The following is a 144179-nucleotide window of genomic DNA, read 5'->3' as shown; positions in this document are numbered from 1 at the left end:
AGTACAGCCGGGCGTGCCCCACGCTTTAGTGACTTTCAAAGGATGTACAGGAATGCAGAGGAGAGGGGCATAAATCCCTATGAGATTAATATGGAGTGACTTTCAGGGCAATATGGTACTGTTCTCCTTCAAATATGCCATCGTTCATGGCCTTAGTTGCTCAAATCTAGATAGAAGCAGCAGGGTGGTGGCATGGGCCCAGCCCGTTGCTCTAACTGGGAAGGTACATGCTGCTCTGACCCCATTAGGTCCCAGCCAAGCACACTGTGACCCGTTGGAAATGCTATAAAATGCAAACTAAGTTATATTTTTTTGTAAAAAAAGAAATGTCCATAAGAAACAACAACAAGACAAAGAGTCTTAAAGTTTACTTCTTGAAGCAGACCATTGTGAACATTGGGATGATCCATGCAGTGGCCAATAGTCAAGACAAGCTGTAATTTAAGGATGGGTCAGTCCTGAAACAGTTTCTTTCTGAAATGGAGCTGAAATGGAGACCATACCCCTGAAGACAGAGTGCTTTGGAAAGAATGAGGCCATTCAGGCAGCCCATGATGTCATGGCCCAGGAGGTCTAGTGTTGGATAGATGACAAAGTGAATTTTCATTTTATTCTGTTCAACAATGTGGACAGCCACCTCTATGGACTTGATGGGTGAATGTCCTTTCCAGTGAACCGTAGAGCCAGTTCAGTGGACTCTGCCACAGGACACTGCCAAGGTCTACAGAGATCCCCTGAGTTCAAAGTGGCTCTGTGCAGCACAGCCTAAGTCCTGGGGAGAACACCAGCCACTCCCCTCCCACAGGGCGGGCCGTGCAGCCTTACCTTGAGTCTGCAGCTCTAGCACTTTGGACCACAGCGGTCATCTTGCTTTTCTGCAGCCTATCCCCTCCACCTCATCCAGGCCACCAAGGAGCTCAGTGTCCCGCTATACCAGTGTGTCCTTCTCAAGCATTTCCCTACTGCGTCCTGTACCTTACTGTCTGTAAGATAAGGCCTTGGGTGTAGTTTGTCTGTCCTTAAAAGGAATAATAAAGCTTTTCTGCTGAGAGAGTCTGATGAGACATAAAAGGGAATCCTCCACAGGCCTATTGGTACAATGCAGCCACCGATCATGAACTTAAAACTTGGGAGGCAAAGGCAAAATCCTGAGTTCAAGCCCAGCTTGTGCTATGTACTAAGACCTCATTACAAACCAGAACAGAACAAAACAAAGGAAATCCTTTAAATCTTGTTCATGCTCTATCAAGGGCGTTGGATCCTCTGGGAATGGACTTGCGAACACTGACCTGCCTTGTGAGTGCTAAGGATCAAACCAGGTCTTCTGGAAGAACAGCTGGAGCCATCTCTCCAGGCCTGGCACTGTAATTTTTAAAACCTACCCAGGTGGCTGGAAAACATGGAGAACATTACTACTATAGAGTTTCTGAATCAGAAACAAATGATTGGCATAAGACTCTGGTAAGTCTCCGCACTGTTTAGTTTGGGTGGGATGGCACTGTCGATGGAAAGAGAGACAGTCACACGCGAGAGAAGCAGTTTGCCGGCCAGATGCTGGAGAATGACAGGATGGAGGAGGAGGCAGCTTCCTACTCTCTGTAGTTTCCTGTACTTCTGTGGAAACACATTTACAATATTGTTTTGATGGCTTAGCTTTTTATATACCCAGACAGCAAATACTTATTTCTTTATTGACACAAAATAGATTATATTGCTTGTCAAAATTATTTCCTAGTATGGAAACTCATACTAGGTTATTTCTTTTCTGATTCTTAGCACTTTGCAAGTCTGTGTACTGGGACACTGAGACTCCTCCACAGCTTAGAAGCAACTGAAGGCCACATTGTATTCCTTGTACACAGAACATAACAGGTACACGGTGCACACAGAGGCATGACAGTGGACTCCAGCCCAAGCAGCCTCGGCTTCCCATTGGCTGTAAGTCCAGCTCCACTGGTGTGGGAGCTAAGGCAGTTTAGACCACTGTCTGCTGTGGGAGCTGTCTGCTGTGGGAGCTAAGGCAGTCTAGACCACTGTCTGCTGGGGACTAAGGCAGTCTAGACCAGCTGTCTGATGTGGGAGCTAAGACATTCTAGATCAGTCCAACACACAGCTAATTCCCAAGGGGCCCAGACTAGAGAGACTACCTGAACTGTGGCCTGCTTAAAGGTGTTTTCATGTTTCCTGATTTAACTGGGTCAGTTTGGTGGTTTTTTTTTTTTTTTTTTTTTTTTTTTTTTGCCACTTGGCATCAGGGCAGGGCCTGCTTCAATGTGTCGGCAATCCCCAGCTCTTGCACGATTTGAGTGACAGGGACAGGTGTTCACGAACCCCCAGGGACTATTATTTAATTTTGTTCCTCCCCCAGCCTCATGGTTTATAGATGAGTAGCTCTGTGCCTGTGTTCTATTTTTAACTGCACATGCTCTGTTCAGCTGGAATCATGTTCTTTAGACACTGCATTATGCAAACTGGCTCTAAAGTTTGCCAGGAGCGCTAAACTAAACTGTGACAATTCCCAGCCGCCGTCATCAACCCCCCAGTGAAGCCAACAGCATGCTTGCTTGCCGCAAGATGGAGTTTTGGCAGTGTTAACCAACTGTGCAGCCTGGAGAGAGAGCAAGGCTGGCCATTTCAAAGTGCCTCTCAGCTCCACTCCAACTAATCCCAGAATGAATCCTCTGGGCTTTGACAAGACATTAAAAAAGCCCTGGTGAGGAAGATAAAACACAAAAAAGTCATAATGAGGCAGGAACAATGTGCTGCTCACTCTGCAGCTAATCTCCATCCTAAAATGGCTTAGACTGAGGGAGGGTTCCCTGAGTTGGTGTCCTGTAAAGCCAGTCACTAACTAAAATTACGTACTTTGCACGTGCCCTCATGGGGGTCCTGGGATTTTTCCTTGGCGTGGTAATGGAGTAGTGACCATCAACAATTCCCAGAGCCGTGGTTCTTTCTCCAGTGCCTCCTGGAGAGCAGCCTCTGGTTTACTTAAGAAGATCTACAGAAGGAGCAGGATGAGAAGTCCCTGCAGGGCAGGTGAACATCTAGTAGGGTTCTTTAGTGGAAGAAAGAGGAGGGAACTTTTGATACCAGTTAAGGTTCTTGAAGCTGAGTATGGTGGGTGACATGTGCCTGTGATCTAGATCTCAGGAAGCTGAGGATTTGGAGCTAGCCCAGACTACATAGTGAATCTGAAGCTAGCCTGAGCTATATATTACAAGGCCTTGTCTGAAGAAAAAGAGTTATTCTGCTTGAGCAGGAAGGACTCTTGAAGAGGTAAGTTCCCGAGAGCCAGGTTCACGTGGTTCACTTCCTCCTAGCTGTTTCCCCCAGCAGAGCAGCAGCACAGAGGTGGGAGGTGCTCTGCTGGGCCCGGTTACAAGTGACTGTGAGCCACCTGACATGGACGCTGGGGTGCGACTGGGTCCTCTGCAAGACTAGTACAAGCTCTTAAACCTTAAAAAAAAAAGTGTGTGTGTGTGTGTGTGTGTGTGTGTGTGTGTGTGTGGTCTGCATGTATGTATGTGCATCACAGATTCTGCAGAGGTCAGAAAAGGGTCCTCTATAACTGGAGTAGCAGATGGTTGTGAGTCATCCATGTGGACACTGGGAACTGAACCCAGGTCCTTTATAAGAGCAACAAGTGTTCTTAACCACTGAGTCATTTCTCCAGGTCCTGATTAAAATGTTAACGGTAATAAAATTTTCTGTACCCTGATAATAGGTTTCTCCACTGACATAGTAAGCCAGATCAAGCTGAATTAAAAAAGTAAAAGACCAGGTTCATTCTGAGCAAAGCAACTCCCCAGTGACTCCTCCAGCCCCCAGAAATTGAGGCTGGGGAAGGGGCAGGAAAAAATTACATGGCCGGTCTAAAAGAGGGAGCTTAACTATCCTGTAGGCGCAGGGTGATGATGGGTCCTCCACTAGCTGGGTTTGTGCCCAATTATAACGATTTAGGTGGGGGTTGGGCTGCTGGCAGCTTCAGAGGAGGAGCCCCTGCAACCCCAGGAATGCACAACTGGACTTTTGGAGGTTTTTTTTTTTTTTTTTTTTTTTTTTTTTTTTTTTTTTTTTTTTTTTTTTTTTTTGTGAGGGGGCAGGCTTTGGAGAAGCAGGAATGGGGCTTCCTAGAGTGAGCTGGAGGTTCCAGCTGAACATCCTGACCTTTTGGGTATATGGGCACTGGTTCAAATTTGGCTATTTCCTGTTGTCATGGGACACTGTGGGGAGAGGGAATAGGTAGTCGGTGGGCTTGTGCTCAGCAGGAGGTATGGGTGAAGAAGCTTCCAGTTAGCCGCCATCTGAGACTTCAGGAATCTGTTCTGGGAGGAAGTGGAGAAGCAAGTTGCTAGGAGAAAAAAAAATAGATTACTAACACCAGCCCTATGAATGGGGCTAGCCATGGGGAGAGTGAAGACTTCCAGAAAGAATAGAACAGAGATGTGCCCTGGTTGTATTGATGAAGTTCTTCAGACAATTTGTGGAATGACTTGATATGAGTTTCCACCAGGCCAGATTTCTTAGTACAGTAGCAGCACTCTTTCCCCAGGAACATGCAGGTGTCTGTAAAACAGCTGGAAGAGATTTACACCTTGCTATGGCTTTGGGTTAAAAGGCATGAACATTTTTCCTATGTCTAGAGAGCCTGGTTTTAGCCCAATGAAACACACCTTTAAGTCTATACTTAGAAGACAACCAAAGGAAATTTAAAATCTTGAGCTTGTGACTGAATAGTAAATAGTCAGTGCTCTGTCAGTTCCTCAAAACTCCATTTATCAATGCTGAAACTCTGAACCTCTGAAATCCTAGTGGAACAATAGCATACCAAAGGGACAGAAGTCTGAAACATCTTTACACACCTTAAATAATCTCCTGTGTTCCTTTAGTGGGAAACTACATCTGAAACCTATTTATTCTTTGCTGCCTGTGAAGAAGGCAAACCTGTCTGTATTTTTAATAAGAAACTTAACTAATGAACTACCAAAGTGGTTGTAGCCTTGGGGTCAGGGAGAGAGCTTAAACTGGCGAAGCTATCAGTACCCTAGTCATCAAACGCCGTCAGATCTGAGAAGGACGAATTTCACCTGAGTAAGCAGAAGTGAAACAGCTTCTACATCTATTAAAAACAACAGGGGCTTACTGGCTACCTAGACAGCTACCCAAGGTTCCTCCATGGTCACTGGAGACAGAGGTCCCAGGGCAGCATCAGTATTCAGCTGGCAGGCCCAGAGAATCTGACAGACTTTCCTGTGGAGTAGGAACTTGAGGGACTGGCCTACCTTGTCTAGACAAATTAGGGCAAAGAATTCCCCAGTGTCCTGCTTGTTCATAGTGTGGACAGGGTCCTGGCAGCAGTTGAGGTGAAAGGCAGTGTTTTTTTCTGCCCTGTGGCCAGCTTTGCCACATTTAAAGCAAGCGCCAGGTTGAGGTTCTTCTGTACCCATCCATTTTCTATGGAGGAGACAGGGGTGCTGCTAGGAGCTGGCATGTCTCTATCATGAAAAGATTTTTTTATTAAACATATTAAATGCCATATTCTTGTATTTCTGAAGCATTTGAGGATCATTATCTGTTAGATATATCTAAACTAGACAAATATTATTTCTAGTTGTTTTAGGTTTAACTTTGAAAACATATATATATATATATATATATATATATATATATATATATATATATATATATATAAAAGCTAAATCTGAACATATCAAAGAAGTTAAGCCTTTATGAGGTGATTGGCAGTTAACTTGTCTGTCTTATAAGATTAGAATTTTATAGCTTCATCCCTGTTAAGTTTAGCCTTAAGAAATAACAATTTCTGAATTGAAGCTCTTTTAATATCAAAATAAGACTCTTAACTCATATGCACAGTCCACAAAGAGACAGATATTTCCTGATCCTTTTATAGTACACAACAGTTTTCTGTATGACTAAGTTTACCAAACTAGCTACAGCTTAACAATGTTAGTAAAAGCAAGGAGGTTAGACATACATTCCTAACTTGGTCTTTGTTAGCCTGAATAGACCTTAGGCAGAGCGATCCTTTGCCAGGTGCTTAGGCTACTGTCTTCTTGTGTCATAAGATAGAAATACTTCAGTCTCTGGTACTCAGCTGTGGTCCTAACTTTTTTATTTGAAGAATGAAGACATAGAACACAACCATAATTTGTAGAAGACAAAATCTAAGTTTCAACAATGTAAACAATTCAGTGTCTCTAAAATCAATACCAATACCTTACAAAATCTGGCCACCAGAAAGGTAAGAGCATGGAGGTGCAGCTTTAAGACCTCATTAAACCAACATTGTTTTAAATCCTATCTTTCATATACCTCGTTTTCAGGACAGGACAGAAATTATCACACAGAAATCCATCCTAATCCAAAATATCTTGGAGACCTGTTGTCTCCTTGGTAGGCCCACTCCACTCCATGTGGTCACTTTTAATCAAGACGGTGGTGAAGTCACATGACATCCCTCTTCTCCAACCCTAGTCAAAATGGCGACTGCCCATGTGGCTGTACTTAAGATGATGGCAAACCACATGTTGTTTCCAAGAACAATGTGAAGTTACAAGTACAAATTTTTAACCATACTCAGTTTCCTTAACTGTTTTTTAAATAAGGTAGAACAGCATAAAATAACTTTTAATTTTATTTATACCCAAATGTCATATGAATTTCTATCACTATATCAGAGTCAGTGGCCAGAAACACCAGAAGCAAATTCTGAGCCCAGACAGCTAATTGTAATAGTAACAGCTATGCTATTGCCAAGACACATGGAAAATGTAAACTCAGGCATCCAAGACCAGTCAGAAACAAACACGCAGTGGCCACACACATTTACACACCCAGCTGAGCATGAAGTAATTCTGTGTGGCTCCCACATCCACAAGAAAACATACGGACACACATTCATCCATACGGCACACATCCATCCATACATACAAAATAGACAAAACTTTTCTAACAGCAAGACAAACAAAACTTTCCACAGCAAACAGACTTTGCTACCAATTATATAGATTATAAACCATGTCAGATGAACAACTTACAAATCCTGAAATAAGAGTTTATAGTACTAATAGAGCAGCATTAAGAAACCGTAGGAATGCCCTCATTCTAGCTACATGACCACACATGCACAGTTCAGGAGTTAAGCAAAGGGTCTTATGTCATTAGTGTGCACTAGTGACTACATGCACATGTGAGGTGTAGCTCTGTAAGCCCACCTGCGCATGTTCACCGGAACCCTTAAAAAGTGTGACACACACACCACTTTCTCTCTCTCTGTTCTGTTCTCTCTCTCCTCACATCATCTTCCTCTCTGCTCTCTAAACGTGTGTTTCCCTCCCCCAGGCCCAGTTCTCTTGTACCAACCCCACCCCTCTTCCTCCTAATAAAGCTCTGATACTGATACTGGGGTAGTCGTGGCCATGACCTTTCCGTGCGGGAACACTTATCATTCTTACAAAAAGATTTTTAGGAATGAGAAAGTAGAGCCTTAGAGGTTAGGGGCTTTGGAAGTGTAGCAGAGCAAGTTTAGGTGTAAGGTGTTTGGGGTCATTTGTTTGCAGCAGTAGCAGTTAACAGTCTGTGAGAATTTGGAAACCAAGTTTGCCAGTTTTGGCCATTGATTTGTATTGAGGAGAAGCTGGTAAAATAAAATCTTAGTCCAGGGAGGAGAGAGAGGGTGGCACAGTGGAACACCGTGCTCGTGTGTTCCTCTAAGTGAGAGTGCAGACGGGCTGCAGGACTGCAGGTGGAAACTGAGACGTGGCAGAGTGGGTCTGCAGTCTGACTGCATGGTGAGGGAAAGCCAGGAAGTGTTATGCCCATACCACGGGGACCCCCAAAGACCACCACAGAGATCGAATCCCATATGTAAAAGCAAAGAGCCTTCATTTCTAAGCTCTGAGCTTGGTCTCTCTGACTGTCCGACACAGTGGTGAGCGTAGAGAGCCCTGGGCTCTGGCAGGGTAGAATTTTTAATCATAGAAGAGATTGGGATGAGGGGATCTCCAGGGTTCAGGACCCTGATTGTCTTACATTTGTTTAGGGGTATCTGTAAAACAAAATTAGATGTGTGCTAGACTCAGGGACATCTGGCCACTTTATCTAATGGTTGGAATGTTTGGGATGCCATGTATTTCCCCTTAGATGTAGGTCCTCTCTAGGTGGGGTCAGCTTATGGCTTTTCCTGGGTCTGGATGTTACCTGTCAGTGAGCCTGTCACAGCAGCTGTGTCTGGGCCTCTAAGCCTGTCATGGCAGCTGTGTGGTCAAGCTGTTTTGGGGCCCCTCTAGCAGAAGATAAAGGAGGTGTTGTAAGGATTCTGTCCTTAATTATGTCACCAGTCTGCAATGGCATCCCAGCCTAAAAAGTGGGCGGGCCCTCTGTGTGTTCCTCTTCTCTTTCTGCTCTCTTTCCTTCTCTCTCTCTCTCTCTCTCTCTCTCTCTCTCTCTCTCTCTCCCTCCCTCTCTTCCCCCTTCTCTCCCAATAAAGCTCTAAAAAGGTAACCGTGGCTTGCGATCCTTCCGATCAGCACTCTCCTCTGCTGGCATGGCCGCCGTGAGTGGTAGCCAGCCATGAGCAGTGCCATTTAACGAACATTGGTGCCGTGACTCGGATATACCACCGAGGACCTGCTGTGATGACTGCCACTTGCAGCCACCTCCCCCATCCAGCAAGACCACAAGATCACAAGTGCACACGTCCCTCACCTCTGCTGGACCCCCACACAGCTACTACAACTGCTACCACCATGATTCTTCACCACAGTGAATCTGCCGTTCTCGCTGCTGTAGTCTGAGCTATATTTTTTGCGATGGACACCCCTGGGGTTGTCCTCGGGCTGTACTGGCAATGGCAGGCACATTTTTGCTCCTGACGAGGGGGTCAATGCTGTCTTGGGTCCACCGTGGACCAACTGCAGCACAGCCACAGCCCTTCCCATCCCTTGACGAAGAGGATGGCGAACTTGAGCTGATTCTTAGATCTCTCTTCACTCTTGGGGATGCCTGAGATTGGAGTCTGATCCCGGTTTGTTACTTTAATTTTTTATTTTTCTCTCAGCTACAGCCATGGGACAAAGGGGCAGATACATTTACCACTTACATTGGCAGATAGGGGCAGGCACCGGTAAACCTGGCCACATAACAGCGTCGCAGGAACTTCTGCCAGCAAATGAGCAAATAAGAGTTACTTTATCTCCAAGATTTCTGCTAAAGCTCTAAACCCTTCTCCCTCCCCACTTCTGTGTCTGCCATGTGCAACCTTTTCTGTCTGACTTCTGCCGGGAGTGGGCGGGCTCAAATGGGCGGGCTTGGGCGGTTTCTACTGACTCTAGCCCTAACTCACCTTAACTCCACCCACTCATTCTCAAACTGCCTTGAGAGACACAGACGGGTCTAGAAGCGGCTAAGATCCATACAAGTAAGTTTACAGTAGTCAGGATGGCTCTTAAGCCAAAAATCAACTTATAGCCTCAGACAAGTCTTCAAAAGGATTGGTTTATAGTCTGCCTCCTGGCAGATCTTCCAAAAGCTGTCCTTAAGCCATCAATCATCAGGGAAAAAAATTTCAGGACACGGAGTAAAATCCGTCTCTTGTTCCCTGACTAAAACTTAAGCATCTGGAGAGCAAGGCTCCTGACCCCACAGGCAAAAGAGTCATCTGTGGCATTTAAGGTGTGTCAGGGAAGAGATTAAAGCCTGAAAACAAAATTGCCAAGTGCTGGCACTCACTGACTCCTCAAGGCTGTTGGGTCCCTGTTTTAAGTGAGAAAAAGGCCACAGGCTAGCGAGTGCCCTGCCAGGCCATCAACAGCCTTGTTAAAAGTGCCGCCTAGAAAGACAACCAGTCAGCTGACTGCCCCCAGGCACCAAGATGCATGGGTACATCAAGCTAAGACCTCCAGCAGACCTAGGCTTGGCTACAGACATGGCAGGGAACCCAGAACGCAGCAGGAAGTGATTCGTTTCTTTCCTTCTGGACACCAGAGTCACTGACTCAGTCCTGGGAGTTTTGGGATGTCACCTCTCCTTTATTGTCGGGTACAGAGGACAGCCTTACCCACCTCACCAGATTTAATTGTACTTTTAGAGTTACTCCCTGTGTTTCTCATGTGCATACAGACGGGGCCCTGATCTTTTCCTTGTCCCTAATTCCAAAAGTAAGTTCTCATGCACCACAAGCTTTTCTCTTCCCGGTTCCCCGTACTAACTCACTGTTCAGCTAATGGTACAGGACCACCACAGAACCAGAGTCCAGAGATCATCAAGTGAGAAACTATAACAACTAAAGGTATTTATACCCCCAGACCCAAAAGCATCTGGGCACTATAAAAAGACTTTAATATAAACATCTATTACTATGAGATGCTTTTAACAATTGATCACCTGTCTCCTAGATGATGAACTAGTAAAGGAAAAAGGTGCTTTAAAATAATCTGTCTCTGATAAAGCTTAACATGTTTCAAAATCCATAGGGACAGGCTGGATCTACCTCAGATAAATGTCAACATAAAATAATAATGATTCTTTTTTCTCTCTAAGCTTTTTTATGTGTCACCAGCATCTTGTCAAACAGAAAGTTCCCAGCCACAGCCAAGAGGGATACATGTCTCCAGAGCAAACGGATGACAGACAGCATCCCACAATGCCTGTCTACCTTGGAAGACTCCCCTTCTCCATCCCCCCAGAGCCAACTGACATCCAAGAGTCAGCTGGAAGCAGTTTTTGAGAGGAATGATGCCCCTAGTCCCATCTACCTGCTTTTTTTTTATAATAAGCAAAAGTCTGGGATGTAAGGATTCTGTCCTTAATTATGTCACCAGCCTGCGAAGTCGTCCCAGCCTAAAAAGCGGGTGGGCCCTCTGTGCGTTCCCCTTCTCTTTCTGCTCTCTTTCCTTCTCTCTCTCTCTCTCTCTCTCTCTCTCTCTCTCTCTCTCTCTCTCTCTCTCTTTCTCTCTCTCTCTCCCCCCCTCTCCCAAAAAAGCTCTAAAAAGGTAACCATGGCTGTGATTCTTCTGATCAACACTCTCCTCCGCCAGCATGGCGGCCAGCCACGAGCAGTGCCGTTTAACCAACAGGTGTCCATGTGGGTCTGCAGGCCAAAAGAACCAGAGCCACATGGAAAATACAGCGGGCTAGAAGTTGAGCTGTGGACCTCCCAGGCTGCTGGGGGAGTGGAGAGAGTGGGAGAGGAGATGTCCATGTGGGTGCAAGAGGCTGCAGGAGCCAGACAGGCACACATGTGTCCACGTGGAAAGTAACATAGGAAGAATCAGACTCTGAAATTTGGAATTAGATTCAGTCACAGACAAATGGTCTGAACATATCTTATTGAGGGCCAGATCAGCAGATGCTGTGAGGGAGAAGAGGCATACGCTGAGCACAAAGCAGCCTCTCTGACTCTGACTCCCATGTTGTAACAAACATAAGGACGGAACATCTAAGCAGTTTAGGGTAGGAGAGCAGACAGAAACAAAGAGAGAACGGATCTGTTGGGGGTATAAGCCCAGTATGACCACACCAAACACCAGGAGAGCCTAAGGAGTGAAAAGACAAAGTAGGTACTTTTTGGCAGGCCCTGCCAAGGTGTGCCGCTAAGAGAACACACCAGGAACAGCAGAGTTAGTACAAGACATTCATTGAGGATGCGGAGAGTGAAGGAGGGAAGGGCCATCTTGCAGTAGAGACGTAAGAGGCAGGGACAGAGAGCAGGAAAGAGAGGGCGGGAGTGCAGGACTCGGACTCCCTGGATGAGGGAGAGCAAACCATTTGTTGAATGGTGTGAGACAGCCCCGATTTGGATAAATTTTGTAGTAGACACCCCAGGGGTGACTGAGAATCAGGTATAGATCTGCAGTTGCCCATTTCTAAGCCTGTGCTTGAGACTGAAACTAGAACAGTGTGTCCACTGCTACAGCCTGAGTTTAAGGGTGAGTAGTACATTTCCTCTACAAAGGTCCCACAGAACAAAGATGGTCTTCGCCCTGGAAATGGATTGGGCTTGCTCTGGCACAGCCCTAACTGAGCAGGAGATCCCGGGACAGGTCTTGACTCAAAGAGGTCCCAGACCTCTGTAGGTGGTGTCTTGGAAGTGGGTGACTTACCACAGGTCAAAAGTTGATCCAATCTGGAGGGAGATAGAAGGGTGACCTCCCATATGGCCAGGGGACTGGGTCCACTGGGCAGGGAAGGCTCAACTCCTCCCAGGCTTCTGACACTAAGATAATAGGTTTTCTTTACTGGATAACAGGTTTCTCTGGCAACGCAGTAGACAAGATCAAACCGAATAAAAAAAGTAAAAGACCAGGTTTATACTGAGCAAAGCAGGGGACCCCCAAAAGACCAACATGGAGACCAAATCCCACATGTAAAAGCAAAGAGCCTTTATTTCAAGCTCGGAGATTGGTCTCTCCGTCTGTCCAGTGCAGCAGTGAGAGCAGAGACTCCCTGGGCAGGGTGGGTTTTATCATTGCAGAGGTTGAGGTGAGGAGATTTCCAGGGTTCAGGACCCTGACTGGCTGACATTTGTCTAGAGGTATGGGTCTGTGCTGGGAATGTTTGGAATGTCAGGTATTTCCCCTCAGATTCGGGCCCTTGCTGGGTGGGGTCAGCTGATGGCTTTTCCTGGATCTCGGTGTTGTCTCCCAGGAAGTCTGTCACAGCAGCTGTGTCTGGGCCCCTAAGCTGGTCATGGCAGCTGTGTGGTCAGGCTGTTTGGGGCCCCCACAGGGTCAAATTGACATACAAAGTTCATCATCCTTGGTGGAGAGAGGGAGAGTGTGCTCATGGCACTTGAGTCATGTGTCCATCTCTTTGCTCAGTAGAGGACAGGATGTTTTTCTTAGTGGTCCCCTTGACTGCAGAGTGTGGGTGCAGAACTGGTCTCACACAGGTGTAGTAGGAAGTTACGACCCAAAGAGAAGAACTCCTCCCCAAAGGTCAGATTTTGTTTGTGTGTATCAGCAAGACACATTGTTCTGCTTTGCCTTCCTACCCAAACTTCATTTTCCATCTCCAGTCCAGGGGAGCAGTCGCTGAAGTCTCACCACCACCTCCAAGCTCTTTCTCTGAGAGGTCTATGCTAATGATTCAGCATTCAAATGCTTGCTCTGAAAGAGTTCCTTACCCACTACCTTTGCAAAGTACAGGGCTCTCACAAGACACCCCTGCCCCAGAAGGTTTGTGTCTGCTGTACTTCTATCCTCTGTGTCCCTCTGTGAAAATAAAAGGCTTGCCTTTGAGACACTGTGCTCCCATTGGTCAGAATTCTCTTAATGTACTAATTTTGTTGTACGCAGATCGTGACCCCCAGAGAGACCACCAAAGACGAGCATGCCGGAATGCAAAAGCAAGGTTTAATTTTGGATATCCAATACAAGCCTAGGCAGGGACTTCGTCCAATACATCCAACGCAGTGGAAACTGGAGGAAGTGCCCGCCTGTCTGCAAGCTCAGTTTTTAAAGGCAAAAGCCACAAGGTTACATCACTTAGGGGTGCTAGTACAAGTACAATTCTGATTGGCTCGCTTCCAGGGGCTTTCTAGAAATCACGGCTTAATCTTACTTCTAAGGGGGTGGTTGCCCACCACCATTTCTCATTGGCTGCCCTCAGGTGGGGACATTTCTGTGGTCAATTACCCTGGAAACCAGGGAGAGGACATTCCATAGTCCAGCAGTCATTACCTCGTGACTACCTTGTGACTCTGTAATTCTACACTTCCTGGTTTCTGGAATCTGGACTGACTTGTTTCAGTAATATTGGCCTATTCCTAGAAGGAGAAATCTTAGGCCTTAGTTTCAGGGTGAAAGTATTTTATCTTATTTCTAAGATGGCTCATTTTGGTCTCACAATTTGTTCGAACAAGATGCTGCTGTATGTAGACCATAAAACTGTCATAACACTAGCCTACGATGTTGACAGTCTGAGTGATACTTTTACATATGCTTATGTGATAATAAATAATAATAATAATAATAATAATAATAATAATAATAATAATGCATAATCTGTCCCCTGGCAAGACAGGCTTGAACTGCTGTGAAAACAGGTGAAAGAATACAGCCTGTGCAATGCACTTTTGAATGGTGTGTGTGTGTGTGTGTGTGTGTGTGTGTGTGTGTGTGTGTGCTCGCGCATGGGCATGCACCCTTTCTTCAGGTGCTTTCTGACCAGTTGCTGAAACTATTGGTCAGACTCAAAACAGAGTGGTGAGTCCAAGACTCCTTTAGAGAGGCAGGTCTCAAGCAGGAAACCTGCAAGACGGTGGGACCCTGCTGTCCTTGGGGCCTGGCTCCTGACAGACATGCGCAGCTCAGACCAGCCCGAGTGGCAGTGGACATATACTACTGCTCCAAGGACACATGTGGTGCCAAGTCCTCTTCAGAAGTTTAGAGGACTGATTTCTGATTAACGTGTTAGAGGTGACTTATTTCAAATTCCCCAAATCACAAAATGATAGACAAAATTAGTAGTTTAAAATAAAAATAGATGACACATATGTAGAAACTCCACCCCACCCCCCCTTAATTGACTTTCATGTGTGTACCCTAGAGTAGGCACAGTTCACTTCATAGACCACTGGCTGATCTGGAACCTGCTGCTTGACTTACAATACATACGTAGACAGGATGGATTGATTACCACACTTCCTCTAGCCTGGAGGCATCCTCACTCTATTACAACTGCCACTCTGGATGTTGGCAAACCATGGCCTCAATTGGGGGCTGACTGCTTTTGTAAATAGATTTTATTGGGATCCAGCCGCACTCCCTTGTTAGTACACTGTGCCCCTTTCACAGTACAGTGGCACAGTGGAGCTCCCGCCGCAGAGACCATCTAGTCCATAAACCTCCATCCCTGTTATCTGGCCCTCTGTAACAGTAGTTTTCACTGCTGTGTCAGAACAAATGGTATACACAACTTAAAAAAAGAAGCTGTTTATTTTGGCTTGCAGTTTTAGACATTTCAGCCCACAGTCTTTGGAGCTGCTGACTCTGGGCTCACAGAAAGGCTCATGCCATGGGGTTGGGAGCACGAGGCTGTTCACCCCATGGCAGGCATGAAGCTGAGGAGGGAACATAGCTAGGGACTAGGGCAAGATGGAACCTAAGGGCACGCTGTTAGTGATCTGTTTCCTGTAGTTAGGCTCCACCTCTTAAGTTTCTAAAGTAGTGCCATCAACTGGGATCCAAGGCTTTAACACAAGAGCTTGGAGGCAGCTCCTTCCCTTTGTCTCTAGACATGGTCTCAGTGTGTAGCCCTGGCTGACCCCACACTCTCAGGTGACACAGCATCCTTAGGCCTGTGCATTAACAGTGGGCTTTAATTTTCCTATAGCTGAGATAAAATACTTGGACAAAAGCAATTTAAGAGAAAAATGGTTTATTTTCACTTCCAGTTCCAGGTACAGTCCCTCATGACAGGAAGTCAGCATGTCAGTGTTGGAATTCCTGGCCGCTCCCCCAGCTACATGACTGCACATGCGCTGTCCAGATGTTTAGTCATTCCAGAGCTTTACATCCTACGTAATCCATGCATCCTATGTAATCCGTGCACTGCGTGGTCACATAATATGCGTGCAGCGTGATTACGCAATCTATGTGCATGTGTGGTGTAGCTCTGTGAGTCCATACGCGCATGTGCGGGGGGAATCCATTAAAAGCGGGTCAGCTTCTCCCTCTCTTCTCCTTCTTCCCCCTTCTCCTTCACCCCCTCTCTCCTGCACATGTCTTTCAAACAGGCCTGAGCCCACCCTTTCCTAACACTAACATTGGTGCTGAGATGAAGTAGGCCCTCCCAGCGCTCTGCATCCGGGATCCTGTACTGAAGTTTGTTTGATCTACAGCTGCCCACTTTTTTCATTTGCCTAGTCGCCAGACTGCTCCACACAACACTGGCTGCTCCGATTGGCGAATTTTCCCTTTCCAATCCCTAGTCACTTCCCACGTCTGCAGCCTGAGATACATTTCTCGCTGTCAGATGGCGGGTCCTCAGGCTGCACACGCAGTGACTCATTCTTCACTTGACAAAGCATTGAATGCTGTCAGACCCCCAGGAGGTCCTTGTGCTCATACACCCTGGCCTTACCCCTCTCTTGATGAAGGGTCAGGTAACTTGGAGGCAATCCGCAGATCCTTCCTTGATCTCAGGTACACCTGAAATTGTGGTCTTAGATAACGTTTGGTTTTTCAGGTTTTTTTTTTTCTCTCGGCTGCAGTCGTGGGACATAAGGTGAAGCATGAATTGTTAGAAGGTCTTATTAATAAAAACAAACCCAGAGCCGGGTATTGGGGTGAACGCTAGAAGATCAGAGAAGCAGAATAAGCCACAGCTAACCTCACCTTGCCAATTCCTCAGCTGATCCTGTTTCCTCAGACTGGAAGCTTCTGATGAATCTCAGCTGAACTGCTGCTCAAAAGCCTAAAAGCTTTACCAGCTCTAGTTCCTGGTTTTCACCCCTAATATACCTTTCTGCTTTCTGCATCACTGCCTGGGATTAAAGGGGTGAGTCACCATGCCTGACTGTTTCCAGTGTGGCTTTGAACTCACAGAGATCCAGATGCATCTCTGCCTCCAGAAGGCTAGGATTAAAGGCGGGTGTGCCACCAGTTTCTGGCCTCTATGTCTGTGTAGTGACTGTTCTGTTCTCTGACCCCAGATAAGTTTATTAGGGTGCATGATATATTGGGGACACAATATCACACAATAAGGCTTCCTCCTCCTGGTCCCAATCCTCCTCTGAGAAACACCTTAAATATCCCCAGACAACAACACACCTGGCCATGTAATGGCTGCTTGGACCCGATATTTCACAGGAAGTATCTAACTTCTGCCAGTGAATGGGCAAATGGGCTTGGCCATGGGCAAGGATTAAAGATGCCGTCTCTCACAGGGAATCTAGCATAGCATTGCAATATTGGGGTGATCCATTTCCTTCCTTTTGGACACCAAGCAACTTACTCAATCCTGAGGGAGTTTGGGGCCCCACCTCTCCTCATGTCTCTATTGTCGCTGTAGGGAGACAGCCTTACCCTTCTCACCAGACCCCACCACTTAACCGTACTTTTAGGGGTATCCCTCTCACACACACATTCTTAGTTATGCCAACCTGCCCTGTTCCCCTAATGGGAAGAGAGTTTCCAGCTAAGGTAGGAGCTTTCACTTCATTTGCTCCCTCCATGTGCCTCACTCCAGACTGGTCAGCAGCTCCTCTCCTCCTCCTCATGCACAGGGACACAGACAGGGCCCTGCTCTCTCTCAAGTTCCAGAGGACATCAGGATCCACTGCCTTGTCACCAATTCCAGAAGAATGAGGTCTCACCCCTCAAGCTTTTCCTTCCTGGTTTCCTCTCCTAATGAACTACTCAGCTAATTGTTATAGGATCACCAAAGAACTGGAGTCCAAGGACCATCAAATATACCCAGGCAGTAAGGAACAGTAACAGTCCAGAGGTATTTACACCCCCAGACTCAAAAGGGTCTGGACTCTGTAAAAAACAGACTTTAATATAAACATCTATTACTATTAAATGCCCTCAGCAGTTGATCACCTGTGTCTCCTGGATGCTAAACTAATAAAGAAAACAGGTGCCTTAAAATCTGTCTCAGATAAGGTTTATCTCAGGTAAAAATTAAAAGCATGTTCCAAATATCTCTCTTTCCCCAACACTAACCAATATAGCAGAGTACTAAACATTGTAACATCATGGTTACCAGCTCAGGATTTTAAATTCCCATTGGCTGCTTCTTAATATGTTTAAAAATTCTTCCAAGCTCCAGAGCCAGCTTGATCCACCTGGACAGCACCTTGTCAGGCCATAGCAGCCAGAGTCCTAAACAGTGGAAGGTGTTGAATGATTCCCAAAGCCTCAGAGGACAATCCACTACCCCAGGATGTCTGGCTACCCCAAAAGCCCCCTTTCTCACTCCCAAGAGTTAACTGATGCCCACCGAGTCAGCTGGAAGCAGTTTTGGGAGACACAGCACCTCCATTCCTGTTCACCCACCTTTTTTTACAATAAGCAAAGAGTCTGGAATGTTGGAATTCCTGACCACTCCCTCAGCTACATGACTGCACATGCGCTGTCCAGATGTTTAGTCATTCCAGGGCCTTATATCCTACGTAATCCATGTGTCCTATGTAATCTGTGTGCTGTGCGATTGTGTAATTTCCATGCAGCACGATCATGCAATCTATGCACATGTATGGTGTAGCTCTGTGAGCCCATATGCGCATGTGCGGGGGAATCCATAAAAAGCAGGTCACAGACTCCTCCCTCTCTTCTTCTTCCCCCTTCTCCTTCTTCCTCTCTCCCCACATGTCTCTCAAACAGGCCTGAGCCCACCCTCTCCTGTCCCCCTTCTCCTAATAAACTCTCATAGTGGGTTTTGTTGTGCCTCGTGGCTTTCCTTGCACAGTAACAGTGCCACTCAATGAATAACACAGCTCCACTGCATAAAAACTAACTGTCAGGAGCTTCAAGCATTGTCCATTGCATCCACAGTCAGGGTCTCAGCAGGGGGATGGTGCTGCCCACACTGGGCAGGTCTGATCCTCTCTAATCAATACAGTCCCCATCTCCCAGGTGACTCTGGAGTCTGTGAAATATCCAAACCTGACAGTGGACACTAACCACCAAATTGTCAGCCTGCACTTAAAAGTTGAATTTCTCAAAAAGATTTTTTAAAGTCAAGATTTGAAGGATCTCTTAGTGATTTTCTTTTTCTATTGAAGTGTGTGTGTGTGTGTGTGTGTGTGTGTGTGTGTGTGTGTGTGTGTCTGGGCTGGAGAGATGGCTCAGCAGTTAAGATCACTGGCTGCTTTCCCAGAGGACAGAACTTCCCAAACCCACATGGTGGGTCACAACCAAGTTTCACCTCTGCAGCCCGTTGTTCCTGCAGCCCGATAGTCAGTGGTGATCATGTTAGAATGCCTGCTCTCGCCTGGTCTAGCTTTAGAAGTTTGTCCACATAGCCACACTTGTCTCTAAAGCGCATTTCCTGTTCTCAACCACTCCCCATTTACACCGTATTCGAGTAGGAGCGGGTCATCACATCCATCCCAATGCTCTTCCTTATCTATGTGAAGTGTTCCAGTCATCTGGAGGCACCCAACAACAGATGCTCCAAAAGGACCTGTCAGGACTCAGGCTGCCTGTGGTCAGGAAGACTTTCCCGCTGGGCAGGGTGCTAGGAGTGCAGCACTAATTGCACTGGTGCAGCTGCTCCAGGCGAAAGCCCTGCTTTCTCATGTAAGGCAGAATGGAATTGTGCTCTCCTCTTGAATTTCAATCTCAACACTCAGACTCTACCACCCCAGGTGCATGTGCACCACACCCAGAGTGCATGTGCACCACACCCAGAGTGCATGTGCACCACACCCAGAGTGCATGTGCACACTCAGAGTACACGTGCACCACACTCAGAGTGCACATGCACCACACCCAGAGTGCATGTGCACCCACACCCAGAGTGCATGTGCACCACACTCAGAGTGCATGTGCACCACACCCAGAGTGCATGTGCACCCACACTCAGAGTGCATGTGCACCACACTCAGAATGCATGTACACCACACTCAGAGTGCATGTGCACCACACTCAGAGTGCATGTGAACCACATTCAGAGTGCATGTGCACCACACCCAGAGTGCATGTGCACCCACACTCAGAGTGCATGTGCACCACACTCAGAATGCATGTACACCACACTCAGAGTGCATGTGCACCACACTCAGAGTGCATGTGAACCACATTCAGAATGCACGTGCACCACTCAGAATGCATGTGCACCCACACCCAGAGTGCATGTGCATCCACACTCAGAATGCATGTGCACCACAGGTGGCAGGCCTTCCTTCCACATCTTCTTCCTTTCCTTCCTCTCCCCTCCCTTTCCTGTCCTTTTCCCTTCCCCTCCCCTCCCCTCCCCTCCCCCACCTTCCTCTTCAATCCCCCATTTTCCCCTCCCCTCCCCCACCTTCCCCTCCCCTCCCCCCTTCCCCCCCTCCCTGTCCTTTTCCCCTTCCCCTCCCCCACCTTCCCCTCCCTTCCCTGTCCTTTTCCCTTCCCCTCCCCCACCTTCCCCTCCCCTCCCTGTCCTTTTCCCCTCCCCTCCCCCATCTTTCCCTTCCCTCCCCCCTTCCCCCCTTCCCTGTCCTTTTCCCCTCCCCTCCCCCACTTCCCCCTCCCTTCCCTGTCCTTTTCCCCTCCCCTCCCCCACCTTCCCCTCCCTTCCCTGTCCTTTTCCCTTCCCCTCCCCCACCTTCCCCTCCCTTTCCTGTCCTTCCCTCCCCTCCCCCACCATCCCCTCCCTGTCCTCCCCCCCCCCCCAGCTGAACTGGAAGAAGACTGGCTCTTGGGCTGGTGACAAGTGCTGCCACATGAGCTAAATGTTCTGCTTTTGACAGGAACTTTTCTAATCTTCAAGGGCCACAGAGGTTTCCAAATCAAGATGGAAAAATCAAGAGACCAAAGACACCAGAGAATCGAGGGACGGTCTGCGTAGGAGGATGGCTGCCTTGTCAGGGCCAGGACAGGTTTCTGCGGACTCCGAGGACTAGGTAGGGTGATCTGCCTCTGGGCTGGCACCTGTCACTACGTGCACGGTTGTCTCTGGACAGATGGTCTGTAGAAATCTCCAACAAAAGCAGACTGCTCCTCTTCGGCAGGTCTGTGTTTCCTCCTCTGCCCATGTGGTTGGGCCTGCTGGCATTCTTTTGACACTCACTGGGTCACAGATTGGCTTCAAGCTGGATTTTTAGCACCCCCAGTGGTGGCGGGAAGAGCCCAGAGCAGTGACATGTATACACCCCTAAAGGCCAGGGGTGGGTCTCTTGTAAGACTTTCCATGCTCAGAGCACCAGTGTTTGTTTTAAACACGCATCCGCGGAAGTCTGGGATCCTTTCTGCTCTGGTTCTGTGGGCCTCTTTAAAAAGCAAGTGAGCAGCAAAGGCCTGGCTGGACTAAGGTGAGGCAGGGGCACTTCACTGTTGGGAACAGTCAGCGAGGGCCTCCCTATAGGACAGAAGGGAAGATGCCCTGAAGAAGAACTCTGGGAACTTAGTATCCAGAAGAAAGATCGCTTTGCAGAAGGAAGTTCCGAGTCAGGCGAAACACTGCTTCACAGCAAACAAAAAGAAACAGGCGTGGCACCCCATCCCGACCCCAGCGGACCCCGTGAGGACCGTGCTCACTCTGAGATCGCAGGCTCCTGGTAAGTTGCTCGTTTTCTGATTCCGGAAATTGCCTGTTTTGAAATCGGAGACTTCCTGCCGTTCCTACCCCAGACTTAGTTCTTAGGGCTCCAGAGCAAACACCCCGCAGAGGGTGGCTGCCTGCCCCCCGGCTCTCTACTGCCCTCTGTTGGGACTTGGCTGCCAGCACACCAGCATTAATCATTATGTTTTGTCTGTAACAGACAGAAGCTGCCGAGCAAGTTACAGACTTTGTGACTTATAACTGAATACTAAGTAAAATCATTTTGTATTAACAGAATGAGCAACAAGACTGTCAAGAGCAGCCAGTGGTGACGGCTGCCTTTTAACTTAATTATCAGCTGAGAAAGAAAAGACCGTGAGCGCTTTACACTGCAAAACAAGTGCTTGCTGACTGTTTTGTGTGATGCGTTGTGCTCGTACGAGTTAGATATTCTCAGTGATCAGTGACCCAGAAAAAGGGACATGATTATAAAATGAAACATCAGCGTATCCTGGGGGTGGATAGAGCGCGGGGGAGGGAGAGCTCAGACCAGGGAGCAGGGAAGGTCACCCAGGCCAAGGTGAATTGTAACTATTCTATCCGGGAGCCAGCAGGGACTAGCTGGAGGCAAGAACGGTGTGTCTTCAGTTCCACAGACACCTGCTGATATCCACACCTGCATGTTGACATAGATGTTGTCAGGGTTCCTTGCATTTCTTAGAGTCTGATTTTAAAGCATACTGACACCTTCGTGTGGAGCTGGATTAAAAAAAACGACTGGGCAGTGAGGTGGTATTTGAGAGCAAGCCTCTCTGTGCCCCACATTAAAAAGCCCCTTCCCTGTGAAAGGGAACCAAAGATAGAAAACCACACAAAGCACGGCTTAGTGAGTGACAGTGAGGACAGCGGGTCACGGGCCCCCTCCCCGTCAGGAACCACCGTCTACCATCACAGTACCTCCCTGCATCTCTTTCTGGTTGGCCATCTAAGCCTGACTCTTGACACTGCACTCGAACACCGTCCCTTCTCTGGGAAATTGTTTGACATGTGTGCCGTCAAGAATTTTTAGTTATAGATCCTTGCCTCTTGCCATCTTTGCCAGTGGAAGAACCTGAGTCCCTTGACCTGCAGTCTGGATCTGTGTGTGTGTGTGTGTGTGTGTGTGTGTGTGTGTGTGTGTGTGTTAGAGAGGGAGATGGAGACAGAGAGAGATATTAGCTGCCACTGGTTCTCTATATTGAGGCCCACTAACTCCATTGGTCATTGCAAGATGGTGCTGCTCTGAGGTAACAATCCTTGTTCAGTTATCATCACAGTGTGTGAGGAGATGCTTCTCCTATCAGCCATTCTGCAGAGGAAGGTAATTTTGGGTCTTGCACAATCCTTATTCACCTGCCTAGTCATGAGTACCTAGCAGGCTTTTCTTCAAGATCTTGCAGAATGAAGCCTGGCCCAGAAACACTGACCCAGCACCTTTTCAGTCACTGGCCACTTGTGGGACACTGAGGCAGAGACCTGCAGCCCTGGTGACCTCCCTTTGTGTGGTGAGATAATTGTTTCGGGCCATATAGTGAGTTAGACATCATAAATTGCTTCTCTGTTCATTTATTTGTTTGTTGAGTGAGAGAGAGAGAGAGAGAGAGAGAGAGAGAGTTTGAGCACATGCATATCTCAGCTGTCATGTAAGGTCAGAGGACAACTTTTAGGGTTGATTCTTTCCTTTCACCATGTGTTTTGGGAATTAAACTTGGATTGTCAGGTTTGGTGGCCAGTAGGACCGGTCTCCTGGTTGTAAGAACAAAATTTAAAATGTCATTTAAACCAAGAGTTTTAAGAAATGTATGAGCCTCCCCAAAGGAAATCCACAGTGGTCAAGACATGAGAAGGGAGAGGCATCTGTCTCATGAGGCGCTGCCCAGTGAACGCTGAGGCTGGAGAGAAGGCTGTGCACTTTCAGGGCAGCGTTGGTATTAGAGAGGATGGCAGACTAGAACCCAGGGCCAGCTAGATCATGCCGGAGGTGGAGCATGTATGAGGAGAACCTTCTGCACCAGGGTGGGAATCTAAGCTATGATATGAGTGTAGGAGTGTGCACAGATAACCCTGGTACACTGAAGGACAGAAAGGAGACTCGCTATTTCTATTTTAACACTGGAAAGGAGAAAATTGTTCAAAATATATTGACAATTTAAAATGAGAAACTTGCTTTCTTAGAGTCCAGGTCCAAATGTATATATATTGTATGATTAAAAGGCAACAACAACTCTGAAACAGTGCTAAACTTAGAACAGTTCTGGATGATAGGGCCCCAAGGGGAACAGCAGCAGACCTGAGACTTTGCGGGAGCAGGCGGCTCCAGAGACTTCCTCCAGGGAACTACTTATTGCTAAGCAAGCAAGCCAAGCAAGGTCAGAATTCAGAGAAGAAGGAAGGGGTAGGAAAAACAGTCGGAAATAGGAAGCCAGGCACTCTTGTAATCCCACCACTCTCAAGAGGTGGAGGCAGGAGGATTGCCTCTATTTCCCGGCCAGTCTGATTTACATGGCAAGTTCCGGGCCAGTTAAGGCTACATAGTGTGATCCTGTTTTAGTAACAAACGCACACCAAAATATCAGAAAGGAAGTAAGAAAAAGTCATGAGCAGACTTAAAAACATTAGATCACCAGATGCAAATTACAAAATAGCCATATTTAATGTACCCCGACAAAAAACTTTAAAGTGAGAATGGGAAAGGGACTCTAAGAAACAGCCAAGCAAATTTTATAAAGGAATAGAATCCCTGGTAATAGAAAAGTCATAACTGGAAGTAACAGTCCCAGTGATGGAACAAATACCGTGTTTTAGATGCTGCTGCAGAGAGAACTAGTGAGTTAGAAAGTAAAGAAATTATTCATAATGCAGATCAGAAGGATACAGACACAAGACTGAGAGAGGGGGAGGGCGAGTCTGACAGGAGACGGTGTCAACGTGTAAAGAGATGACAGCCAAGACCTGGCCTGGCCTGGCAGAAGGAACCCATCCTGGGTGCAGGAAGACAACATTGATGTTACAAGAACTTCACCAGGACACATTATAAGTGAAGCACAGGCACCCGTATGAAAGGGACGCCTTTAAAATAGGCACACTATCAAGGAATAGCAATCAGAGAAGAGTGATTCTTGGTAGCGAAATGAAAGTCAGAAAACAGTGGCAAAAGACTTTAATTTTTTTTTTGTTTTTTGTTTTTATTTTTCGAGACAGGGTTTCTCTGTGTAGCTTTGAGCCTTTCCTGGAACTCACTCTGTAGCCCAGGCTGGCCTTGAACTCACAGAGATCCACCTGCCTCTGCCTCCCGAGTGCTGGGATTAAAGGTGTGCGCTACCACCGCCTGGCAACTTTAATTTTTCAAAAGAAAATTATTTTCAAATCTGAAAACTGTACTCATAGGATCTTTCTCAGCACAAGGAAGCAAGCCCTTTCAGAAGAATCACACTTGAATTTACCAAGAATTCACCAGAAAAAGCTCAAAGTTGAACTGCAAGAAAAAGGAGAAGTTTCCAGAGAAGGCGAAACATGAATGTACTGGTAATCTGTGTTGTTCTATATATGCATTTGGTACTCTTTAAAACGGTGGCGTGGGCTGGAGAGACGGCTCAGTGGTTAAGAGCACCTGCTGCTCTTGCTGAGATCCGGCGCGGTTCCCAACACTCATACCTGGTAGCTCATGGCCTTCTGGGTCCATGGAACCTGATGTGCTCTTCTGGCCTCTGTGTGTGCTTGTACACACAAAGCACACAGGCAAACACAGGCACACATAACATTTGAAAATATTTAAAAAAAGACACAAACAGGTCTATAGTTGTGACAGCTGTACAAAATAGGACCAAGATAATTAAAATAGCAAGTTATCAGTGCTATTAACTTAGCTTTGATGCAATCACATCTGATCTGTAGGTATTTAGCTTTCTTTGTTCCTGAAAGAGATTTTGTTATGTTTTGCTGTGTTCGTGGGATTGAGAAATCATCACAAGAATAGTTTACACCAGATTGTGCTGTGCTTAAACATGCCTAAAGTAAACCCCCTGGGGTCAGACTCCCAAAGTTTGAGCCAACACGGCTGCTGAGCTGTGTGGCTGCAAACTGGCTTCATCCTGCCTCGGTCATGACTCTGCTGCCTGTGACGGTTGCAGAGACCCCACCCTGCACCTAACGCTGCAGCACTGTAATATTTAAACAAAATGTCAAATTTATAGAAGGAAGTGATAAATCTATCATGACAGTACAACCTTTAAAATAAGATTTTTTTAATTTTTGTTTTATGTGTGTGTGTGTATTTTGCCTGTATGTATGTGTGCGCACCGTATGCATGCCTGGTGCCCTAGAGGCCAGAGGGTATGTCAGATTCCCTAGAACTGGAGTTACAGACAATTGTGAACCTCTGTGTGGGTGCTGGGAACCGAACCTTGGGCCTTTGCAGGAGCAGCCAGTGCTCTTAATTGCTGAGCCATCTCTCTAGCCCAACTAGCTCAACTTTTTAATACATCAATTTAAGTGATGTATTCTCATCATGCAGACAGAAATCAGGGGCAGGGGTTAGGAAGATGGCTCAGAGGGCAGAGCGCTTGTGGCACACGGGGGAGGGCCAGAGACTGGATCCCTGGAACCCAGGTGAAAGCCCATAACCCTGCCTTCGGGGAGCCAGAGACATGGTATCCTTCCCTGGGGGCAAGCCGTCCAGATAGACGGCTGATTAGTAAACTCAACTGAGAGACCCTGCTTCAGTGAATAAGGTGGAGAATGATTGAGGAAGATACCCAATGTTAGCTGCTGAAGTAAAAATAAACATACCATGACCTTGCTTCAGCAGAAAGGTGACGTTTGCTTTCTACCTTTCAAATAATGTAAAGCATATCTGGTAGAAGAACCTATTTCACAGAACTGTAGCTAGCTGCAAGGGAGTCTGATAGATGAATTTTTTTAACATTCCAGACTCTGAAATACTTTTTTAGCATGTAGAGGAATTTGGAATAGACAATGAATGCTAATTTACCAAATCCACCACAATTCATGAACCAAAGTAGAAAAATCATGATGTAAACTTAAAATAATTTAAAATTGGTAAACCTCTCTATTTCAAAATCTGTGGGATGCAGCTAAAAGAACACTCAGAAACCAATGAGTTAAGTACTAGATCAGAAAAGATCAATGCCCAGGAACTAAGATTCAAATCTCAAAAACTTAGGAATAAATCCATCATGTCATATACAAAGAAAGCAATCTAGAAATAACTAAAGCAGATTATTGACATAGGAAATAATAATAGAAAAGAAATAACAGAATTGATGCATAGAGAAAAACAGTAAAATAGGCTTCCAGCAAAATTATCTCAGGGAAAAGGAGAAAGATAAATGATTATGATATCAATGAAAAGGGAACTAGAACCGTAGACACTGAAATCATTACAATGAAAGGGAATTATGAGTGACTTCTGCCAATACAGTGGAAGGCTTACAATATTCCTCCCCAGAAAACACGATTTTCTAAAGTTGACTGAAGAATAAGAGGGAAGATGAAGTCTGACGACCTTAAATGAAAGTCCAGCTAGCAATTCCACCTTAGAGAAGACACCGAGTGCAGATTTTATAGGTGACCTCCAACAAACTCTTACAGAGTAGGTAATTCTGAGCAAAGAAAACCCTTCCAGTGACTGAGTTCACTAACAGTTGGAGTTTTAATAGAGCATTCTCTATTTTTAAATGTTGGCAACTTTCAAACATTTTTTTTTTTGTCAGTGCAGGCAAAACACAATATGTCTGCAGGCTGGTTCCAACCCACAGTCTGCCAGTTTGCAACCCCTGCTCTCTGCCTCACGAAGCACCCTTGAAAGTCACAGTGCAACCAGGTCGATGACTTAGGGGACTAACGGTAGCGGAACCCGCTGATGGATAATGAAATGCTGACATGCAGCACGCACACCGTCTTCGTGGTCTGCACACACCACAGTCAGCTGCGGTGCTCCTAAAGAAGGCTGGCATTCATGGAGGGGTGTGCGGACATCCTTCCTGGGCTGTCTCCTGAGCTTTCAGTCCTGCCCTCTCACATGCCTTGCTGTTTGTCTGCTTTTCCTTGTCTTATCTTTCCTTCCATCTTTCTCTTTCCTTTTTCTGTCTTTGAGAATTGAATGGAATACAGGGCTTCGTGCATGCTAGGAAAGAGCTCTAACCTCTAAGATGCATCCTCAGCTCTTTAAAAATGTATTTGCTTTATTTTGAGGCAAGGTCTCACTGTGTTGACCAGACAAGGTTGTACTTATGATCCTCCTGCCTCAGCCACCTGAATAATTAGGATTATAGATAGGCCTGTGTCACTAGGCCTGGCTAATGAACACTCTTCTCTTCTTTTAAAAAATATTTTCCAGCTCTAGTGAAGTATGACTGACAAAAATTATACATATTTAATATATACAACATATTAATTTGATAAATGTATGCATTATAAGGTAATTGCCACAATCAAGCTAACACAATGATAACTTCAGTTATCCTTTTTAGACTGTCATAAAATGTACATATTTATGAAGAATCATGTGATGTTTTGATGTATATATATTATGTAATGTCTAATCAGGATAAACATACTTGTCTCCTCAATTATTATTTATTTATACTAAGACATTGCAAAGTCAACTAACTTTAGAAACATAGATCACTTGATCTTCACCGCCATCCACGTGCTGAGGACCAGCACAGCCGGATTTACCTTTCCCTCCCCACAGTAACTCGGTCCCCATCGAGGGCCATGTCCTCCTCATCTCTCCTTCTCTGGCCTCCCTCTGTCCAGCATCATGCTGCTCTCAGTTTCCATGTCACGTGTGAGTGAGTTTACATGTGTGAGTGAGCTTATCTCATGGAGTCTGGCTTCTCTGACTAGATACAATGACCTCGGCCTCGTTTTACCCATTTTGTTATAAATGACAGGGTTTCATCCTTTCTATGTGGCCAAATAGCATTTCATTATGCCTATCCACCACATTTTCCTCACCCACTTATCGGATGCTGGGCATGTACATTGCTTCCATTTCTTGATCCTTGTGAACATTGCTAGGATCAACATGGAAGTGTCGATTTCTCTCATACATTGACTTAACTTCCTTAGCAAGTGTGAGATTGCTGGATAGTACTATTTTTTTAATTGTCAGGTACCTTCATACTGTTTTCCATAATTGCTGTATTATTTGCATTTCCATAGGCAGTGTGCAGAAGCTCCCTTCCCTCCCTGCCCTCAACTCACTGTCTTCTACTCTGCCGTGAGCGCTCTTGGTTTTGACTTGTGTTTCTCAGATGACCTTGGCATTACTTTTCTCACGTTCCTATTGCTCATTTGTATGTCTTCTTTCATAAATGCCTACTTAGAGTTTTTGACATGTTTTACTTGGAGTTTATTGCTAATAAATTGCGTGAATTCCTTTTAGGTTCCAATTATTAGCTCCTCGTCAGTTTGCAAATATTACTCTCATCTTCTAGATTATTTACTTGCTGTTTTACTCGATAGGCAAGCCAGTTGAAGTCGGAAATCTATTTGTCTACTTATGCTTTTGCCCCCCCCACACACGCCCTCCTCTCCTCTCCCTCCTCTTTTTCTCTGTTGAGGGTGAATCCAGAGCCTCACCTGTACTACAAATTCCCCCAGTGAACTGTATTTTAGAACTTTTGAGCCAGGGTCCTGCTAGGTTGCCCAGGTTGGCCTTCAACTTGCAGGACCCTCTTTATTAGCCTCTCTACCAAGTAGCTGAGATTACAGGCCAGCGCCACACATTAGGGGCCTGTGCCTTTAAATGCACTTTTCTTACCCAACTGATCCAATAATAAACCCAGCAATTTGATGCTTCCACTAGAGACTCCGACTGCAGGAACAAAGTATTACAATATTAGGTCCCACTTAGGGCTCTGAGTCTTACACAGACCATAATTACTTACCTGTCTTTTACTAAGGGAGGTATTAGAGTGTAGTAACTCACAGCCTGAACTTTGGAGCCAGCCAGTCCTGTTTAGATCTTGCCTCTCCTGCCCTATATGACCCTGTGACCTCTCCATACTATCCTTTCCCAATGGTAAGCAACATGGATAAGACAGGCAGTCCCTGATCTAAGGGTGTTCACACTGTAGTTGTGGGAAACCTACAATAAAGCAAACAAACAAACAAACTCACATAGTGTATGTCACAGAGCAGACTGTTTTCCCAGCATAGAGGCAGGGCTTGGCCATGTGATTGCTTGGGCTGACAGAAGGAGGCAGAAGCCATGCCGATCAGTTCTGGGCGTGGATCCCATGGGTCTGTCTTTCCATGTACGTTCTGTACTTCATTGTTGCCCGGAGTAGGTGACAAGTACCAGGAGAATGAGAAACTGGGCTGAGCTAAGTTTAGCCAGGATTACCCGGTCTCTAGCCGGCTCCAGATGTGCAGTGGTTGCTGGTTAAGCTACTGAGCTGTGATTGACACCAGCTGCTGCTCTCTGGTGTTTGCCCTTTGTGTCCATGGCACATCTAATCCCCACAGCACTCTGAGGGCAGGCGCTGGGACACTTACTTCATGAATGAGATTGTCTACAGTGCAATGAAAACATTAACGTCTCCTGCCCACCTCTACCACCCCAATCTTGTCAAGAATCAACAAGTTTCAAGGCGACATGACAGGTCCAGTGTGTCATTAAATGTCAGGGTGATGGCAGACATGCTTGAGGCTTTTAATTTGTCTGATGGCAGACACGCTTGAGGCTGTTACTTTGGAGAATTTTAAATAACTCGACTTTGTAAGATATCAAACCTCCATTGAATCCCTCATGTAAGAAGCTTTGGGCTGGAGCCTGACTCAGCCGTTAAGATCACCAACTGCTCTTGTAGAAGCCCTGGGTTCAATTCCCAGCACCTGTCGGGCCGCTCAGTCACTTGTAACTCCAGCTCCAGGGGATCCACCCACATAAATATAATTTTAAATCTTTTTAAAATTTGTGCTATCATCATCACACCCAGTTAATGGGAAAGGAACTGAGATGTGGAGAGCTTGATGCCACGGTTAGTCAGGGAGTGAGCGCAGGAAGGAGAGCCAGTGCCTGGATGGTGCTTCTCCACCTAAGGAGAGGTCACGACGTCTGTTCTCTCCTACCCTGAACTCAGGAAAGCAGGTTTGGCAGCAAACCACTGAGCCACGCTCTACTCACCCCGGAGCTGTGTCTCATCCTCCCACTTCTGCTCGGGGCTCATAGAACTGTGGCCCTAGGGGTTTGGTCTCCCCAGCTCCTACCGAGGCACAGCTCCGCAGTCAATTCCTGGCCCGCTGTTGCCCTCTAGTGGACTTTGGATTTACCGCTTCGTGTACATGATGAGTTTTAACCCTCTGTGCTGGAGGCTGCTGTTGTTTCCTGCAATCCAAAGGATGTAGCTAGTAACCAAATCTCACAGCTAGTAACTGACTCATTTCAGCCTCCTTCGTAATATTAAGCTGTGTGTTTGAAGGATTCCTCAACATTTAAGAAAAATACGTGAGACAAATGAACGACAGTAGTTTCAGAGGACCCGATGACAAATTGACTGATGTCTTCTCAGCTTTAAGAAGCCAACGGGTAAATCACTCAGTAAACATCAACCAAGCATGCCGAGTACTGCACACTTCCCACATGATGGGGTCTGGGTGGAAGGACTTGTCCAAATCTTGCAGTGTGTATCAAAAGACAACAGAACTGTTGGCATCGTAAAGTGTGACAAGACAGCCCACTTCTGTGACTTACAGGAAGTCTCCACAGCCCTTCCTAACCACAAGCCAGCTCACTCCCTCCACAGTCCTGACTTGGTTAACTGCCAGAAGGTCAGAGAAGCCACAGCTAGTGAGTAAGAGAATGCAAGGTTCCGGTAACTCCATTTCAGAGCAGTGTACAGCAACCAGCAAACTCATTTCTACAGCAAAATCTTCCAACAAGTGCCAGTAAATGACTCAGCTGGCGTAGCCTTTCCCGGGATAGACTGTGGCAAAGGGAGGTGGGGGTGGGGTGGGATTTGTGCCTGTGGTGCCTTTCAGATGCCCAAGCTTTGGTATCCACAAAGCATTTGTGGTAACAATGTTTCTCTTTTCTCAATGCTCCGTTGCCAGTTTCAGAATATTTAGCCTCTGATTTCAAGCAGAAATGTAACCAATATCAAAGATCTAAAGTTTGAAGTTGCCTTTATTTATTTGTGATTTGTTTGTTTTAGAGACAAGTTCTCACTATGTATTTTAAGCAGGCCTCAAACTCACAATCCTCCTGCCTCAGCCTGCCAAGTGCTGGGACTATAGGTTGAAGCTACCAAAAGTTATCTACTTTTACACAGCTGTAACACCCACGGCCAGAGGTGACAGCCAGAAGGAGACAGGGTCTCTTGTGATCCAGTCTGGGCTGGAACTCACTGTGTAGGGGAGGATGACCTTGAACTCCTGATCCTCCTGCCTCTACTTCCCAAGTGCTGGGTTTACAGGTGTGTACCACCATGCCTGGCTAAGGATCTTACCCTCTTAAAGGGAAGACAGCTGACCACCGTGTGGATAAATGACCCCAGAGCACCGCCCGGTTGAAGTCAGCCCCTCCACCGATGCCTGCGCATGGCTGAACACAGTGCTTTCTGCCATTCCCAGGCCCTAGATTCAGGGTTTCTAGGCAGTTGGATTAACTGCCACTGGACCATGGGCCCACTCACACAATCCAGTGTACCAGTGGGCCTGGCTGGTTTTAGCTCGCCCTGCTCCTGGAAGAGTCTGGGAACTAAACCAGAGTGGGCATGCACTGCCTCCTGTTGTTCCCAGGAGCCCAGAGCTCATTCTGAAAGGACCCCACTGGTTGGGATATTCCTTTGCCTGACTGGAAGGGCAGGAGCGTGGGCCCAGGGTCGTCTGGCCTTGGTCCTCTCTTTCCTTAACGCCCCTCCACTGAGGCTAATGGGAGGAATCAGTTAGGCTGTGTTGGCCTGAACACCATCTCAGTAAAAATGCTGACTTTGGTACAGGAAGCAAAGGTTTACTCTGTTGCTATGTTTTATTCATTTCTTTCTTAGTTCCTTAATTTTCTTTTTTTTATTAATTTTTTCTTTTATTTTGCATACCAACCACAGTTTTCCCTCCCTCCTCTCCTCCCCCACCTCCTTTTTACCCCCTCCCCCATCCATTCCTCAGAAAGGGGTGGGCCTCCCATGGGAGTCAACAAAGCATGGCATATCAAGTTGAGGCAGGACCAAGCTCCTCCCCCTGCATCAAGGCTGGGCGAGGCATCCCAGCATGGGGAATAGGTTCCCAAAGGCCAGCTCATGTGCCAGGGACAGGTCCTGATCCCACTGCTAGGGGCCCACAAACAGACCAAGCTACACAACTGTCACACACATGTAGAGGGCCTTGGTCAGTCCCCATGCAGGCTCCCTAGCTGTCAGTGTAGAGTCCGTGAGCTCCCACAAGCTCAGGTCAGTTGTCTTTGTGGGTTTCCCCTTCATGACCTTGAAGTCATGACCCTTGCTCATACAATCCCTACTCCCTCTCCTCAACGAGACTCCCGGAGCTTGGCCCAGTGCTTGGCTGTGGATCTCTGCATCTTTTCCCGTCAGTCACTGGATGAAGGCTTTCTGATGACAATTAGGGTATTCACCAATCTGATTACAGGAGAAGTCAGTTCAGGCACCCTCTCCACTATTGCTAGGAGTCTTAGCTGGGGTCGTCCTTGTGGATTCCTGGGAGTTTCCCTGGCACCAGGTTTCTTCCTAACCCCATAATGGCCCCTTCTATCAACATACCTCTTTCGTTACCCTCCCTCTCTGTCCCACCTCCAACTCAACCAACACGATCCCTCATGCTACCCTCCCCTCACCCCTCCCTTCCCCACCCCCAGTTTACCCAGGAGATCTATTTCCCCTTCCCAGGGAAATCCATGTGTCCCTCTTAGGGTCCTCCTTGTTACCTTGTTGTTACATTTTAACTCCTCATTCACATCAGGTCTCCAGTTAAGTGGGTGGTCAGAGTGCAACCGTGGGCATGCTTAAGTACTTATTTTAATTTTATGTGTTTGCCTGCACGTATTTAAGTGCACCACTTGTATACAATGCCCAAAGAGGTCAAAAAAGGCATTAGATCCCCTGGACTGGGAGTTACAGATGCTTGTGTGCCACTGTGTGAGTGCTGGGAACCAAACTGGTCCTCTCCAAGAGTAGCTGGTGCTCTTAACCACTTCCATTTCTCCAGCACCAGAAGCACACTTTAAAAAGCAAAACAAAAAAATCCTTCCAACAGATGCTGGGTGTAAGGATTCTGTCCTTAATTACGTCACCAGCCTGCGATGGCATCCCAGCCTAAAAAGCCAGCGGGCCCTCTGTGCGTTCTCTCTTTTCTGCACTCTTTCCTTCTGTTCTCTTCCCTCGGCGCGGTATCTCTGTCTGTCTGTCTGTCTGTCTGTCTCTCTCTCTCTCTCTCTCTCTCTCTCTCTCCTCCCCCTCCCAATAAAGCTCTAGAAAGGTAACCATGGCTGTGATTCTTCTGACCAGCACTCTCCTCTGCTGGCATGGCTGCCACAGGCGGCGGCCGCCCACGAGCAGCAGCGCCGGTTTAACCAACATTGGTGCCGTGACTCGGATACAGCGAGGACCTGCTGTGACCGCTGCCGCCTGCTGCCTCTTCCCCCATCCAGCGAGACCGTGAGACTGTGAGCACACACGCGCGTCCCTGGCTGCCTCTGCTGGACCCCCACACAGCTACCACTACTGATACCGCCATGATTCTTCACAGTGAGTCTGCCGTTCTCGCTGCTGTAGTCTGAACTATATTCTTTGTGATGGACACCCCTGGGGTTGTCCTCGGGCTGTACTGGCAATGGCAGGCACATTTTCACTCCTGACGAGGGGGTAAATGCTGTCTTGGGTCCACCGTGGACCAACTGCAGCACAGCCACAGCCCTTCCCATCCCTTGACGAAGAGGATGGCGAACTTGAGCTGATTCTTAGATCTCTCTTCACTCTCGGGGATGCCCGAGATTATAGTCTAATCCCGGTTTGTTATTTTAATTTTTTATTTTTCTCTCAGCTACAGCCATGAGCATTTACCATTTACATTGGCAGATAGGGGCGAGTACCAGTAAACCTGGCCACATAACAGTGTAAACCTGGCCTCATAACAGCCTCGTGGGAACTTCTGCCAGCAAACGGGCAAATAAAAGAGTTACTTTATCTCCAAGCTTTCTGCTAAAGCTCTAAACCCTTCTCCCTCTCCACTTCTGCGTCCACATGCAACCTTTTCTGTCTGACTTCCACCAGCAGTGGGCAGGCTCAAATGGGTGTGCTTGGGCAGCTTCTACTGACTCTATCCCTAACTCACCTTAACTCCACCCACTCATTCTCAAACTGCCTTGAGAGACACAGACAGGTCTGGTAGCGGCTAAAATCCACACAAATAAGTTTACAGTAGTCAGGATGGCTCTTAAGCCAAAAATCAACTTATAGCCTCAGACAAGTCTTCCAAAAGGATCAGTTTATAGTCTGCCTCCTGGCAGACCTTCCAAAAGCTGTCCTTAAGCCACCAATTATCAGGAAAAAAAAATTCAGGACACAGAGTAAAATCTGTCTCTTGTTCCCCGACTAAAACTTAAGCATCTGGAGAGCAAGGCTCCTGACCCCACAGGCAAAAGAGTCATCTGTGGCATTTAAGGTGTATCAGGGAAGAGATTAAAGCCTGAAAACAAAATTGCCAAGTGCTGGCACTCACTGACTCCTCAAGGCTGTTGGGTCCCTGTTTTAAGTGAGAAAAAGGCCACAGGCTACCGAGTTCCCTGCCAGGCCATCAACAGCCTTGTTAAAAGTGCCACCTATAAAGACAACCAGTCAGCTGACTTCCCCTAGGCGCCAAGACGCATAGGTACATCAAGCTAAGACCTCCAGCAGACCTAGGCTTGGCTACAGACATGGCAGGGAACCCAGAATGCAGCAGGGAAGCGATCCGATTCTTTCCTTCTGGACACCAGAGCCACTGACTCAGTCCTGGGAGTTTTGGGATGCCACCTCTCCTTTATTGTCGGGTACAGAGGACAGCCTTACCACCTCACCTGATTTAATTGTACCTTTAGAGTTACTGCCTGTGTTTCTCACATGCATACAGACCCTGATCTTTGCCTTGTCTCTAATTCCAAAAATAAATTCTCATGCACCACAAGCTTTTCTCTTCCCAGTTCCCTGTTCTAACTCACTGTTCAGCTAATGGTACAGGACCACCACAGAACCAGAGTCCAGAGATCATCAAATAAGAAACTGTAACAGCTAAAAGGTATTTACACTCCCAGACTCAAAAGTGTCTGGGCGCTACAAAAGACTTTAATGTAAACATCTATTACTATGAGATGCTTTTAACAATTGATCACCTGTCTCTTGGATGACAGACTAGTAAAGGAAACAGGTGCTTTAAAATAATCTGTCTCTGATAAAGCTTAACATGTTTCAAAATCCATAGGACAGGCCGGATCTACCTCAGATAAATGTCAACATAAAATAATAATGATTCTTTTATCTCTCTAAGTTTTTTCTATGTCAACAGCATCTTGTCAAACAAAAAGTTCCCAGCCACAGCCAAGAGGGATACATGTCTCCAGAGCAAATGGATGACAGACAGCATCCCACAACGCCTGTCTACCTTGGAAGACTCCCCTTCTTCATTCCCCCAAGAGCTAACCGACGTCCAAGAGTCAGCTGGAAGCAGTTTTTGAGAGAAACGATGCCCCTAGTGCCATCTACCTGCTTTTTTTATAATAAGCGAAAGTCTGGGATGTAAGGATTCTGTCCTTAATTATGTCACCAGCCTGTGACGGCGTCCCAGCCTAAAAAGCGGGCAGGCCCTCTGTGCGTTCTCTTTTCCGCACTCTTTCCTTCTGTTCTCTTCCCTCCGCGCGGTATCTCTCTCTCTCTCTCTCTCTCTCTCTCTCTCTCTCTCTCTCTCTCTCTCTCTTTCTCCCTCCCAATAAAGCTCTAAAAAGGTAACCATGGCCTGTGATTCTTCCGATCAGCACTCTCTTCTGCCAGCATGGCTGCCACAGGCGGCAGCCAGCCACGAGCGCCGGTGCATAACCAAGACAGGGGACCTCAAATCCTCTGAGGCACTTGTGCGTTTCACTGGCTGCTTCTCACTGGAGAAGCAGTAACACATAGCTAAGTTTGATAGCTGCTGGTCTGTAGGTCTGATACTGTGTGCACAGGAGCCTGTTCTCTTCCAAACATAATTACGTAATTACTGGGGCTGATAAGATGGCTCAGCAGGCATCTGCTGCCAACCCTGAAGACCTGAGTTCTATCCCAGAGACCCATGTTGTGGGCGCAGAACTGACTCTAGTAAATTGTCCTCTGACTTTCACACTTTTACACACAATAAATGTAACTAAAATAATAATTGCTGAAATTGTTCTCTCAATTGATATATTTTTAGGCAGGAAATACACAGAGGATATACCCACAAAGCATCCAGGTTATGATCTGCTACTGCTTGCCATGATGGAGTCTGAAAAGAACACATTTCCAGGACACAGGAGAGGGAACACTCAAGCCTCAGTACCTTCCACAGTATAGTGTGCTAGTCCAGCACACAGTAGGCTTGCTTTCTGCTGGACATATATATGTATATGTATATATGTATATGTATGTATAATATGTACATGTGTATGTATACATAAATATTGGTGGAATTATTTAGGCCACTCCACGTAGTTGTCGCGGGGTCTGGGGAAGGTGTATCACAGTCCAGCGGTGTTCTCTGGAGCTCTCCTCTGTCTACCTCCACCATCCAGCGTCCTGGAACCAAGAGAGCGTTCGCCGGATCTCGGGTCCCCAGGCGCCTCCCTTGGCCCCGCCTTGTAGGCGTGACAGTTGCCGAAGTCTCAATGGGGGTTGGAACTTCCAGAACAAAGCTGGAATGGCTACCCACTACACATAAACATACACGTAATTTTTCTATATACTATGTTCATTTTATCAGCAATGCAAACAACCCCACAAAATGAAATTGTGGGTAGAAATGTACTGTTTCCATTCACAGAGCTCAACTTACTTTTAAGATCTCATGTGTTCTAGCTTTTTCTTCTATGTTCATAGTTGGCTGTCAATAGCTTGTCTAAGCAATCACGCTCCTGATGGCCCAGCTCTAGTCACTGCCATTTTTGGCAGTGAGATCCCAAGCTTCTGGTCTCTCACGCCGACACAGCCATCCCAAATTAGCTGAGAAGAATCTCAGAATGTTGTCTTTTTTTATAGCTAGTGAAAAAAAAAATCAAAAAAATACCATCAAAGATCACACAGGACATCATCGTCCTGCTTGACTTCATGGTATGCTTGTTTGGGTGGTCTTACCTGCACCGCTCTGGTTTTTAGTTTTTATTTTATTATTATTATTATTATTTTATGGTGTGCTTGCCTTCCATGCATGCACTAATGCATCAGCAGAGGCCTCTTGGGCTGCCTACAACAGGACAGAAATGTAGTTGAATTTCTAAGCGATATTATTAAATAAAAAACATGGAGCCAAATATATGGGTGAAAGCCTTAGAGATCAGGGAAATAGTGATAGCCATCAACCAACCTTACCTCACCAGCTCTGCATCTTCCAAAACGTGTGCTACTTCCTGTCTACCCAGGCTTTTATTGCCTTGCTGTTCTGCCCTCTTATTGGCTCTTAGCCCGGCTACCTCACTTTCTTGTCACTGTCTGCACAGATCTCCAGGTCTCTATGGTTGGTACTGGGATTAAAGACATGTGTCATCACTCTTGGCTCTGTGACCTAGTATGGCCTTGAGCACACAGAGACCCTGCTTGCCAAGTGATCAGATTAAGGGTGTGTGCTACCACTGCCTGACTTTTGTGTTTACTTAAAATGGCTTGCTATTTCCTCTGATCTCCAGGCAAACTTTATTTTTTAAAATACAAATAAAATATCACCACACAGAAACCCAACCTGAAGAGATTTCAAAAGAGGCAATGCATCACCTCTTGTTACAGACAAGACCCAGAGGTGTCTGGCTTTGGCTTTGGTTGCTCTAGGCCTTCAAGTGGTTATGTTAGGCAGTTTTTAAAGTAGTTCTTGATGACCATTGTCTCCTGTGCTCACGACTTTTGCGGTTAAGTTCTTTAAGAACTGTTATTACATTGACAGTCTTAGAGATAATGTACTTGCCAGCTAAGAGTTCTATTTTCATCTTTTGTGACCAAGCTTTGTTTTGTTTTCTGCTGCTGACATCAGCACCACACAGATGTGTACCAAGTGTTGGCAGGTGCCACCCAGCTGCTCCTATTGGTCCTCAAACATGGACTATTCCTCTCCTGCTCGGCCTTTCCCTGGCCACTCTTCAGCTGGGCTGATGGAATATCACAGCCAAGACCAGGGCTATGGAGTTAAGTCTCTGCTTGGTCCTTTAGCAGCCACGCTGTTCTGGACTCTCTGAGCCATAGTTTCTTATTAAAGTTCCTGCAGCACTAAAGCTTAAAACCACTAAACAGCTACATACACTACTATCTTTTCTAGGAGCATAGTCATTATTTTGTAAAGTATAGCTAGAAGTAATATTTTACTATCCCTTGTCAAATGGGAAGGCATTTGTAGAAACCAGATGTAAACACAGCAACTCAGATAATGGTAGGGTTAATTAGTTTGCCTCTTCTAAACTAGATGTAGCCATTTCACAGTGCTGACAGGTGTTGATCTTGTAAAGAATGTAGCTGCTCTGGGGCATATATATATATATATATATATATATATATATATATATATATATATATATCTTTAGGTGAGCTGATGACTCTACCCTCTTGTTCTGCACCATCCCACTGAGTGTTGGTCCTGTACACGTGGTTCCTCACCGGCGTCTAAGACATCATTTTGTTGTTTGTGGATCTACTCATTTTCTCAGCCTATTATTATCAATTATGCAGATGTGGATGTGAATGTGGGTTTCCAGATGCCATGGCATTCCCATGAAGGCCAGAGGACAGCTTTTGGGAGTTGGTTTCCTCCTCCCATAGGATTCAACCATTCAGAGGGTTGAATCCAGATCTTCAAGCCTGTATGGCAAGTGATTTTACCCAGTGAGCCTTCTCCTGGCTCTCTGTCAAATCTTTCAGTCATTTCCTTTGTCCAATAAATCAGCTGGGTGGGCACTATGTTGGATGACACATTTGCCCAGTGGAGCAGAGCATCCATTCATCTCTCAGGACACCCAAGGAGCCTAGTCTAGAGACTGGGGGCATGCTGGTAGAGACCTGCTTTGGATGATCAGTCTGTGCTAATTGTTTACTTAGTCAACTATAAGGCCTTTAATTGTTCTAATCTTCAACCTCTATAACTTTATGTTCTCCCCCTGAATGTTGGGAAAGCCTTCTTTGTTTCAGAGCTTTATGTAATTTATAGTTTATATTTGTTCTACATTATCATGATTATCAAAGGAAACGGAAGCTCTTGCCCCTTCTGTGTCATTGGCTCCCTCAAGCTTGAACGCCGCTGTGCTGAGTCCCAGGCCCTTCACCACTGCAGTGTGTGTGAGTCCCGGGTGCCTCATGCTTATGTCAACATCTAGTCTTGTTAGAATTCCTTTTTTAACTTTCTGAGGGTGAAGTTGTATCTCGTTACAATGAGAATTCCCCAGTTGCTATACTTGTTCACAACTGGAGCGCTCCTTTCTGACCTGTGAGTGTTCTTAGCTCATTTTTCTGAACTTTGATTTTGTAAATAGTGTGTCTTGAAGATATTTTTATATGTAGGTATAACTTGAGTACTTGTGTTTTTTAAATAATTGCAGAATATTTCATTTAATGGACATTACTTTGTAGTGGTCTGAATGAGAAGTGTTCCCACAGGCTCTTGTATTTGAACCTTGGCGGCCAGCAGGCGCTGCTCTTTGGAATGGTTGTAGAGTCCTTAGGATGGAGACGTCCTAGGGGCCTAATCACTCAGGACAGGTCTTTGAGGGTTTATAGCCTTGCCCCACTTCCTGTTCCCTCTCTAGGCAGCTTCCTGTTCTGCTGCCTGTCTTCCCTGACTGTTGCCCTACCTGCCTGCCAGGATGGACTCTCTCTTTGGAACTGTAGACCAAATAAACCCTTTCTCCCTAAACTGTTGTTTGCTGAGGTGTTTTATCACAGCAACAGACAATAACTAAAACAAACAAGGCTTGTTTGATCATGTATTTATTCCAGTTTTTACTCTTTTTTTGTACAAATATTGTTTTACTTGATGGATGTAATTTGGTGGGTATATCCACAGATAAATTTCTTTGTAAGAGAGAAATTACAGATGGAAAAGCAAATGAGTTTTATGTTTCAAGAGATATTGTGAAACAGCTTTCTGAAGTGTTGTGCCAGTTCATGCTCTCCCACTGACGAATGTCACATCTGTTGAAATTCTGTGTTAGGAAAGAGCTATTTGTGCTCTCCAAGTGAGCAGGACACTTGTATAACTGTTCCTAGGGCAATCTATTTTCTGTTGCTATAACAAAATACTGGAAGGTAGAAACTTCACAAAGAAAATACGTTTACTTAGCCTTCAATTTTGGAGGCTGAAAAGCCAGGATTCTTTGTCCTCTGATGGGGACCTCATGGCATCACCATAATGGGGACATCTGCAAAGGAAGTCTCCAACAATATCCAGCCCTGCGCCCACATCGCCACTCTGCTCTCCCTCTCATTTTCACAAGCTCCCAGGTGAGACATCCTCTCCAGCCTAACCTTCCATTGAACTTTGGAGAAAGTCGTATTTATTTATTTAGGGAAATATGTGCTCTCCATTCCCCCACTCAACTCCACAGGAAGAGTCTACTTCCTTGTCCTACAGTGTTGGGTTAGTGTGGGACTCCTGCGGGGACCAAACGCATGGGTGAACAAGGCTGTCTGGAGATTAAAGTGTGGTCACATGGCTAAGCTTGAGCTAGTGCCTGCCATTCCCCGTGAGAACAGTGGCTCCAGCTGTTCTGGTTTCAGAACAACACTCACAGTGCTTAATGAGAGCTGGACCTACAGCCCCATGCGGCTCCTGATCCCCAAATCTGTGAAGAGAAAGACACGCCCACATGGTACGTCACCGAGAGTTCGGGCATGTTGTACCGCGTGATCGAAAGACTGGCGCATGAAGCTCCTTCCTCACATTTGTCATACTGGTGCCTGGCCATGTGCAGGGTAGGCAAGTGTCTGACCACTGAATTACACCCACAGACTGCCTGGCATTTTAATTTTGAGACAGGGACTCACTACATTGCTCATCTTAGCCTTGTACTTGCTATGTAGCTCAGACAGACCTTGAACTTGTGATCAGGACCTGCCTTCGCCTTCTGAGTAGCTGGGATTTCAGGACTGTGCCGTGAGATTCAACAGCACTGTCGACCTGTTAAAACCCTGTATGTACATAAACACACACACGTATGATTGTATAGATATACCTAGAATTCATGATTGTTATAGAGGTTTTCATGTTTTTTCTTTTCCTTGTTATATTAGTTACTCCTTTATTCTTCGCTCATATCCACAGAGGATCCCTTTCCTTTCCAAGTAATGCATGTTGTCAACCCCATCTTTACTCTGTTGGTTAGTTTTATGTTAACTTGATGCAAACTAGAGTCCTCTGAAAGGAGGAAACCTCAACTGAGAAGATGCCTCCACAAGATCTGGATGTAGGCAAGCCTGTAGAGCATTTTCTTAACTAGTGATTAATGGGGGAGGGCCCAATCCCTTGTGGGCTGTTTCACCCCTGATGGTCCTGGGTACTAGGAGAACAGGACGAGCAAGCCACGAAGAGCAAGCCAGTAAGTAGCAGTCTGTCATAGCCTCTCCATGGCTCCTGGCTCCACATCCCCACCTTACTTGAGTCTCTGCCTTGACTTCCTACAATGATGAACAGTGATGTGGAGTTGTACGAAAAATAAACTCTTTTCTTTTGGTCATGGTGTTTTATTATAGCAATAGAAGTCCTAAGCCATTTACCTATATTTCTGTATACTCATTTAAAATAAGAAACAGGGGTGATAGTCAAGGTATGTAATAGCCAATAATATTACCCAGTCTGAGTGAGGCAACTAGCTGAGACATCCAATATGACCATATCAGTATATTCTGCAGAGAGAGAGAGAGAGAGAGAGAGAGAGAGAGAGAGAGAGAGAGAGAGAGATTCTGTCATTTTGTACTTTCAAAAACAGCACAATGTTATGAACATTGTTGCTTTCTTATTATTTTTACACGGCAATACCTCATGCCCTAATTCCAGCTGTGATAAGGCTTTCTCATTTCTCTTGGCTGCTGTATGGAGTTGTGCTAAACCAGCCGGGTGTACCAATGCTCTCTCTACCAGCACCCCTGCTGCCAGGCATTCTGAGAGTAACAGTTGTATGTACAGGTCAACCTCCACTGACGCTGTCTCTAGGGCATCCAGTCCCAGGGACAGGCAGCTGAATGGCATGTGGTAATTTGGGTGGATGGTGCCGGCTTCTCTGAGTTCTGTGACAATTTACACTTTTAACCATCAACACCATGTAAGGAAATATTTCCCTGAGCCATTCACCAGGAATCAGTAAGCACCTTTCTGATTTTTGTCAAATATGTAGGTGTTGTGCCCAGATCGTGACCCCCAGAGAGACCACCAAAGACGAGCATGCCGGAATGCAAAAGCATGGTTTAATTCTGGATATCCAAAAGCAATACAAGCCTAGGCAGGGACTTCGTCCAATACATCCAACACAGTGGAGGCTGGAGGAAGCGCCTACCTATCTGCAAGCTCAGCTTTTAAAGGGAAAAGTCACAAGGTTACATCGTTTAGGGTGCTAGTATGGGTACAATTCTGATTGGCTCGCTTCTAGGGGCTTCTAGAAATTACTTCTAAGGGAGTGGTTGCCCGCCACCATTTCTCATTGGCTGCCTTCAGGTGGGGGCATTTTTATGGTCAGTTACCCTGGAAACCAGGGAGAGGACATTTCATAGTCTGGCAGGCATTACCTCATGACTATCTTGTGACTCTGTACTTTTACACTTCCTGGTTTCTGGAATCTGAACTGACTGGTTTCAGTAACTAATGGCCTATTCCCAAAAGGAAAAATCTTAGGCCTTAATTTTGGGGTGAAAGCATTTTGGTCTTATTTCTAAGATGGCTCATTTTGGTCTCACAGTAGGCAAAAATAACACTCTACATTTTCTGACCACCTTCCTGTGTGTTGGCCGCTAGGATCTTGAGACCTTGACTTCTCTCTGTTGTGTTATCTCATACTCGCTAATATCTAGGAGCGTTTTTTGCACATTTCAGATACTGATCTTAACCACACATTGAAATTTTTTCTTACTTTAATATTTGTTCACTGATTTGGTTTGGGTTGTTGTTACTAGTGGTTCCAAGATGATATCGTAATGTTGAGACATCTCTCGTTTCTCCACACCTCTCCTCTTCTCCTGCCTCTACATGACTGCTTTGCCCAGTCCCCTCTGCCTTCTCTCCCTCCTCACCACCTCTTGTCTCTAGCTACTTGAACGGGTTTTAAATGCAGAGACCTCCGCTTGTGTCGTTTATACAGCCAAGAAAGAGTTAAGTTGGCTAGAAGCGGCACAGGAGGCACCAAAGTTGTGTTCTTAGAGTTGTTTTGAGGCCTTGAGAAGATTTCCTTTTCATGCAGAACCTCTAGGCCTTCTGCAGAGCCTGATCCCCCCTCTCCCAGGTCTGGGGGGATGCAGATGCGGGGTGGGGGTGGGAGTGGGGATGGGGCCCAGGAGATTCCAGTACCCAACTAAGGCCCGCAACCTGTAAGTTAGGATTGGGACGGGGAGCCGGACTATCGATCCCCAGTCTCGTAGCTTTCTTAGGAAACTGGAATCAGGTTGTTGAAGTCCTGAATACCCGGCTCCAGCAGCTACCCAGCTCAGCCCAAGGCGGCCTCAGTCCTGCAGTGGAGCAGCGAAGCTCACCAGCGCCCCCCCCCCCCCCCCCCCCAGTCCCAGCGCTTAGGCTCATAAGGCAGCGCAGCTGAAGTATTCCAAATGGCCAGAAGGTGGCAGTGTGGCTCTTTGACGCTCTGGCGACCGGTGGGTACCGAGAACGCCAAAACCAGACTGCCGCAAGCAGCGATGTGGGAGGGACCCTCCCACACTGGCCACTCATGACCTACAGAACCTGGCCCTCTGACGATTAAGTCCACCCAACATTTACTGAAATGAATTTTCTCACGTCAAATACTGTCCTGGTTCTTTCATTTACTCTTCGTGGAAGTCCCAGGTAGGCAAATTATTTCCCTTCTACCAAACAGGGAAGGTAATTTTTTACATTCAGCTGCACTGAGTGCATAGGAACCATTTATTTGATTCTCAGGATATTAATACATGAGACACTATCTTCATTAGTTTATTCTTGATGATTGTCCCTTCCCTGTCCCTCTGTCCCAACCCCTCACAGGGTCAGGAACAATAACCAAGTTAGCCAAGAAAACCTAAGCGCACAGTTGTTTGTATTTTAACAGGTCACCGAGGAAGCAAAGACGCACTCAAAGTCTGCACACCCAGCACAAGATCTCACTCGGCTGATGTGACTTTATTAAATGATCCAGCTCAGCGGATTTCGGGGGACATGGCTCTGCGGTTCCCGCTGTCCTTACGGTTCCTTCTCCTTTCGTCTTCATGCATCTTCCCTTGGCCACATGCCCGGTTGGTGTTTGCCAAAGGGCTGTCAGGCTGGTGGCCACTGAGAGGAGCTCCCTTCCCTGGTGCTGCTTCCCTCCAGGTGTCTCCAAAACCACCACACTGGCCACAGGAGCCCAGGTCTCATACCTGCACTGGGCACATCTGTCCATCCATCTGTCCATCCATCCGTCCATCTGTCTGTCCACCCATCCACGCCGATGCTTCCAGTGCCCAGCCAAGGCCTGCATTTGCCAAGGCTAAATTTAACCTGCAGCTGCTTCATCAGACGCTGGTATTTTCAGTGAGGAGTCTAGGGCTGCTGAGCTGGAAGCCTCTGAGGGCTGCTGGCCAGGGCTCACACCCTTGCTTTGAGTTGTGCTCAACATCCAAGCTGTTCTGAGAACTTGTTCCTTCCCATCTCTTCCTTTTTAACTTTTTAAAAAGAGATTATAATTATATCATTTCCCCTTCTCTTTCTTCCCTCTAAATCCTCAAACATACCACTTCTCACAACACCCCTGCTCTCTTTGAAATTCATGGCCTCTTTTTCTTTAATTGCTGTTGGTGGTGGTAGTGGTGGTGGTGTTGTGTATGTCTTCCTAAATACATAAACACATCCTGCTCGGACTATATAACATTATTTAATGTATGTTTCTAGGGCTGACCATTTGGTACTGGATAGCCAATTGTTGTGCTCTTCCCTGGGAAAGATATTTCCCCTTATCTGGGCATTCCTCAGTTGCCTGTAGTTCTTTGTTCAGGGTTGAGGCCTCTTAGCTTCCCCTTCCACATGAGCATGGTTGCTGGCATCCTTGTTCAGGGCATGCTTAGGCAGCCATGCTGATGAGACTTCAGGGGTGTAGTTTCCCTTCCTTTCCTAACTGGCACTGGGATGGGAGGAAGCAAGAACTGGCAGAGAGGGGAGAGGAAAGAGGCAGGACTGGAGACCTCTGGGTGCTCTGTCATGCTTCTCCTCTCCCAGATCAGCAGGACTGCTCTCTGGTGTGCGATAGGAAGAGAACACAGGCTACACCACCCATGGAGGGGCTGCCAGCTGGCCTGTTCTCTCCCTGCTTCTGTTTCTGAATCGCTGTCCAGGGAGCTGCCAGGCTTGCTGTGAACTCCTGTGTTCATTAATCATCCATGCTTTTTCTTATTGGAGCACTCATGGCAAGCCCTGGCCCATCACACTCTGAAAGTTTCCAGTCTGGTCCTCCTGGCCAAGGGATGAGCTGTGTGGAAAACCACAGACTCTCAGTGTTCTTTACGGGCAGGAGAAGATGGCCTCAGAGGTGTGGCAGGTGGAAGGGAGAGAGATGGTGGCCTCTGGGTCTTGGGGAGCAGGGTGGAGGTGGAGCCTACTGCCCATGGCCACCACACTGGCCAGGTAGCAGCCTGTCAGATGTCTCAACTCTCCTCTGAGGCCAAAGGAAACAGAATCTACTCCCCCCCCCCCCCCCGCTGCACCTTACCCCCCTCCATGTCCAGAGTGAGCATCCTTGACCACTTTGTGTGGCTGGCACCTGATACTCAGGCTGTCTGCAAGTGCCCACTGGATGGCACCTTTTGCCCATAGCTGTCACCCAAGGAAGGGCCTCTGGACTCTGTTACAGACGGGCAAGCAGTGGCACTCAGGGTTTTTGGTTTGTCTGGGGCCCTGGCTGCCTCTGATTAGCCCTTAGGACCCTTATTTTCACCCTGCGAGTATTGACCACAGCTAACTCTCCTATCCTGGACCCAGCGCTGTCTTCAATGCAGCTCGTGGGTAGACATATTAAAACCTTGTATCAGCCTTTGCTGCACTAGGCACCCCTACAGTCCAATCCTGCAGATGAAGACTTGAAGACCAGACGGGTTATGTGGCTTCCCCAAAGACACACAGGATTTGAATGTGAGTGCTGTGAAGACTCAGGGGAGGGAGTGAGAAGGCATGGCATCAATGACACAGACACTGGAAGTCAATTGAAGGCAAACAGCAAACTCCTTTATTCAATAATGGGAAAGGCCTTATATACCCTCCTCCCAGCACCCAAGCTGTGTCCCAATCTGGTGGCATTGTGTGGTCATCCCTCATTGGCTTGGCACAATCAGGAACTCTGACAGTGACCGAGAACTCCGATAGCACCTGTTGCTAGGCCTTCAGGCAGACTCCAGGTTGGCTCATAAGGAAGTATGTTATGTGCATGCCTTGGCAACTGGTTTGAGCCAATTTCCTTGACCCTATGGGCCTGTCCTACTACACCACAGTATTTCAGATGCCTGTTTCTTGCCTACATCCTGCACTAGACTGTGGAAGTGTGGACAAAGATTGTGCTTCAGTCCTTTCAAATGTTTGTTGAATGAATGAAAAAAAAGTTGTACACTAAACCACTGTTCTTTATCCCATGTTTCTTAAAGCTGATGGGTCTGAGGTATTTGTAGGTCCAGGGTGGGGCATTTTATGGCTACTGGGGAGAGCCAGCAGCACATCAAGAGTGGCAGCCTGTGGCTCCTCTGTCTCTAGTCCCTCTGCTTCCTTCTGGCCCCTCTGCCTCCTTACCTTGCCTGCACAGAGCAAGCACCTGACTGCTTATCTTGGCTAAGGCCCCAAAGGCTCACTCTGACCCAGGTGGCTGTGGTAACTCCTGTGCTGTGCTATAGGCCAGGAGGACAGTAAAGTTTTGCTTCCTTTTCTCCAGGCCCAGGTCCACTGGAGGTCTGTAGTGGAGGTTTCCCTCTAACTGGGGTTGGTATATGCAAACAGATGGGGATTGGCAGGTAGGTGCAGTGAGTGTGTGCTGGAGAAATACTTCATGGGGAAGCAGGTTGGCCCTTCAGAAGGTCTGGAATGGAGGCCATGGGCCTAAGTCTTTGCATCTTCTTTATGGGCAGATATGGGTACATAACATACTGCTGTTCCACCTGGAAGAGGGTGTGACCTTCATAAGTGGAAGAAGTTCATGTGGAGGGCTGCAGCTACCACCAAGCTGTACTTACCAGTCTGGGGAATAAAGTGCTTGGGAGCCAGGGAGCCGCTACTGGACTCATTTGGCCCAAGAGCCAAAGAAAGTAGAATCAAGTGAATTACAAAGACTGATTCCCCCCACCCCTCACAGCACTATGAAAGGATTTGGTGGTGGGTACTGGGGCCGCTCACAGGATGAAGGTTTGAGAAGCCCTGTCTCACACTATCTCATTGTTGGGACTAAACACCAAGGACTAACTGGATTGTTGTTTACTATAGAGAACCCTCAAGACATGAAAGATTGGACACACCCGCTCAGTGCCCTTGTGCCCACCCTGGTGGCAACTCTGAGGCAAACATGAGGACAAGTGACAGAAGCAGAGCTCCACGCATCAACTGCAGCAGCCTGAGTTCTTTTTAGAGACCACTACTCAGGGAAAACCTGGATCTGGGGCTTCCACCCAGGAAGGAATTTTAGAACGAGCCAATAGGAGGTGGAGCTGGAATTTATTAAAAGCAGAAAAGAAGGTGCCCAGGGAAGAATAAAGCCTACCCAAGAACACAGGTGTGGGCTTCTCAAAGAGAAGTTGCATTTCAAGAGTCCTCATGGTGACTATAATAGGGTTTTGGAAACTTCTGGATTCACTGCTCAGCAGGTTTCTAAGGGACACTCCCTCTACCTCTGCACTACATTGAGGAGGTGCTTTGGATGGGATTGCAGTCTGACAAGCCACCACCAGGAGCCGCCTGGGTTGCACAAAGGGTTTAGGGCCCATCTTTACTGTAAGTGTGTTTTCTAGTGTGAGCCTAGAAACCAGCAGGGTTACAGGTGAGAAAAGTGCAAGGCCTTACACACGTCTGCCTTGTGTGTAATTCTTGATTCTCAGCTGGTGAGAGGCACTGACCCTGGATTCTGAGTGGAAGGCTCCTTTCCCTTTTCAGGGACATCATTTTCCCTGGCTTTTTATCCTGCCTCAGAACACACACACACACACACACACACACACACACACACACACACACAAGTCTCTCACTTCCGTATCCAGAATCCCACCACTGTACAAAAGTAAGAGCAGGAAACACGACTGTTGCCCAAGGTTTGATGTACTTCCTGGGCACCAATCATCAAGATAATGAATTAAACTAGTACCATCAGGGTTTTCCAAAGTGTAATTTGCTAATGTAGCAGATGGCTCCATCACAAGCTGTAATTTGTCCCCAAAGACTCTCAATATATGTAGCTTCTTAGAGACAGTAATTAGCCTTGGGAATTAAAGGTTAAAATCAGCACCATGTTGTTTAACTATGCCCTCTAAGCAAGCCATAGCACTTGAAGAATTTCCAGGTATGGCAACGTACTTTTGAAAAAACTGTTAATTTAAATAGATTGATAATTTAAAAATCAACTCAAGACTCCCTTTTTGGATCACATTTGTGTAGCCACATTACTAAGTATCTCAGTTATTTTTTGCGTGGGTGTGTGTATAGTGTAAGTATGTGTATGTATTTTCAAAGGTGTGTGGGTGAACGTGTGTGTATGTGTGCAGTGTGAGAGTGCATGGGGAGGCCAGAGATTGACATCAGGTGTCTTCAGTTGCTCTCCACATTATCTTTTGAGGCATGGTTTCTCACTTAAACCCAGAGCTCATCAGTTCAGCTCATCAAGCTTGCTAGCTTGCTCCAGAGATCTGGTCTTAGGTGGTGGCATTACGTGAGTCCCCATGCCTATCTGGCACTGAAAGGAGTGCTGGGGACCTGAAATCAGGTTCCCGTGCCCGTGTGACAAGTGAATTACTCACTGGGCCACCTCTTTAGCCCATGTATTCCAAGTTTTAATCCCTATCTATTCAAGACAAATGATTATTTTATTCAACATTAAAATTTCAGGAACCAGGGAGATTTTGTTGTCTTTGCTCAACTTAGCGTGTATTTGCTGTTGCCTGGTGGCCGCTGACTACTCCTTATTCTCAACTTTATCACTGGTTTTATGTCTGGGTCATTGTTGTTGTTTGTTTATAGTACAAATCTCAATTCTGTCTCTTCGTGGATTTAGCACACTTACTTATATTTAATGGTAGCTGGTAGTTTTTACTTCTCTTTTTAAATTTTATTTTTGTATCTATACATTGATAGAATAAAATAGTGGGCTTCATGATATGATTTTGATACCTTCATTTCTCTTTTTTTAATTTTTTGTTTGTCTTTTGAAATAGGGTCTTTATACATAGCCCTGGCTGGCCTGGAACTCACTGTACAGATCAGGATGGCCTTGAACTCACAGAGCTCTGCCTGCCTCTGTCTCCTAAGTGCTAGGACTGAAGGTGTGCGCAGTCATTCCTGATGATATTCATTTCTAAAGTGTATTTATTGTTGATTTCACTTGGTTTGTACCTCTTATGCCATTCATTACTTTATATGGCTTGATCGAGTAGCCATTTATTTCCTTTATCTGATTATTAATTTTCATAGCTTTGGTAGAGTATAATTGCTATAAAGTAAACTATAGCTTAAAGTCTGTAAATTCAGGGCCAGTGAGATTGCTCAGTCAGGAAAAGTGCTTGCCACACAAGCCTGGGAGCCTGAATTTGATCCCTGGAACCGACAGTTGTACTTGGTAGTTTTCCTGTGTCCCAGCCAGCTGGTGGTGGGGACAAATCTCTCCCACTCGTGTCCCTGAGTAAGCACACAGAGGCTTATATTAATTATAAATGCTTGGCCATTAGCTCAGGCTTATTACTGACTAGCTCTTCTACTTAAATTAACCCATAATTCTTATCTATGTTTAGCCACGTGGCTTGGTACCTTTTCTCAGTTTTTCCTTGTCAGCTTGCTTCCTTTATGTCTGGCTGGTGACTCCTGACCCAGCCTTCCTCTTCCCAGAATTCTCCTTGTCTGCTCACTCCACCTATACTTCCTGCCTGGCTACTGGCCAATCAGCATTTTATTTATCAACCAAATCAGAGCAACACATTTACAGCATACAGAATGACATCCATAGCACACAGTGGAAGGAGAGAAATAGCTTTGGAAATTTGCCTTCTGTCCTCCACACGCATGCCTTGGCACAGTAGGTATCCACAGAGCCACATCTGCAGGCCAAGATGTTTTGAAGCAATGTCTTACTATGTGTAGCTCAGGCTGCACTTGACCATCCTCCTGCCTCTGCTTCCTGAGTGCTGGGATTGCAGGTGTGACTCTATGTCCAGCTTCACTTCCCATGTTGTAGACAATACGTTTTCTTTCAGTACCTCAAATATTGCTTCATATTTTCTTACTTACATTCTCGCTAGTAACAACAAAATGGTAAAAATATTTACTATTGCTCCTCTGATTATAAAGCATCTTTATTTCTTCTGTGGCTGATTTTAAGATCTTTTTATCTTAAACATTTATTTTTAGAAATTTGGCTGTGCCATGTCTTGTTATAATTTTTCCATGTGTCTTGTGCTAGACTTTATTGAACTTCTCAAGTCTTTTAGCTACAATGTATATGTATGTATGTATGTACGTACATACGCATGTGTTTTAGTTAGGGTTTCTATTGCTGTGGAGAGACACCATGGCAACTCTTATAAAGAAAACATTTAATTGGGATGGCATACAGTTTCAGAGGTTCAGTCCATTATTATCATGAAGGAGAACATAGCAGCAGGTAGGCAGATGTGGTGCTGGAGCTGAGAGTGCTACATCTTGTTCAGGCAACAGGAAGTCAACTGTGACACTGAGCAAGGCTTAAGTAAAAGACCCCAAAGCCCGCCCCCACAGTGACACACTTCCTCTAACAAGGCCACACCCACTCTACCAAAGCCATACCTCCTAATAGTGCCACTCTCTGAGGGCCATTTTCTTTCAAAACACCACAGTATGTATGTATGTATGTATGTGTGTATGTATGTGTGTATGTGTGTATGCATGCATACATGTGTATGTGTGTATATATATGTATGTATGCATGTGTATGTGTGTGTGTGTATTGTATATGTGTGTGTGTATGTATGTATGAGGTTCTTGTGCTTACATGGCTGGTGCTTTAGCAGCTGAGCCCCCTCTCTAGGCCTCAGTCAGGACTGTTCTGGATCTTGGCTACTACACTCTTCAAGGAAACACTACTCTTATAGCAAGCACCCAGAACCACCAGGGGTATTCCCAGGACCTAGGCCCTCCCACACAAATTATTAATCAAAAATGTACCACAGACTCACCTACAGGCCTATCCAGTCTGGGCATTTTCTCAGTTGAGGCTGCTTCTTCCACAACGGCTCCAGTTTGTGTCAAGTTGACATAAAAGCAGCCGGCACAATAGCTAACCACAGGCTCTTACTCAGTGCCCACTATGGTGTTAGGCCCTATCTCCCAATATTTTATCTTCCAATGAGTCTAGAAACCAACCCTGTGATGGGGACCCACTACTATTCTTATTTTATAAATGAGAAAGTGGAGGCCCAGGCAGGCTATGAAACTTCCCAAGAGCACATGCGATGGTTAATTTGCATGGTCAGTTTGCTGAGTCCGGGTGAGGGACCCTCTCCCAGTGTGGGCAGCCAGGGTGCAAAGTGGTCCAATGCCTGCCTGCCCTGCTTCCCACTGCTCATCACATGCGTCTCTGCCTCTGCCAGTCTTGCTGACACCACACTTCAGCTTCTTCAGCCTTTCAGCACAGACTGAAGGCTAGTGGCTCCTCAGGACTGAGACCACCAAAGCATCCAGTTCAGGGACTGAGCAGCTACTGAATTCTCAGGCTCTCCAATGTGCAGATGGCCATTGTTGAACTACCCAGCTCTTATAATGCAAGGCAGTCTAATAAATACCCTTTGTGATACGTGTTCATTCTACCCTCGCTGTCCCTCTAGAGAACCCTGACTAATACAGAGAACAGCTCATGACACAATCAGAATTTGGGCCACAATAGTTGAGTCCAGAGCATTGTGGTTAGGCAAGAATGACACATTTTTTTATACCTAGAACATTCAGACTTTTTACAGCCATAAATCAACTCATAAATTTAAATAGAAAAGATTTATGTATAATCTTTAAAGAGCAAGAGAAAAGAAAACAAGAAAAATACATCATCAACAATTTTGAGGATTCAAATAATTATGAATTTTTGGGTCTAGTGACAATTTATATTTAATGGAAATTTGAACACCAACATGCTGTGTTTTGTTAATATGTTCATGATTTATTTTCAGAGAACAAAACAGGGAGGAGGCAAGTGAGAAAGTTTGCCTCAGACCTGATCTATTTGTTTGTATTAGAGAGTTTATTAGGAAGAGAATTAAGTTAGCAAGAAGCCAAATATCCACCAAATGTCAAAGTGTGCTCGTCTGCGCCCTACCCCCCCCCCCCCCCCACAACAACAACTCTTGGCCTGGAACTTGGAAGTAAAGTCTAGCTAAAAAGTAAGTCGATGCCCCTTAGCATCCTTCCCCAAAGCCCATAAACTAATTGAGTTATTGTAGATGTATGCAGTTCACTCATTCTGTCTAGATTTTGGTGATGTTGCCTTTTTGTTTTGTTTTAAAAACAAGGCCTTGCAATGTATCCCAGGCTGGCCTTCAATTCAAGATCTTTGTGCCTCAGCCCCCTAGAGCTAGGATTTTTTAAGCATGTCCACTACATCTGACTATAAGGTAGAGTCTTAATTATTTTAAATGTTTTCACACTTTTGAAAATTCCTATTTTTATTTGCTCTATTGAGTTCTTATTTTTCTTGAGGAAATGATGGTCTTATATTTTTGTGTATTTTATACTTTACAAGGACCATTAGTCTGTTACCCTTGGCAATCTTATTACACTTGGAGGGAAGATATTTTTATTCCATTTCAGTTCCGAAACTCAAGCTCCTGTTATTTCCCTGAAGTATCTTGGCTAGCAGTTGGCAGAGTTGGATGTGGTATCTTTATATAGTGCATATATGTACTTAGACCAGGGTCTGCTCCAAAAAAAATACAATGACTATAACACTGAAACAAACCTACAAACCAATTACTTCCTAATGAAAAAGAACTGAAATGAAAAGAAAAAAAAGTGAAGTATTCAAGATAACAACAGCCAGTGGAGAAGTGTCTTTGAATCCAAGTCAGTTAGATGTTAGAATTGAGACAATTTTACTGTTTAGGAAAGGCTTTTTACATGGTATAGAATAATAATACTGTTTATGGCTTCCTGAATGCAGACGCGGTACTGCGTATTTTAATGCAATGTTTCATTTCTTCTTCCAACAATCCTATGAAGAAGAATCCCCATCGGCCCATTTTACAGGTGGTATAGCTGACGCACAGAGGGAGAGACCCTATGGGCCAGTTTTACAGAGTGATGCATCCTGCCCACCCACAGAGCTACTCAGAAGCAGAGCCAGGATCCTAACCCAATCCACCTAAAGTTTCAACATGCTCTTCCCTAGTTCTGTTTCAGTCTGAGACGTGGAATCTCCAGGGACATAGTTTTAAGTTAAGAGGGCACTGTCGAGGTTTCTTGAATTAACTGGCAATCAGCTAATGTTCTCCACGGGAAAACGAGAATTGAACAGGGACTTTGCTCGACAGAGGGAGAGTCTGAAATATCACATTATTGGAGCTTGAGCAATAAATACAAGGATTGTGGCTCCCTGAGGGCATTTAGACAAGTCCAAAGTTTGTTTATTTCCTTGGATATGACGAAAGAGCAAGGTTGTGTTAAATAGTAATTTATAACTGTTGATAACAAGGAAGAAAAACAGCCTCCGGAGTGTAGCTGCCTTGGTCTATTACGCAGCTGATCGGTTGACAGCTGTTACTTGCTTATTTTGTAAGCAAGTACTCTTGTCACTGTGGCTGGTCTCAGGTACCCAGGCTGGGTCACCCACTCTTGGGACACATGGCCCACACTAACACACATGTGCCTTGTCTAAGCTGGTCATTTTCCTTAACCGTGTTATAAAGTGTAATTGAGAACACATTCTAATACATTCTCTTGGGGATGCTGGGTCTGGGGCTACACCCCAGGCCTGTGACATGTTGTAGACTTTCCACCCACATCTTACATAAAACTTGGTGGGAGTGCCTTTGCAGAAACAACCCCCACATCAGAACATGACGGCTTTGGGCAGGAGGCCTCACTCCTTTCCATCATGGGTTAAGGCTAGGGGTGCAGTCAGTCACAGACCATGTGAAAATGTAGTATTTGGGACATCCTCTCCAAATCCCAAGGAAAGAAAACAAGCAACGTATTATCCTCAGGAAAATGGTGCTTAGGAACCATCACGTTCACAGTCTCTTGCCTTGATGGGCAAGGTGGGGGACATCCACACCACTGCCTCTGAGGGGACACTGCAGGACCTGTGCCTTGTGCACAGCCCAGTGAAAATCCCTATTCCCCACCCCCCAGGGAGGAGCTGAAATTGCCTTGTAGAGAAAGCTGCCAGACTCTCCATCTGTCCCTTTCTTCCCTATCGTGACCTGTTTTTCCTGTTTCTATGGGAAATATTTGTTCTCACTTCCTTATCCCTTTATCAGAGTAAGTTTAGTTTGAAACCAAAGCAAGGCTGGGCATTTTCTGTTCTTAGTGGCAAAACAGTTATAACTATCATCAGTCTAACAAAGGGATTTGGAGCAGATTAAAAAAAAATCCTGGAATTAGATAAGAGTGTGAACTCTGCAGACAAACAGATTGGTTCAAGTCCCAATCCATGCAGTCACCAGAACATTTAAAAATCTCTCATGGTTAACCTTGCTCAGCTTTACACTTTATGAATGAATGAGCAACTCTGTGGTACTATTGTGAAGATTTATTCAGATGTCCTTTGTAAATCCTTTAGTCTAGCATCTGGCCCATAGTATACACATTCACACAGGATGCTCATTACAGATGCTGTGAATGTGACTCTTAGTGTACCACCAACCTGAAGACCTGAGTTCAATTCCCAGTCCCACATGGTGGAAGGATGCTCACTTCCAGGAACGCACTGCTGCAAGGCAGCCTCTGACTTTCTCACTCTTGCTGTGGCACATAAGCCTCTCCCCAATGAAAAGATGCCTAAAAAATATAACAGGAGAAAACCGACTCCTGAAAGTTGTCCTCTGATTTCCACACATATACTCCTCAAAGAGCTTATGTGCATGTACACCTAAACACACAATAATAGTGATAATAGGACTTAACAATATGGCAATGCATGTGAAAATTCTGTCCTTCATACAGTGCTCTTTCCCAGTGTGTTTGAGCATTGTCACAAGTAGCTTTTTAAAAAGGTTCTGATGTTATAAAGGCAAATTAAAAGGCAGTCCTCAGGAGCACTGATGAAGAAGCAGAGGTGTTGCATGTTAAACTGAAGTGAGAGGTGGGGCTGGAAGGGGAGGCCTCAGGGTGGGGTGTTGAGCAACAAGGCAGTTAGGGATCTGGAAGGACCCTGAGCAGCCAGCCAGGACTGCGCTGGGCCCTGGGCCGAAAACATGAAGGGTAGTTTTTATTCCAGTGTTTTTGTGGCTCTAGCCTGCCTTTCAGTTCTGTGGGATCCTATGGAGTGGTGGTTGTTGTCAGCAGATGGTGTAGTGGTGGTTGTTGTCAGCAGATGGTGTACTGGTGGTTGTCAGCAGATGGTGTAGTGGTGGTTGTTGTCAGCAGATGGTGTAGTGGTTGTTGTCAGCAGATGGTGTACTGGTGGTTGTCAGCAGATGGTGTAGTGGTGGTTGTTGTCAGCAGATGGTGTACTGGTGGTTGTCAGCAGATGGTGTAGTGGTGGTTGTTGTCAGCAGATGGTGTACTGGTGGTTGTCAGCAGATGGTGTAGTGGTGGTTGTTGTCAGCAGATGGTGTACTGGTGGTTGTCAGCAGATGGTGTACTGGTGGTTGTCAGCAGATGGTGTAGTGGTGGTTGTTGTCAGCAGATGGTGTACTGGTGGTTGTCAGCAGATGGTGTAGTGGTGGTTGTTGTCAGCAGATGGTGTAGTGGTTGTTGTCAGCAGATGGTGTAGTGGTGGTTGTTGTCAGCAGATGGTGTAGTGGTGGTTGTTGTCAGCAGATGGTGTAGTGGTGGTTGTTGTCAGCAGATGGTGTACTGGTGGTTGTCAGCAGATGGTGTAGTGGTGGTTGTTGTCAGCAGATGGTGTAGTGGTTGTTGTCAGCAGATGGTGTACTGGTGGTTGTCAGCAGATGGTGTAGTGGTGGTTGTTGTCAGCAGATGGTGTACTGGTGGTTGTCAGCAGATGGTGTAGTGGTGGTTGTTGTCAGCAGATGGTGTAGTGGTTGTTGTCAGCAGATGGTGTACTGGTGGTTGTCAGCAGATGGTGTAATTGTGGTTGTTGTCAGCAGATGGTGTAGTTGTGGTTGTTGTCAGCAGATGGTGTAGTGGTTGTTGTCAGCAGATGGTGTAGTGGTTGTTGTGAGCAGATGGTGTAGTGGTGGTTGTTGTCAGCAGATGGTGTAGTGGTTGTCAGCAGATGGTGTAGTGGTGGTTGTTGTCAGCAGATGGTGTAGTGGTGGTTGTTGTGAGCAGATGGTGTAGTTGTGGTTGTTGTCAGCAGATGGTGTAGTGGTGGGATTGTTAGAAGGGATTCTGTTTCCTATCATACTGGTCTCTCTCCTGTTTTAAGTCTTTTTTCAGGCATCTTCATAGAGTTAGACAAATATTTCAATTTTACTTCTCTCTAGAAAGAAAGACAAAAAAGGACCCTCATACCTGTTAGCCATCTTAACTTCTTTTCCTTAAATACAATGCCCATATTTCTGTTTCCATGCTATCCAACCGACAGTCAACAGCTCCTCCAAACACTGTTCAAACCACACCTCACTGGAAGTCCAAGGCTAATTGGTTTGTTTGTCAACAGTAAAGCACAAAGCTAACTGGGTGATTAGCCAAAATCATCAGTTCAAATTGAGTTGAGCCTTGTACAGCAAAGCTGCCCACTTCTCAGGGAAGTGAGCTAATGGTCGGAAGAGGGGCACTTGAGAGGAACTTAGGGTCCTTGGCAGCGTTCCAGAGGACAGCATGTCCATAAACCAAGATCAGATCCCATCAAAAGGAGGAACCCCAAGTTAGAACTCCTAGAAGTCCAATCATGACAGTGTGATTACTTAAATTAATTTTAAAATTCCAAGGAAGTCAACAAAATATAAATGGTTACATCTGAGGACTGAATTAGTCATTCAGAAGGTAATGTAGACAGCAGAAATCTCCCCAAAGGCTGAGACATGATGTGAAAACACAGGAAGATGAGGAAAAGGCTGAGAAAAGACCTGGACAGTTTTCCATGAGACAGGAAGAATGTGGAAAGAGAACATTAAACAGTGGAGAAGTGGCTAACTTCAGTTTGAAAGGGTCCATCTAGATCCATAATGGGTAAGATTTCTACATTGCGAGGATGAGGGAGTGCAACTAAACATTTCAGAAGGAGGGCTGGCAAGACAGATTAGCAGGTAAAGGGCTTGTGCAGTCCTCTGCTGAAGGAGAGAACTGGCCCCAGGCCCTTCTGCTTTGACCTCATGTGTGCTGGGTTGTAGGCATGAACACCACTTCTAGTGAGGTCTAGACTTAGAGAGAAATGATTTGAACATATGCCATCTGGGTTAAAAGTAAAAATGTTCTAGACACAGACAATGAATTATAAATGTCTTCTATATAGTTTTCTTAGACAGGCACCCAAGGGATCCCAGCAGGAGCTCACCTGGGAGGACCACAGCGGGAAGTCTGAGGATGATGGCTTCTCTGGGTACCTCAATAGCCTCAGCTCTGAATGAAGAGAAGCCAGACACCAGGGCCATGGAAGCAGTCTTCAGGAGGAAGGTGGGTTACCTCGCATAAATGGCGAGAAGATGCTCTAGAAATATTGTTACAATCCATTACCAACATAATGGCAGCAACAGCCTCCTCTTCCTCCTCCTCTCAGTATAGGAAAATAAGTGGCCATTTGATATTCTGGGAAATAAGGAATTTTTCCAGAGCAAATGGTGGCACATGCCTTTAATTCCAACACTCGGGAGGCAGAGGCAGGCAGATCTCTAGATCTCTGTGAGTTCAAGGCCAGCCTGGGCTACAGAGTGAGTTCCAGGACAGGTTCCAAAGCTACACAGAGAAACCCTGTCTTGGCAAACCAAAAAAAAAAAAAAAAAAAAACCAAAACAAAAACAAAAAAAAACCAAACAAACAAGAAGAAGAAGAAGAAGAAGAATTTTTTCAGAAAGTTGAGGTCTCAATATGAAGCGATCTAGATTCTGAAACATTAATGGTGTCTACCAAACAGCAACAGATCTTCTAAATAAATAGAGAATTTATTACAGGTCCTTCTTAAATAGAGCTTTGCCTTTGACTTCCCAAAGACATTTTCCATGATCCTTAAAGACTGGCTTTCCTGTAATAATTTTTTTTTTGAAGAATTACTTTGTGTAACCAACTTAGGTGTAAAATTTTATTGTCATTTTCATCCTCTTACAAAAAAGAAAAAAAACATTTTTTTTTACTGTTATCTACCATTGTTACTTTTGATTTCGATTAGACAATTATCTGAGGCCCAATATATATAAACTTAAATTTCTGGACATTAAGAAGTTATCAACTAAACAGTGTTCAATAACCCCAGCTTTATGGTTTCATGCTTGTGTAAGCTATTTAAAAGTCCCTTAGTGACTAACAGCTCTTATTTTGAAGAAATATATCCCTTCAGTTTAAAACAATTTAAAAATCTACTTTTATTTTATGTGTATGGGTGTTTTGTCTGCATGTATGTCTGTGTACCATGTGTATGCAATGCCCCTGGAGGCCAGAAGAGGGCACCAAAGCCTCTGGAACTGGAGTTACACATTGTTGTTAGCTACCAAGGGGATGCTGGGAACTGAATCTGGGCCCTCTGGAGGAGTAGCCAGTGTTTTTAACCACTGAGCCATCTCTCTAGCCTATATCCCTTTAGTTTAATTTAATTATTTTTTATATCAAACCCCAGTCAAAATAAATAGAAAATGTTTAAAGAAATACTGACAAGTTATCCATGAGTGTTAGGATTGGGGTGATTTGAATATGTATGTAAATCATATATGGGTATATAATTTACCCAATTTTCCATCAACGATAAACTGCTTTTAAAATAAGAAAAACTTCATGTAATTTAAAAAAATATTCTTCTCTCACCATGAAGTCCTCTTAAAACTCATCCCCTCCAATAATCACTCATCTCAAACTTGCAGATTTTTGCTTTTTATTTTATTTCTATTTGTTTGAAATAGGGTCTTTCCATGTGGCCTAGGTGATCTCAAACTCTCGTGTCTCCTGCTGGTGTCTCCCAGTGCTGGATTACAGGTGTGGGTCACCACGGCCTTCAGGAAACTCATTTAAAGACACCCCGTTTCTGACAGCCCACGGAGCCGTGCTTAGGAATGGCTTGGGCATCTTCTCCATTTTTCTTCTGGCCAGGTTCAAAACCGTGGGAACCACTCAGAGGCAGGGTAATCTGGGAAAAGCCTTTCACCGAGGGAGACTGGTTTTAACTTGTTTCCTTCCAGTGAAGCACATGCCCCGCTTTCTGCCTGCAGGAAGAGAGTGAGTCTGGGGTTGTGCTTTGCATGTTGTTTGTCTTCCGGGGTCTGTGTATTACCTGGTTAGTCCTCGTGGTGGCGCTGTTGAGAAAGAGTGGGACCTGTAGGAGGTCTCAAAAGTAAAGCAATAGTGGAAATGAAGAAATGGTCGAGGATCTAATAGTATGCAGTAAGGACACAATCCATGTAGCAGGAAGTAATTTGAAATTGAATCCTACAGAGAGAATTAGGTCTGTGCCCAGTCTTCTTTATCAAGGAGGTGAACTCGTGTGAGGGAGGAGGGAGGCGGGAGGAGGGAGCCCAACCAGACAGGAAGCACTAGCTTTAGTGCGCCCCAACTGCCGCGTCTCCATAGGAGCGCAGAGCTAAGATGGCCCTTCTTGTCGTTGGATGCAGGCTGCCCTGGAAGAGGAAGTCAGCTTAGGTGAGGCAGCCGTCTTAAAGGATCACAGCTGTGTGCAGGTGAGGGAAGCTTTGGAGAGACTGTGGCAGACCAGGTTTGCTGTGGAGACTGCATATGAGGCGCATCATCCATCACAGATGCCCATTCTGCAAAGGTCCTTTCCCAGCACTGCGTCTAGAATGTAAAGGACTAACTGCAATGCCGGTTGAGGCTCTAGGCCTCAGTTAGGAAGACTGGACTTCAAACAGCTTCGAGGGGAACTGGAGGGTATTGGGTGGGACTTCTCAGTAGGAACCAAAAGGGTGCTGCACAGGAGCAGGAAGTAGGCCTGGTCTATGTTTCCTACCTGGGAACAAGTCTTCATGCCTGACTGTAACCTCATGGTCTAACTCCAAGGACGGGTTCTTCCTTCCAGTCCTAGCGCTCCCTCAGTGGCAGGCCAAGGCTCACCTCAACGTTGTTTCCAAATTGGAACAAATCAAAGTCACCAGTTCACTACTGGGAGGACTAAAAGACTTCAAGACCATTGCGTTTTCAGTTTGGCAGTCAGAGAATTTGTGCACATTATTGTGTCCTGGGTGTTGTTATAGTGAAGTGAGTCCAGGGAGCAGAGCCAAACTGGGCATTGTCTATAGACATGTGCCTATACCTGCTTCTCTTTTCCCAGCACTCAGAGCTGGCCAGGCTGTGACCAGGATGCCCCATTTCACTACTGTCCTGCATGCAGTCAAGCAAAGAAGGAAGAAAGGGCCAGGGGAACCAAGAATTAGACAAGCAGTGACAAGCACAGGGGCCTAGAGCTCCCTTTGTGCATAATGCAAAACGCTGGAGTTGGAACTAGCATGGCTCTGCGCAAGGTGGACATTCAAATTCCAGACATGGTCCATAGTTTTCTCAGGGCTATGGAGAAGTTCTGGTGAGGGATACTGATGCTGACTGCAGGGTATGACTGTATTTAATGTTGTGCACTCTGCGCTGAAACATAGGCTACATGGGTAAATTTGATGTCACTTAGGGAGCAAGAAGGCAATGAGGACTAGAGAGGTGTGTTCATTTCTCCCCAGGGCATAACCAGAAAAGACACACCCCATTTCCACCCATAGTCCATTGCCGTATCCATGCTGTTAAGGAGGCCTGGAGAAATAAACCCAGCTGGGTAGGCACAAGTACTCTCTTATTAGACATGGGGATGTAGACACTGCTAGCCACCTCACACACAACTTACATTATGTTTTCTGTAGTCTACAACTCAAGGCTGACAAAAAGAGTGAAGTTAATGTAATGTCCCCACCACGGAAGCTCATTTTTTCATTGATTTAGTCAATAAATACCCAGTTACTTGCTATGTGCTGTGAACCACCAAAGACATTGTAAATCCAATAGGCTGCAAAGCAGATGAGGTCCCTGACACTGGAGATCAATAACTGCAAAGATAAAAGTGTGATGGAGGAGTGAGTGGCCAGGTGGCTCCTTTGAGTGGGTGGTTGGAGGTAGTTCTCATGACAATCTTGTAGGTGCTGAGACCTCAGTTAGCAGCAGCCATTAAAAGCACAAGTAGTTGTAACTGTCAAGCACAGGAATTATTGTTAACCTCTTGATGGGGGAGAGGTCTCTCGAGGCTTGTTGTATAGAAGGGCCGGAGAGCTGAATTCAGAGGGAGAGAGAAGAGAGATACAGAAGTTCTGTGGCAGCCAGGAGCTGGCTCAGGAAGGCTTCGGAGTTCAGGGAAGTTTGCTCTCCAGCATTTGCTAGGGCTGAGCAAACTGTACCCAACATGTGCTAGATCAATGAGCAAAATAAAAGATAAACACCTGTGCTTACTGATGCTTATGGGTCCCTGGTTTACTGCCTGGTGAAGGCTAAAGATAAACTAGAAACAGTGCTGTTGCTGGAGAATTTCTCTCCAGCTCCCGCCGCCAAGTCACGCCAGTCCCAGAGCCCACTTATAAACACACAGACTCTTACATTATTTAAACTGCTTGGCCATTAGCTCAGGCCTATCATTGTCTAGCTCTTACTCTTATATTTAGCCCATTTCTATTAATCTTTACTTTGTCTCGTGGCTTACCGGTACTTTACATCTTCCTTGTCCTGGCGGCAGCTCCAGGCAGTCTCTTCTCTGCCTTCCTGTTTCCTCTTTTCTTCTCTCTGTTAGTCCCGCCTATACTTCCTGCCTGGCCACTGGCCAATCAGTGTTTATTTATACAGAGCGATATCCACAGCACAGTGCTGTCCATGAAACATGGTAGCAGGAAGGAGCCCTGGACTCCCCTGAGCTCGGTGTATCAGCTTAAAGCACAGTGGGGATGAGGAAAACATCTGGTGTCATCAGGGATGGGTGGTAAAGGTTGAGGCTAGTCAGGTGCATTGTCAAGGCTTCCAGGGAGGTTACTCAGGGGGCCTGCTTTGTCAGCCCTGCAGCTGTGTGAGTCACTACATGGGTGTGTGGACTCACGCGCGTCCGTGGAATGAAGACACAGAGGCATCTTAAGAATGAATCTAGCCTTTCATGGCTGCAGGGGGGTCTCGAAGGACTGAAGCCCTTTTCCCTTCACCTAGGGCATATTTATTTACTCTTTTTTACAGTTCAGATAGTTAATTTCCGTACCTTCAAAGCAACCCAAAAGGAGCTCCCAGAGACCAAATGCCAGGTGCAAACTACTTGAATTATCAGGTACCTTGGTTTTCCGGGTTTCCTGGACCAAGTTTTGCATACGTCTTTGATCCTTGGGTATGTGTTCCCCAAAATATTGTGCACCCTAATAAACTTATCTGGGGTCAGAGACAGAACAGCCACTAGATACAAAGGCTAGAAAATGGTGGCACTCACACCTTTAATCCTAGCATTCCAGAGGTAGAAATCCTCTGGATCTCTGTGAGTTCAAGGCCACATTGGAAACAGCCAGGCATGGTGACACACACCTTTAATCCCAAGAAGCGAGCCTGTAATCCCAGGGAGTGGTGGTAGAAAGCAGAAAGGCTTGTAAGGCGTGAGGACCAGAAACTAGAAGCTTTTAGCTGGTTAAGCTTCAGGCTTTTGAGCAGCAGTTCAGCTGAGAGCCATTGGGATGAGGACACAGAAGCTTCCAGTCTGAGGAAACAAGATCAGCTGAGAAGTTGGCCAGGTGAGGTTAGCTGTGGCTTGTTCTGGTTCTCTGATTTTCCAGCGTTCACCCCAATAACTGGCCCCGGGTTTGATTTTATTAATAAGACTCTCTAAGATTCATGCTACACTTGGGGGACTCTCTGATCCTTGACTCTCAAACAAGATTCACACAGGGTGATATGAGAAACAAAAGGTATGAGAAACAAAAGGTGTGGTTGAACAAAGGAAGGATTAGGGTTAGGTGCTGCTCTCTGGGACCAGGCCAGGAGCTCAGCAGGAATGCCACCACACACCCCTCAACCACCACTTTCATAGACTGTATCAATCAGCTTTGTTATCACGTGTTCTGGTTAGTTTTTGTCCCGTTATAAGCTTGAATCATCTGGAAAGATGGAACCTCGATTGAGAAAATGCTGCCATTAGGATGGTCTACAGACAAGTGTGTGGAGGTGTTTTCTTGATTACTGATGGATGTGGGAGAGTCCAGCCCACTGCAGGTGGTACCACCCCTGGGTAGGTGGTCCTGGTTGTATAAAAATGGAAGCTGAGTGAACCATAGGGACCAAGCAGATATTGCTGCCCCAGAGACCAGCTCCCAGGGCTGCTCCAGGGTAGTGAAAAGAATGCAGAGTACAGGACTTAGGAATAATTTTTATCTATCTGAGGGAATAAGACTTACACAAGTACTGATGGTCATTTGATTTAATTCATTAAGTTGGATTCATCTCTCAAGGTCTCTTCTTCCAGCACTTTGTCCTACACAGCTCATATACACCCAACGGAAAGCTTTAGGCAAAAAGCTTCCATCTGACAGTGACATTCCTTTTCTTGAGTAAACAATAAGAAGCTGAGCCATTCTGATAACCACATGAAAAAAACCTGCCAGCTTTCTGATTAGTGAGGCAGCTGCAGCTATAAAAGAGGATCCAGCCATTCTGTATCTAATTAAAGAAACACGCTATAAAGGTTACAGGGGGAAAGGCTAAGGAAGAAATAAGAAAATTATGTACTAATCTATATATTTTTTAAAGTGTAGCTAACATTAGACTAAAATTTCGTGATTAAAAACGTAAGAGTGTCAGTTTCTCTCAGGCTGAAATGTTTACAGAAAGAGAAAAAGTTGTACCGTCTGGGGAAAGTACAGATTGCAGCAAGTGCACGTGAGAGGGAGTAACCATGGCAACAGGCTGGGCGGATCCCTGGTGTGTGGGCTATAAAGCAAAGACACTCTGCTACTCTGCTAGGGGCAGCGGCATTAAAAGCATGCCAAATTTTAAAATGCATTCTCTTCTCCTGTGTGCAACCCCAGATCACAAGGAAGGAATCTTGTAACTCTTTTTCAGGACTGTGAGGTTAGGTTATCCTCTGTAGCCATGGCTAGTCGGGAAAACTTTCCCCCAGTTTATCTGGACAAAGGCTGTCTCTCTCTGGACCTTGGTTAACTGCTTTTCCTGTCACCCACATACATTTCAGGTCCCAACATAAACAGTTAGCGGAACCTAGAGTCTTGTATCATAAAACTGAGATAAGGAGTTTGTGCAGAGTTAATTGCTGAGGAATTTGTTTGGGAGTTAATCATAGGTCTCATGTTATCAGCTAGACTTCAGCAAGAGAGAAATTGGCACCAAAGTTGCTTTATGACTATAACTTTAATTCAACAAATCAGACACTTGGCAACTTTGTCCTTGTGCATTTTCTGTCAAGGTTTATCTTATAATCCATTCGCAGAGGTCTAATCTGAACTTAGTTTGGGGCATTGAATCAGCTGATGATATAAATGCTATCTTTGCAGTTGGTAATACTATTATTATCCTATGTCAGCCTGAGCTAATGATTTAAAACAGGTTTCTAAGTTTCTCACAGTATCTGTGGAACAAAGACCTAACTATGAAAGCATATTTTATTCAACAAAACTACACAGTTAAGAAGAAATCATCTTACTTTCACTCCACAGAAATAAGTGTGCCCAATAAATTCACGAAGAAAACACACTACCAATCCAGGCTGTGGGAAAAATCCCATAGCTGCTTGAGGGAGAATTGTAGTATCACATGAGAAAATTAAAGACAGAAGCAAACAGTGTTCAAAGTCTGTGGCCTCCTAAGCTTTGCTTGATGTTCCTCCATCAGAGAATTATCCATCTGGTGGGTTGACATCTGAATATAAATTTCCATCTGATGTATTATGCCAGAGACCATGGCAAGCCGAGTTCCTCCCTGATCTCTGCTTCAGTTGCTGCCTTGAGTTTCTGTCTCGGCTTCCCTTCTGACAGTGAGTTGATATGTTGCTGCTGCTGATGATCTTGTTCTGCTGTCATACACAGCCTTTCAGTGTGGGGCTGGCAGCTCTCCAGGAACCTTTTGGGCTTTAGCACCCGATTGGCACTGTTGAGGTACTCAGCCTTGTGAACTGAGTGACAGCCAGCTGTCACCGCCCTACAATGCGTGAGAGCCATTGTGGGACTACTCTGACTGCTGAGGCACCCAGCTTTGAAGACTGAGTGAATACCACATTCTCTGCTCTCATGTTGTTACTATTAAAACATTTTAAGGTATTAGTATTTCAAAGCTGATTTAATAAACTCCTTTAATATGTATAACATGAACTAAAACCAAATGAGTCTCAATAAACAAGGTCAAGAGCAGCTGAGACTTAGGGATGTTCTTAGACCAGCGATGAGAACATAGAAAGGCAAACACATCCTCCCTTCTCTTTTCTACTCTATGCAAACCCATCTGTCATCCACATGGCACGAAACACCTTTCTCTACTTGTAATTTACTTGTTGGAAAATGATCCCTGTCAATAGCCCAAGTCCTGTCTCCTCCAGAGTTGAGCAGAGCCTGGGGCTGAACTTCTGGGTCCAAAGCCAGCCTCCCCAGGAGAGGGACATTGTCCAGTCTAATGGGCCAAGGGGGCCTTGCCTAAACATGGCTGACACTTAGCAACAGTGTGGATGGGGAAGGGAGACTCTAAAGAATGTTGTGGAGTAAAGAGCATGAAAGCCGGAGAGTGGAAAAAAGAATTGTGTTTGCACACCTGACTGGTCTAATAAAGATCTGAATGGCCAATAGCAAAACAGGAGAGAGAAATAGGCAGGGCAGAGAGAGTATATAGAAGGAGAAATCTGGGAGGAGGAAGAAGAAAAGAGATGAAGGAGTGAAGAAAGAAGGAGCCAGAGAAGGAGGAGGACATCAGGGGCCAGCCACCCAGCTACACAGCAAGCCACGGAGTAAGAGTAAGATTTACGGAAGTAAGAGAACGGGAAAAGCCCAGAGGCAAAAGGTAGATGGGATAATTTAAGTTAAGAAAAGCTGGCAAGAAACAAACCAAGCTAAGGCTGGGCATTCATAATTAGGAATAAGCCTCTGCATATGATTTGTTTGGGAGCTGGGTGGTGGGCCCCCCAAAGGAGTAAAAGAAAACAACAACAACAGAGAGGACCCAGATGTTTTTACGCCCCAGGGGATCACCACCTGTTCCTTTCGGGATGACCATCTCTTCACTCATGTTTTTGTCTCATTCTGTTTCGTCCCTGTCGGCTCTTTGGAACCGTTCCATTAACGCCCAGACTTGCAGTAACGCTGGAAACAGATTCTCTGGTTCCAATAGCTAACTAGCCAGTCAGCTTCAAGGTCTGTAACTAACTAGTTAAGGTAACATGGGTGCGTGCATGCGTGTGTGTTGGATAGTTTTGTGTCAACTTGACCCAAGCTAAAGTCATCTGGTGGGAAGGAACTTCAAGTAAGAAAATGCCTCTGTAAGATTGTGCTGTGGACAAGCCTGTAGGACATTTTCTTAGTTAGTGATTGATGGGGAGGACCCAGCCCATGGTGGGTAGTGCCACCTTTGCCTGGTGGTCCTGGGGTGTATAAAAAAGCAAGCTGAGTAAGCCAGGGGAAGCAAGCCAGTAATCAGTATCTCTCCACGGCTTCTGCATCAGCTTCTGCCTCCAGGTTCCTGCCCTGCTTGAGTTCCTGTCCTGACTTCCTTCAGTGATGGACTACAATGTGGAAGTGTAAACCAAATAATCCCTTTCCTCACCAACTTGCTTTTGATCACAGTGTTTTGTCCCAGCAACAGAAACCAAAGCTGAGACAGAAGGACAATGTAGCCTTTTAATACGAGGGTCCATATCCTTGGATTGAGTAATAACTAAATTGTGTTTCAAGTGCCTGTGTCTTGGTTACTGCCTTAATTGTTTTGAATCCACAGAACAAGGACTACATTACTTGTCCTCCACTGCTCATAGGGTTGCTAGCACAAATATGATGGTGCTTGCGAAAGCAGCTTGTCACCTGTACTGCTGCTCATATTAAGGGCCCTGGAAGGAGGTCCTCTTTCTAGACTGAGTTAAGTTAGGAAACAAAGACAGAACTTTTTCTGTAAGTCACCCTGAGTGTCCAGCAAGAGGTGGGGATCAGAATGTGTGGGAAATCTGGAAGGGTCATCCAAACAGTTGTTGTCCTAATCTGTAGCCCGTGTCCTGATTTTTAGCTAGTGTTTAGTGCTGCTGCCTGGGACTTAGCCAAGTTCAGCCCTTAGAAGATCAGATGGGGCAGAGCATGTACTGTTCTGGAATAAGTGAAGCAGAACACATAGCCATCTTTTTGATCCCGTCCCTCAGCCAAATGAAGAGCTAGCTTCATTTTGATTTAAAGTTTAAAAACAAAACAAAACAAAACAAAAACAAGAAAGATTCCATTTGTAAAGTAGCGTGAGAAAAGAAAACGCACCGTTCTGTTCCTGCCTGGCTGTCTCGCTGTGCTTCTGTCTCCAGGGTCCCCTGGGAAACACCCAGGTGGAGTCAGTGGATCACTGGGATGGCTGTGAGGCCCGAGGCTCCTCAGCAGCACTTGACTGAGTGTGTCCCTTCTGTCCCCACTGTGTGTAAGGTGAGTTTTTGACCTTCCTGGATTTCTCCCTCTCCTGATCAAAAATGTTTAGTGGCCCCTTCAGCTGCTTTTTGAGCAAGGAAAGGAGGCTGTTTTGGGAGCCTGTGCAGGCATGTGTGATACATGCATGTGAGCAGCTTTGATGTCCTGAGAACGGCCTAAGTGGCTAACCCTAAGTTATTTATCTGGGTCAGACTTTTGTTTACACTTCTAACCAAGATAATACGGTTTCTCTGATAATATATTAAACATTTACATGAAGGGCATGGCAGTCATTATTATTTTTTATTTTTTTCTCTGACCTTGGTAGAAAAGGTCAACAAAATTTCCCCAGGTCCTTGCTATCACTAGATGTAATCATGAAAAAAAAGATGTGTAGCCAAGAGGCATTGGTGCATGCCTTTAATCCCAGCACTCGGGAGGCAGAGCCAGGCAGATCTCTGTGAGTTCTAGGCCAGCCTGGGCTACAGAGCGAGATCCAGGACAGACACCAAAACTACACAGAGAAATCCTGTCTCGCAAAACCAAAACCAAAACCAAAACCAAAACCAAAACCAAAACAAAAACAAAAACAAAAACAAAAACAGATGTGTAAATCTGGTTAGACCATCTTGGCTGAAATGTATTTAAAGATAACAGCAAAGGGATTTTGAAGCTTTGCCACTCAGATGCTCAGAAGTAACAAACACACATGTGTACATTTTTTAGGCATAGTGCTGCAAGCTGCAAAAATATATGAAGTAGGATTTCAGTGATTATGACGAGCTAAGACCTGGAGGAAGCCAAGGGCCTTCCAAGGGTCACGCTGAGGCTCAAGGAGTCTTGGTGGTACTGGCTTTTGATTATCAGCCATTTCCTATTATGAATTTCTCGTGTACTACTGTAGCTTTTTCATCATTCTTTGGGCACCATTTCCCCTCTACTAAGAAATATTTAGATAACCTTCTGAGCAGTAACGCAGCCAGGATCCCTAATTTCAGGCCTTTCTGTAATTATTGTCATTAGCAGCATCCAGCCAGGACCATCCCCAGATGGATGAAGTATCTTATCAGAGATACCTCTGTATTCTCTCTAAGAACTGACTTAAGCATCCAGACTAGCTGTTTGAGAAGGCCTGGCGGATGTGCTAGTTAAGCTTAACTTTCTCCTTTTCAAAGTCTCATCTCTAGTTTTAGATTCACCCTTAACAATTCACTCAGAACTAAAGGGTTCCAGCTCACAGGTACATCTAGCTGTGTTGGAAGTTGCCTACCACCTGAGCACACTCACCAGAAATGGCAGGAGCAGAGAGAGCTTGGAGAGATAAAGGTCAAAGGGATAAAAGGCAGTTTTATTTTCAGAGAAGGACGAGACGGAGAAGAGAAAAGAGAATGGAAGAACTAGATGGGTAAGAACTGGAGAGGAACAAACTGAGATGGGGAAGAACTAAATTGAAGGACTAGAAGAGAGGACTAGAGGAACGAGATGGAAGATGAGGAAGAGCCAGATGGGGAAGAACAAGAAGAAAAAGGAGGAGATGGGAGAGGAGCTGATAATGGGAAAGAACTAGATGGATGAGAACCTAGACAGGGCAGAACCAAGATGAGAGAATTAAGATAGAACTTAGAGGGGACGGCAGATAAATGTAGAGAGAAATCAGGCAAGAAAGGAGCTAGACATGAGAGCAGAATGAAGCAATGTAGAGACAAAACTGACTCAAGAATAACGTGTATGGACTTAAGAGTCTCATGTATGTAGATTCATTTTCTTATCATCAAAGATTAAATTATCAGCTGATTGTATATTCTTCCTGGACCTTGGGAGGGGACTATCAAGGGGCTGGACCTCCATGGTCTCCGATACCATAGCCTCATTCTGTAGCCAGGGCTGGTCTCACTCTTGATCTGCTTGCCTCTGCCCCCTGAGGTCTGGGAGCAGGTATGTACCACAGATACATGCTATGTTTAAAAGGCTAAGCTTCCTGCTTAGAAGCCTCTTCTGAGGATTGTCCTTGCAGCCATTCAAACTCCAGTTTCACAAAAGATTCACTGGCGACTGATGGGTTCCTTCTCTGCAGCAGTGACTGAAGCTCTTGCAGCTCACCCTGACTAATGGGTTCCTTCTGCAGCAGTGACTGCAGCTCTTGCAGCTCACCCCGACGGATGGGTTCTTTCTGCAGCAGTGACTGCAGCTCTTGCAGCTCACACTCTACCAGGGCTCGCCCATCAGTATGTGATTCACTCTGCTGGCATCAACCCCATTAATCCTCTGTGTTTCACTTTATACCAAATGTTGAACTTACTTAGTGTACTTTCAAATAAACATTTAGACTAAAGAAAACACTGTAACTAAAGTAGTCTCTCGCTTACTGGCCAAGTCATTTCTCTTACATCCCTTACTCAGTTTTTGTTTTTCTTAGTCTTTAATCCTCTAGAAATCCCTTTATTAACCACGTATCTGTTCTAATATTTACAACTGTTTTAGTATGGGACTAGGGGGTTGAAATATAGAAACAAGCTCAAGCAAAAAAATGGATTTATTACCTTATGTAGTGACCAAGTCTAGGGATATAGATGCTTCAGCTGAATAGAGATGCCATTGATCATCAATTTTCTTCATCATCCGACCCTCCTTTTCTCCCGTTGTAAACAGATTTCCCCATATGGCTGAGAGAAGTGGGTGCCAAACGGCTCCAGACTCACAAACCCACACACTAATTAATGCCCAAGCGCCAGCTTCAGGGAGGCGCCCCCCCCCCCCCCCCCCCCCCCGCCCCAGCCTCTCACCACTGCTTACTGATGTTCAGACTTCATTTGCTTAGGAAATCATTTCCACTCTTCCCCTTAAGTCTATGTGTCCTTACTGGAGAAATGAATTTTGTAGGCAGCGTTTTTTGAAAAAGAGGTTCTTGCTTTACTTGAACCTGACATCCCCCTGCATCAGCCTCTTGAGTACTGGGATCATGGTCAGGCGCTCTACTCTAATTTCTTAACCGATTCAGTCAGCTAGCCTGTATCTTTTAATGAGGATGAAGACCAGTTACATTCTGAGTTAGTAATGAAAGATATGGACTTGTATTGGTCATTTTGTTGGTTTTCTTTGGTTGCTTTGATTGGTGTTGCCATCCATCTTTGTGGTTGATGGTTTATTCTGTTGAGGTTTGATGATCTTCCCATTTCTCAATTGTCTAACTTCAGGCGGGATCTAACTCTTCCCATGCTGTTGGGATGGCAGCTGCCACTCTGCTTATTGTGGGACTCTGTTGTCCCCTGTATAAGGCTGAACCAGTGGTCACGAGTTTCCCTAGTTTTTGCTATTCTAGGAAGCCTTTATTTCTCCTTTAATTCTGAAGATCATTTTGCTGAGTCTCGTCTTTTAGGAGTGACATTCCATTCCATGCTCCCTGGCCTCCAGTGGGGTTACTCACCAAGTGTGAATTGGCACTTTTCTTTCACAGATTTAAGAACTGTGCTTTGGACAACGTGGCTGTGCTATGCTATGACTGGGATCTTCCTTGGTCACATCTCTTTGGGGTTTTGTAGGTATCCCTGATGCCCATTGTCTTCTCCAAATTAGGAAAGTTTTCTGCTACTGTTTCACTGAACAGATTTTCATTCTCTTAACCTTTACCTCCACCGCTCTTTAGGCTCTTGGGCTGGGTAGAGTCCTTTGTTGTTCTATTGTTTTTGCCTGTCAACTTGATACAGACTGCAGTCTTCTGGGATGAAGGAACCTTAATTGAAAGATTGCCTCCATCAGACTAACCTGTAGGTAACTCTGTAGGGTGTTCTCTTGGTTAATGATGATGTGGGAGGTCCCAGCCCACTGTGGGTGATGCCACCCTGGGTGAGTGGTCCTGGGTTGTATAAGCAGTCAGTCTGGGCAAGTCTGTAAGCGACATTCCTCATGACCCCAGCTTCAGTTCCTACACCCTGCCTATAGCCTTGCATTCCTGCCTTGACCTCCCTGGGTGATGAACTACAAGCTGTGAGATGCAATGAACCCTTCCTCCCTAAGTTTCTTTTGGTCATGGTGTTTATCACAGCAACAGAAAGCAAACCAAAAAAGGTATGCCAGTGATGACCTAGACATTTGAATGTATGTCTTTGTTTGCTTGCTTGCTTTTGAGACAGCGTCTAACTATGTAGCATTGACTGGCTCAGAACTCAGGGAGACCCACCTATTTCTGACTCCTGGGTGCTGGTATTAAAGGCATGTGTCACCACACCTGACCTTGATATTTGATCTTTTAAAGGTGTCCCAAGGTCCTGTATGTTTTCTTCAGTTTTTTTTTCCCTTTGTTTACGCTGTAATGTGGTATTTCTAAAGACCTGTATTGGGCTGGAGAGATGGGTCAGTGCCTAAGAGCACTTACTGCTCTTCCAGAAGACCCGGGTTTGATTCGCAGCGCCCACATGGTAGCTAACAACTGTCTGTAACTTCAGTTCCAGAGAGATCTGCTGCCCTCTTCTGACCTCCACAGGTAATGCATGCTCGTTGGTGCACAAACATACACACAGGCAGAACACTCATAAACATCTAACAAACCCAACTGTTTAAAGTCCTGCCTTCAAGCTCTGCTGTTCTTCTGCTTGATCTAGTCTGCTGTTGAAGCTTTCACTCATTTTTCTCAATCATTTTCTCAATCCAACTTACAGAGCTCTTCACTTTGAAAATTTCCAACTGGTTCATTTGTTTCTCTTTGCTTAATTCCTCACTCATACTGTGAGTTGCCTTCCAATTTCATTAAACTGGTTATATCTACGCTCTTGTGCATTGAGGTTTTTAAAAAAGTCATTTTTGTGAGTGAGTCATGAGGCATTTCATCCACTTTGTATGTGGACCTATTACTAATAAGTTATCTTAGGAGGTATCATGTTACCTTTCTTTTCATATTTTTTATGTTCCTATGATGATACTTGTACATCTGGTGAAAAGAATATCTCTGGCACATTTATAGGATGCTTTCTTAGTAAATAGCTGCCTCCCAAAGATAAGTTGTGGGCTGTCAGCATTTATGCAATTTTGAGTTTAATTCTAGCTGACTATCCTCACATAATCTCCCTATGGTCTTATTATGATTTGTGACTTTGGGCAAAGCACTTACCATATTGGAGTTGGAGAGACCTCTGTGTGGCTCGGGCATGAGTAGGGACATTAGCAGTTCAGGCAAGTAGAGTGCATAGCTCAGCATGTAGGGTGGACCCTGTGTAGTTACTGCTCCCGTGTCTGGTAACACGTTGGGTGAGGTGGACTTCTGCAGGCATTGACAGTGGTTCCAGCAGTAGTAAGGTGCCAAAAGCACCCGTCCTCTGATTAGAACAGGTGTAAGCTCAGGTGTTTCACAGAGAGAGGCAGGGCCAGGATCACAGCACTCTACAGTGGCACTCGCACTGAGTCTATCTGCAGAGCAGGCTCAGACAAGGGGCAGCTGATGCAGGGCTCACATAGGTGCAGATGCAGGAACGTTGTGTTATCTCCTCTGATGCTAACATGGGATGGCTGCTGAGAGAGGACTCCAGACTTCCAGCTATAAACGTCCGATCCTCCCAGCTGTGACATCTTCAGGGATGGAGTGGGCATAGGTAACTGTTAAGGCAGGTAAGTGTCCTCTCAGCTCCGCTGTCACAGGAGAGAGCCGGTACTAGCAGCTTCTCTACAGACATCTGTATTAGTGACTGTTCTGCCGCTGTGACAGAACATGACTAAGGAAATGCATAGAAGACAGTTTACTCCAGCATGGCAGCACGCGCCTCAGGCATGGCAGCCGGAGTAGGGTGCTAGTGGCTCACGTCGTGAACTGCGAGCCCCAAGCAGAGAGAGTAAACTGGAAATGACAGTCTTGAAACCCTTAAAGCCTGCCTCCAGAGGCATATGTCCTCCAAAAGGCCACACTCTGAAACTCCCCAAGTATCTTAGCCTATGGGAGTGCTCCCATTCAAACCTCTACAGTGTTCTTAGAATGTGTGCCTGGAGGGCTTTTCCTCCTTATCTGTAATTTACAGTCCACTAAGGATGGAATGGGTCACAGCTAAGCTGGTAAAACTCTTCTTAGCTGAGGTATCTTCAGGAGCACGGGAGAGAAGCACATAGCCATCTCTGGACAAGAATTCTCTCTACCTGGAGGCTGTACACCTCAGAAGTCAATAAGGGCCACAGTGCCATTGCTCCGAGTTTATTCTCTGCTTTGCTAGTGGCCATCGTCCGTGTGTTGCACTGGGAGGGTAGTGGGAGGAAACATGCACATCACCCATGAAAACCTGCATGTGGCTTAGCCATTCCACCAAATCAGAGAAGGCTCCCTCGTCCCCGGTTCCTATGGATGGCACTCTGCTGCCGTCTGGTTGTAACACCTGTCCTGTCCTGTCTGTTCTTCTCAGTGGGCTTGTGTCAGTCACTCCCTCCAGCCAACTCTGGCCAGTGTTTTCTGTGGCGACCCAGAAATGGCAGTGTGCTATCTGAATTCTCAAGATAGCTCTTTAAGATGACTCTTGGCTACAGCACCCAGAGGGTTGCTGGGGGATGCATGGGTTTCTTCTCCAAAGCTAGACGCTGTCAGATGTCAATTGTCTGAGTTTAGACTGTAAACATGCAAGGCCATGAACCTCTCTGGTAGCTAGGGTTGCCCTTATCAGTGCTGACAGCTCTCTAGTACTCTTTTATTTACGTTCCTTCACCCCTAGTGTGGAGTTAGAGGTTTGTTTCTCTGGCTGTGTCTCAGGTTTCCAGATTTTTACAAAGTTTCTGTTTCCATCCTGTAGAAGTCCAGGGCTCTCCTGTAGTCACTGATAGGACTATAGCCATATTCTTTCCTTGACTCTTTTTGTAGAGGGGCCAAGGAGGGCTGAGTACTTCTTTGTAGTTATCTTGCCTTCTCCAATATGGTAAATTAGATGGTAAATTGAACAAATATCTTGTTCAAAATGATATAAGAAAAATGGATGTTAAATAAAATCAATGAGGTTGATATCAGCAAGAGTAGGTAAAAATCAAATACTTTAAATATTAGTATAAAATCATGGTACATTTTAATAATTAAAACTTCCAGGGTCTCAGCTGGGCGGTGGTGGTGCACACCTTTAATCCCAGCACTCAGGAGGCAGAGGCAGGCGGATCTCTGTGAGTTCGAGGCCAGCCTGGGCTACCAAGTGAGTTCCAGGAAAGGCGCAAAGCTACACAGAGAAACCTTGTCTCGAAAAACCAAAAAAAAAAAAAAAAAACAAAAACTTCCAGGGTCTCAACTTCTGAAATGGTAGAGAACAGTGACACTAGTCTCAAGCCAAAATTATTATATAAAGATATTTCCTGTTTTATGTATAAAAATCTTATCTTCATATAATAATCACTTGACTTCTTTTCCTGTTTGCATCCTCTGATCTCTCTCACTGACTGCTCTAGCTAAGACTTCAGGTCTGTTACAGAGGCAGGGAAGGAGTGGACATCCACATCGTGTCCCTGGCTCCAGTGGGAATGCTTTGTTTTTCTACTTCAGCATGATGCTAAGTGTGAGCTTGTGGTGTATTGCCTTTATTATGTTGAGATGTGTCTCCTGTATCCCTAAATTGGCCAGGAGGTTGTTTATGTGGTGAATTACATTTATTGATTTATTAAAATAATTCATGCAAAATTTCCACAATCTATAATCTACCACATTGGGCACCAGATAACGGGAGTCTGGTTAAGGAGTATTAGGGAAATTTATTAGGGTAAATTGTGGAAATACACTCATGACTACAGAACAGAGTAGACAACTGAAGTTGTCTTCTGATCTGACCAGGAGCAAATCCACCTGGCAGTTCGATCACACCAGGCAGCAGGCAGCAGGGAGAAGGGGCTCATGACCCTCCTCCCTTTCCTTTTAAAAGGTCATAGACAACAGCAAGAAGCACCACCTCCTTCAGGCCCTATTGAAAGACCCCCTAAAGGCAGTCTTCCCTCAGGAGAGACCCTCGCCCAAGGAACACACCGAAACCACGAATCAGATGCAAACAGCAAGAGGCTTTATTCAGGAACACGGGTACCCGGGGCGACACAGTCTCTCAAGAAGCTCAAGGGACTGGCGCGCCCACGGGTACCCGGGGCGACACAGTCTCTCAAGAAGCTCAAGGGACTGGCGCGCCCACGGGCTGGAGCAGAGGGTTTTTATAGGGTCGGGGCAGCCGAAGCTCGGGTACAGAAGCAAGAAGCCTGGTTACAGGGTTTTGATTGGATGATGCAAATGAGGCCAGGTTCTGATTGGATGATTCAAATGAGGCCAGGTTTAAACCCAGGTCAGCTCGTGGTTTCTCCCCGAGCTCGCCACGCCTAGCTCCTGTCTAGGGTACAGGGTGTTCTTCTGACCTTTTAGTTCCTCGCTCTGGGGCCAGGTGGCTAACCACAAATGTTCTGTTTATTCCATGCCCGTTAACTGAACTCCTCAGTGCCTCTCAGGCTTTCTTCAAAAACAGCTGAGCTAAGCTATGTTAGGCGGGGAGGCTGGGGGTCTTTCATTCCCCCATTTTCTTATCTCAGGAATGGAATCCTCCATTCATGGGGAAGATTGGTGACGTGACTCAAGTTCCATCTGGTTGAGCCTTTGGTATTGCTGGGTTAATACCAAAGTCTGAACAATAGAGACGCGTTCCCTGATAAATTGGACAAGTCTACTTAGGATACAGGGCCCAAACGTCAGGAGGAGTAATAGAATTAGAAGGGGTCCCAGAAGGGTGGAAATGAGGGTGGTGAGCCAGGGGGACCTTCTGAACCATCCTTCAAACCATCCCTGTTGCTCTTCAAAGAATTTTTGTCTCTGTTCTAATCGTTTTCTCAATTTAGCCATGCTATCTCTCACCACCCCAGTATGATCCGCATAGAAGCAACATTCCTCTTTAAGGGCGGCACATAACCCTCCCTCCTGTAAGAATAGAATGTCGAGTCCCCTTCTGTTCTGGAGCACTACTTCAGAGAGGGAGGTCAGGGATTTTTCTAAGGCGCTTATTGATTCCTCTAGGTCCCGAATGTCCTGATTCATGGCCGCTTGGAGCTGTCTGAATTGTTGGGTTTCCATTAGGGCGGTGGTGCCTGTCCCTACCCCGGCTGCTATTCCTCCCATAGTCAGCCCTCCTAGTAATAATGCCAGGGTGAGGGATACCGGTTCTCTCTTATTCCGGTAGGGTCTCATTTCAAAGTGGGGGTAAATTTCTTCTGGTGTATGGTAAATAATCTTTGGGTATAACTCAATGAGTACACAAAAATCAGAGGTATCATTGAGGGCTGAGGCTGAAACGCAGGGGGTGAGCCCAGTATTACATGCCCAATAGGTACCATTAGGGCCGGTGACATAACCAGAGACAGCGCTTATGGATAGGGTGCGGTTACATAGGTGTTGGTGGGTGCGGGGGACGCTCCCTAGACATAGTCCTTGTCCTGACACCTCTGAGATTGTGAGTTTATGTTGGGCTGTCCCTAGACATTGGCTCGGAGGGGGACTGTGAGTGTTAGTATAATTACCCTGGGTTGCTATCCCCTCGTAGTAGGGAGGTTGGGAAACCAGACATAGCCAACATTCTTGCGTTCTATTTGGGTAGGTTATATTCAAGGCCTGGTAAGCCCCTGCTAGCAGACCCAAGAGCCGGTCTCCGGTTCCTGGCCGGGGCGGTTTGGTAGTGGCCGGAGTTATACCTGGGCTGGTAATCGAACCGGGTCGAGGGGTAATCTTCGGGGGTGCTGGAACAGGTAAGGAGGGGCGCTTCTGGTCAGGGAGAACCTGATTGGGGCCTATAGGGGCGGAGGCCTCCTCAATCTTAAGTTTGATAGTGAATCTTACGCCCCGATCATATCCGGTTTCATATAACCTGAGCCCCCAAGTGCGCCCCCGTTGCCAGTTTCTATCAGCCTTCCCCGGGCCAGTGAAAGTTATATTTAGGGGAAGTGAGAGCCCAGGCTCGAATCGGCTGACCTCGGTGGGCCCAGCTGAGCAAGACCCCCTGCCTGTAGCCTTCCTGAAACCTCTATTGGTCTGGATCAGGTCCCAGCTGGAGCTAGGACTCCAATATGCTGCGCCAGTGGTCTCGCAGCCCCATTGGGCGCAGAAGAAATCTCCTTCCCCCCCGCATTTCTTGGCGAGGGCCCAGCCCCTCCCATCCCCCGGACAGACATAAAAGTCCTACTGGGCAAATCTACATCTTGCTTGAGGGTGACGGCATCCCGGATCCGGCCAATGCACCCCCCCGGGTGGGTGGAGGAGTTTAAGGCATCAAGCTTAATGCCCTCAACCCCCCAGAGCCCCGAATTCAATGCCAACTGGCAGAAGTCAGGGGTTAGGGGGGGCCACCATGTAAAGGGGGTATGAAGGGCGGTCGTCTGCCAGACCGTTTCCCCAGTTTGTGAGATGACCTGCCAAGTGAGTTTCTTGACTAGGTGCGGGCTCTCTGCCGCCCTAGTCCCCTGGGGGTAGACAGAGAGCAAGAAGAGGGGGAGGAAGAGGAGCCGCGGGCCAACCTTATTTTTAGGGGGTTCTGTGTGCGGTACACTGTCCATGTTGATTCTCTGGATCCTGCTGGGTCGGTCTCCCCGGCAGCCTTCACATGCGAGGCGTGGATCCATGCAGCAATCCCGTCTACCTTGAGTGCAGTGGGGGTGGTCAGCAAGACAGTGTAGGGCCCCTTCCACCGTGACTCTAGATTCTTAGTCTGGTGGCGCCGGACCCAAACGGAGTCCCCAATCTGGAAAGGGTGGGGGACCACCGGCTTGTCCAGCTGCTCTCGGTAGGCTTTAGCCAAGGGTTTCCAGATCTCCTTCTGCACCAGCTGGAGGGCCTGTAGATGTGCCTCTAAAGTGGGGCTGGTGGCAAAAGATGAGATATCAGGATGGAGAAATTTCACGACTGGAGGTGGGGCCCCATATAGAATTTCAAAAGGGGTTAGGCCGTGTGGCCCAGGAGTATTCCGGGCTCGGTAAAGAGCCAAGGGAAGTAGGAGTACCCAATCTCTAGTGCCAGTTGCAAGCGTTAATTTGGTTAAAGTCTCCTTAATTGTCCTATTAGCTCGCTCTACCTGTCCTGAACTCTGGGGGCGGTATACGCAATGGAGTTTCCAATTAACCCCCAATAATTTGGCCACTTTCTGACTTACCAGAGAGACGAAAGCAGGCCCGTTGTCCGACCCCAATATATGAGGCATCCCATACCTGGGGAAGATCTCTTCCAACAATTTCTTTGTTACCACGTTAGCCGTTTCATTCTTGGTTGGAAATGCCTCAATCCATCCTGAAAAAGTGTCCACGAAGACCAGGAGGTACCGGTACCCATAGAGTCCGGGTTTTACTTCTGTAAAGTCTATTTCCCAGTGCACACCAGGACGGTGGCCCCTCAGCCGGGCTCCTTTGGCCAGGTGCGTTTTACCTGCATTGACCTGGGCACACGCGGGGCAGGTAGAAGTCACCCGTTCTGGTTTAGCAGAATTGTTCCGGTGTTTTCTGTCTAGTAAGGTCTTTATTTTTGTCTCACTCAGATGAGTTAAGGCATGGAGGAATTGTAACATATACTGGGTGTGGGAAGTAGGCATAACCATTCGGTCCCCCAGCATGTAGGCTTGCCTCTGTGGGTCCCAGTCCGCCCCCATTTTCTTTGCTAGCTCATGGTCTTCGGGGCTGTATGGCATGGGCTCTCTCCCGGGCGGAGGAGGCTCCGGAGTGTCCTGTATAGCCATTAACTGGCTGCTCCCTGTTGGCTGGGATGCCACTGTCCGGGCGGTCAAATCCGCCAGCCGGTTTCCCTTGGCTACCTTGGAGTTGTCTTTTTGGTGCCCCGGGCAGTGGACAATACTGAGTTGGAGCGGGAGAAACAGGGCCTTCAGGAGGTCCAGGATTTCTTTTTTGTTCTTGATCTCCTTACCCGCAGATGTCAGCAGACCCCTCCGTCTGTAGATTTCCCCGTGGACATGTGCAGTGGCGAAGGCGTATCTGCTGTCAGTATAAACTGTGAGCTTCTTACCTTCTGCCATCCGGAGGGCTTGCGTAAGCGCAATCAGTTCTGCACGTTGGGCTGATGTCCCAGGCGAGAGCGACGATGCCCATATCACTTCTGATTCGGTGGTAACAGCTGCCCCGGCTCTGCGTTCCCCCTCTTCCAGAAAACTGCTCCCATCTGTGTACCACAACGTCGGGGTCCTTAAGCGGCTGATCTGTCAGGTCAGGGCGGGTGCCATGTACTTCGGCTAAGATCTGGAGGCAATCATGCTCCATAGAGGGGCTAGGCAGTGGCAGCAAGGTGGCAGGATTAAGGGAGACTACGGGTCCGAACGTGACCCGGTCTGAGTCCAGGAGTAAGGCCTGGTAATAAGTCATTCTGGCGTTGGAAAGCCATCTGTCTGGTGGTTGTCGGACCAGGGCCTCCACGGCATGGGAGGCCAGTACAGTCAGAGGCTGACCTAGGGTCAGTTTCCCGGCATCCTTGAGTAGAACTGCAATGGCTGCCACCATGCGGAGGCAGGGGGGCCATCCTGTGGCCACCGGGTCCAGTTTCTTGGACAAGTATGCCACAGGTCTCCTCCAAGGTCCCAGTCTTTGCACCAGCACCCCTTTAGCAAAACCCGAGTTCTCGTCTACAAACAGTTCAAAGGGCTTGGTGATATCTGGCAGACCCAGAGCCGGGGCTTCAAGTAAGGCCTTCTTGATCAGTTGGAATGCTTTCTGCTGCTCCTCTTCCCATTGGAACATTACCCCTGGTTTAGTGAGGGGATATAGAGGGGCGGCCAACTCGGCGAACCCGGGGATCCATAAGCGGCAGTATCCAGCCGTACCCAGGAATTCCCGAACCTGACAGGGGCTGCGAGGAGGGGGAATAGAGAGTATGGTTTCTTTCCTTGCCTCCGTCAGCCATCTCTGTCCCCCATTCAGGGTGTAGCCCAGGTAAGTAACCTTGTCTTGGCAAATTTGAGCCTTCTTGGCCGAGGATCTATACCCCTTCTGTCCAAGTCTGGCCAGTAAGGCCCGAGTGCCCTCCAGGCACTCGGCCCGACTCCTGGCTGCCAGGAGTAGGTCGTCTACGTACTGGAGCAAGGTCAAGGTTGGATGCTCGACTCGGAACCCGGCCAGATCTGCATGTAAGGCCTCATCAAAGAGGGTTGGGCTGTTTTTGAAGCCCTGAGGGAGCCGGGTCCAGGTTAGTTGTCCCGAGAGCCCTTGTTCTGGGTCCCTCCATTCAAAGGCAAACAGTAGTTGACTTTGAGGGTGTAATCTCAAACAAAAGAAGGCATCTTTCAGGTCTAGTACTGTGTACCAGACGTGGGTCAGTGGGAGGGTGCTCAGAAGGTTATAGGGGTTAGGCACCGTGGGGTGTATGTCCTCCACCCGCTTATTGACCTCTCTCAAATCCTGGACTGGCCTGTAGTCCCCTGTCCCCGGTTTCCTAACAGGCAAGAGAGGGGTGTTCCATGGGGACTGACAGGGCTTCAGCACCCCTTGGTCCAGGAGCCTCCGGATATGGGGTTTGATTCCCTCATGAGCTTCCCGTGACATTGGGTACTGTCTGATTGAAACGGGAGTCGCGGAGGCCTTTAATGAGATCATCAGCGGTGGCTGATCGCGTGCCAACCCCAGGCCCCCAGTCTCTGCCCAGGCTCGAGGAAACTCTCTCAACCAGTCCTGTAGCTCCGTAGGTGACTCCTCCGGGGGTTCTGACTCGAATAAACGGTATTCTTCCTCTAAATTGAGGGCAAGGATTTGTAGAGGGTCTCCTTTAGGACCGGTGACCCTCGGTCCCTTCTCATCAAAATAGATTTGCGCTTTTAATTTGGTTAGTAGGTCCCGTCCTAACAGCGGATGGGGGCATTCAGGTATGTGCAGAAAGGAGTGAGTTACTTGCCCTGAAGCCAGTTGGACTTTTCTCTCGATAGTCCAATAATATCTCTTGTTTCCAGTTGCCCCCTGCACCAGTGCAGAATGCCGGCTAAGAGGCACTCCGGCATGAGTTAGGACTGAATGTTCGGCACCAGTATCAACCAGGAAGGTCACGGGCTGCCCCCCGATCTTGAGGGTTATCCTAGGCTCAGGGGGGGGCTCCTGGCCTCGACCCCCCCTAGTCCTTCAGATTAAGGAGGTCCACGGTCTTGGGCTTGGGCCGGCGGGGTCCTTGTGGCTTCTTGGGGCATTCTCGGGCCCAGTGTCCCTTCTCCTTGCAGTAAGCACATTGATCTTTATCTAGGGGTGGCCTCCTTCATTCTCCCGACCTGTCTCCCTCTCTCCGCTGTCCCTGAGATACAACGGCGGCCAGAACTTTCTTTATCTCCCTATGCTGTTTCCTATCCCTTTCCTCTTGTTTCTGCCATCTCTTTTCCTCACGCTCTTCAGGAGTTTCTCTCTTATTGAATATTTTCTCTGCTTCCTTCACTAGGTCTGGCAACCCTAACGCCTGTAAACCCTCCAACCGCTGCAATTTGGCTCTGATGTCTGAACTAGACTGATAGATAAATGATAGGATAATACCTGGAGCCTGACCTGGATCTTCCGGATCATACGGAGTATACATCCTATAAGCTTCCTTCAATCTTTCTAGAAATGCAGCGGGTGTCTCTTCCTTTCCCTGTATCACATTCCTTACCTGAGCCAAATTGGTAGGCCTTCTAGCGGCCGCTCGGAGACCCGCTAAGAGCAACTGGCGATAGAGACGTAGATGCTCCCTACCTTCAGGCGTATTGAAATCCCAGTTAGGGTGAGTCAAGGGAAAAGCCGCATCGATGACATTCGGGAGGTGGGATGGCCTCCCGTCATCGCCCGGAACCTGCTTCCGGGCCTCCAGGAAAACTCTCTGCTTTTCCTCTACTGTTAAGAGGGTCTGCAGGAGCTGCTGACAATCGTCCCAAGTCGGCCTGTGAGTCACCAGGATGGATTCAATCAAGTTAGTTAATGCCACAGGATCCCTGGAAAAAGGGGGGTTATGTTGTTTCCAGTTGTAAAGGTCTGAAGCAGAGAAAGGCCAATATTGGAGTTGTTGGTTCGGCCCTCCTCTGAGTGGGAAAGCTTGGGACTCAGTAGGGGGTCCCTCCCGGCGGCCGCAGAGGCGGCCGGCAATGGGGGACGACACCTCATCTTCCTTGTCTTCATCTGAGGTCCTGCTGGTTGAGGAAACCTTAGCATCTGCCAACGGCCGGATCGCGGCCGCTAATGTGGCCGCCGCCGCCGCCTCCTCCGCGGCGGCGGGAGCCGCTTCCGCAGCGGTGGGAGCCGCCGCCGCTCCGCCGGGTCGCCGAGCGGGTCCAGCCTGATAAGGAGGGGGCTCCTCCACCAAGAGATCTATGAGAGGGGAGTTAGGGTCCGGGGGGAGGACAGGGGGCTTGGGAGTCTCCTTGTGAGGGAGCACAGGGTAAAGGGAAGAGTCCGGGTTGAGGGGTGCAGAGGGCCCAGAGACTGGAGGGGGCTGTGGAAGGAAAGGCTTGACCCATGGAAATGGATTTTCGACCAGAGATCTCCAGATGGCGATGTATGGGACCTGGTCGGGGTGTCCATAAGGATTAGGGGCAAAAACCTTGCCCTCCACCTGTAAAATAAGAGAGAGGTTAAAGGATCCTTCTCGCGGCCAGCCAACATTCATCATGACCCATTCGGCCTCGCAGAGGGTGATCCATTTTTTCTTTTTGACAATGACACCTTCATTGTTTCCTCGAGCCTTAACATCGGACCAGTGGTCCGTGGTTAGGCTCAGTGGGGTGGTGATGGTCTGTCCCATGGTGGTCTCTGGATAAAGAAGTGTTAGACAAGTAACGATAAACAAAAAGACAAGACAGATGACAGAAATTCGCGCTGCGCGGCTTCGGCGTAAAACCGAAAGCAGAAACTCAGACGGGGAAGCGGAGGAACCTCGATCTCCGTCCCCTACCAGCACCACGTATCCCTCTGATACGGGAGTGGCCCCGAAAAACTGTGCCCCAGAGGGGACTTCAGTGACCCGTGGAACGTCTTCCAGGGTCGCGGTGGGCGAAGTCCGAGCCCGTCAGCTCCTTCAGCCCCCACCGACTCAGACCTGACCTAGGGCGCCCGACGAAAACGGAAGACAAATAGACAGACTGAGACAAGACAAATAGTGGCCGGCCAACTTACCTCCTGACAGTGGGTCGGTGGTCCCGAGGCAGGGGGTCTCAAATCCTGGACGAGCCCCCAAATGAAAGACCCCCTAAAGGCAGTCTTCCCTCAGGAGAGACCCTCGCCCAAGGAACACACCGAAACCACGAATCAGATGCAAACAGCAAGAGGCTTTATTCAGGAACACGGGTACCCGGGGCGACACAGTCTCTCAAGAAGCTCAAGGGACTGGCGCGCCCACGGGCTGGAGCAGAGGGTTTTTATAGGGTCGGGGCAGCCGAAGCTTGGGTACAGAAGCAAGAAGCCTGGTTACAGGGTTTTGATTGGATGATGCAAATGAGGCCAGGTTCTGATTGGATGATTCAAATGAGGCCAGGTTCAAACCCAGGTCAGCTCGTGGTTTCTCCCCGAGCTCACCACGCCTAGCTCCTGTCTAGGGTACAGGGTGTTCTTCTGACCTTTTAGTTCCTCGCTCTGGGGCCAGGTGGCTAACCACAAATGTTCTGTTTATTCCATGCCCGTTAACTGAACTCCTCAGTGCCTCTCAGGCTTTCTTCAAAAACAGCTGAGCTAAGCTATGTTAGGCGGGGAGGCTGGGGGTCTTTCACTATAACCTAAGGTCATGGACAGAGCAAATATTCTATATTAACACTGAGCATCAGTGCATCTCTAGTGTGAAGCTGATTTGATGATGATGAATAAGCTTTTTGATGCATTTTGGGATTTGATTTGCAAATATCTTTTGAGAATATTTGTACTTACGTTTATAAGAGATACTGGCCTATAATTTCCATTTTTTTGGTTGGGTCTTTGTCTGGTTTTGGTATCAGGGAAATATTGGCTTTATAAAGAAATTTGGAAATGTTCCAAGACAGTAGCAGACTTTCTGTAAAGTCAGAAGATTCTCAGAGCCCCAGGAGTCTGGAGAGGTACTCAGGATTTGGCATTTGGTAAGAGCTGGTAGAGTTGGCAGTGGAAGTCTAGGATTCCAACCTGCAGAGGAGTGGCCAGACTGATGTTCAAGTCTCAGTCTGAAGAAGTGGAACTGTAGAGGGGAGCTGATGGAAGGTGTGAGTGAGATATCTGGTCCTCAGACAGGTCTTGGAGTCAGGTTGAGTTGGTGCCATGAGCCTAGTATCTCTCCCTAGAGAGCAGCAGTTGCAGTTCCAGAGACAGGTGAGAGACGTGTGATCTACCGGCATGTTGAAGGACTGCCTAAACACTGATTTTCAATCAAGCTTCTTGAGTTACCGTCCTTTATAGAGAACATATAAAGCCATGTCATTTAAATAACCATGATGAGGCAATTAACATGCTCAATATTGTGAGAATGTTTCCAAGATAAGGGAGAAAATTCATTCACCAGAGTGAATGTGGTAGCAGAGGAACAAAAGAGAGGGGTCCAGGGACCCCATGGCCTAAAACAGGCTTAAGAGACATGTAAGTGTAGCTAGAGTTTTCCTGCCTGGCCCACAGTCAAGACAAATCTCTGTCACCCGCTAGTCCCACAGCCGCTCAGACCCAACCAAGTAAACACAGAGACTTATATTGTTTAAACTGTTTTGCTTAATGGCTCAGGCTTCTAGCTATCTAATTCTTACATCTTAAATTAATCCATTTCTATAAATCCCTACCTTGCCACGTGGCTCATGGCTTACCGGCATCTTCACATGCTGCTTGTCATGGCGATGGCTGGCAGTGTCTCCCTCCACCTTCCTGTTCTCTCAATTCTCCTCTCTGTTAGTCCCACCTATACTTCCTGCCTGGCTACTGACCAATCAGTGTTTTATTTATTGACCAATCAGAGCAACACATTTGACATACAGACCATCCCACAGCATGTAAGTGTAGTTTTTTTTTTCTTTTACTCTCTTTACTCTTTGCTTTTTTGGCTCTTTGGGGGCCCACCACTCAGCTCCCAAATAAATACACGGAGTGTTATTCTTACTTATGAATGCCCAGCCTTAGCTTTTTTTTTTTTTTTTCTAGGCAGCTTTTTTTAACTTAAATTATCCTGTCTACCTTTGCCTCTGGGCTTTTACCTTTCTCTATTCTGTATCTCTTTTCTTTACTTACTCTGTTGCTGGTTGTCTGGCTGAGTTGCTGACCCCTGACATCCTCCTCTCCTTCTCCTTTTTCTCTCTCCCCAATCTCTCTTCCCAGATTTCTCCTTCTATTTATTCTCTCTGCCTGCCAGCCCCACCTATCCTTTCTCCTGCCTAGCTATTGGCCATTCAGCTCTTTATTAGACCAATCAGGTGTTTTAGATAGGCAAAGTAACATAGCTTTACAGAGTTAAACAAATGAAATATAAAAGAATGCAACACATCTTTGCATCATTAAACAAATGTTCCACAGCATAAATGTAACACTTCAACTAATATTCTACAACATGAAAGCCCATTGCAATTTATGATCTCATTTGAATGCTGATTCTAAGGAGTCTTTCTCCTCCCCTCAAGAAAAGAAAAAGAAAAAAAATAAGTTCAGTTACTTTCCTATTGCTATAATAAACACCATGACCAAGGCAATTTAGAAAGGAAAGCATTTAACTGGGTTTACAGTTCCAGGGGGTTAAAGTCCATGATGGCAGAGCAAAGGCATGGAGGCAGGGACAGCTGAGAGTCACATCCTGATCCACAAGTGGGAGGCATGGATCAGGCACATGTCTTTGGAAACTTCAAAACCTACCCTGTGGCATACATCCTCCAACAAGGCCACACTGCCTAAATCCTCCCCAAAGAGCCACCAACTGGGGACCAAATATTCAAATGCCAAACATTTGGGGACATCTCATTCCAACCACCACAGAAAATAAGGGAAATTTGTGCACAAATTAGATATTTGATGTTAAAATTACAGTCTTTGGTATGACAATGAAATTGAGGTTTCATTTAGAATAAGGTTATTTTACTGCAGGAATCAGTTAGTACTGAAAACCAGAAACCTTGCCTGGTGCAGCTGTGCTTGGTGGGGGCAGAAGCAGGCCGATCTCTGAGTTCGAGGCTAGCCTGGTCTACGGAGTGACAGCCAGGGCTACACGGAGAAACCCTGTCTCTGGAAGAAAAAAAAAAACACAAAACAAAACAACAAAAACCTTGAAATAGTTCTCGCCAACCTTACTGAAGAAATGTGCTAATAGACAGATGAGTGATGTAAATGTCAAAGACTTTTAAAAAGGTCTTCAGATCTGTGAAAAGTCAAGGAAGTAAAGCACAAGAGCACAACTCCACACCACACCACACCAAAATCGACTGTTCAGGAGCCACTGGGAAAATTTTGATGTCTACCTTCGTCATATTGTTCTAATTCTTTTAGTTTTCTTACATGGAGACAAAAGCCATTTGTTCTTTCTGGCTCGCATGACTTCAAGCAAATGTGTGAACTCATACAAGCGGAACTGAAAGGCAGTTCTTCAAAGAAGCTAATTATCAGCCCTTAGACACTCTCAAGCATAACATCTCCATCCTCTCCAGGCAGGTTCCATCTATCTCTTCTACATATCCTTAGATCGATCCATGGAAAACACTCCTCAGAAGTGAAACTGGGTCGGATGTGAGGCTGAACTGATGGCCGAGCAATGGTTACATGCCTCAAAGGGTACAGCGAGGCCACCAGCGTTATCAGGGAGTAAGGACGGCAGCTTCCCCAAGCTCACGGTCTGAGTCCTCAGTTTCCTGCAGTGCTCAAACACCAGAAAGCTCCTGAGGGAGGGGGAGCGTGGCTGACTCTCCTCAGCAGATGGCTTTGCTCTGGAGTCAGAGGCGGACCGGCTAAGCGAACCTTTGAGGTCCTTTGCTGCCTTCTTCCTACAAGCTCAGAGGGCCGAGGGTCGGTCTAGTCTAGGGTGTGCTCTTTGCCCATTTGACCAATTCATCCTATAGATGAGTTTTCTTCCCTTGCTCCAAAGCTGCGGCCGTTAACTGTCTGAGATGTGGTTTTAGCGAGACCAATCAAGCCATCCTATTGCCTCCTCCCAGAACAGTCCAAGTTAGCAATCAAAGAAACTAAAAATAGCTGGAAATGCTTTGGCTCGTCTGTCTCCAGGGAGTGGGTCAGCTGAGGCTCCAGAAAAAGGAAACACGGATCCTGACAAACAAGAAATGTAATTGCCTGTTTCCTGCAAGCTGCATGTGACTTAGCAGAAGAGCAATAGACACACCCATTTGCACACTTGTGCCAGTGTAATAATATGCAGACACTGGACACAGTGGCCAGGCATTGCATACTATGGCAGAAGCCAAGTGATACGTGTCTATGGGTTCACAAAGATGTTTCCTGGAAGGGACCTTCTGGAGGAAGTGACAAGGAAACCACATCTGGAGTGAGCTGCCACGTTGACAGACACAGCGAGGAGGAAAGACCGTTTTGACATGGTTGGTGAATACAGACAGGACCACGAAAAGCAGCGAGGGGTAAACAACTCTCCCTGCACAGACTCTTCTAGGAACAAAAGGAGGAAATGTTAGTCTGAAATTCCCCACAAGATGCAGATGACTCTGAATGGCTAACCAGTTGCTACTGATAATTTTTTTTTGTCTTAAAAAGCACCAGTTTTTGGCTTGATGAAATGAAGACTTGGGGTGTACTGAGCAGAAGTAAGTAGAAAATGAATCAGGGCTTGACAGGGCCAGGTGGGGCACGGGTGCTGAGGGGGCAGAGTTCTGGATGAAGAGCCTTCCTCTCTTCAGTACATGGTGGCTGAGTGTGCTCTGGAGCAAGCCTCACTCAGACCCTAGCACATGCTCTATAGTGGGCAGAGCCAGGCAAGGGTTCCAACCAATGAGTTGAGTCTCACTTAGCAAGTTAGTGTCACTTGGCTTAATGGCCCTGACTTAAACTTCAACCATTCACAGTGTCCATTATGTGTATATACAAGTTTCCCCAATTATGTGTCGTTTTTTTGTTCTTAGTTTCAAAACTACCTGAGAGGAATGAGGTATCAGCCTATACTCCCCCCCCCCACATTCTCATACATAGAATGAGGTATCAGCCTATACTCCCCCCCACATTCTCATACATAGAATGAGGTATCAGCCTATACTCCCCCCCCCACACATTCTCATACATAGAATGAGGTATCAGCCTATACTCCCCCCCCCCTGCATTCTCATACATAGAATGAGGTATCAGCCTATACTCCCCCCCCCCACACATTCTCATACATAGAATGAGGTATCAGCCTATACTCCCCCCCCCCACATTCTCATACATAGAATGAGGTATCAGCCTATACTCCCCCCCACATTCTCATACATAGAATGAGGTATCAGCCTATACTCCCCCCCCCACATTCTCATACATAGAATGAGGTATCAGCCTATACTCCCCCCCACATTCTCATACATAGAATGAGGTATCAGCCTATACTCCCCCCCCCACATTCTCATACATAGAATGAGGTATCAGCCTATACTCCCCCCCCCCACATTCTCATACATAGAATGAGGTATCAGCCTATACTCCCCCCCCACCCCCGCATTCTCATACATAGAATGAGGTATCAGCCTATACTCCTCCCCCTCCCTGACCCCCCCCCCCCCCGCATTCTCATACATAGAATGAGGTATCAGCCTCCATGCTCTCTTCCCCTCCCCCCCTGCATTCTCATACAAACAAAATACCAAATTCAGCAGCTGTTTAGCTCGTTGCCCCCTCCCTGGACCATGGTCTAGTCGCCCCAGGTAACAGAAAGCTCTACTCACCCACCACCAGTAATTAGAGACCCCTCATTCCAAGAAGTGCCATGCACACCACAGCCTGACACAACCAGCACCCACAATTGTGTGACACTGTTTCCCTGCTTGGTAATAAAAGCAATTCTTTTATATATTATAGAGAATAAAAGTAACTCAGAAAAATCCAGAATTTCTTATGCATGTAAATTTTATAATACAACCTCTTTAGAACTATTGTGTGCAAAAGGCAGAAGGGTGTGTTTGGACAGATTTGCAGTCTGGACATGATATGAGATGTCTTTGTCAGCTAAGTTATCCCCCTTTTGCTTCCTGTAGGAAAAACGGGTGATCTTTCCATCCTCAGGCAGGCTAGGGTGATGACAAGTTTTATGAGCCCCAGAGGACCATTCTTGGCCGTCTTGTGCTGAGCCTTGCTCCCTAACCAGGAGAGAGAACACTACTAACACAGGGTAGACAGCGGTCATGTGTGAAGTCCTGCACCAGTGCTCGGGAAGTGGTTTATACACAACAGTGGTTCTCAACCAGAGATGACAGGGGCTTACATTATCTCTGGAGGGTGGGGTATATAAGCCCTTCCCACTGTCTTATGCTGGCATTTATCAGATTTTAGGAGTAAATGTGTGTGATTTAGAAAAACTCACAGGTAACCTTCCTATCCTCCACCTATCAATGAAAGGGTAATTCACCAAGACTCCAGACAAATTCAGAAATGGATGTGAGAAACAGATATCCGAAGCCTGAGAATCAGGAAAACGACCAAGAGCAGGCAGTTTCTGAGAATGCATCTTTCCTGCACTGACTAACCTGACATTTCCAAACATGGCTCATCTGAGAAGAGCACTGTCTGAAGCTTTGTTTTCCCCAAGGCTTGGTAAGTACGCCACAGCCTGGTGTTGGAATGCTCTGTTCCTTTTTGGTGCCACACCTTGCTCGCACACTGTTCTGGGGACGAGTGATGTCAGAAATCCTGAACACACAAGTCATGTGATTACAAGAAAAAGTACAGCTACGACTTCCAGTCAATTGTTCCTTTAAAAGTACTTCCAACCTTGTTTCAGATGTGATTTTGTAAGTGGCAAATAGACTGCTTCTGTCTTTTGGATTCACGTGTTTAGGATACAGATGGTTCCCACAGTGTGCATACAGCTCACAGTTAATCTTGCTTATTTTGCTAATCGTTCCACTTGCTTTTCTCATTTCAAAAACCATATACACATTTGACCTTTTCTTGTGAGTCTGGAAGCAATCTACTTACCTCCACGTCGATTCGTTCAATATGTACATGTTTACCGTGGTCTAAAATTGATCAATAGCTTTAGCCACTCTCCTGATAGCCAGAGCACTTCAGAGTCCAATTCCACTTACTTTGCTCCTGATTTATGCTTTCCTGGTGTAAGTCCTGCTTACTTTAAATCCCGGGCACATTCCTAGTCACCACTGTTTCACAGTCAGCGTCAGCCGAGCTGTCTCTACCCCGCTCACTGCTTTCTTCTTATCCCTTAGATGTTCTGAACCGGTGGCACGCAGAATTTCAGTTTCCAGTGTTGTAACAGAACTCAGTTTATCCGTACTCTTGAAACTGTTTCAGTGGCAACAAGGTTGTCTTGGGGATGACTTTCCTTTCAGACACTGGCATCCATTGGTGCTGTTGAGGCAGGGCTTATCTTTTTCCTTAGAACATCATGTTTTGTTCTGGCTTTCCCTCATATTTTTATTAGCAAGTGTATGAAATAATGGGTTTACACATTTTCATGACTGTTAATATGGCTTTGCTCAAATCTGTACACACCCTGTGCCCTCCCAAGACGCCCTGTTATTCCAGGCTTGCCGTTTCACTCTCCTGTCTGGATGTGGCCGATTTTGCGAAGGATTCATTGAGATTTGATCGTTAGATGGTTGCTTTCCCCAGGTCAGGTGAATCCCAAGGTCATATGAAAAATAAGCATGTATTAGTTGTACAAAATAAAGGCTTTCAAGACAGGGATTCACTATGTATCCCAAGCTGGCCCAATTTTTTTATATATATTTCAGCCTTCATTAAGACATTTTCCAGATGTATACATGAACTTTCATCCTATTCAACCATTGTTATCCACCTCCTGCTTGTCCTGTTACCCTCCCATTCCTTGTCCTAAGCAGCCCCTCTTCTGCACTCACACCTTAGAAACAGGTTCTGTAGATGATTAAGAACTTTCACTGTCGTCCAAGCCTGACTGTCGTACTTCACACGATGGTCTTCAGCTGTACCCATTTTCCTGAAAAGGCTGTTTGTTGTTCTTGACGGCTGAATCAAAAGCTACTGTGGATACAGACCACACTTGCTGTTAAAGGACACCTAAGATGGTCCCGTAACTGGGCTACTGCAAACAGTGCAGCAATAAACTTAAGTGTGCACAGACTTTTTAATAATGATGGTGACTTAAGTATATACCCAGGAGTGGCTATTTCTATTTAAAAAACCTCCATACTGCCTTCCATAGTGGCTGCACTTACACTCCCAGTGTACAAGGGCTCCCCCTTCCCCCTCTAGGCCAGCACCTGTCACTATATCCTTGATAATAACCATTCTGAGTGGGATGAGATGGAGTCTCACTGGTTTCAATTTGTATTTGCCTGATGGCTGAGAATATTCTTTTCCCCATGCATTTATTAGCGATTTCTACTCTTTTGAGAAGTCTGTTTAATTCTTACTCTTCTGGGAGTTGTCTTATTTTTTGAGTTCTTTGTATATTCTGGACACTAATCTCCTAGTCAGATGGACAGCTAAGAGCTCCACTCTGCAGGCTCCATGCAATCCTTGCTATTGCTCTGGAGTCCTACTTAATGCCTGTGCCCACTTCTTCTGGTGTTTATTTTGATACAGAATGGGTAATATGGCTCGTTTTATTTTTCTACACATGTGCACCCCATTTCCCAGTACTATTTTCTTCACTGTATTGGCACTTGTCAAGAATCAGGTAGCTGCATGTATTTATTCTGTTGCTTTGGCCTGTTTTGTGTGTCATGGTGTGTTACGTATATGTGCGTATGTTGTCAGTACTGTATACTATTTTCTGCTGAAGTCTAATTTCTTAAACTGTATCTTCTACCCTGTTTTCTCTGCTTCTACAACACTCCTAAGACCAATGCTGGGCCTTTTTCAGTTTTTATTTGTTTAACTTGCACTACTTTCTGTGCTGAACAATTCCTTGGGACCCACCTTCCAAGCCACTGGTCCCTCTGCATACAGCTTTTGCATTTTTAAGTGCTCATTCTATCAATCCTCCTTTCAAATATTGTATCATTTAAAATTCACTCCATGGCATGTTTCAAAGTGATTTTCAAAAAACTGTTTAAAAGAACGTACTAATCTGTCTCCTAACTAGTGTCTGCGGTCCCCGTGTTAGTTCACGGTATTGTGCAACTATTCTGAGCTGTTCATTTCTTAGATCATTACTGTGACAGCTCACTGAGGTTATGCTTTTATTCCTACCATCCTGTGAGGGCTTCTGCCGTTTAGTTCAACCCGTGTTCTCAGTCTGATCTCATACACGCAGGACTGTGATTTGGACTGCAATGGCGACTTGAGGGTTTTTGTTTGTTTTTTAAAATTATCTTCTGAGTATAAGCAGCTTTTCTCTGAGTGCTCCAGGGACTGGGGGTTCTGCTAGATCACCTTCACCCTGAAGGGTAAACATGGGGACTTCCCAGGGGTTAGCTCACCTGTCCTGAAGGGCGGACTTGGGGAGGCAGCACTGTAGTAGCATCTCTGTCCATCATGCCCACCCCGGCCCACACAACTGAGTTCACAGTCCCCATTTTGGTGAACATTCCCAGACAAAAAGTGTTTTTCTGTTTCATGACCTTCCATCTGTACTTTCTGGTCTGGTCATTTCTTTCTTGCTAGCTCAGTACTCAGAAAACTATCACAAGCTTGGTGTTGCTGGCTCACACAGATGCCAGGTGTTTCTAGTATGCCCTGAACTCAGCACCCTCCAGCCGCACCCTCTAGTGCTGAGATCCCAAAGCACACCTGTCTGCTTCTGGATTCTTGCTTTCCCTGGAACTTGTTTTCCATCCCTAACGGCCATGACCTGCGGCATCAGTGGACTAGGAAGCTTGGAGTATGTAAACTGTGCATATTCACAAATAAGAACTTTCATAGAAGAAGGTTAAATCCTGAGCTTGTGACTTGAAAGTTAAAAACTACTGAACTACATACAAAGGTAACCTTGGACAAATAATGCTAGTTTTCCTTCTCATCTACGTGCTTATGAAATGACTACTTCAGGAGCTTAAGAGTGGAACACATCAAAGTTTCTGACTGTACCTGGAGCTTCCTGATTAGCTGCCCCAGCTGGCCATCCAGCAAGCCAGGCCCGGAAGCTCTGCTTCCCCCACCTCAATGTTGGGATCACAGGCACATGCCCAACTTGCCCAGCCTTTTCTGGGTGCTGGGGATTTGAACTTGGGTCCCAATGCCTGTGCAGCAAGCTTTTTTTTTTTTTTTAACCTAGTAAGCCATCTCTCCAGATAAAGCTTTTCTGTATATGTGTTCTCATGTTTCCTTTCTCTTTAGCTGATGTGGCCAGTAAGCATCCTTTGCTTGCTTATGCTCTGCTACTTAACCTTCAAGAGTTCAATGCCAGTTGGTCTTGGGTCCTTCTTCGTTAGCTTGATATGCCTTTTCTGGAAAATGGAAGGCAGTGGACTATTTCAGCTTTGCCAGCTCTAGCTTGTGCTTCAATTACTCAACCCTGCCACCCCAGCAGGAAAACAACGATGACCAGGAAAACCAAATGACTGGCTAGGGCTATGTTTCAATGAAGTTATCTACAAACCAGATGGTGGGCTGGATTTGGTCTGTGGTGTGTGTGTGCCAACCACTGGTCCACACTCTCCAGGGCTGTTTCCTTCACTGTGCCTCCAGTGAACACCTACATACCCCACCCCCACTCCTAAACACACACACACACACACACACACACACACACACACACACACACACATACCTTACCCATGCCTGGAGGGGCCCTTCTGTCTCCAACCCTGTGTTCTCCAGATACCTATTCATTCTTTGCATTTCAATGTCCCCAAGTCCCATAGACCTAGAACCCCCCCCCCCCCCCCCGCCCCCCAGCACTCTTAATAAATAATGGTACTGCCATCCAGAGCTGCCAAAGGCAGAAAACCGGAGCAATCCTCAGTGAACCCTCCTCTCTCATCCTCCAATTCTTTGAAGAAATACATAGAAGAGGTAGGTTTGGGAATGGCATTATTTGACACACACAGTCAAATTTAACATTTCACTAACAGAACTAAACTTTATTTCCATGTTTATTACATGTTGTCTTTGATGCTGAGTACATATTAGAATTGACTTAACATACAACTTGGGAGAAAATTTGCTATTCTCCACTGGATGGGTTAAAAAGGAATGTAAAACTACAAAATACTAGTTTAAGTGAATTCTAAGTTATGGTAAATACAACGACAAATACCTTGCTATTTTTCTCTAATTTTCCAAGATGGATTTCACTATAAAAGCTTTTTTTCCTAACAGTTTGTTTCAAGAAAGGGCTACTCATAAAAAGTTTTTACTTTAAATATAGGGTACAAATAAGTCTTAACACAAAATTCTACTTCCTACTTAAAGTTATGAATTGAGGGGACTAACTAATGTCAACTGCAGATCTAGTGTCTAAATCTGTATATGTCACTTGCTTTAGTCAGGAAGGGTTAGCCAATCTAAGGGGACACACGGCACTATTCCATTTGACATTTATGTCAACCATTTGGTACTCAGAATGGAGATGGCCAAATACTGCTTAGTGACGGAAATTCAAAATTCATTACTTCCAAGGGGACCAGAGCCAAGAGAAATTACTCATTCTACTTCTGGACCCCTGTGCACAAATGTTGACTTCTAGTTTTCACTAAATATTTCAAGATAAAACTGGCACGTGGAGCTGTTTGAAGTCACAGAAGAAAACCACTGCTTAGCATGATACCAACGGCAGTGTTGTGTAGTGCTCGCTAGGCCTTGCGGCATTGTGATGCTGTGCCTCTCCTTTCTGGGTGCAGAGACAAGGTCTACACAGCTCAGACATCCTGTGTACTGGGGAGGATCCCTCTCAAGTACTGGGATTACCTCTGCCTACCACGATACCCACCCAGGACATGTCTTTTTAGTACTACTAATCTTAGGCACATTTTAATTTTCTCAAGGTCTCAGGTAGCCCAGGCTAGCCTGGAATTTGTTATGTAGTCCAGGATGATGTTGATTTCTGATCCTTTGTCTCTGCTTCGGTTCTGGGATTATAGGCATGCACCACACCATGCCGAGACTACTGAAATTACATTTTATTTTTTTTTAAGGTCAGTTTAAGATAATTTTTTTTTTTTTTGCCATGTATTATAGGATAAAGATTACTAAGCTTTCTGTTATCCTTAAGTTTTAGGATCACTTGCAAAAACCTTGAACTCACTTCATCAGATTAGTGATATGCTCTCGTGTAACTGTTTTAGATGACTTACAGCTTTTAAAATTTCATCTTAACGGCAAGTTGTTAAAACTTTTCAAAATCAGTTTTCTAGTATCAGATTCTTAAATGAGAAAGAACAATAGAAACTCCATAAAATTCAGCTTCCTTCCTTCCCAGAAAAACCAACATCTCTCTTAAAATGCAAAGGCATGCTCCTTTTCTTCGAACACAGGAGATCGAGCTTTCTGCTTGTGTTCAGTGAACATGAAGTAAACACTCCACCAGGCTTTGAGGACTATTTGGTCTCAATTGCAACTACTCAATCTCTGCCACTGCAGTGGGAGGCAGCCTTAGAGAGTATGTCATTAATGAAGGAGCAGCACCAAGCTGGCCTGAAGGCAGCTGGCCCACCCCACCTTAGGACTGACCCAGTGTCAGGAGTCACCTCGAAGTGTCTAGTTGGATGCAATGGCCGACTCAGGCAGGGTCTAGCAGTAAAACACTATCAACACCGTGATGGTGGATATTGTAAATTCAGCTACATCTCCGATGAAGATAGATCCTTCTATTAAGAATTGCGCTTTCCACTGGGGATAACATCAAGAACTTGCTTACATATTAGTTACTGAGGGTTTAATTTAAAATTAATAAATGATGTCCATACAGTTTAATATCCAATTTAATTTTTTAAAAGCTTAATGAAAATATAACAGAATCAAAACATTTAAAATAAGTATACTCACTACCCACTCCAGCAATTCATTTAAGTCATACCAACTATAGAATATGAAAAATAAATTCAGAAGTGTAATTCCTTTAAAATACACTACTTCCACTTTCAATAGTTTACATTTATGTATATATTCTGTAGTGGAAGCAGAAATTCTCTCTAAAAACATTATCTTCTTAAAATCTTGAGGTGCATATTAGAGCCACAGGCAATATCTGACATACAAAATTGCAGAACAGGCCTTTCGAATTTGGCATTTCACTGGTACAATACAATGACCAAGGAATAGAACTGTACAATGCCTAGACATCCGAGTAAGAACCATAATTCTCTTCAATGTAGAATGACTGACGCATACTCTATAAGGGCAGTGAGGTTAGTAATTCTGTTGGGTATATGTCCTGACATAATTTCCAAATGTACAATAACACAAACAACTTTGTTAAGGCCATGTTTTATTTGCTGATTAATGGACAAAAGGCAATGTAATTTATTTTCAAGTATTTTCTTGAAAGTCTGTGCTCATAAAAATCATGAAAAGTTGGAAACAGACTGTTAAATCACTGAAACTTTAAATATATCTTACACAATCTCGTTTGTACAAAAATACAAGTTAAATATAAACATAAAGCAGTCATGGTAATTTTATGCAAATCTGTTTTATGTGATCTGTAGTTATATATAAAAGTTTCTTGATTCTGTGATTTGTGAAAAGGTCAACAGCAGATCGAGTTACTATCTATTAGCAAAGGGCCCTAAAAAGCTTACTTTCGCATTCATCTTGTACATGGTTATAAGTATTTCCTAATTTGAGATCATCTACACATCGGGGAAAAGAAAATAAAAAGGGCAGTATGTCCATAAACCAACAAATAATCTGGCTGTAATGTATCATAAACACAAACCCACACATCTGTACAACGAACATGTTACTCCATACACACAAGCACACACATAGTGCACGTATGTACACACACACTGCACAAACAACCAGGCCTAGTGAGGTGCCACGTCCTGCTCGATGTTCAGCTGCGCATTTTTTCTGACTTCATCAAATGAATAGCTTTTTGTCACCTTCCCATTCTTGAAAACCGTATGGAGAAGATCCTGCAGGATGTAAATTTTGTCATTAAAAAGACCATCAAAGCTTTGAATTGTGCTTTGACCAATTTACCTAAGAGGTCAAACACACAAAGCTGCTCAGAGTGTCCACTTACAACAGTGAGACTACGATAAAAATTCTCAGTCCAGTTTTCTTAAAAGAAGTAACAAAACACTAGACACCTCAGCCTTTGTTCTAATGAAGAAATATGTTTGCTTCAGAGAACTACAACTGTCCCTGCTAAATTATCCCTCCAGAGCCTGACCAACAGCCTCAACACTGCTTAGACTGGTCAATCTAGAAGTTTAATAAATTTGTTAGCCATTAAGTTTTGTCCTTAAAAAAATGATAAAATCTAAAAACCAAACCCAAGACAGAAACACAGAAAAACAGGCATTGATTTTTTTTGGTCTCATTTATAGTGACTGAGTTACACAAAGATTGTAGCTGCAAAGTCATGGAAAAACATCAACAGAGGATGAGGACTGAATTAGTTTCTATATGAAAAATCTATTGAAATTCATTTTTTTTTCTTATAGTACAAATAACATTAACTGGTATCTTATATGCTCTAAATTGCACCTAGATGTAGCATTTTCTTTTATAAATTTCAGTGTAAACTACCAGGGAATGTTGGTTCTTATCTCTTAACCAAAATGTTTCTATGATCAGAGATCACCAGCATACTCCTGACTGGACAAGTGTTCGAGCACTGTTCAGATCCATGTTTCCTCTGAATTAGTCTCAACTGGCTTTGCTTCAGTCGAGATGACCCCATTCAGCATAACCTTGGAGCTCCAACTGTTAGGTGAAATTGCTCAAAAAATTGATGGTGGACTACCTAAAGAGATTTCATTCTAAAAGCCTGATCTACAAGTTCACAGTTTTCATAGAAGGGCAGATTATTTTATTAATTCCAGTCCCAAACCTTGAAAGACATAAGGAAATAGCATTCTCGTAAGCAGTCATATTTGCACAGTGTCATCAAAGCATTGTCAGAGAACCAGCTGGGGGTTTATTTCTGAAGAACATAAGACACTCAAGAGAAGCCTTCCTCTCAAACTGAATCCCTCTCCCATCTAGTGGCTTAGAGATCAGTATCTTTTCACTTTTGAGCACACAAACTTAAGTATACTTGTGCTAAAAACCATCAGATCACATGGCCTACTTCAGCATACAAACTATACGTTCCTCCCAGTTTGGTTAACTAGAATAAGAAAACTCAGTTATGGCTTTACCATCTGTTAGTTATGTAATCTGAATCAACCCACTCTATTTCTATGCTAAGACAATTTGCTTTTTTTGTTTGTTTGTTTTAAGCTCAGAATTCCATGAGATAATCAAATAAGACCAAAGAAAACCTTCTGAAATGATTATTACTAAGTTCTAAAGAAACAATTCCCTTCAAACAGTTTGGAATTTGGTAGTCTATCCGTTATAAAATTATAATATTTTACTCTAACACATAGTTACAGTGTCAAAGAGCAACATTTAAGAAGTATTATTTGCTATGCTTCTCCACAGGGAGCTAACAGTAAGATTAAGACGAAATATACAAAAGCCCATTAAAGGCCATCAGTATCTATCATGTTCGCCACTCTGTGAAAAAAAAAATTAAATGTCACAAAACTGTTTTGAAAGCCATTTGAAAGTGTAACACAAAACTCTCTTTTCTTATTTGAAAAGCCAGTTTACTCCCATTAAAAACTCTAGTCACGGGATACTCACGTGGCCATATTCCTCAAGGTCTCCTTTTCCTTCTTCAAGGGTAACGAAGTTCCCTGCTGGCGTCCTATGTAAAGATAACCGGCCCTTTTTTGACCTTTTGTTGGGATCAGCAACTGGGTCCTTAAAGACGTTAACCTAAAATCGAAATTAAGAGAAAAATGATAAATCATCATACACCAAATGTCTCTAAAAACATGTATACAGCTCAATGCTGCACACAAGGTTGGTTAGATCCATAGCTAGAACCAGTTTTTTTTAAAGTGTATTACATACAAGCTTTAAATGTCTACAGTGTTGCATGCAGAATTATATTACTTCACAACTGACTGTTAGAAATATTAATTAGCCTGTTTTCCTTCAAAATTGTCATGCTTAGAAACCCAAATCTTAGTTATCTTTTACAGGGTGATTTGGAGAAACGTACCATGTGGCTCTTATGTCACAAACTATAAACACACACGTCTTTACATACTGTATAGAGAACCAGAGTATTTAAGATAAAGATGCTTTTGTTCCACAAGCCTGTCCTTTCACTGCTTCCTTCACCCAGTAACAGACTGGGGACACAGCCACGAGTTGGGGTGCTGGCCTGACACAAAGGACCAAGGCTTGGGGAACCTGCAGGGTATGATGGGACAAGCCTGTAAGCCCAGCACATAGGAAGCACAGACAAGAGGTCTTCTACAAATTCGAATCCAGCCAGCGCCACACTGCAAGACCCTAACTCAGGACAGTAACAACAAAAGACTTAAAGAATCTGAAGATAGTACTACATTTATTCTAGAACCAGAAAGGTAGGAGGCAAAACACTAACAGACGGCAGTGGCATGGAAGAGCAGGAGCGAAGACCAGACAGTCTGCGGTTCTCCAAAGGTGGACAACAGGGCCCAGGCTTCCTTCAGGGTTTTTATTTATAACCACTGTGTGCATGTGCGTGAAGGTGGTCAAAGTCCAGCTTTGGAGCTGGTTCTCTCCTTTACCTTTAGGTGGTTCTGGGGATTGAACTCTGGTTGCCAGGCTTGCATGGGACGTGCCTTTGTCTGCTGAGCCATTTTGCCTGCTCTATTCTTCAGGGTTCTTAGCTTTCTCTGACCCCTACTCCACACACACTATTCAGCCTTTAAGAGGCTATAAAAAATTTGAAAGGAATTACTGCCCAACTCTACTGTGGTTACTGAACATGATTCTAGTATCAAAATCAGAAGCTCAAACTCTACCCTTGTAGTAAGATATTGACAGTGATTATTACATACTTGATTATTTTCAGTATATGATAGCCAGGCTAGCTGATAATCTTACCTAAACAGAACCAACTTCATGATAAAAAGGTATATACTAAATCAATGGCAATGAATGACTACACTCTCTGTCTTAAATCATTCAGGTACTGGTTCCCACATCTCTTCTGTTACTACCTGACCTCTTTCTTGGGCAGCACCCATCCACACCTGACAGCCCAGCAGCACACTGTCCTTTGACTACTGCACTCGTTAACACAAGAAGGAAGCGGAAGGACCTACCCCAAGGCCATTGGTCACAACATAGCTGCACTTGAAGGAGCAATTCAAGAGGTCTCTTGTTAACTTCTGTAGCAGAGCTCCACCAGAACCAAAGGAGACATTCTCGATACTCCACTTTTTTTGTTTCATTCCCTCTACAATCTAGATTAAAAACAAGCAAACAAATGATCTGGAAGACAATGGAGGTTATTTTCAAACAGCAATACTGTGAACTCCTACAGTTGTTGTGTACCAGTCAATACTTAAGATACGCCTAGCAGGTAATAGTACACATTTTCCTTTTAAAGGCCCACTCAGGTTACAATGGGTATGTGGAAGGGGGGTCCACTTACAGAATTTCAGTGTACAGTGGTCAGTGCAGTCAGGTTGAGAGTGAAGGAGCAAGAAAACTGGCTACGTATACCCAAGGCTTCGTGAGCTCTCCCAGCCACCTCAGAGCTACTGCCCAATGCCAGCAACAGAAGCTGAAATACTTGCCCCAAATTACTAGACTGTAGGGATTCTAAACGTCACAAAAACATCACAGTGCACTGCGTTACTACATGTAACAGTTACTATATGGCACAGGTCAGAGGTTATGGACAGGAACATATAATACTCACTTGTACCTAACAATAGTGACAGTGGCAGAGTCAATTCAACCTGCCTGATATCCAGTGCATAAACAAAATTATGCTTGACACTTTAGATGCTATGATTTGACTGGCTCACTGGGAAAGGATGATTATGAGCGAGCTGGTGAGACCTGTATGGCACAGTTCTGTCCAGAGACGCAGAATTTAAAAAGTACAGTGAAGCCCTGTTATCAGTGTCCTTTATGCTTCTCTACGTGGGGTTTATTGACCAATCATGTATCTCTAATTTTACAACAAAGCTAATCACTTTCACAATAGAAACAATAAGTGAAATTTATTGTTTTTTGAATTTCATGAAAAGCCATGTTCTCTTTAAAAGTTCTATTTAAAAAGAATTTCCAAAGTGATTAAGGAGGCCAGTTATGGCTTTAAAGTGAATCATTTACACATTCTCTCCCATACTAAACCTCAAATTGATCTTTTCTCCTGATTTTCAAAATTGTAAAAGGAATCAAACCCCAAATATCATCATGTGCTAATAATCCAACACTGACAAATGCAATCATTTGCAAAATCTAAAATTCCAACCATCTAATTCTTGTGGGTGTTTGTGTGTGTTTGTTTTTCTTTTTAAACCAAAATATGTTTTTCAATGAGAAGAATTAAGGTAAAACACAGTTTATTTTAAAGTGATTCCTTTAGGTTTTATACAAATCTTATCTTGTGTCCTTTACAGTGCCCTGCGGGAGGAATGGGGATTCTTGTGCTCACAGACAAGCACTAGGGGAATCAGGAATGTAAACACAGAGGACTGTCTCTTCAAAGGGAGAGATACATAACTTGCTTTCTGCCCAGAAGGCTAGGAGCAGATGTGGTTAATAGCTTAGTGTAGGAGCAGATGTGGTTAATAGCTTAGTGACCTTTGCACTATCTGTGTGGCCACAGCTTGCCAATCTACAGAACCTATCTTTATGGAAGGTGTCACATGTAGTTAATCTACAGACCTCATCTTTATGGAAGCTGTCACATGTACTTTATAAAGAATGTCTTGTTGTGTGGTGATGGCACACGCCTTTAATCCCAGCACTCGGGAGGCAGAGGCAGGCAGATCTCTGTGAGTTCAAGGCCAGCCTGGGCTACAGAGTGAGTTCCAGGAAAGGCGCAAAGCTATACAGAGAAACCCTGTCTCAAAAAACCAAAAAAAAAAAAAAAAAGAGAATGTCTTAGGCTTTATTGTGCACACAAGATTGAAAAAAATTTCTCCAAATTGTGCCGTGCTCAGATATTCCTAAAATAAAGTAATTGGGATCAAACTCTTGATGTCTGAATCAACACTGGCTACTTAGTTGTTTTGAACTGAACTACCTTCTTGCCTCCTGAGGTGGTCACAAAGAGCCCCCACCTTCCACTTCCCAGGGACAGGCACACAGAGATCAAATAGCTTCAGACCCACCACCAGATGTGCAAGAATGGAAAGGAGAGCCTCACACCATGGTGTGTCAGCTCCATCTTTTCCACTGTAGAACAAGTCAAAAATCACTCACAAACAAATCAGAAGAAAAAAGAAGTCAAGGGAGAAGTAAATGGTTGAACTATCACTATTACTGCATAATCCATCTTTGTATTTCATACCAAGGTGTTTAGTTAGCTGAGGCGCCCTTAGATTTAATTATCTGTTACCAGATATCACTTGTATGAACCATGCTCCAATGAGCAAGTGCTTTTCACATATTACGTCTTTATGTAGGTCAAAAGTAATTTGTTCGTAACATTTACATAAAGTCAGTGTCTTCTAGCAAGCTTCTGAATCCCAGTTGTGATTCACAGAAGAAACATACAAGGGATGTAGACAGAAGGGTTTCAAGATAAGGGTGCAGGACAGCTGACGGGAAGGGAAAGCTGCACTGACCTGTACATAAGATTGCAAGATAGAACAACGTGAGAATAAAAGCTTTGGATATCTGTTAGATGGCAAAGAAATCCTCCTTTTTATGGACTTTGAGGAGTCAGTGCTATTTTAATGACATTAGTGAGTCATTCTGATAGAGAGAGTCTAACAGTACCCAAGGAAATCAAGTCCCCAGGACGCCAACAGAAACAGGACACTGTATTTTGTCTCAGAAATGAGATTTTTTTGCCTCTTTTCTTAGGCAGATTTGTTCTGGTTCACAGCAGAAGTTAGAGCAGCATGCCGCACGAGGACAGTGAACACTGACAGAGAAATCTAAGAGTGAGGCTGGCAGTCAAGGAAAGAAGATAGTTTGTGAAATAAAGTACCCCCTCCATTATCAAAATTAAGGACTCTGATTAACATATATAGAGGGAAACTGTTAAGATGAATTGCTTTTCCTGTTTCTAAAACCATATATGACTAATTTCCAATGTGAAAAAGTCAAGTACTGTCCTCCATGTATGGGTTTCTTCCCCCTACTTCCCCAAACTGCTTGGCTTTGAGAGTCAGTTTAAGATATTCTTCCTATACCCATGAGTGCATCAACAGAGGACTACTTGTCACATACAGGTTAGCTTCAGCTGTCAGCCTGACACAAGCCTGGAGTCACAGGGAGAGAGAACTTCAACTGAAGAACTGCTCAGATCACACTGGCCAGTGTCGTGTCTGGGGGGCATTTTCTTAATTGCTAACGGATGCAGGGAGGCCCAGCCCACTGTGAACAGTGCCCTTTGCAGAGAGGTGGGTGGTACTGAGAAAGGTAGCTGAGGGCGGGGATCTAGAACAATCAATGCCCACGCCACCCCTGTGAATTCACAGACCACCTGATCTAGATAATCCTTCACTGAGACTCTGTTCCCAAGTGACTCTCGATTGTGTCATGCTGACAACTCTTATACGTACTTTATTCCGTTTCTCTTTAGAAACACGACAGGTATTTCTACCTCAGTAGGTGGCTACTGAGGCCTGGAGAGTATGCACTGGCTGGTATTTCTGTATTTTAAGCTACTATTATTTCTAAACACCAAAGGCATTTACCATAAAAAATATTCCAAATAAGACTCACAATTATATTTAAATTTGAATGGGCTACTTATGAATAAAAAGGAGCTGTCTCAAGAATGGGGATTTCCTTACTGTGAGATTCATGGAAATATATTACCTCCTGTAAAGTGTTGATATCCACGCCGTCTCCCTGAATGACTCTCAGATATGGTGGTAACAACTTGTAGCCCTTTGAGTTCTCAGTGACAGGAAACTTCTTGCCTAAAATGTCTAAGACCTGCATGAAAAAAACAAGACATAAGTAACTAAAATGGGGGGGGGGGGAGGGCTTCCCACGCTAAGAATTATTTTTCCTTATTAAATAATTTTGAGAATACAAAAATCCAACTACTTAAACAATCTTAAACCACATATACACCTTTCTGAAATTTGGTTCCAGTGCCTTTTAACCACATTAGAAAAATGTATGTGCTTTTCTATTTCATCAATTTATATCGTTAAAGTAGCACAAAACGGTCTTTTTTTCTTCACGTCTTTCACATTATACAGATTCAATTAAGAAAATCCCTAATATTGAAACAACATACACTTTAAAAAAGAATGGAAGGTATGACACAACAAACTCATAATTATGCCTTTGATTTGGACTTATTCTGCTTGTGGCCAACAGTTCTGTTTGATTTACATCTGTCTGACATTTGAGTCACAAAGCTGAGAGAAAATGCAACCGTCAGAATAAGATGGAAACGAGGCATATACTCGACGTCGTTTGTCCAAAGCTCTTTGCTCCATTAAAGATAACATGTGTGATATTTGAGCCACTCTACGAAATGACTGCTGCTCACCATTTTATCACAGCTCAAACCCTTAAACACAGATTTGAACTTGATCAGGAAAACTTGATCAGGGACACAGAAGACCTATCAGCCACATCCCCTCCCCATAATAATCACTTCCTTTCCTGAAATAAATTGCTTAAAGATCCTAGTAAAATTCCATGTAAATGACTTTCTATTATAACTATCACAATGGAAATATAAAAGCTGTTTAGTTTGTCAAAAGTGAAACACTTCAGGCTAAGACACTGAGCCTGAGCTGTTCACAGAATTAAAAAACACCTTTAATCTATGTCCCCACTTCCTACGAGTGAGTGAGTGAGTGACAAGCCATCTGCTCATTAGCTGAGAGCAGTTTGTACAGGAAGGCTCCAGACGGAAGGCCTAAGCTGTTTCCATGTTTCTCAACCTTGGTGGGTCATTTCCCCCTTTACAACAGAGATGGTAAGAGCCACCAGAGGGTGTTTTGTTTTTTTTTTTTTTGGATGAGATTAAGGAAAACATTTCGGTGTAAAGCACCAAACAGTAGTTCTCTAATAGAAGGCATCAATTAACTCCTGCTGGGATGAGTACTTTGTAAAACAGGCGAATCAAGCCCTGAGCACTAAAAAGGCAGCTCTGCTTAGACAGTTCTAGTCCTAGTCAAGCATGACTTAAAAAGCAGTTTTGAATTATTTTCATTCTTTATTACCCTGAACATACACCTTCTGTACTAACAACTTCAAAGTTGTAACAATTTCTAATAAATGGAATAAACCATAAATAAGCTGATTAAAGCACAAGCCTGATTAAGATGGTAATGCTATTAATTCTGAAGGCACATAAGGAACTATTCAGTGGCCTTTAACTGTCTACTTGACAATATATAAATAAATTAACCTCTATTTCCTTTCTCTGCAATTATATGTGACCTTGGGCAAATCTACTTTCCCAGAAAGTCTTGAAATGATGTGTATACAGACGAGAAGTGCTGGAACAGCTGGTGTACAGGCATCTTAATAATATACATTACAGTTTACCTTCAACACGGTGTCAAGCGGATTTCCGGAATCAGGTCTGATGATTAGTGGTGCCTCTGTACTTCTTGATACTATTAAATGTCTTAGGTCTTCGCCCCATATTTTCTCACAAGCATTGTAAATGTCATAGCTGTCGCTGACCACAGACACAGGCACGGACGAGAACTGTGTCACTATGTGTTCAAAAGCGTCTTTCTCATGGTCTTTCCCCCAAGCTGTTATGGTACTAGAAAACAAAGTGAAAAATACAGATTTACTCAGGCAGACATGTGACCTATGTCTGAAGCATCATTAACCACCTTCTTCACTATACCACACCACCACTGTCACAGAGAAGGGATCCAGTTTAATAAGTGCACACCAGAAAGCAAATAAAATACCTGGGCCAAACCACTCCTTGGCCAATTTGTTTTGAACACTACAAGTTAACGACATTCAGCTTAGTAGTTATTATCACTTATCTCTCGAATCAATAGTTAATCAATTACAAACTGGTTTTTGTTTCAGCATCCTTCAGCCTAACCAAAGTCAGTGTCTGCAGCCTTCCCCACTTCATGCCTGGATGTTAAAAAAATACTTCATTTTGCCAGGCAAGGCAAGCACTTGGTTCTTTTCTATGAATCTCTGGAACTGTCTACCAAATTTCTGAAACTGTATACCAAGACATATATCTGTCTTTTTTACTTCTCAAAATCTTATACTTAAAAGCAATTATTTACACTTAATCATAGTATATATAGTCAAATAACTATACCTATCTTAAAATGTCCAGTAAGAGGCAGTGATGCAGTTTACCTAACAAGTTCTTTACTCATTAGCATGTGTTCAAGGAACAAGAATCTTAACAGTTAGTTTGAGCATAATGTAATTTAAGATAGAAAACAAAACCAAGTTTCTATTAGGAAAGAATGACTTACGATTTTTGCAATGCCCTCATTTTATTTTTTTACTAAAAGGATTAATGTTTAATTATAAGATTTTTGTTGATTAATATATAATGTAAGTAGTTAAAAAATTCTTAAGCACAATTACACATAACTTTAAATATTATTACCATTTTCCTTTGGCCAATCTATTTTTCTTTTCCCCCAATTTTCTAGACTTTTCCCCTAACAAAATAATGCAAAGTAGATTATCCCACTCGATATACTGTAAAGCTTATGTAGTTATAAGGTTACTTCAAAACTGGTTAAAAGAACTTGCTAATTTTGATCTAGACTGTCCTCCAAGTGCTCGTGTGCTGAAGGCTCAGTCCCAGTTACTGGTGCTATGGAAGGTGGTAGAAACTCGGGGGTCTACTTGCAGAAAGGTCACTGGAGGTGCCCCATGAAAGGCACTCTGAAGCCTCGTCCCTTCTCCTTTCCTCTGCTTCCTTGCTGCCACAGGGAGCACCTGAGCCTGCCCTGCTCTTCTTCACCACGATGGCTCAGTCTTGCCTTGCCACAGGCCCAGTGAGAGGACCAAGCAAGCAAGGACAAACCTCTGAAACCAGGAGCAATATTTTGTTCAACCTTCAAGCTGATTTTCTTAGGCATCCCCTGATATTGATGGAAAGCCAACTAACAGAACTATATTCACTTAAGTCAGACACTGCCATTTTATATTTTCTTTTCATCATGAAAGACTGAAGCAACACCTGTTCTCTTACTGCCAATGGCTTTTAGGACTACCAGACTACACTCACCTGAAATCAAGACAGGTCTGTTTACACAAGTCACATCACAGTGACAGCTCTCCTTACAAGGCAGTAGCTACGCTATCATGTCTCTACTCCACGCAGTTGTCTGCATGCGATGGGGAAAGACACATGAAGAGAAGGTTGCTGTCTTCACTACTGCTCCTGTCATCCCTCAGTGACCACCAACCCTGGAGAGACTCACTACGTAGGCGCAAACTTCTCCAGTCAGACGTCATCACTTACATAGCTCCTATTGACTAAGTCTGCTCGACAGTCCTAAGGCTGCTATCTGTGTATACAGGCCTATCACCACTGTCAATTTCAGTCATCAGGGCGGGTTTTAGTTCTCAGTTGCTCAACTGTCCTGATGCATGCTCTCTTTCCCTTGACTGCAACGTTACTTTCTACCTTTCAATGTTTTGGAATTTCATTTTCCTGCTTCCTCTTCCATAGTCTCCCTTGGACACTGGTTTTTCTCTCCTTCCATCTAACTGGGAATCTGGTTCTCTGTTAAACTGGAACTTTATCCACCCCGCAGACGTAGCCTCTGTGACTTCTGTACAGCATCATTCAAACACCCGATTTTCTAAGACAGTTTCTAAAGAGAGCTCCTAAGTGTTCGGTTGTTCAGTGACTGATGCCACCACGCCAACTTCAGTCACCAGATTAGCTTGATACCTTTCCAGAGTCTGAGGGGAAAGCGAATGTAACTCGGTTATTTTTATTTTCAGACTCTGATTCTCTGAGGAAATATTTACAACAGCAGTAATGGTTTAGAGCTATTGTAGATGTTAGCATTGATCCCAGATGGCCTTCTGCTGTACAACTGTAGCTTCTCCTCTTGTGTGGTTGGACAGAGAAACAGAAGGAAACAGAGATAAATGATGAGCCCAAGGCCACCCCCTATGTCAGCTGTTAAGTCAAGCATGCTTTTAGTCAAATACAGAAACTATTACAAGATCATGAAATACACCAGAATGCCACCCTGCATGCATACAGTGTCCTTTTCATTTAACGATGAAGCCCTAAGAGATGCTCCTTGTTTTTAGACTCACGGTATACTCACACACTTATTACTTCAGCACTTATTCAGCTGACAGCCTACTACGTGATTACATTAAAATTTTAAAAGATATGGGTATAGACAAATAAAAACTCAAATAACTTTCATCAGTTATCACCCATACTTTTGTTTCTTAATGCTGAAACTTTTATGAAAAATCATTCCAAGGGTCTCACCATACAGCAATGTCTTTAATATTAGCTATATCTATTCTCCTGAATCACATTTCAATTAATCTATTTTTATCTCATGTTTATCAAACTTCTTTCCATTCATTTTGCCACCTAGCTCTGGACCTTACCCCTCTCAAGACTACTATTTCCTACACTATTTCCTAGAAAGTCTAGCTTCTAGTTTTTCTATTTGCCTGCCATCAAAACAACCTAAAAGCTATTTCCAATATATCATTTGCTCAAAACTTCGGGATCTACTTCTTTCTGAAATGCCTAATTAATAGTAAACTACAACTGACTATATAACCACAGCATCTGGGAAATGGAGCAGGAGAATCCGGAGCTCAAATTACTACGTTTGAAGCCAGCTTGGGCTACATGAGACTCTGTGTTAAAAAACAAACAAACAAGCCAGCATGATGTGCACACAGTGAATGCTCCACATGAAAATGAACCTGGAGGCTCTTCATCAATTAACCTTTACCCGACTTCTCAGTCTACTTTAACATATCTGCTTCAGCTCTCATTCCCCTAGAGCATATATACACTCCTCATACATACACTCCTCATACATACACTCCTCATAATGCTTGGCAGATAATAAGATATGAAAAAGTACTACTCAAAAATGCTCAATCAAATTTTATTATTCCCTTAAGAAGTCAAGATTTCACACACTGTCTCTATAAAAGCTGTTTTGATCCTGTCAGTGCATTCCTTGAGACTACTGTGAACACTTCTTTATATAAAAGTTCTTAGCAGAGCAGACTCTTACTAGTGAGGGGGTCAGCTTTATATCTTTCTGTCCCTCGCAGCACCCAGCAGATGGCCTTGCACACCAAAGGTGGTGAGCTAAAATGCATCAGAGTGACAAAGCTGAGCTTGTTCTATACTCAAACATATAAAGAACTTTAAGCATTCCTGAATGACTGTAGTAAATGGGTCTAAGAACCAGAAACAAGGATTGACATATACTTACTACATATCATGTTTACTTTCTTTTCTTCTGTCTTTTTTGGTTTTTTGAGACAGGGTTTCTCTTGCTGTTCTGGAACTCACTCTGTAGACCAGGCTGGCCTCAAACACAGAGATCCACCTGCCTCTGGCTCCCAAGTGCTGGGATTAAATGCATGTACCACCACTGCCCAGTTACACTATTTACTTTGAATAAAGGGACTCTAGAACCAGACAGGCTGCAACCTGGATTATAATTTCCTAGTGTACCTTGAGATGGTTTAGTAAGAGTAAGTAAACACAAGAGAATCAGAACACCCCCCTTTCTTTTCCATTAAAATGGCCTACTTATCTAGAATTGAAAACACTGGGTCCAGACAATTTCCTGGGCAAAGGTAGGGAGATCACAAAGAAAATCGGGGGAAAGTAACCAGTACTTACAGTGTTTCTAGACTTCACTAATGAAGAAAAAGCTATCTGCATATACAATGCAGCAAATAAAAAACCATTCCTTAAAATAAAACCAAGTGTTGGGAAATGTGCTTCAATTCTTTTACTAGAGTGGTTCAAAATCCTAGCCCTGCCTGATAGTAATTAATCTTTATAAAAAGTGTAAGTTCTCAGTTTGTACTGTTTATTCCATGAAAGTTTATTTAGCATCTGGCTCTGTTGTCAAGTAAGGTGTTGCTGAGTTACACATAACAAATTCAAACCAAGTTTTAGAAAGCAATTTTGTTTGTTTGCAGGGCCAGAGAGGATCAGAGGCCTTGTGCATGCAAGGCAAGATTTCAAATATTTAACACGAGAACAGACTCAATTTTACCTGTGCTCTGCCGCTGGAACAGAATAGCCTGGAACAGGATCTTTTGTTCCGTAGTATTTTTTGATTAGAGCAATTCCCGCCACTGTATCTGTTCCTTTGAAGTTAACCAAATGGGCCGAGGCTCCTACGCCAGCAGTCTGGAAGATCAACCACAAACCAAAATTCAAACAGGAGCTAACACCTCATCTGTCTCATCCCATTCCCCATTGCAATTGCTTTACTCCACACTCGTGCTGCACTTGTTCGTCTACCCCTCCACCTAATACATAAAGAACCGGAACGAGTATTTAGAGGTATATTCCATGTAGTGAGACAACATACAGTAGGTATTTAGTTACCTGTTGACTAAGACTCCAGAGTTGCAAGAAATGGCCTACTTAAAGCAAGTTCAGTCCAGTGATATTCTGAGAAGCTGGCAGTGGCCTCTCACCTTGGTTTGGATGAGAAAGCTCCCTATAGACTCAGACATCCCCAACTCACGGTGGTGTTTTGGGAGGTTTAGGAAGGGCAGCCTTGCTGCAGGAAGCACGTCATTGGAAGAGGCTTCAAGAGTTGAAAGCCCCATGACACTTCTGGTTTTCTCACTCCGCTGCATGCCTGCATTTGAAAATGTGAGCTCTTGGCCTCCTGTTCCTCCTGTCACACCTCTGCCTCCCTGCCATGATGGGCTCTCATAAACTTTCTTCTGTCTGTTGCTTTTGATAATGATGTTTCCTCACAATAACAGAAGTGGCTAATGCACCCACCAAGAATTCACATTTTATTCTATGAGATTCATTTTGGTTTCTTACCTCTTGCGAAGAGACTCCTCTGTAACCAAAATCATGTAGCTTGTATTCCAGACCATCTAAATTACCAGAAGTTTCTAACAAGTATTTGGCCAATATTTTCTTCTGCTCTCTCGAATTTGTGGCCACTGTAATTGGATACCAGGACTGAACAAGAATAGTCTGTAACAAAAAAATTAACTGCATTATTAACATAAAATCTGGGTTCCTTCTGGGGAAATCATGGCTTACTTCTGGACTTAGAAAGCTATCAGCTCTCAGGAAAAGGGTGCTCACTGCGGATGCAGCCACTGTCCAACTGCTGGAAGCAGCAGAGCTAAGCGAGACTCTAAGTCTCAGACAGACAACTCGAAACAAAAGCTTTGATTCAAACTTCAATTGGCCATGGACGGGCAGGTTAACACTTGATGCCAAGACCACGTCACACTGTCCTAAAGGCCTCAGCACTTATTCTTGATTCCTTTACTTGTGTGGGCCAGCACCAAGTGAGCCTATGAACCAGCCCTGACTTACAGACTCTGAGAAGTACCTATTTAGAGCAGTCATGACGTTAGTCCTTTAGACCGACTCGGTTCTAGCAGTGTTATCTGTGACAGCAGAGACCCATGATTACATCCTTAGCTTTACAAAACTGTCGGAAGAAAGCCATGGGAAGTGTCTATGTGAGGAAGTCACTAGTGCTTAGGCTTGGGAATTCACTGCTTCACTCTAGGATGGTAAATCTCCATTCTTCCTTTCTATGCCTGATGGTATATTATCAGAAGCAGCTTCCAATCTACGTTAGAAAAAGCTAAGATATCATTACTAATGATATCTGAGCTGGATCAAAAAGATAGTTCATTTCTGATACAAATTTTATCAAGCAAAATTTTATAAACTTACTAAACATAAGCCAAGTGATCAGTAAATGAAACCAATGGAAAGAGATTATTTAATCTTAGACATGACAATTGGCTCATCTAAAAAGCAAACTACTGTGGCTTTAGATTGCTGTGGTTGAATCAAAATGGCCCTCCAAGCTCCTCGCCTCATCCCTTGGTTCTGGGCTATCCCGTGATCAGTCATGTCTCTCTGTCTCTCTCTTTTACCAAATCAAAGTAGTAATCAGATTACGTGACTTCCACACCCAGTTTCAAGGTCTTGAAGCTTCCTACACTGGTTTACTTAGAGCTCCTGTGCAGTAAAGCACCCTTGATCTGTAAGAGCCAACAGTTTTAGCTAATGAAGTGAAGGTTTCAGCATGAGGCCATGGGAGGCTGCCCAGCTTAGCTGAATGTATTTAAATCCAAGCAAGACCCACTGAGGAACATCTGGGGAACCACACAACCATGGGGAACGGAGTTGTGTGAAGCTACTGTCTGGGAACAGCTGTTAGACAGAAGAGCTACCGCAACTCTCATCTCTGACACATCTCTTAAAATTCCTCTTTTGACCGCACTGCCCATCACGAGCCTCCTAACTCTGAAGTGTTAGCCTGTGGCCTGCACCTCACACTGTCACTGGATGTCACTCCAGTGCGAGCTTCAGACAGGTTCTACCATCCTTACAAACTAATCAGTTACTTTCAATGTCTAGATCCAAGTCAGCCTTGAACTTGCCATCCTCCTGCTTGTCTAGCTCCTCACAAACTTTAATTACCATCTACTTCCTGCAAGGTATGGGAAGGAATGGCCGTTCAAACAGAATTGAGGGCTTCCACGATCTTGCCACATTTACCACCTTAAACACTTCTCTCTCACTGCAGCTCTCATTTTCAGACTGCAGCCTCTGCTCAACCACGTGACACTCCCTCAGTTCTGCCATCCCCTTATCGAAAGCCCCCCCCCCCCCGCCCCGCCCCAATTGTATGATTCCTTGGACAGAATTACCCATTCTTCTGGTACCAACTCAGCATATATTTTTCATGATATTCATGCTTAGCTAACAAACTGCCACTCTCCCATAGAGGGCCTTAATAAGGTATATCTTACTCTAATTTTTGTGCCAAGCACCTTGGTGGGTGGTGGATGGATATTTAAATCACACTCACTTGCTGCATCAAATTTAATCAGCTCTACATTTGTTTGTTTTCTAGAGTCTCACTATGTAGCCCTGGCTGGTCTCAAACTCAGGAGTGCTGTGACTAAGGGTGTTGACCACCGTTCCCAGCCATCTCTGTACTTTAGCTCAGTTGTCAGTTTTCTCCAAGAGTATGACAAACCTGAGACCCTCCAGTTGTGTTCTAGCGCAGAAGACTGACCTGACCCCCCAAAGGAGGGAAAGCACTGTCAGACACAGCGCTCCTTTCCACACGCCAACAAAACCAGCTTAAGTCACGCTACTGTAACCACTCCCCTTTACAAAAGACACTAGAAGCAGAAGAAGCAAAGTGGAGAGGAGGCAAGTTAATTCAGGTCTAATGAAGCAGTGGGCCTTGATGGTAACTTTTCCAGATAGCAATATGCCCACACATATCAAGACAGTTTTTAGCTTTCCTTTCAGAGGCGCTTATTACAGTATCACTTACACAACTGAAATGGTGTGGCTAGTCACCTATCTGCTCACTTGGCAGGCCTCAGTTTCCCCACCTTTAAAATGGCATTTCATCAGTATTATCTTTTAATAGCATCTTTTAGTACCAGAAAGGTTTCACTGTTTGTTGGTCAGAAGGGAGTGTCTGGTCTAATGTGCTTGCTCCTTAGCCCTCTGTATGCCCAAGACACTTTGCAGAGCTCCTGTGTTTTACGGAATATTTGTTTAACTATGCAAAGATGTGTTGCTGTTTTACCTTGCCTGCCTAAGGCACTTGACTGATCTAATAAAAAGGAGAATGGCCAATAGCAAGGGAGGAGGTACAGACGGAGCTTCCTGGCAGAGTTAAGCAGGAGAGAAATTTAGGCTTGGGGAAGAAAGAAAGGGAGACGACAGGAAATGAGCAGGGCAGCCAGCCAGACAAGGAGGAAGCAGGAAAGCAGGACATACAAAAGAAAGAAAAGTAAAAGGCTCACAGGGAAAATGGAGATGAATAGAAACAGGTTAAATTAAGTTAAAAGAGCAAGTGGGACAAGGCTAAGCTAAGGCCAAGCATTCATAATTAATAATAAGCCCCCCTATCAGCCCAAAGTAAATTCCAACTACATGTGGCCTTGCAAGCTTTCTGCATGGTTACTGGAGAAAGGAACTCAGATCCTCACACTGGTGCAGCCAATACTTTTACCACTGAGCCATCTCCATAGCCCCATATGTTTAATAATTTTTAATTAAAACTGGTATTTATCAAGAGGGAGAGGAATAAATGCTAATTATGTATTGTTAACCATCACTCTAAGCTGTCAGAATTTTTTTTTAACTTTGTGGTTTCTTAGTAAAATATACCAAAGACAACAACAGTCATTAAATAACCACTTTCAGAAGAGGATAAAGGAAAACTCTTAAAGGGCAATGTGAAGTAGTAACTATTTAATCACTTTTTTTCCTTTTCCATTTTTCAAGTGTGTGGAGTATGTGTGTGTGCACGTGCATATGGATACGTGAGCTTCATGCTGGGAATCATTCCGGATTGCTCTTCCATCTTACTCATTGAGACAGGTCTCTCAATCAAACCCACAGCTAGTCTCCCTGGCCAGCTTGCTCTGGAGATCCCTCTCTCTCTGCCCTCCATGGCTGAAATTAGAGGTGGGCTAGCATTTACATGGGTTCTTGGGTCATGTTTCCAAGACTGTAAGTCAATCACTTTAACCGCTATGCCCTTCCAGCTCCCATTTCCCTACTCTTTACCCACCTTTGGGGACACCCAACTAGTCACAGGAGGCAGGACTCACTAAAAGTGATCAGTGTGCTTCTTGTTAGAGATTTTGGCTTTGAAGAGAAAAATGCTAGTCTGAATGTACTGAGACAGTGTGTTAAGAACTATTCTACTACAAGGTGGAGGATATAGTTCAGTGTAACAAATGTGTGTTTAGCTTGTGCAAGGCCCTGTGCCCTGGGTTCTATCAATAGTACCACCAAAACCAAATCTCCCAAACCCTTCTCCTATTCTTGTGTTTTTATATTATCCTTTCAAAATCAAAATCTGCCAATACAAAACTAAGATTTGTTGTCATTTACTTCATTCAGTTTTACTATACAGTACAGACCAATCAAAACTTCTATTTTAGCTGACTGTACCTTTTCCCCGAGCCTATTTTAGCCCTGCTCTTAGCTGATGGCACATCCAAAGCCCAAGAGCATTTTAAACTCTGCCACCTTAGTGAAATGTATTTCAAACATATTCTCGGGTCTTCTTTATCCAAATCTTATTTCAAGCAGTATAACAACGAATTACTTTCATCAACACTGAAATGCTGTTGTTGACTACGTAAACACCACTCAGCGACATGCCGCTTCATTGTTGCTTGCTAGGTCATTTCCTCCACAGATGCACTGCATAGTAATCCATCAAGAAGCTAGAGATCACATTATCATCAAAACCGTGACTATGACAATGTGGAACCACTTACAGATACATGTAAAGCAACCCAAAATACCTACTACATATGTGCCCTTGTTTTAGATTTAGAAATTAAACAGTAGGAACACAGAATGTCTGTATTTAGGTTAGAAGCTGAAAAATTCATTGAAAAAATCAGTGAATGAACTGACTCTTACTGCAACAGAATGTCCAACAGAAGCCTGCAGTGATTACTTGCCTGATTTTGCTCTAAGCCAGTACACACGGAGAATGTCAAGGGATTAGCTGGCCTGCTGTGGCAGCTGTTTGGGAGGCTAAAGCAAGAGGACAGCCAACTCAAGGCCTGTCTGAACCACCTAGTGAGACCTTGCCTCAAGAAATTTTTTGGAAAAAAAGGGCTATAGGTGTAGTTTAGTAGAAGAGTTGCTTAGTGTGAACTAAGCCCTAGATTCTAGTCCCAGTAGTAACAAAAGAAAAAGAATTGTAGGACAGATGTCAAGTGAGCTTTAAGTAACACTCATTAGTCATCTGATTTATATAGAGTCTCCTAAAATCACATTTAACTAGAAGGATCTTAAAGATCATTTAGTTCAATTACCAGTTCACTGATGAGGAAGCTGAGACAGGAGTCAGTTGTAGATTACACAGCTTTACTACTGGTAGCAAACTTACTGGATTCCACGGTCTTTTATCGCCAACCACCACTAAAGTAAGATTTGGAATAAAAGCCAAATGCACTCACCTCAATCCAGTTGGTAAGCCAGTAGCACTCAGGGTCTGTGTTCTCCACTGTGAACAGCACGTTCCCTCTGGGGATGACAGAGCCCTCAGGAACAGCCTTTACTTCAATTGGGAGATGACCATCGTATTTCTGGCAGGAGGCAACAATATTCACTCATTCAACAGGCAATATGCAGTTGTCTGTCACAGGAAGTTTTTTTACATTTTATGGAAGCTAAATTTTTACCACTGCAGAAAGTATAGATGTTGTTAAATCATTAGCAATAATTCAGTTAGTCAGAGTATCCTGCAGCTTCTAAAGTGAATTAAAATGATTAACAACTTAGGCACCAATCCAGCTCTTTAAGTTCATGCTGTTTCTGCTAAGAACACCTACCACTTTCGATCAACACTGATCAAAATGGTACTTCCCTGACTTGTTCAGAAAGAGAAAAATTTCATTCTGACATAAGCTAAAAATATCCTACAAGCAACTTGTTCTACACAGGTTATTTTCATACATGAAAAAAAAAAAAGGAGGAAAGATTAAAGACTAGCGTGAAAGAATACATAAAGAAAAGGAAATCACTAGAAGAATTTTAAGTAAGCTTTATCTTTTTTCTGGCAAGTAGACTTTTAAACCCACCAAGACCCTGAAATCCAATACCTAAGTCTAAGTCATTGTCCTGATAACCTCGTGTCTCTGAGCACTTGGTTCCCAGATGCTGGAGCTGTTTGGGAAGGACTGGGGGTGTGGCCTTACTGGAGGAGGTGTGTCACTAGAGGTGGGCTTTTTCTCTGCCTTGTGGAGAAGGCTATAAGCCCTTAGGCACTGCTCCATCAGCTCCCTGCTATGATGGTCAAAGACTCAACTTTTGAAATTGTATGCCCCAACAAATGCTTCTCTAAGTTGCCTTGGTCATGGTGTCCTAGCACAGCAATAGAAAAGTAGCTGGGCCAGCACCTCCACTCTCTATATACAGTTAACCTTTGTCTAGAAGGCAAGTTGTTGTGGAAATCCTAGGAGTTTATGTGATTCAGAACAGAGCATTTAAATGAGAGAAAACTATGCAATGAAAAACACTGGAGGCATCATGATGTAGCAGCAGAATGCTGCTTTACAAATCCTGGTTTGATCTCAAAAGCATCTGCAAGACCTTAGGCAAGTCACTCAGCAGCCCTAGATCTGACTGTAGAACCACTAGGAATGACAGACTTAGACACTGTCCTCACAACAGACCTCACAGAATGGAGTGATGGCAAATGCACTGTGTTAGCTTGGCTGCACACTTTTTAGACATGCAAAACAGTGTGGTTAGCTGACCTTTTCAGTTACCAAGGCATAAGACTCATTTACTATAGGCATGAAAGTTACAAGTATTTCTAATTACTGTGGGTTTCATACAGTGCACGACATATTCCAATCTTAGTGTAGTGTAGTAATACAGAAACCACTAGATGTCTTTTGCCTGTGTAATTCAATTCCCAGTAATCTGGATGCTTACGACATTATAGTAAAGTGAAAAGCAAGCATCAACTCTAAGGATCTACATCAAACTACTCTATTTGCTGAGAGAAAGTTCCCAGAATTATGTGGTAATGAACTCATAGCATCTACTTTCACTTGAGAAAGTTAGAAATAACGTTTGAAACTGCCAAGTGACCATATCCTTTAAAAATTATTAGTGTATCTCCATTTTCTAAGGTGTATTTTCCAGAAATGTATTAAATTATCTTTCAAAAAATGAGTTATTTTAATTCTAAATCACATACATAGCATATTACGTAGGTCTACTATAAACTATCTTAGTGATTCACACTACAGAGGGAAACCAAATGTTATTTAGTTTTTGTAAGAATACCTAAAAATAACCATTACATTCAGATCAACAACAAAAAGCTTTAGTTGAATTTTCTATTCAAATTCTATGGCAAGAAATTTTGAATTAAACAAAAACCAAAACAGGTAAAAAGTGACAGCCATTTTTACCTCAAGAATGTAGTTCCATCCCCTTTCATTAAACACATCGTCTTGGAAATGTTCTTTGTACACTTCTTTGGCTTCCTGGATTTTCTCTTTGGTCACTACTTTACCTGGAAGGACACACAGGTCTTGTTTACATTCTGTGAATTGCTGAGTCACCACAGCAATGTCTTGTTTATATTCTGTGAATTGCTGAGTCATCACGGCCATGTTTTCAGCTCTCTCACCCCTTTATATTGAAAAGTACAGAAGGATGAACGAGATTCACCAGGTCAAGAGCAGATTCAGAAAAGAAACGTGTACTTCCAGGGCTCATTCTAAGCATGAATGTTCATTATTTTACAAGCACAGGAGCAGTCAAACACAGTGGCTCACACTCATAAATGAAGCACACAGGAAGTCAAAGCAGGAGGGTCCTGAATTCTGAAGCCAGTCTGGGTTACATGGTGAGACTGTCTTGAAAAACTAAAACAAGCAAGCAGGTAGAGAACAGAAAGTCACTTGCGTAGACAGCATCAAACAAACAAAACTCATCTGCAGTGCTGTTAGATATTCCTTCATCTTTTCTTCTACAGTGAGGACAAGGGTACAGCACCTACTGACAGGGTGACACACAGCTACTTAGAAACACTGGCCTAGAGTAGTCTTGTAAACTACGGCAATGTAAAAACTTCTGAATGTACAAGAGTCACAAGTTAATTCAAAACCAAACATGTAATGAATTCAAAGTTTTTCAGCAATGTTCACTTGTGCTGGATCATGAAACAGCATCCAGTTGGGTCTGAACACACACATGTGCACTTTGCATGCTGTCACACGATGCAAAGTCAACAAATGCTGCCTAAAATACCCTGCTCAGCTTCAAGACTACTGTCTGTTACAAACTGCAGTACTTTTACTGTGTGTACAAAATTCTCTGCTCTTATAGAAACACAACGGTTTAATCACAGAAAACTGACTTTTAGTGTTTTCCTTCTGTCACTCCTAAGTATGTAGTTTAAGCAAATGTATGTTTGTACTCTACTGTGTTAACAATGCTTGATTTTAAAAACTGCTGTTTAAGTTGCTGATTTGAGTTTCATAAAAAATTGTCTATGCATTTTGGCTTTGAATTAGAATTCCCATCAATTATGAAATGGCCCTAAACACACTTCTGCCATTTGTACTACAGATTTATATGAAAGGGCAGTTTAATCATTGTCAAAATAAGCAATATATATTAATGTTTAGTCTTTAATAAAAGATAACATCAGATGTATTATGAAGTTAATGTTTGCTTGGTATATCTATTTTATATACTTATATACTCAGGATTGTGTAAAAACTCCTCAGGTCAAGAAGGGATTCCCAATGGCAAAAGTTTAAGAAGCCGTAGCCTAAAGCAGGCAATCAATGCAACACACACACACACACACACACACACACACACACACAATAACAACTTATATATAATAATTTCCAAAGTTATAGAACTGGATAAAAACTTATGATCTATCTTAAGAAATCAATATTAATTAGTATATTTATTTAAAATACCCTGTGCAGTCTCTTTCCACACAGTAGGACCTTTACACCTGGCTGGGTTTTCAGTAATGCAGCATGTATGACCTATCTGACCCTAAAATAACTATCATTTGCATAAAATTAAACTTAATCTGTACTCAACTGAAATTATTTTTGTTTAAAAAATGTCCAGATGTGTAAGGTCTTTGGAACTGATTCCCTGCCTAGAAACTCCATTACAAAATATACTATTTAAATGGCCTCAACAAACAACCAACCCACCCCTGAAAATTAGATTTCCTGTTTTAAAATTCATCTTAGAACTAAACCCACTGTTGTAAATAGTTTTGAAAAATGAAACTGTTAAGGCACGTCCAAAGCAATATAAAAATATTCTAGTTAAATCTACCACAATTCAAAATGAGTTTCAGGACCAATAATAAATCTCTTGCTCCGAGTAAATGGCTAAGTCTATCAGTAAACAAGAATGGCCTCTGAATATTACTGACTGTCCTAAACTTTCTTTGGAAATTCATCAGTTTCAGAAAACCTATCTCTAACTGAAAACATCTAACACAGAAGTGTAAACACTTGGGAGGCTGAGGCAGAAGACTGCTGTGAATTTGAGGACAGCCTGAGCAACTCACCTAGTTTAAGGCCAGCCTAGGCTACAAAGTGAGGTCTTGTCTCAGACAAAACAAAACGAAACAAAACTTTCCAAAACAACTCTTAAAGTGGTGATCAAATATAATTAAATATCAAAATTAGACTACTCAAAAGGTTACTTCAAATAACAGAACATAACAATACAGAAAAGATAGGAAGCCACATAAAAGCAATGTTTTAAATGTACTGGGAAAAGCAATACCTTTTAAGTACTTATTAAGAATGTACTGCAACCCATAAAATACTGTTTCCTCGTATTTCACCTTCCTTACTTTGGCGTTTTCTGTCTTCTTTTCACGGCATTCAAAGTAGGAATAAACTTTGCTTGTGTTGGGTGGGTATTGTTTATAGTGAGTAACCTATACAAAGAAAGACACCTTCATTAGGAAATACTAAGAGTATAATTGAAGCACAGTAGACAAGTCTTCAAATTATCCCAAATCAGACTGTTTCTTACTTGCTATTGATCAACCTCCCTACCCTGGCTGCATACAACACAATCCTGCCAATAATTCCTTATCTTTCCATCAAAACAAAAGTGACTGAAGAGGTTATACTTAAGTGGGTTCAAAGGCCTTAGGGTGGAAAGTCTCCACTTGGTCTTAGGGTGCAGCCCTTTTTGGTCTGAGGTACACAACCATATGAAACAAGCCAAGGCAGCTGACTCAGACAGGTTGTGTGCACTTTTTTGCTTTTTGTGAAATGTTTGAGACCGGAGGTACTTCAGATTTGGGATTTTGGGGTACTTAACTATACTTGTATTTTGGGGATAGGACCTATCTACCTGAGGGAAATACTTTTACCTTTTTGTGTGTATGTTTGTGTGGTGTGTGTGCATGTGCATGCATGTGTATGGAGGCCAGAGGTGGATTTCAGGTCTTCCTGAGTCACTCTTCATTTTATTTTTGAGACAGGATCTCTTATCAAACCTGGAGCTCGTTAATTTGGCTAGGTGAGCTGGCCAGCAAACCCAGGGGTCCCCTGCCTCTGCCTTGGCTGTACTGGCATTGTAAGCACCTGCCAACATGGCTGCTTTTCCTGTCAGGTGCTACAGATCAAACTCAGGTCCTCCGGCTTCTGCAGTGAGCACTTGACTGACTGGGCCATCTTCCTGGCCTCCAGATTTTGACAGTGACTGGTTTTATGAGGTCAGGTTTGGAATTTTGCCCATGACATCCATGCTTAAGAAGTTCTGAGTTTTGGATCAAGAATCCTCATCCTATTCCACAGCTATCTAATGTGCCGAGTGTGGTAATAGTCAACATCTTCTCATAACCACTTCTTTATGCAATCACGAGGCACTGAGGAGGAGCTCCTGACGGCCACAGTGTTCTACAGAAACCTGGATGAAAGCAACAGCAGCGGCAAACGAAGGAGGAAAAGCAGACAGCAGCTGTTTCAGGTGCTGGGATGCCTCAGCAGGTCCAGGGGCTTGCTGCTAACAAACCTGACGACCTGAGATCAATCCCTGGGACACATGGGGTAGGCGAGAACAGATCCTCCATGCCATTCTCTGACTTCTAAATGAGCACCATGCACACATGTCCCTACATACATAAATATAAAATGTAGTAAAACATTTAAAAACATAAACGGAGCCCATTTTATTTTCCAAATTGCCTCCTAATTGAATAGTAAGTTCCTACTAGATCTCTAAACTCATGAGTTTAAAAACAGAAAAGCCTTTTATCACAATTTCTATTCTATGAATTTGCTAAGAGCCCCTGTCAAAGACTTTCCAACTTCCATTTGAAAAACAAGTTTATTCACTAGACTTTCAATTTCACTGTAGTGTTTTTGCCACATAAAGGCAACTGTATAAATAAGGCATTGATGTGTAAACTTACACATCAATGCCTAGAGGAGTAGTGTGTGTCTGCACAGTGGTAAGAACAGAAAAAGGAACTTTAAAATTTAAGGTACAGGGTAAATTACAGCCACGGTGGACTAGCATCACGGGTGACCACAGTCCACACCATGTTTCCCATTAAGCTATGATTTCAAGTTTAGGAAAGCCAGTGTTTCTTTGGCTGCACAACCTCAATCTCAGTGAAGCTGGTCTCTACCTACAGACTCTTTATAGCTTAGCATTAGCATTCTAAAATAAATGTATGTCCACGGCTATTTCTGAAGGACCATCCTCTGTGCTTCCTTCCCAGTGAGGCATGCTTGGAGCGTCCCTTCTGCTGCCCACAGGCAAAGGTGTGTGGGTAAACCTCCAGAGTGACATGGACTTGGAGGGCCCAGGTCCTGCAGGTCTGCAGCTCCTTGTTAGGCACAGATAAAAACAACAACAACCCAAACCCAAACCAAACAAACAAACGAACCCCCCACCCCCGCAAATAAAAGGCACAGGCACCCTGAGCACAACGCAGACACTTTGGACTTTAAAGATTGGAAGTCATGGACTGATCACTGTCAGTTTTAGGAAAGCTACAAAAACCAGTGAGAAAGCTAATACAGAACTCACAGTAATTAAACCTATTTATTGTCTACCACAGTGCAAAAAAACAAACAAACAAAGAAAAAAACCCACCCAAGTTAGGTATATTTATAAATAATATTTCAGTACAAAAAAGAAAACCCATGCCGGGTGGCAGTGGCACATGCCTTTAGTCCCAGTGCTCAGGAGGCAGAGCCAAGTGGATCTCTGTGAGTTCAAGGCCAGCCTGGGATACAGAGTGAGATCCAGGACAGGCACCAAAAACTACAGAGAAACACTGTCTTGAAAAACAAAAAACAAAAAACAAACAAAAACCCGCATTTAAAATATACCCAAGATGTATGTAAAAACAACATCAGTCTTCCAACCTAGTAATTTCAGTTTTTTAGAGAAACTTAGGTATTGAGGTAGGAGAAAGGTAAAAACTGAAATACAGGTCTGGATGACACAGTGCAAACTTTATAAAATTCAGGTTCACAGCTGTGTTTCACAGCATCCACCTCAACCTCAACCTGAGTCAGTTCTGATCTTTACAGTTCATTTAACACTGTATCTTCTACCAGAATTTACAAGTCTGTAAGGCAGGCTGGAGGGTGAATCAGTGGATAAACACTTGCTGCATGAGGACCATTGGGATCCCCAGCAGCCATGGAAATGCAGGTAGGTGTGGTGGCCCAACTGCAATCCCAGCATGAGAGGTCGAGACAGGGTCCACAGAACAAAGTAGCTAGCTAGGACTAGCCAAACTGTTGAGCTCTTGGCTCAAGGGGAGACTGCACCTCAATATACTATTTTGGAGAACAATTAAGGAGGAAGATAGCAGACATTAATCTCTGGCCTATACACAATGTCTGTACGATCTGAATAGCCCAGAAGCATGCAAACACAAATACACATTCTACGTACATAAAAATATACCACAAGGCAAATTAATTACTTTTCTGAGAAGTCCAAAGAGTCAAAAGTTGAATGGAAATATCTCTAACTCATTTAACTCCACCAGGGCCTAAAAGTATAATAAAAATTTTTCATCATACCAATGAAGTTATACTTCTGTAAAATAACATAGCTTTAAAATTTAAAGCCCTTAATTAAAAAAAAGATTTCTTTATTTTTATTTATGTGTATGGATGTTTTGCCTACATGTATGTCTGTGTACCACATTCATGCTATGCCTGAGGAGGCCAGACAAGGGCCGAGTCACCATGTGGGTGCTGGGAACTGAACCTGGATCCTTTGTAAGAGCAGCCAGTGCTCTTTACAGCTGAGCCATCTCTTCATCTATAAACATTTATTCTTTAAAGCTTTTGTTTAGGGTGCATTTTTTAATAGTGCTTTAACACCGGCTTTTGCCTAAATATTCAGAATGTTTTCTATGTTAAAAAAAAGATACCATTTAAAACACAAAGTTTCATAGGCTGTGAATTAGAAATGAACCGTATTCTACAATTTTAAGAGAAATTAAAAAAGCAGAGTTTCTTAGCAAATATTCTAAGCATTAGGTCTAGCTTTACTAGTTTGCTGCCCTCTTTATTTTCTGCTAAAGTGGTCACTGACCCTTCAACACAAAATGGGATATGACGTAACTTCAGACAGTTTATTCACAAACACATGACCTGTTAGTTTCATGTGCCAGGCTTACTGTTTCAGATGCTGAGGGGAGAAAGTAAAATAGGCTGATGTGGTCCCACTTCTTACAGGGCTAATGAGAAGGGCAAGAGAAAAACAATACTCAAAGTAATTGCTGATTAAGATGGACACTATGAAAAATCAGGACAGGACAGAGGGGACCTGGCAAGTATCTCTAAAGGGAACTGGGGAGGTTTCTCTGGGTGGTGACATGTAAACAAGATTCAAATGAGAAGACAGGAAACTCGTTGGCATAAGAGACAGTACAGAATAATGGCCAGCATAGTTGGTCCTTGGAACGGGTAAGGTCAGAACAGGTAAGATCATCCGTAGGCACAGGTGCCGAGAGCAGCTCCCTGTGTGTTAAGCACAATGGAAGTTATTATGTTTTAAGTTGAGGGAAATATAACCTGATTTGTATTTTCTGATGCTGGAGACTGAATACAGGCTCTTACATATGGTCAGTACATGTTCTAACACTGAGCTACAACTCCTAGCCCCTCCTCACAATCTCAGACTGAAGTGTGTGCCACACACACACACAATAATATGAAACAATCAATCTGGCATAGGGGACTATGTATTACGGTGCTCAGAACAGAGCCAGGAATTAAGAAGCCACTGTGCACAACCAAGTCAGGTGAGAAGACACCTACCAAATACTTTTGGAGCTAAAGGAGAATTAGAACTGGATGTCATGAGATGATACAGATACCTCCTAGAGGCTGGCTTGAGCTCTTTGGGTTATCAATAGTACAATTTAAGCCAGGGATAGTGAGTGGCACACACCTGTGACCCCAGCACTCAGGTAAGGAAGGAAGACTGCCTTGAACCGAAGGCCAGCCTGGGCTACTTAGAGAATACCAGGCCAACCAGAGGAACACAGAAAACCCTACCTCAGCTCCTCCTCAAAGGAAAGGTTCCATTTATTGAGTCAATGAAGATTATGGAAGGAATGAACGGGAAAATTAAGAGCTCAGTCTTCAATGTTAAGCAACACTAATAAGTTTCATATGCTTGAAATTAAGTGTATGACAAGGAAGTTCTTGAATCCTGTTAATTTCTGCACTGCTTTGATTTCTATTGCTAGAGAAAATGATATGCAATTCTTCACATTCCTAGGCAATTGTTCCCTGAACTGGCAGGGCTCTCCTATGGCTAATACAGCCCTGTGAGGAACACAGAAGGCTATGAAAATAGCCTTTTAACAGAACTTCATTCCACTTGCCTTCTTGAAGAAAAGGTAAGCTCAGGGACTGGAGATGGCTCAGTGGTTAAGAGCACTGGAGTTCGATTCCCAGTACCCACATGGCAGCTCACAACTGTCTGTGATTCCAGTTCAAGGGAATCCAGAGGCACCCAGCACACATGTGGGACAGAGACATGCATGGAGACAACATAGCCATACACATAAAAAGAAAAAAAAAAAAAGCTGCTACAGTGCTTTTAAAATGATGAGGTGCTACACAATAACTTTCAATGCCTAGAACAGAAAGGTTCTAGCCCCGTTTTAACAAGGGTGAACTTTCTCCAATGTCAGCCAAATAACTGCATCAGTACATTCCATTCTCCAGGGTCTACCCTTGTCCTACTACGACAGTGGGGCTGGGGCTGGAGGCATACATAAGGTCAACAGAATCCTCCTGGGGGAATTAGGTATAGTTTTCTCCAGATTAGGTTGACCTGATGGCTTCTCAAGATCTTTCCTCCCAAATTGTTATCACTTGTATTTTTAACTGGTAATAAATAATTAAGAACCAAGATTTAAAATACAATGGGATGACGTATCGAAGGCCACAGATAAGTTACATTATCTGTGCAATACATATAGCATAAGAAAAGGATCCACTAGCCCCATCCCAGCTGACCTCTGTCTTACTACAGCAAAATTTTTATCTGGTTCTCCTGCTTTTCAGGAGTTTTTATGGTGTGGGAAGCTCTGGGAATTTGCTGCCACAGAAAATAACTTGTTGCTATTTAGCTCTGAAGCATAAACTACTTCATAAATACTTGCAGGAGTTGGTTCTCTCTTTCCACCACATGGCTCCCCAGCTGATGCAAGCCGCCAGGCTTGGTAGCAAGCATCTTTAACTGAGGTTGTCAGCCCTACTGTTTGATTTCTATTGTCCAAGTTTCCCCCAGAATTTATAAAACTTATTTGAAGGGACTCACCATGTAACCAAGGATGGCCTCCTCCTACCTCTTCTTCCTCGGTGCTAAGATAATAGAGGTATGTCACTATGACTGATACATATATGTCTTTAAGGATACATCAGGAAAAAAATGCAGAACCCCTGCTCATTGATAAGCTCTGGTGCCAGGGGTCCACGTTCCTAACCTTCTCTCAGAAGCACTAGAGAGGCAATTACAAAAAACGAGAGCCAGTGAGAGGAAAACACTGTAAGTTCCAGGCAGAACTAACTTGGTCATATGATTCCCCTCTCTCTAAATCTCTTCTGCAATAATGTTCAACTTCCTGTGTTCCTCAGCCACGGGAGAACACAACAGCTGACAGCTTCATCACTGAAAGGAAGTTAAGCAGCTCTCTGAGTTGTCTCTAAAATCAACCTTTCTCCACCCTGGGTTGTAAGATACTGTTGTTCTCCTCTCTGTTGCTCCATCATGTACTAATGCTGAGTTCTAGATAGCTGGCCTAGGGGGCCCCTGAGAAGCAAGTTACCCTGGCAGCACATTTCAGTGGTATGATGGTACCTGAACATCACTGAAGGACTACTTTTGTGTATCCTGTCTTTTCTAGCCACAGCACAAACGACAATGTCTTCTGCTAATCTGCTAGAGATAAAATGTTGAAAAATGTTAAAACTGTTCTCTGCTGATGTGTACAGTTTTGTGGAATTTCTATGTGGGACAGAAGAAAAGCATCTTTTACTGCTTCCCAGCTATTTGGAAACTGACCATCCCAGAGGTAAGCTAAAAAAGAAAAACCATGCCTCCTTTACAGGAAAGTCCTGAATGTAACCCAACCAGTGCAATGACTAGATTGGCTCACATCCATCTTCCCTAGCTGGGTTAGTAAATGTCACTAAAGCTAGGTGGGAAACTGTGTCTTAAGCTATTCTGAAAACACAAATTAATCATTAAAGATGTAGGAGTAGGCCTTTTTATTTGGAAAAAGGACTCACGATGAGACTGAAGAGCTGCATCTGCCTGTGTGCTCAGTTCCTTATTACACACAATGAAATATGAGACCACAGAAGTGCAAGTGTGTTTCAAACGCTCCTCCACTGGCCCCAAGTGTTCTGCCCTTTCTTAAGGACACCCTGAAAATGTATCCCACATGTTGCTATATGCTTGGCCACTACCTCAGCTACTTTGTGGAGTTTAGGAAATGATTTTTATTCTCTTTAGTTTTAGAAGAAATCTCATCAACATCCAGCCACTCTCTTCTAAACAGCCAAGAATTTTTAAGAACTGAAAAAGAACATGTAATCATATGTAATTTCCAAATAAAAGAATTTTTGTTACTTGTAATCTCAAGTTTTAAGCATGTTTTGCTACCTCTCTACCTAAGATAAAAAGGTAAAAAATAAAGGACAAAATGTCTAATGAAAATGGGCAGAAATAAAAATTATATGCAAATTATAATCATGCAGATAAGCATGACTTGCTAGAAAGCTGGAGAGCTTTCAGATTATTCATTAAGGAAAAGCAGCTCCCAAGCACCGCCAAAACTAAACCCGTTTTACATCACTGATACTTACATACTTCTTTTTTTTGGGAACACTATATAGCTCTGGTTGTTCACTATCCACTACGTAGAGCATGCTAGCCTGGAACTCAAGAAGCCTGCCTCTCTGGCTTCTGGGTATTGGGATTAAAATAAAGATGTGCTCTCCCAAGCCTGGCCCTTTAAAAGTTTACACTTAACATCTGTCTATATTTTCCATTACATTCAGTCATTTCATACATAATGCAGTAAAATATTTGAAAATTACTTTGGGATAATTACTTACATTTTAGCAAACCACGAACGCGACTTTTCTAAAATCAACAAGGATGTCCAAAACACCTCAACTGAACTAAATCAAGTAGAGAATTTAAAGTCTTAAGTACCACAGTAGAAACTGTAACAATCTTGCAAAGGTGAATTCCACTTTAAAATTCCATCTGAAGTCGGACACGGAGGCGCACACCTTTAATCCCAGCACTCAGAAGGCAGAGGCAGGTGGATTTCTGAGTTCGAGGCCAGCCTGGCCTACAAAGTGAGTTCCAGGACAGCCAGGGCTTACACAGAGAAACCCTGTCTCGGAAAACTAAAATAAAGTAAAAATTCCATTTGAAAGACCACCTGTTGATAAATCTTGTATCTATTAAAATGAAAACTCACCTGCTTACAATAGATTACAAAGAAAGGGACAAACTAGAGTTATAAGCAAAATGGAACTCTGTGAGACACTCAGATTACAGGGTTAAAAACTAAAAAGCAAGGAGCCAAAACAAAACCACGAGCGTACTACGCCTAGTCACTACACTCAAAACCACCTCGATGCTTAAGTAAATACTAAACTTGAAAGCTAAAATTTAATTTGTTCTAGTGAGGGTACTAGTCTGACATCGTGCCCTTAAGTGTCTTGGCTAACGACACTTAACTTAAGATCAGTGCGGTTCACTTCACATAATCGTGGGGGCATTTCCTCCTCCCTTTGCTAAGGTGCATTTCAAGTGAATTAACGCAAGAGTCAAATCAATAGGCACCTGGAAGCACTGGGCCATTTCCCTCCCCACAAGTTCTCTAGGGTTAAGTTCCTTTACCTCCCGGTCTTTCACTTTCCTTTTCACAGAAATCCTGTGATGACCCTGAAGCGCCAGTACACTGGCCTCTGCAATCAGGGGCCGGCGCGTGAATGATCCCTAGGAGTCTGAAATGCAGCCCAGCCGAGTGCAAGGCTGAATCAGACGCGGTTCCCCGAGCCGGGTTTGTCCTCCACGCTGGGGCCACTGGCTGGGTGCGGGGCACGCCGCCAGGACCTCTCCCCGCGCTCCCCTGGGCAGGGACGTACCTGCCCAGCCCGGGGCCGTTACCTAACCCGCCCGATCGTCGGGCGGTCCCATGCAGTCCACCCTGCCGGGGCGCCCAGGCCGCCGGCAGCCGCAGCGTGCGCCCATCCCGCCGAGCCTCCGGCCGCGCCCCCGCCGCGGCGCAGGCCCCGCCTCCGGCCCGCGCCTCCATCCTTCAGCGGCCGCGCTGCGGCTCCTCCACCTGCCCCATCCCGCCGCCCTAGCTCCCGTCGCCCCCGGCCCGAGGCCCACACCGCAGCTCCACCTTGTACGAGTCGGTGGCCAGCAGGATGTTGAACTCGGCTTCTGCCGCAGCATTCATCTCGGGCCGGAGCGGAGGCGCCGCGCCACGAGCTGCCCGGCGCGGCTGCGAGCAAGGAGAAAAATGGGCTTCGCTGCGCTCCGTTGCTTAAGTCACCGCTCGCTCGCCGGGGGGCGGGAGAGCCGGGATCGGAGCGCGGGGAGGGGCCGGGAGGGCGGGCAGGTCCGTGACGCGGCGCCGGAGCTCACGCGCTCCCCGGCCCAGCGCTCCCGCGGCTTCCCCGGCTGGGCTCCGCGCCCCGCCCACCCCGGGGACAAGGGGCGGGGCGCGGCTGCGCGTGCGCAACGCGGGGGCGGGGCCGAGGAGGACGTGAGGCACGCGCTCTGCCTCAGCGGCGCCCGCCCCAGGCCTCCGGCCGCGGGTCACCCCAGCGCGTGACCTGGGAGCCCGCCTCCGCTCCCGCTCGGGGGCGCCGAGGGGCGTGGTCCGGTGCAGGGGGCGTGGCCAGGGCGTTCCCAGCCTTCGCCCCTCCTGCCCGGACCTTCCTCTCGTCCTACCCAGTCCCCGCTCGTCCAGGGAGTGTTGTTGGAGTCACGCCACCCGGCTGGGGCCAAGGAGCCTCCCACTGTCGTCTCCCTGTTCCCGCACGCGCTCAGTTACCTTTGTCTCCTACTTGGAGGATGGAGGAACCTTTGGTCCCATCCCTCTTGTCGATCGTGATCCTCTCTAGCTTTTCTTTTACAATCCCAGGAGCTGCGTGAGGTCTTGAGTTCCCATGCTGCCTGGACCCGCTTTCCTCCCTGCTCTGTCTGTAGCTGAGCTCTTTGATCCTTTTTGAAGGCTATTTGACTGTTCCTGCAGAAAATAGTTTGCGTCTAAAGGGGAAGGTTAAATTCAGACAATGTAGGGACAAGACCTAATTGAATCTGAAATTGCTGGGAAGTAAAAGGCGACCAGCCAAGTCTGGGTTTTTGTTTGTTTGTTTGTTTGTTTGTTCGGTTTTTTTTTGTTTTTTTTAATCGTTAAATCCTGGGAAAAAAGCTTGCAACCTCCCAAATAAGAGAAATGACGTCTAGTGACGTCATCCAACTTCCATGAAACCATCATAGTTGCAATTTTTTTTTTGCATAGAACAAATTCCATTTGCATGTTTAATAGCATTAAAAAATTCTAAGATTTGGGTTTTGTTTCTTAATAGAATATAAGTAGCAAGAGAAAATTAGTATAAATAAACAGGCACAGGCCCTTATAGATCTCATCAAGTTAGAAGCTTCCTGGAATCCATTCATCTCCAATTGACCACTGTTCTAGGCTGTTTTATGCAGAAAAAAATATAGGATTCTGATTACAAAGAAGGCTTCGTTTATGGTAGCGTTTTTTCAAAAGCAAAATTTGATTTGCAGTCTTTAAATTTTCTTGTATAAAAATAAAAAAAGCTCAAAATGTAAAAACACTAACGTTATAAGCATACTGATACTGACATTGCTAGTTAAGTTCAAGAATAATGTCTGCAGAAGTACTGTGGGCTCAATCCCACAGCAGTCTTTAGAGGAAAAGATGGCAATGAGGTTGTTATGGTTTTGATCTTAAATGTCCCTCAGAGACCTGTATAGCGTTGACTGCCAGCCTCTGAGCGGTAGTGGGGAACGCTGCAACTGGAAGAGCTGGGGTCTGGTTGGAGGCGCTTCCACAATTGAGGGATGGGAGGTATTGGAACTGTCTCATTCTTTCTCTTCTGCGAGATGCACCATGCCACCACAAGCACAAGGCAACTGTGAACTGAAGCTAAGGAACCTTCTCAACCTTCAAAGAGTTCCTCAGTGTTTGGTCGAAGCGATGAAAGCTGACTGACACAGGAATCATGTCACCAATAGAGAACCACATTGCCAAAGGTGGAATTTGGTGTGTGTGTTCTTGTGCAACTGTATGTTTAGACCAGACCAGTTTTGAATTAAATAGGGTTTAGAACTGTGGTATGAAATTATCACCAAATACAAAAACAAGTTCATTTTGAAATAGTATATACTGAAGGATAATTTGGAAGAAATATTTAGTCAGCACCTTTATTTAGTAGCATGTAAAAGATCTGACAAACATTTTCATGAATTATTGCAGCACAGATAATAAATACCCAGATTCAAATAGGTCCCTTCCGCTTTTTCAAAGTCCTGGGTCACTCTCTCAGCCTACAGATCAGCTAGTTAAGCACAGCAGATTGGGCATTAGGTTCTTGCTATGATCAAAGTGGGTGATGCGGAAAAACAGGTGATCCTGTTTTTCAGACAACCTCTGATACACTTTTGTATTTTAAGGTTGCTTCAGGTATTTTCAAACCGATGTAATTTCATCTCATTAAACAAACAAAAACAACAAACAGTGGAGAAGTAGGTGTAGATCTCTCTCCTCTCCAAACCCTATGATGGTGCTCTCCTCTCTCTCCCCATCCCTTTCAGATTCATCAGTTAGCCACAACTATCACAGAGGCAGATATAAAACAAGAGCTTCATAAAGTTAAACTTAGACCCTTTCCTTACTTAAATTGCTACGATCCTTGGGTAAAATTTATTAAATTGAAAAGTTTTGGACTAATTTATTTGGCAGAGGAGTTTTTAAGACAGTTTTTAACATTGACTCTGTTGCATGGTTATTAGTGACCACTCTTATACAGATCTATAATGAAAAAGAGCAAATGGGACAGAAAGAGATACAAAACATACAGTTTGAAAGTTGGGGCTGGTGGCACATGTCGTTAATCCTAGCACACAGGAGGCAGAGGTCAGATTGGTCTACAAAGTAAATTCCAGGACAGCCAGGGCTATACAGGTAAACCCTGTTAGGGATAGGGGTTAGGGGTAGAGCGTAGGGGATAGGGGGTATGGTTTGGAAAGAAAAAGAGCACCGGGAAATTTAATGTTTGAGCCATGGTTTATGCTGAAAGAGATCAGGAAAAATGGAATAAATGGAGTGGTGCCCCTAGGGGAGAGAACTCCCCCTTCAGCTAATTCTACAACTTGTGAAAAGGCCTAAGGAATTATCTGGTTCTAAAAAGCATCAGCAAACCATACTCATGCCAACGTAACTCAAGGAGAGGTTAAAGTTCCATCTCAAGCAGGCAGAGGAATTTGGCAGCATCAGCCACATGGTCCTGGCTTTAATCTTGAAGAGTATGGGAGTAAAGGGGTCTGAGAATCTCCCTCTGAGGTTAAGGAAAGCTGATGAGGTCAAGTGTGTGACCAAGGCACGCCTGCATGGAGGCCTAAAGAGGCCATTTCATGAAACTATGAAAGTGAAGCCTGGATTATGTTAGAGACCCCATAATGCTGGAGATGCCGGAGTAGTGGGATGTCTGCCAAGAAGAGTTGTAGACAGGGCATGGAAACAGCCCATGAGAGAGAAGTATGTTGCAGTCAGCAAATCTAGAAGGGAAGAGCCATCTAAGGCCTTTGACATCAGGGGTGAAGCTACAAGAATTGGAGCTTGCCCCACTGGGTTTTCGTGTTGCTCAAGTCCAGTATTTCCTCACTATGCCTCCTTTACTCCTTTTTAGAATGGTAGTGTATATTCTGTACTATTGTATGTTGGAAGTATGTAATTTGCCTTTTTATTTTGATTTTACAGGAGATTACAATTAAGAGATTGCCCTGAGTCTGAAAAGAGACTTTAGACTGTATTGAGACTGTGAAAGACTATGAGTACATTTGAAGTTGAACTAATGCTTTTTTTTTTTTTTTTTTTTGGTTTTTTGAGATAAGGTTTCTCTGTGTAGCTTTGTGCCTTTCTTGGAACTCACTTGGTAGCCCAGGCTGGCCTCGAACTCACAGAGATCCACCTGCCTCTGCCTCCCGAGTGCTGGGATTAAAGGCACGAGCCACCACCGCCCGGCGAACTAATGCTTTTTGCATTATAATATAGAGTAGAATGTTGTGATTTCAATGGGAATGGCCCTTATAGGTGCATATATTTGAATGCTTGGTTCCCAGTTAGTGGAACTATTTGGGAAGGATTAGGGGATGTAGCCTTATTGTAGGAGATGTGTCACTGGGGGTGAGCTTTGAGGTTTCAAAAGACCACACAGTTCCCAGTTAGCTTTTTGTCTCATGCTTGTGAGCAGATGTAAGCTGCCATGCCCTACTGCCTGCTGCCATGCTCCCTGCCATGATGGTCATGGACTCTAACCCTCTGAACCATGAGCCCCCAAATTAAATGCTTTCTATTATAAATTGCCTTGGTCATGGTGTTTTGTTGCAGCAATAGAAAAGTAATTAACACGATGAGAACAAATATAGCAAAGTTAAAATGTTTAGGTTCATCTTTACAGGAAAGGTAAACATACACATGTTGCAATGTTGTGTAGGTTTCACTTGTCATCATTAGAAATTTTGCTGATGGCTACGTAAGAGTCAATAGTCCAAATCAATGGCTGAGAAAATAAGACTGTTAGAATTGTTAGAGGATGTCAAAATCTTTTAACTCAGTATTTTCCCAAATGAGATGTGTTTTCCACAGATGCTGTAGGAGATGAACATTAGTGGCATCCAGAGAGACATTCTTAATTTTAATAATTATTTTAACGCATATTAGAAAAATGTAACTTGCACATAGAATATGAGTTTCTTTAGGTGTTTTTACTTAGGATGAATTCAAATGAAGGACACTCAGTTGTCTAGACATATTATCGTTAACTGTCCCTAGCCTGTATTTGACACATGAAGAATATTCTTGAAGAAACTGAAACTTAAGATTACATGTTATATGAATTCTATATGAAATCTAGAGAAGACAAAAATATGGGAAAGAGAGAAGATTAATGGCTACACAGGCTGGGGTAAGGGAAGCAGATTCACTGGATTCTACACTAAATTTTGTGAATTATAAATAAAATCTATGTCTAAAACTGAACTAAGATGACCTTCCTTCTTGAAATGATTCCAAGTTCTGCCTCCTCCTCTCCTGTCCTGCGTGTTTATGTTTTCATTTTCATGTCTCGTTTCCATCTTCGTTTGTATGATTAGGTAACAAACACTATTTTGCCCTGATCCAATAAAGAATATCTTCAATGTTTATAATATCCTAGTACCAAAGGAGTGAACATTCCTGCTATTGAGTAGCAATCAGGGCAAAGAACTAGTCCTAATATGGTCCACCCAAAAGGAAAGTGCTGGCAGCTAGCACAGACACCACACTGTACACAGACACCAAACTGTGCTTGAAGCACCAAAGACTAAAGCAGACCATTTATTATCTCGAACTCTTTTACTTAGTAGCTACCAAGTAATGAGGATCTGCAGTGGAGGGGGACAGAATTGGAGGTAATTTATCATCCCTAGCAAACTCAGCATTTGATTGTAAGATCAATGTACAATTGCATGTGGCCATAACCCTTCTCTCCAGGAACAGCTTCTGAGAAACAGTTAAAGTTTGGGTAATGTTCGTTTAACCAGCTTCCATGCTCTCTGCTCTTCCCCGTGGAGCACTTCCCACTGGTGAAACCCTAGACTGCAGTAGCCTGGTTTTCATCACTAAGTCCTTGCTTTCTACCTCACTCACCCTCTCCCTGAGCACTAGTTTTCAAGGTCTTTGCCCCAGACCAGAATTTGCCCTATGTGACTTGCTATCTATTCTTACCACATGTGTTAGACTTTTGGTACTGTGGAAATACCTGAGAGAAACAGTTTTAAAAGAGGAAACATGTACTTGACTCATAGTTTCAGAGTTTTCAGTTTGGGCCTCATGTTTTTGGACTTAGAGTGGGGAGTGAATCATGGTGAAATGTGACACAGGAAAGTTTCCCACTGTAAGGAAGCCAGGAACGGGGTGGTGAAGAGAGCAAGGGGATGGGCACAATGTATCATCCCAAGAACATGCCCTAATTATCTACTTCTAGCTAGGCTCCAAATCGTAACATTTCTATCATCTCATAAAATATTGCCATCAGCTGACACGTTTTCAACACACAAGCCAGTAGAGGACATTTTCTGTTCAAACCATAACTTTCTACTCCTGGCCTCAAAGATTCATGACCATCCCATAATATAAAATGCCATTAGTCTATCTTCAAGAATCCTTAATATCTCAAAAGTTACAGCATTTTTCAAAAGTACAAGTCCAAATTCTCTACAGAGCTCAAAACAAACTTTTAGCTTTCATGATACAATGGCACAGACTAAGCATTCCTATCCCACAAAAGAGAAATGGGAGCACAGAAGTGAGGTATTGTGGTGGTTTGAATGTAACTGGCCCCCTTCAGCTAAGGGAGTGGCAATACTAGGACATGTGGCTTTGTTGGAATAGGTATGGCCTTGTTGGAAAAAGTGTGTCACTGTGGAGGTGGGCCTTGAGGTCTCATATATGCTCAAGCCATGCCCAATGTCTCAGTCCACTTCCTGTTGCCTTCAGATCAAGATGTAGAACTCTCAGCTCCTTCTCCACCATAATGTCTGTCTGCATGCCACTATGTCCCACCATGATGATAATGGATTAAACTTCTGAACTGTAAGCCACCTCAATTAAATGTTTTCCTCTACAAGAGTTGCAATGGTCACGATATCTCTTCACAGCAATAGAAACCCTAAATAAGACAGATATAGAAACAAAGCAAATCAGAAACATAGCAAGCAAGATACCAAGCCCTATATATGAGTAACCTCATGTCTGGCAATTGGGGTGCACATTGGCAGGGTGTAAATTCCAAGGCTTGCACAGCCACTCTTACTGTGGCCCATATGGTTCCTTTTCTTCAGCTGGCTGTGCTCTCCGTCTGCAGCTTCTTGGCAAATGTTCTTATGTACCTGGTCCTTCTCTACCATATCTTCAGCTTTGTTCTTAGAGCTTCACATGTCATGCTCACAAGCACCACCTGCACGGATACCAACCATATCACACCTTGACTAGCTTCTCAGGCTTACTTGGTGGAAGCCTCAGCGATTCTATGACTGTTGCATTCTGTGTACCTATAAAACCAGCATCATGTGAACAACACCAAGGTCTGCCCTTTGTCTGGAACCAGCTGTTTCCTTTGACCATGGTACTGGCGGCTTCTAAGTAACTGGAAAGCTAAGCATGGTGAAATGAATCCTAGGAAAACAACTTCCTGTGTGAGAAGTGACTAAGGTGCCACAATGGTGTTTTTCAAGTGAATCCCCAGTAGTGCTCTCTTCTCAAGTGGGATCTTTTGAAATGATTCTACACTTTTCTACCCTGGAACCCAGATGGGTGGGATGAAGCCAATTCCTGAGATGTCCTCAAGACATTGTCCTATTGTCCCAATGCAGAGTATTTATATATTCTTTATAATTGCATAATTTCTTTAACAACTCCATCTTCCTTGTTCACAGCTTTGAATTTGGTCCCTTTCTTGTAAGACGGAATGTTTTAAAATATTTATGTTCTGCATTATGCTTCTTATTCTCAGTGTAACTATTGCTAAAAGTGTCTAGTAGCACTAACAAATACTAACAGTGTGAATGCTGAATTGCCATGTTATTTACTCTATCACATTAATTATTGTATCATTCTTAAGCTTGGCATCACACAAGTCTTACAGTGTGGATAAAATGTAGAGGAATCTCTTGCCACAATGTAACATGAATGCCTCTAATTCAAATCCTAATAGAATTCTTATTTCCATGTGAAACTTTGTAACTGTTACTACTTGTTTTTGTTTTATTGTAGCTGCAAGTTTCTCCTGGGCGCCAAACATAGCTATTAGTTTTCTCAGGTCCTGGTCCACAGTCCTGCATTCCTCAGCCACTTATAAAATAAATATCCAGAGGCTTAATATTACTTACAAACTGTATGGCCTATGGGTCAGGCTTCTCACTAGCTAGCTTTTATATCTCAACTCATTTCTGTTAATATATGTCGCCACGTGGTCGTGGCATTTACTGGTCTGCGGGCATCTTGTTGCTCCTTCAGCGGCGGCCTGGCGTCTTCCCCGCTTCCGCCCTTCTTCCCTCTGTCTCTCTGCTTCGATTTCTCACCTGGCTATAAGCTTTCTTGCTATAGGTCAAAATAGCTTTATTTATTATCCAATAGGAGCCACACATTCACAGCATACAGAGAGTCATCCCACAGCATTTTATTTTATTTTGACACTATTCAGGGCTCTTTAGTTCCCAGTAAAATGACCTTTAAGCTTTTATTACATTGCCAAGCTTTTCTTAGCCTGCATCTTCCAACTTTTCCAAATTCCTTTCACAAACTAACTCCAAAGGTGTATGAACTGTCTTAGCTGTAGAAGTCACTGTGTTCAGTAGCTTTGGAGACCACTGAGGATGGATATTAGGACTTTATGGAGACACATTAAGGGAAAGCTATTTCCTCCTGGTCAAAAGAATTGAATCTACCTCTGGCCCTGGATGGAGACATGACATTCTGATCTGCTCCAAAGACTAAAATATTACATATGACTCTCTTCCCATAAGAGTTAATGTTACCAGACCTGTCAGTCACTTTGCCAAGAGATCACCCTACCCTATCCCAGAAAGGCTGATCCACCTAAAGCCAGGTTAAGAAGATGGGAGGAATAGTTATCCTCCCTAGAAACCCTGCTCCTGTGCAGTGGCTGACAGAGTCACCACCAAGCAGCTCTCCAAAGTCTGTGTTGTGGGATAATCTTTTTGTACACTGTGAAGATGTGTCTCTGCCTAAGGCCCCTTCTGATTGGTTTAATAAAGAGCTGTATGTCCAATATCTAGACAGGAGAGGATAGGTAGGACTTGAGGAGAGAGAGAGAGAGAGAGAGAGAGAGAGAGAGAGAGAGAGAGAGAGAGAGAGAGAAGCTTGGGAAGAATCTGAGGCATGTGAGATTTGCTAGCCAGACACAGAAGGGGTCAGCTATACAGTATGGAGGAGAGGTAAGGAGCCACATGGCAGAACATAGATTAATAGAAATGAGTTAATTTGAGTTCTAAGAGCTGGTTGGGAACAAGCCTAAGCTAAGGCCAAGCTTTCATAATTAATAAGAAGTCTCATGTCATTATTTGGGAACTGGCAGTAAAAAGAAAGTCTGACTACAAGCTTGCCTGATTTTTCTGGGTTACTCAGAGAAGCTGAACTTTTCTTTTTTCTTCTTTTTCCAAAATCTGGACATGCTTTCCTTGATACCCATGGGCCTCCTCATTTTTCTGTGAAGCTACCCCTGCCCTTTCACTATGTAGATGCTTACAAAAGGCATGACTTTCTCTCTTTTCTCGATTTCTGGCCTCCAGCTGCCAAGATTTACAGATTTCCTATACTGTTGTTTTTCTCTCAAATTCTGATAAGTTGTCTTCAAGCTTCCCTTTTGATTCTGTTTTTTTATTAATGAGACTAAGAATCCACAAAAGGGAATGCCAGATTCCCCAGTAACATGTGGTGCCCTACATGGGACTCCCTAAAGTTTCTGATAACCATGGCATGATCCTATTTCTCTGCCATCAAGTCTTTCGTGCTAGAAACTCATTGTTGCAAATATAAAGCAAATACCTCAGAGAGACAACCTGAGGAGTCATCTCAGCTCATTGTTTCAGTTTTCAGTCCATGGTCACTTGCTGCATTCCATGTTTCTTGTTCTTGATCATGGTTGAAGGGCATGATAGAGGGAAGCTTGACTCCACATGGGAGATAGGGAGCAGATCGAGGCGTGAGGACAGGGTTGGGGACAAGGAAAAGTATTAAAAACACTGCTAGTGACCACATTTCCTAGTTTCCAGGACCTCCCAAATAGTCCCAGCAGCTGGGGCTCAAACCTTCAGCATATAAGCTTATGGGCACGTTTACATTCAATATACAACACCATCTAACTTGGACTCTATCACTCTATTCCTTTTTATTACAGAGATCACCTCTGTCTAGTTTCTTTCAAACCCTCTAATCTTCAGACCTTTACTGTAAAACATTTTAAAGTAGCCAGGCTCTTATGCACTATGGAATATTCCTTTACGCTGTGTAAACATGTGTCACTGTGATTGGTTTAATAAAGAAGCTGACTGGCCAGTAGCTGAACAGAATAAGGTTAGGCAGGAGAGCCAAACTGAGAATGCTGGGAAGGAGAAGGGCAGAGTCTGGAATAGTGAGCAGACACAGAGAGAAGCAAGATGGGCATGCTGCACTGACAAAAGGTATCAAGTCACATGGCAAAATGTAGATAAAATATGGGTTAATTGAAAATGTAAGAGTTAGCTAGTAACAAGCCTGAGCTATTGGTCAAGCATTTATAATTAATATTAAGCCTGTGTATGGTTACGTGGGAGTAGCTTATGGGACAGAAACTTCTGCCTACAATGCACTAATAGAGAACATCACGTGGCTATGAGGTAGCCAACCATAACAGACATGTCATCTGGAACCCTTGTATTCCTCCTTCAGTTTCTTTTCCCATTTTGCTTAGCAATTATTTAAAAATTTTACCCTTCTCCTCAAATCCTTACCTCCAAATTTTCCCTTTGTCTCAGATGATGTAGTTGCCTATGGTTTAGGTAAAACTTAGGCCATCAGGTAGGGACTTCCTAGCCCATAATAGCTATGAGAGCAGAAGTATACCTTCTGTACAGGTCTGTTCCCAGAGGAAAGTGCAGTGCTAGACACATGTTAAAGGGTTAGTAAATATTTACTGAACCAACAAAGATGGCTCTGTGGCACATGGTGCTGTTCACTCAGATCTGAAGTCCCTTTTTATTCCTGTGCTCACTTATATACACAGCCGCTCTTCTACATTCATATTCTGTTGAACTTAGTTATGATCCTGTGAGTGGCCAAGACGCGTGGGGAACAGGATGAGCTAGAGTGTGGTTCTCCATCTTTCTTTTCCTTGTGCCACAGAGAATGTGACATTCCAGACAGGGGCTGATGGAGTTTCATCACTCTTGCCGCAGGACCAGCAGAGGGGACATTGGCTGGGCAGTGAGAGAAACAAGCCTTCCTCAGAAGCCATAGAGAATCCCACAGACTCCAAAGGCTGAGAGGGAGAGAGAGAGAGACAGAGAGAGACAGAGAGAGAGACAGAGAGAGAGACAGACACAGAGAGAGACAGAGAGAGAGAGGGGGAGAGAGAGAGACAGAGAGAGAAACAGAGAGAGAGACAGAGAGAGAGAGAGAGAGAGACCTTCAGCCACAGGCTAGTCCCCTCCCTCTTTCACTTCACTTTATCACCACCCCTTGTCGCCTCTTGTATTTCAAATGTCCTCCTACAGTGGGCCTCTTTTATAGTTATTTATTTTAACTGGGGGTGGTGTTGACAAGATTTCTTTGTGCGACTGCCCTGGCTGGCCTGGAATTCATAGAAATCCACCTGCCTCTGCCTCAGTCTTTTGAGTGCTAGGATTACAAGCATGAGCTACTATGCCTGTATACCTGAATAGCTATGCTTTTAACCATTAGAGTCCTAAACAATAATGTGAACTTCTGCTCAACAGGTTTTCATTACCACCATCTGAAAGAATTTATTATATACTTAGTTTCATTTAGTACTATACAAGCAGACATGTAAACAAAGCAGTGCAACTAATTTGGCAAGAGATTTAATACTAAATGTACAGATAGTAATTGATCAAAATATTAATAGTTATCACTGATGATAAAGGAGGCCCAAGCTTAAGCTGGGTTCAAAGGGAAGGCTGCATCTCAGAAAGGTCTGCACTTAACTAAGCTAGTACTTAACAAACTGCCATGGGTTAGATAAGTGTCCCCAGTGGACTATGAGTTAAAATCTCAGCTCCCAGTCCCTGCTCAGGAGGTGGCATAACTTTTATGAGATAAGGCTAGCGGGAGGTCTTTAGGACATTGGGAGCATGGCCTTGAAGAACCTTAGCCTCTCTTACTTGTAGTCATGAGGGCTTTGTCTACCAAACACAGCCTCACCACTGACCCACGAGCCATAGACTAATTGATCATGGATTGAAAATTTCAGAACTATGAGCCAAAACAAACTATCCTACTTTTAAAGTTTATTATCTCAGATATTTTGTTACAGTGGTCAAAAGCTGACTAACACATCTAGCATGCTTAAGAACTCACTGGACCTGTACAAAATGATGGTGTAGAATCTATAGTTCTAAGCAACAGATACTTATATGGAGAAAACATATACATATTAGAAACAATTTCCTTCCTACATGACCGCTGCAGATGTTCTGTGGAAGTCACAGCTGGAAACACTGTTCACTTTGCTGTTCCTAGCAGCTTAGGAGACACAGGCCACGCCCCCTCTGGTGAGATGCACCGTGTCCACAAGGCCCTTCAGAGAAAGCAAGAAGAGAGGGAGCAGGCTTTCCTTCCCTGAAGTCGCTCTTCTCACCGGTGCGCATTACCTCCAATACGGTGTGTCTTTGGGGTCCACGTTTTGCCTGTCACAAATCCCTTGATACAATGGCTAAAATAAGATTTAAATTAACTTCTTTCTCTGAGGATAAGCCCTGCTGGGATGATGACATGGTTCGGTAATCTTGCACTCTGTCTGTCTTCTTGATTTGTCATTCATGATGTGACTTTGGTACTGTGTCCAAAATTGAATGTTATATTAATTAATTTTCTGTGACAAAACACCATGACCAGAAGCATTTTAATGGAAGAAAATAATTTATTTTGAATTATAACTGTAAGAGGGCTCAGAATCCATCATGGAAGGGTAGCTTGTCCATAAGTGGCAGGCCTGGTGGTCAGAGCAGGAAGCTGAGAGATCACATCTTTAGCAGAG

General features: G+C 44.6%; 2 protein-coding genes and 1 pseudogene across 2 annotated transcripts; 1 reads left to right on the top strand and 2 right to left on the bottom strand.

Annotated features, from left to right (window-relative positions):
- The window catches only part of LOC131923843 (meteorin-like protein), a 730-nt pseudogene extending 631 nt beyond the window's left edge, over positions 1 to 99 (top strand).
- A 78858-nt stretch (positions 100 to 78957) lies between these two features.
- LOC131924552 (uncharacterized) lies at positions 78958 to 84390 on the bottom strand. The gene is given in 4 exon segments (XM_059279852.1): positions 78958 to 80828; positions 80830 to 82749; positions 82781 to 83671; positions 83810 to 84390. Coding segments are annotated over 4 exon segments (5139 nt in total). The 3' UTR covers positions 78958 to 79081.
- Positions 84391 to 96723: 12333 nt separating this feature from the next.
- On the bottom strand, positions 96724 to 131705 carry Nampt (nicotinamide phosphoribosyltransferase). The gene is made up of 11 exons (XM_059279055.1): positions 131510 to 131705; positions 122356 to 122512; positions 119991 to 120094; positions 118023 to 118151; positions 112855 to 113013; positions 112064 to 112200; positions 107373 to 107598; positions 105675 to 105794; positions 101987 to 102127; positions 100467 to 100601; positions 96724 to 98743 (listed from the first exon to the last, which is right to left on the bottom strand). Exons 1-11 carry the CDS (start codon positions 131564 to 131566, stop codon positions 98633 to 98635), a joined length of 1476 nt encoding a protein of 491 aa, XP_059135038.1. The 5' UTR covers positions 131567 to 131705; the 3' UTR covers positions 96724 to 98632.
- Between the last annotated feature and the right edge of the window lie 12474 nt (positions 131706 to 144179).

This window comes from Peromyscus eremicus, chromosome 14 (assembly GCF_949786415.1).
Source record: "Peromyscus eremicus chromosome 14, PerEre_H2_v1, whole genome shotgun sequence".
Taxonomy (NCBI): domain Eukaryota; kingdom Metazoa; phylum Chordata; class Mammalia; order Rodentia; family Cricetidae; genus Peromyscus; species Peromyscus eremicus.
This window is presented reverse-complemented; position numbering and strand designations above follow the sequence as displayed.

Excerpts from the sequence above, each read along its gene's own strand:
- Nampt (XM_059279055.1), bottom strand. The coding sequence starts at position 131,566 with ATGAATGCTGCGGCAGAAGCCGAGTTCAACATCCTGCTGGCCACCGAC. Across the intron at positions 122,513-131,509 it reads TGGCCACCGACTCGTACAAG|GTTACTCACTATAAACAATA; the intron begins GTGGAGCTGCGG and ends TTCTTTGTATAG. Across the intron at positions 98,744-100,466 it reads ACCTTGAGGAATATGGCCAC|GATCTTCTCCATACGGTTTT; the intron begins GTGAGTATCCCG and ends TACATCCTGCAG.